The 144179-nt window shown below is 32.6% G+C and overlaps 2 protein-coding genes across 2 annotated transcripts; both read left to right on the top strand.

Annotated features, from left to right (window-relative positions):
* Positions 1-767: 767 nt before the first annotated feature.
* Positions 768-2405, top strand: LOC126893283 (uncharacterized). Its single transcript, XM_050663307.1, has 2 exons — positions 768-1104; positions 1456-2405. Exons 1-2 carry the CDS (start codon positions 768-770, stop codon positions 2145-2147), a joined length of 1029 nt encoding a protein of 342 aa, XP_050519264.1. The 3' UTR covers positions 2148-2405.
* A 48024-nt stretch (positions 2406-50429) lies between these two features.
* Positions 50430-104196, top strand: LOC126893281 (zinc finger MYM-type protein 5-like). Its single transcript, XM_050663302.1, has 3 exons — positions 50430-50505; positions 50930-51899; positions 103940-104196. The coding sequence occupies exons 2-3, from the start codon at positions 50936-50938 to the stop codon at positions 104194-104196; spliced, it is 1221 nt and encodes a 406-aa protein (XP_050519259.1). The 5' UTR covers positions 50430-50505; positions 50930-50935.
* Positions 104197-144179: the final 39983 nt, after the last annotated feature.

Raw genomic sequence — 144179 nt, 5'->3', positions numbered from 1 at the left:
CTCTTATGTCCCAATATGTTTACCATCGAAAAATATATGATTGTATGTAATCTTATCCATTCTATGAAATCTACCAGTACAGTTCATTATTTAGTGCTCAGCTGACTATTTTTTAAATTAGTGACAATTGTGTCAAACTAAATGTTAGTACACTTTTTAGTTATTAAATAATTCAAAATGAGTCATTTCTGTGAAGAATATAATTATATATACGTGTTTTTTTTAATTTTGAAAAACTTCTTTGTTTCTGAGTTTCTGAAGGAGTTCACGCACATAATGTCACGCAAATGACATACCCTACTTATTCTGATACTCTGTAGTTCTTTACGAGTTTCTTCATGAAAATAGAGCATTGATTTATTAATATCAACTGTTATACTTAGTCATTAGGTAATTACTACTATAACCAATGTGAAAGATACATTTTTTTTTCAGGAATATATTACTAATGTCTTCAGAATCTTCAAAACAACCTTCTGGTGAAGATGACAGTAGAAAAGATCCATTTGTTTCATTATCGGATCAAGAACCATCGTACTGTACTGAATCAGCTACTCTGAAGACGATGAAATAATTGAAACACCAATAAAACCCAAAAAAAAGAATCGAATAACAAAACTGTACGATATTTTCGAAAAAAGGAAGAGCAAAGTGTGAAAAGTGGTAATGTCGTTGCTGAAAATCCTCCAGTAGAAAATTCTAAAATTGATTTTGAAAGATTTGAAAGTATCTCGGTATTGGATGGAAAATATTTCAAGATTTGCAAAATGAAGAATGACAATGATGTCGAAGCAAACTGTCAGCTCTGTTTTCCGATCATAAAGAAAATTAGCGGGAGTCTTAATTCATCATCTAACTTCATCAGACATATAAAAAGAGTTCATCCTGAAAAACTAGAAGAGTATAAGCGGTATAAACAATCTAAGAGAAATTCGAAATTAAACAAAAGATGCCACACTATAACTGATCCTGAAGGACCATCGACGGCATCGACTAGTGCCAGTAGCCATAAGCAACCTAGACTAATGCAGACACTTCTAGGCAGCGGAAACGTTAGGGTTGACCAAGCTAATTTTGAAAAACGGGTGGTAAATTTTATTTTAGGTACAATGTCTGCTATAAACATTATAGAACATGAAAGTTTCTTGGCACTTTTTCAAGGAATGAATGTTAAAGTTCCATCAAGAAAAACAATTATGAAAAAAATCAATCAAAATTATAATGAAAATATGTGTCATATTAGAGAAAAACTAAGAAATACTCGCTTTTTATGTACGACAGCTGATATTTGGTGTAACAAGAAACGAAGTTTTCTTGGGGTTACCGTGCATTGGATCAAAGAAAACTTGGTTAGAGGATCTGCTGCAATTGCCTGTAAACGATTTAAAGGCGCACACACTTACAGACATATTGGCGAAATGCTTGAAAATATAAACTTGCAGTTTGGTTAAACAGAAAAAATAGTTAGAACAATTACAGATAATGGAAGCAACTTCGTTAAAGCATTTGAACAATACCACATAACCAATGATGAAGAGGAAGCGATAAATGCAGATGATATATTTCAGGTAATAAATATAAATGAAGAGAAAGACACGGAACTTTTGGAGAATGACGATATGGATGTCGATTCAGCTGAACAGTTCACTTTACCGAAACATTTCCGATGTGCCAGCCATACACTAAATTTAATAGCCACAACGGATTACAAAAATTTAATTAAAGAAAATGCAGTTCTGCGAAAGCGCCATACTGCAGCATTTCAAAAATGTAACCTGCTTTGGAATAAAGCTAATAGACCAAAATCAAATGAAATTATTCAGAACATTTTAGGGCACACACTTAGCCGTCCAGGTATTACTCGATGGAATTCACTTTATGATTCTGTAAAGCAAATTCTAAAAGAAAAGGTCAAGCTCAATACACTTTTTAAGAAACTGGAACTGGAACCATTTAAAGGGACTGAACTTTTATTTTTAGAAGATTATTGTATGGTAATGGAACCTCTAGCCCATACATTGGATTTTCTTCAAGGAGAGCACGCGAACAACTCATTTTTTGGGTTCTTGTTACCGAGTTTATTATCTCTAATAAATAAATATGAAAAAAAAAGTAGCGGTCCGTACCACATACAAATATGGAGGTGAATACATAGCCAAAATGTGCCTCGACAACCTGAGAAGAAGATTTGCTGACATACTGTCGCTTAATTGTAAAGAAGTCGTAATTGCAGCCGTTTTAATTCCTCAATTTAAATTCAGATGGTATAATATCGTAAAGTATCCTACATATACTAAAGAGGATATAAAAAAGTTTATTATAGACGCAGCTAGAGACTTAGACGATTCAAACTATGATTTCTTATCAGATGAGAGTGACACAACCAATTTAGACCAATTCTTTGATTTCAGTGACGACAAGGTCAAGGTACAGCCTCCAATATTAAATAACGACAGTGAAATGGCAAGAAACTCCTCCCAATCATCATCTGTACCTAAAAGTAAAACATCTTCAAAAATTGAACTGGAGCTGTTGAGGTATTTAGAAGATAAAAGAAATAATATACATATTATTAATGAATATCCTACACTTAAAAAAATTTTCATAAAATTTAACACTTGCCTTCCTTCGTCTGGTCCAGTCGAACGATTATTTTCATTTGCAGGTATAATCGACGCACCTCGAAGGAATGGCCTGACAGACGAAAATTTTGAAATTTTGGTGCTATGTAAGGCCAACCAAAAGAAATATTTTTAAAAACTATAAGTTTTTTAAAATTTTATTTTATGTTTATTATTTTTGTTCACTTTATTGTTGTTGTTGTTCTGTTTATAAATAAAGTGTATTTTTTGTAGATTTTTATTTATTTATGGTTCATATTCATAGGTTATTGCCAGTGCAAAAAATATTCATAGGGAGTATGTGGCTCAGTGGTCCGTATTTAGAGTCAGGACTTTCGGATCCATGGTTTCCGGGTTCGAGTCCTGTTGGTGACGGGGTTTTTCTGATTAATTTAATTAATTAAAAACTAATTATGTTACATAGTCCTTAGGTAGGATTCCCCACTCGATTATTTATTGTTAGGTTCTAATTAACAGTGCTGTTCCTAAAGTGTCACCGGGAAAGAGTAACCAACCCTACACAAAACACACGTTATAAAAAAGTTAAACCAAACTGAGAGTGGCTAAATGGACAGAATCTATTTTTATATCATTTTTATGCATGTCATGGTGAGTAATAGATAGACAGAAGACAGTATTAGATTAGGAATCATACATCATTACACTGATATGATCCGTGATTCGTGATCCGAAAAATGGACTCGAATCACGTGATTCGAATCCTTGTTTTTTAGTAAAAAGGATTCGGACTCGGATCCGTGATTCCTATCATATCTCGTGATTCGGATCCGTGATTCGAATCCTTTTTTTGAGGACTCGTCCCAGCTCTGCTGGATAGAGTAGGAAACTCATGTATCTCGGCAGTGATAAAAATGAGAGCTGAAATCCAGCCGTACAAATTAAAAACCGAATAGGATGAGCCCGAGCTATATTTCTAAAAATAAGAAACGTAAAATAAAAATGTATACCATTTTTATTCAGTTGTAATGCGAAGCCAAAACTGTCTTAATTTTTACTTAGTTCAGAGAGCGCAACCAGCACTCTTATCGACGATTTCGCCACTTTTTAATGGCTCGTCAGAGAATGCATCGGTTGCAATCTCTGCCCTAAGTTTAAATTTTCGACTCTATTAGTCCCCGCATTGCAACTGACATGATGGTAGTAGGTGCCTACAGTCGGTTCGTATATTCTTGAGAGCACAAAATTTGCCTCAAAGTCATAAAACGGTCGTAAAAGTAGTAAAATCATAGGCGGAGGTTCCGGAAGTGTTTATTCATTAAAATTAATGGAGATTTACATTTATCTTCCTTTCCAAAACGTTTATTGATATTCTATTTTGAATAAAATACGGCAGTAATTAGCGTCTCGAATATTTTTTTTGCGAATTTTGTGTAGTGCGGGAGTAGATTTTTTTTCCATATTCCTACGAACATATACGCACATCAACATCATCAATTTTTACACCGGTACAGTTGCGTACAATCAGTAAGTCTGTATATTCACCAAGAGAGAAGACAGAACGTTTACCATGCTCTTCTTCTTCTTCTGGTGCCTATCCGTTACAGATGTTGGACACTAACATGGCTATTCTGACTTTGTTGACTGCTGGCCTGAAAAGTCCGGTAGTGGTTAAGTTAACCATTTTCGCAGGTTATGCAGCCAGGATCTTCTTCTTCGTCCTGGACCTCTTTTCCCATGCACTTTACCTTGAAGTATGGTCCGAAGTAGGTCATATCGTTGTTCATTGCGCATTATATGGCCCAGGTATTCCAGTTTGCGACGTTTTATGGTTACAAGTTCGCGCTCTTTACCCATTCTATGTAGAACTTCTTCGTTGCTAACTCTGTCTATTCAGGATATCCTCAACATGCGTCTATAGCACCACATCTCAAATGCTTCGAGTCTCTTCAGTGATGCTTCAGTTAAGGTCCATGACTCCACTCCATATAAAAGAACGGAGAATGCCAAGCTCTAGTTTCTCAGAATCCCAGAAACACTGCTCGGAACATAATCGAGAGTTGTGCCAACATGACGGGCGTAGGGGAGTAAACAATGTAGTTACAGGTTCCTATCAGAAAGAAAAAAGCAAAGTACCCAAATAAAAACGAACAATTAAAGAGAAGAAAAAGCCTATTAAAATTGATGAATTTGTTAAAAAGGGTATTCGAAGGAAAATTCACGGATTTTTTTTTTAAAAGAAATACTTACCCAACTTAAACAAAATTAACAACTTAAACAAGATGTTATAGACGACTCGGATTTGCTTCATATCGGACGAACCAAATCAGACCAAAAATCACTTTTGATCGACCTGGAAGAGATAATATGTTGGACAAGAAATTATCAAGATTCATACGAAAATTCTGGGATAAAGGAAGGCCAATCTACTATCAGGAAGAAACGTGGGTAAACTCAGGTCATAGTCTAACAAAAATGTGGTCAGATAAAAATATATCAAGCTCCAGGCAAGCCTCTATGGAAGGTTGGTCTACTGGTATTTCCACGCCTTCTGGTAAAGATAAAAGATTATTAGTTTCTCACATTAGCAGTGAAAAAGGATTTGTTAAGCATGGTTTGTTGGAATTTCAATCCAAAAGCACAAAAGACTCGCGAGGAAATGACAACTGATGTTTTCGAAGAGTATTTTGAGCAGACGATTGAACATAAAGCACCAAATTCAATTATAGTATTAAATAATGCACCTTATCATTCACGACTACTAGAAAGACTTCCAACGACTGCGTGGAATGAACAGGATATCCTTGACTGGCTGCGGTATACGTCTCTGTCTTGCGAAGATGGAATGGTTAAAGCAGAACTTTAAAAATTGCCTGGCACCACAAATCTTAGTTCAAGAAATACGTAGTTGACAAAATGGCGAAAAGGCGAAACATCATAGTTCTTAGACTTCCACCCTACTACTGCGAATTAAATACAATTGAACTCATTTGGGATCACATGAAAAGTTCTGTGGGTAGAAAAAATACGTTATATAAAATACAAGCTGTTCGTGAATTGTTGAGTCTTTTCAACATATTACAGAACAAAACTAGAGAGATGCAGAAGACATGTAATAGAAGAAGAACTAAAAATAATGTGGGATTTTGATAACGTAATTTACACGACGGTAGAGACACACCCGCTAATTATTAACCTGCAAGACGACTCAGATTCCGAAGATGATTTTGTTTATTTTGAATTTGACTAGTTTTGTGATCGTAATTTGTATAATTTAAAAATAGGTATTAATCTTAGACTTATATATTTATTATCATAGACATATTGTCATTCAGAGCGAAGTGACGACACCATCTTTTTTATTTGGCTCAGTGCTGTTTCACTTTTACGGATAGTAAACCTGCGACGGTAGTCCTCCCTTTCCGTGCCTATAATCACACCTAATGTCATTTTAGTTTCATGATACAATGTGCTAGAAAGAGATAGCACCAAACCAGTCCATGAGATCTTGTCATGAAGCGCGGAGCGTCGGCTCACTCTATGTTCATATATACCACCTACCTCTATGGTAATAATTAAATAAATGTATCTTTTACAAATTGCAAATAACTTTTGATTTTTGAATAAAATAAAGAAATTTTATTAAAACTAGAATACAATTTACATTAAATACAGTTTAAAAATATTGATATATTATTTATTTAGTTCAAATAAATGTCTTAATCATATTATACTCTACGACACTCGTTGGTAATTTTTACCCAAAATCGGATTATCAGCTTTACAACTCTATTGTATTCCTTCAGATACAAGGTGGGTTAGTCGAAAACATCTTAAACTGCGAGTTTTAGGTTGGCTTTTGTTATTATATCATATTACTTATCCTCTCTGTATTTTAGTTCCCTAATGAGGGTCAAACTTGTAGTAAGCTCTTAAGAAATTGCGAATAGACCATAGCGGCATCTGCTAAATAAAAGTCAAAGTTTAAATCCTAATAAAAATATTTAAAATATTTTTAAAAGTTATTTAATTGAAAACTTATTGGACCATTTTCCTGGTAACACCTCCATGGCTTCTAAAAATTACAAGCCAGATGGATGCTGAAGCGAAGAAGACAAGAGGGAATCCTAAAGTTTGCAATTCACGACCCCGTCTGTTCAGCATAGTAAATTCCAACGGAGAATGGACCTATGTTACTCAAAGGAGTAATACTAATATGTTTTACCATGTTTATTCAGCTGCAATGCGAAGCCAAAACGGTCTTAATTTTTACTTAGTTCAGAGAGCGCAACCAGCACCCTTATCGACGATTTCGCCCCTTTTTAGTGGCTCCTCAGGGAATGCATAGGTTGCTATCCCTGCTCTAAGTTTCAATTTTCGACTCTATAAATAGCAACATATGCATTCTCTGAGGAGCCACTAAAAAGTGGCGAAATCGTCGATAAGAGTGCTGGCGAAAATTAAGACAGTTTTGGCTTCTCATTGCAATTGAATAAAAATGGTATACATTTTTATTTTATATTAGTATTACTCCTTTGAGTAACATAGGTCCATTTTCCGTTGGAATTTACCACGCTGACCAGACGGGGTCGTGAATTGCAAATTTTAGAATTCCCTCTTGTCTTCTTCGCTTCAGCATCCATCTGGCTGGCAATTTTTAAAAGCCATGGAGGTGTTACCAGGAAAATGGTCCAATAAGTTTTCAATTGAATATCTTTTAAAAATATTTTTAAATATTTTTATTAGGATAAAAACTTTGACTTTTATAAGAAACGTACTTTACAGCCACTATCTTAGTATTGACCTTCGTGTTCGAATGATACATTACTACATACCTATGTCCATTGCTGCTGTATGTAGTAGAACCGTGGACTATATATAAGTGAGCCCATGCTTAAATGCTTGGGTATACGAACGACTACCAAAGGTAAGCTACGTCGGCAGAGTTATAAATGAGGAGGTCCTTAGACGACTGAACCAATCAATACAACTTGATATTGGTCATGTTGATAACTTGATAACGGCTCAAGAATAAGAGTGTGTCCAGGCACTCTTGGCATGTCAAGGAAACAAAGAAAATCCTTTGAAAAAATAAACAATACTTATATATTTTACTTTTTAACATTATAACCGCCAGAAAATTTAACATGTTAATTTTCCCAAAAAAAAGCATGGTTATAACAGCTGAAACAGTCTAAAAAACCCCCGTCTAAATATTTGAAATTCCGACCCAGTAATACTTTCGCTACGCCCTGTATATCGATCTTCCGCAAAGTGCAGAGTATGGCGTTATTCAATTCTCACGGGATTTGGATGTTTATTTCGGTTCTTGCGATTCTTTGAAATTTGGTGTACAAAGGTGCCCCAAATTGTTTATATCCTACACAATTGTAAACGGAATATTTTTCAAAGAGGTTCCACGTTAAGTAGGGACTCGGAGTATTAAAAGGTTTTTATGATATTTACAGTTTTGGTTTGTCGGTTATATGTTTCGTCGGTATCCAAATATCTATATAGAGGAAGAATCCCTGCAGTGTTGTAGTTTGAAAAATAAAGGCTTTTATGCCATTTGTAGACTAGAGTCTTAGGTTTATGCCTTTCTCAGACACAAATTTATTGAGGATTGTATTAGAGCAGGAAGGATTAGTCGATTGCTTTTAGTAAAGCTCTTAAATATTGGTTCTAAAAACTAACTGTAATTGTATGAGTGAGTCATCGCATTTCGTGTAAACTCAAGAGATTTTGTTATTGCGAAGTTTAAGTAGTTGTAATTGGTTGGAAGTAAAACCATCATGGCGTTCGAGGGATGTCTTGAGAGTTTTTCTGACCATTTGATTGGTAGAGATATCTGGTATGATTCCTATTGGTCTAAGTAGGAAGTCACTTTTTTTGGGAGAGGAACCCAAGTTTTAGAAGGATCGAGTTAGCGGTCCTAGTGATCAGTTCCACCAGGGCCACCATCGAGTTGAGTTTAGTTTTGGTTCCTTTAGGGCCATCGTCATGGAGAAGAGTTCTCCCAGGGCCATCATCGAGTTAAGTTGAGTTTTGGTTCCTTTAGGGCCATCGTCATAGGAGTTAAGTTCCATTGAGGTTTCGGAATGTAGTTTTCCAGTTTCCCAGCCGGCTAGGTTAATTCTAGCCCGGCGATGGTGATGGTGTATCGTGAACCCCGGCGATTTTCCCGCTGTTTCTAAGCAGATCGTCGTTATCATTTTATACCAATGTTGGTATCCACTAATTTCTTTTAAGCAGTCAGAACCAGAAGTAGGAGAGAAGAGTTTCAATTTTCTCATTACTATGTTTAAGAGTGCAGTTAAAACATGTAGTATGCTCACATACTTTATTTTGGTCAAAGTTAATGAACTTTCAATAATCATGTTCGAGTCTAACTAAATAATTTTATTCGAGTAAAAGTAAAATTTGATCCAGTTTAACGAACTTTTAAACTATTTATCTTCAAGTGAAAGCTGAATTTTTCTATAATAATGTTTGTTTATAAACAATGTACTGTTTGCTGTAACTAACGACAGTGAAGTGTTTCGCGAGTGCAATAGTGCCTTGGACTTTCGAATCAAGCTACAAGGAAGAAGCCAGGACACTAATTGTTAAGGTATAATTTTTATATTTGTAAAACTGTTCGTTTCATCTTTGATTAATTGGTAATCTGGTCTCTAATTATAACAGAGAGATCAGAGATTAATTTTTTTGTTTTTAATAAATAATGTTTGATTTTCAACATATAATTTATTTTCTTCCCTTCTCTCTTGAATCGTAAGAACATAAAAAAAATTGACTGAGTATAGAATTCTGAATAAATAAGGTAAGTTACGTTATAATATTCTGTATATTATGTATATTTTTTTTTATTTGACTATTTTCTGTTTTATTTTGATTTAATACCATTTTTCTTTTAATATTTGTTTTTTTTTGTATAAATTCTGGTTCCTTAGGTAACCAGTGGCGCCCAATATTTTATTTTCTTCTTTATTTTTTATTTCACATCCTTATTTCGATTTTTCTATCTTTTTAATTTTTCTAAGCTAATGAGAGTATATATCATAACATCTATTAAAGAATCCACTCCTTTAAATCTCTTGATGACTTGAGCAACCGAGGTACTTAATAAATTTTTGTAGCACGAATTTTGACGAGATCTATATATATTCATGTTTATCCAATTAGTCGCGTTACATTAAAATGGCTTCCATTCGTGGGGCTGTTTCATAAAATTAATCGTGCTTCACAGCAGATCCAATAAGACGTAAATTTGAGCTGGAAGGTCAGATAATAGAACAAGTGATGGAGTTTAAATACGTAGGCATCACACTATCTAGCTACGGAAGGCTCGAAACAGGAGTAGAAGATCAAGTGAATAGAGCAAACAGAGCCGCAGGTTGCCTGAATGACACAATATGGACAAATAAAAATATCTGAAAAGAAATGAAAGGCAGAATTTACAAAACAGTCATCAGACCAATAATGACATACGCGGCAGAAACACGACCCCACACCAAGAGGACAAAAATATTGTTCGAAACCGCGGAGATGAAAACGAAAACCCTTCAAAAAATCGAGGGTAAGACTATGGGGCACAGCTAGAAATAAAGATATACGACGGAGATGCAAGGTGGATAACATTAATAACTGGGTAAGAAACAGAAGAATAGAATGGAATGACCACATAAGCCGAATGACAACAAATAGGGTAGTCAGGACAGCGAGAGACGGTTCCCTAATAGGAAGACGATCAGTGGGAAGACTACGAAAACGATGGAACGACAATTTACTAGAGGCACATTGAAAGAACAGACAGTCATGTCTATACAAAAAGAAGAAGAAGATGAGGGGGGAAAGACCTCCGAAACCCGTATAGACTCTTCCTGTATTCTTCGATTTAACCAGAGTATTATGCAGCTGCTGCATTTTCGTGTTGCAAAGAAATTCAAAAAGTTTATACATTTTTAATTCATTTACTCTTTTGTAGGAGTATTAAGGAATCTTTCTTGTTGGAATTTTTTCCACGATGAGCAGATGAGTTGTGAATTATTTAAAATTATCTCATCTTAATTTCCTCGGCATCCTGTTTGATTTATAAATTTTGAAAATCTCAGGAGATGTAACCAAAGAAAGTATTCCACCTGTTGTCAATCTGGTGGTACGGTAACGATATTTATTGTCGTTTTCTGTGCTACTTCGATTGATAACTTACTTTGTTTTTCGGTAGATGGCTCTAGTTCATCCGTGACATTTCTTTCTTTGCAATTCGGAAAGGCCCAAAGTGTGATACCTGGAGAAATCGGAGAGAAGAGGATATGGGACTACTGATGAGGCGGAAAAGACCTCCGAAACCGGTATAGACTCTTCCTGCACTCTCCAATTTAACCAGAGTATTATGTAGCTGCTGTATTTTCGTGTTGCAAAGAAATTAAAAATGTTTATACATTTTTAATTCATTTACTCTTTTGTATGAGTATTAAGGAATCTTTCTTGTTGGAATTTTTACCACGCTGAGCAGATGAGTTGTGAATTATTTAACATTCTCTCATCTTAATTTCCTCGGCATCCTGTTTGATTTATAAATTTTGAAAATCTCAGGAGATGTAACCAAAGAAAGTATTCCACCTGTTGTCAATCTGGTGGTACTGGAACGATATTTATTGTCGTTTTATGTGCTACTTCGATTGATAACTTACTTTGTCAGAAGAAGAAGAGTTTAACATTAATTGTTCTTCTATTTATCTTGTATTTGTATAATTTCTATCAGTTATTTTTAAACAAAAATGTATTTATTTCCTACCAAACGGGGACAATAAATTTTTTTAACAACAAATTTCGGTGAGCGTGAAAAATCGTATGCGTCGGCTTTAAATTTCGCCCAATTTTTACTTTTTAAGCGAGATTTATTTCAATATGCTGTGGGTGTTTTTAATATGTATGGTTTTGACGTTTCGCCTTTACATACTGAAAATTGCAAATGAACTGGCATATTTATAGGTCGATTGTGACACCAATTTTTTATTGGAAACAGATCCATCAGGAAATTGAAAATATACCAGCTGTACAGTTTGACTCACATAATAAAATCGCTGACTGAAATGGTTTGCGGAGCGTATAACTAGCATTATATGGTTTTTAATATAATTAAATTTTCTCTCTCTCTCTCTCGTTTTTTATGTTTACTCTCTACCCATCTCAATCAGCGATGACTGTTTTTACTGTCGGTTTTACTTGTTTTTGTAAAACTTACAAGAGGAGGAGGAGTAAGAGGAGTTGTAAGAGGAATAGATGATAGTCAGTTTGGGTTCAGAAACGGAGTAGGAACCAGAGAGGTGTTATTTGCTTTTAATGTGTTAGCTCAACGATGCATGGATATGAATGTAGATGTGCCTGTTTGTTACGTTGAATTGGAAAAAGCATTTGACAAATTAAGACATGCAAAATTAGTCCAAATTCTAAAGACAAAAAATATAGACAACAGTGGCTTACCAATAATAACAAACCTTTACTGTAATCGCCGAGCAGACATTATAATAGATAACGAACCCAGTCCAGAAATTGAAATTAAAAGAGTTGTTATGCAGGGATGTAGTATGTCTCCAGTACTATTTAAGGTATATGTTACCGGCCTAACCCGATTTCAGGACAAAAAAGTTTGTCCTAAGCGCGTTAGGATAAACTAGTTTGTCCTTTCGCTCGTAGGCCAAACTAGTTTATCCTGATGTAAATACACACACTTCAGCCCAAACTAGTTTATCCTGATATAAAAACGCACATTTCAGGACAAACTAGTTTATCCTGAAGTGTATGTTTTTATATCAGGATAAACTAGTTTAGCCTAGTCTAAGCCAATTTAATCTAGTCGAAAGTAATTGATTACAGATTGGTTGCTGATTTAAAGGTAAGTTTAGAAGACACTATTAAAAGTTGTAAGACTTTTAAGTATTTAGGGTAAATGATAAACCGAGATGGCACTTGTATGAAAGATATAGAAATGAAAATAGTACGGGGAAAACAAGACACGAAAGCACTCCATGGAGTGATATGGAAGGACACTCATAACTAAAGAAAACAAAAAATGATTTTTCAGAGCATAGTACTGAATATTACCCTACAAGAGCGGAAGAATGGCCACGGACAACAATAATACGAAATAAAACGAACAGAAGGTTTATGAGAAGGTGTCTACAAATCACCAGGTAGGATAGAATAAGAACAGAGGAAATATGAAACAGAATAGAAGGAGAATGATCAATTACAAAAAAGTTGTGGTAGTAAAAGTAGAGCCCTGAAATGGTACGGGCATATACAAAGAATGCCGGAGCACAGGTGGCCGAAAAGATTACTGGGACCCGCGGGGAGGAAGACGGAGAGGAAGACCTGCTGTGAAGTACCATATCCTTGGATTAGAAGCTTTCATTTGACACCTCCTTTGTCATTCTACATGTTTTAATGACGGAGGAGTCGAGTTCACGGACAGACAGATAGATGGACGTGGATAATTCAACGTTTTCACATTTTTTCAAAATTGGTGAAAACAATATTAATTCATACTCGATTTTATTCGTAAGTGTATCTTTTCTTTTAATGTTTGGAGAAAACCTCATCCTTTTATTTATTATTTCTTATATTATTTAATTATTCAAGAATATGTTGATTTATAGCATTTATCAATATCTTCATTCGATGTATCATATGATACAAAATATCGATTATTTTTTTTCCATCCCTGTTGGAAACGTTTGGGAATTCCCCGCATGTAAAAGTCCTTACATGTTCGCTAAATTACTTTCGACTCGGCTAAATTGGTTTAGACTAGGCCGTACTAGTTTATCCTGAAGTGTGAGTCTTTATTATATCAGAATAAACTAGTTTGGCCTGAAGTGTGTGTACTTATATCAGGATAAACTAGTTTGGCCTACGCGCGATAGGACAAACTAGTTTGGCCTAGGCCATACTAGTTTATCCTAATGCGCTTAGGACAAACTAGTTTGGCCTAGGCCAAACTAGTTTGTCCTGAAATCGGGTTTGGCCGGTAACATATATTATATATATATATATATATATATATATATATATATATATATATATATATATATATATATATATATATATATATAGTGAAGCCATTTTGAGGAAGCCTTACTATATTAAAGTGAGGGAATAATAATTAATCGAAGATCTATTAAACTAGTTTGTCCTGAAATCGGGTTTGGCCGGTAACATATATTATATAGTGAAGCCATTTTGAGGAAGCCTTACTATATTAAAGTGAAGGAATAATAATTAATCGAAGATCTATTAACAACATAAAATATGCAGATGACACCGTGATTATGGTAAGCTCTGCTGAACAACTCCAATTACTACTAAACAAAACAGTTTCTGTGAAGAATATGGAATAAAAATGAATATAAAAAAACCAAATACACGACCACAAAAAACACAAACATACAAACAAGCATACATTTTTGGAAAATGTACCGACAGAAAGGGTTGATAATGGGTTGTACCGATAAAGTGGTACCGATAGAAAGGGTTGTGTGCTGTGGCTCTATGCAGCTGCCTTAATATAAACCTTTCACTTTTTGCTTTTACTCCACTGACCATCTTTCGTTATACAGGGTGTTTCGTTAATAATTGTCCATATAGTAACTGGAAAACACCTTAGCACAAAATACGAAAATTTAACCTAAAACACTTAAATCAAATGTGATTCCTTACTGAGTTACAGGGTGTTTTATCTAAAAATTTAAAAATTATTTTTGCTCAGCATTTTAAAACTATTAGACGTATCCTTTTCATGCTTGACAAGAAGTATAGGTACTGTACAAATTACTAAATTATGTTAAACAAACGTTTCTGGCTATTACCAGAGGCGTACGACGGGGGAAAGTGAATGGTTGACCCTTTCCAAATTCTACGCCACTGACGAAATTGCTATTTTAGTTAAATTTTTCGATTCTCCAATACTTTCTATGAAAATAATATGCTTTTCATTCGTAACGATAAAGTCATTAGTTTTCGAGATCTTTGATGTTAAAAATGAAAGGACACTGTTCTCGTGTCGCTTCATTTTTAATTTCAAATATCTCGAAAACTAATCATTTTATCGTTACGAATGAAGAGTATATTATTTACATAAAAAGTATTGCAAAATTAAAAAATTACACTAAAATAGCAATTTCGTCAGTGGCGTAGAATTTGGGAAGGGTCAACCAGCCACTATCCCCGGTCGTACGCCTCTGGTAGTAACTAGAAACGTTTATTTATCTTAATTTAGTAGGGTGTGCATTACCTACACTTTCTGCCAAGTATGATAAGGATACACCAAATAGTTTTAAAGTACTGGGTACACATAATTTTTAAATTTTAATCATATGAATCATATCATAAATTAATCAAAATAACTGTGCCGTTTCATATTTAACTTCAAATATCTTGAAAACTAATGACTTCATCGTTACCAATGAAGAGTATATTATTTACTTAGAAAGTATTGGAGAATCTAAAAATAGCACTAAAATAGTAATTCCTCCAGTGGCGTAGAATTTGAGAAGGGTCAACCATTCACCCTCCCCTGTCGTACGCCTCTGGTAGTAGTTAGAAACGTTTTTTATCATAATTTAGTAGGGTGTCTAGTAGTCGCACTGGCTGCCAAGTATGAAAAGGATACGTCGAATAGTTTTCAAAATAATGAGCAAAAATAGTTTTTAAATTTTTAGATTTAGTAACTCAGTAAGGAACCACATTTTATTTAAGTGTTTTAGGTTAAATCTTCGTATTTTGTGCTAAGGTTTCTCCAGTTACTATATGGACAATTTTTAATGAAACACCCCGTATATACTTCATACTTATAACTGCATCTAACATCTGCTTTAATGCCTCCCTTAATAGCTTCATGAACAGCAGGATTAGTGAACTAAACATTTGGAAACAAAAGTTTTTCTAATGCAGCAGTAATAATCAGTCGACTACTTGATTGTCGTGGTGAAGAAGAAGGTTAAATAAACATCCAATTTATTTTCTGGTGTCAAAACTTCTGGTTTTTTGACCAGGACATCAAACATAAATTTCACTTCTAGAGGTAAGATCAACTAAGATCCAACGCTCGTGTCTGAGATCATTTTTAAACAAGCAAACCAAGTTATAAGTTTGTAGCCATGTCCGTATTCAGACGTTGGGCGTCATCATGTTTACAACTTCCTGAAAGCTTTCTCCATCGGCTACTGCCCTAAATAATTCTTCTACTGCGGAACCACACCAGTGTCTAATATTACACAGCTATAAAAGTTTCTTTCGACCAATTCATTTCTTTCCCTGCACTGTTCCTTGTATTATAATGATGATATTTAGATCTGTGTTTTTCAATCTGTGGGTCGCGACCCCTATGGGGGTCGCGTGGCCTTAATCGGGGGGTCGCCTACTGAAAGAAAAAGTTGAGGCTCTTAGACAAAAAAAAAACAATTTTAGTGGGAAGGATGTGCTTGTTTATTTTTCAAAAGTTTATCAAATTGTGGTGCTATTTTTGAAACGCTAATAATCAATTTCTGATTGCCTATTTCTGTTTAGTTGTAGATGAAAAACTGAAGTATATAAACACTATAATAAGAACTACGGGAAAGAAACACCTAACCAAATCTCCAAAGAAACATAAGGTGTGGATGACACCAGACATACTAGAACTAATGGATGAAAGACGCAAATTAAAGAATAATTCAGAAAAATATAGAGAGGTTGATAAGAACATAAAGCAAATAATAAAGAAGGCCAAAGAATCATGGATTAAAGAACAATGGTGTGTAGAAATGGAAGACTATGAAAGAAAGTATGACACATTCAATATACATAAAAAAGTAAAAGAACTTACAGGAACCCAAAGAAGACATCAAATAAGTTTGCTTAAGGACAAAGACGGAAATATTATTGTAGACTTAACAGAAAAAATGAATAGATGGAGTGAATACATAAGAGAATTGTTTGAGGACAACACAAATAACATTGACAAGGTAAATGGTGAAACGGGACCCGAAATCCTAAAATGTGAAGTAGAAATGGCACTTAGAAATTCCAAAACTGGAAAGGCAAATGGACCCGATGAGGTTCCTACTGAATTACTAAAGCTCTTGAATGATGAATCAATAGGTATAATATTGCACTTATTTAACACAGTATACAATACTGGTATTATACCTCAAGAGTGGCTGCTGTCTACATTCGTTACACTGCCAAAGAAATCCAATGCAAAAGAATGTTCAGAACATCGAACAATATCTTTAATGAGCCATCTACTAAAGATATTTCTAAAAATCATCCACAACCGAGTTTATCAAAAGTTGGAGTCAGATATTAGTAATACACAGATGGGGTTCAGAAAAGGACTAGGTACTCGAGAAGCTCTCTTCGGTTTGAATGTTCTTACACAAAGATGCCTAGACGTTAATCAAGAAGTACATGCATGTTTTATCGATTTTGAAAAAGCGTTTGACAGAGTACGCCACGATAGGCTAAGAGACATTCTTGAAAGAAAAGACATAGATAATAAAGATCTGCGAATAATTCTTAACTTATATTGGAATCAGAAAGCTAACATCAAAATAGAAAACGAGATATCAAAAGCAATAGAAATACGTAGAGGAGTAAGACAGGGATGCATTTTGTCACCACTGCTATTTAATGTATATAGTGAAAGCATCTGTCAGGAAGCCCTTTTGCAAGCAAATGAAGGAATCGTAATCAATGGAGAGGTTGTAAATAATATTCGATACGCAGACGACACTGTACTAGTTGCAAGAACAGTAGAAGAATTACAACGATTACTTACAAACATAAATATTGCTTGTAACAATTATGGCATAAACATTAATATCAAAAAAACCAAGTATATGGTCTTCAGTAAAATCATGACACAACCAGCACATATTAGTATAAACGGCATTCAAATTGAAAAAGTATCAAGTTATAAATACTTGGGAACTTTAATAAACGAAACTGGAGACCAAAACAATGAAATAAAAAGACGTATCGAAATTGCCAGGGCCACCTTCATAAAGATGAGAAAATTCTTCTGCAACATAAGCATCCCTCTACGATTAAGAATGCTATAAGTGGCTACGTATTTAACACGCTATTATACGGTGTAGAGGCCTGGACTCTCAAACAGAAGAATATAAAAAATATTGAAAGTTTCGAGATGTGGTGCTACCGTCGAATGCTGAAGATAAGTTGGGTTGAAAGAATCACAAATCTTGAAGTAATACGAAGGATAGGAAGAGACCCAGAAATTTTATTAACGATAAAACGAAGAAAACTTGAGTATTTGGGTCACCTGATGAGAGGTCATAAATACGCATTACTTCAAAATATAATGCAAGGAAAAATAGAAGGAAAACGGAATCCAGGCCGTATAAGAATGTCGTGGATGCGGAATTTGAGAGAGTGGTTTGGCTACACCACTAATGAACTTTTTAGGTCAGCTGTAAACAAAGTCAGGGTAGCCTTGATGATTTCCAATCTCCGATAGGAGTGGCACAAGAAGAAGAAGAAGTTTAGTTGTAATGTATACCATTAAAGAAAATGCCACTTCACACAAGTATGAAGTGGCGAATTGCACTAATAATTTAAAAGCTTCCCTTGCCAGCTACGGATATTGGTGTTTTCTTTTTACATCCGAAATACGTCGAAACTTTGCAAATAAAATTCCATTTTAAGCATGTCATCAGCACCTAAATCTAGAAGACATTCTTTTATTTTTATGGTGACATCAGCCAGATCTATTGATTTGTCCAAAAAAGGGTTTAAAATCCATCTATGCCCATTATCAACTTCAGAGTGCAAGTCTGGAAAGTATGTCAAAAGTTGCTCTTCTAAATTATGCAAGCTCTGTATCATGCAAGGAATGTGAGCCGATACGGCAAAACTTTGGTCTGTTGCCACTATCTTCAACAATCTTCTGAACACATGGAAAATACTCAAATATTTTGTTTTGCAGTGAGGTTGACCAAAAACGAAGTTTTGCGTGAATTGCTTTTACTTTATCTTTAGCTGTTAAAATATTCCCTTCTCTGCCTTGAAGGTTCTTGTTCAAATTGTTAAGGTGACTAAAAATATCTGCCAAAAATGCGAATTTCAAGAGCCAATAGGGTCAGAAAAACGATAAGCATATTTAGATTTTGCATCTTGTAAGAACATTAACAATTCAGCTCTCAGTTCCAGAACTCTTGTCAATACCTTTCCTTTGGATAGCCACCTGACCTCTGGGTAATAAAGGAGATTTTTATGAAGCGAGCCCATATCTTCACTAACGATTCTGAATAGCAGGGTGTGCAAAGATACTTTGATAGAATTCACAATTTGTATTACCTTCTTGAGCATGTCATTTAAATCAGAAGGTACTACCTTAGCAGCTAGAGCCTGTCGAAGAAGAAAACAGTGTGTGCAGGATATGTTTGGCATTATCAATTTTATTTTGCAATGAGTTCGCTATTTTTACCAGTCATAGCTTTAGCGCCATTGCTACAAATAGCGATACATTTTTTCAAATGAATATTGCAGTCGCAAGTACTTTCTAAAAACATATCGTACAAACTCTTGTCAGTAGTGTTTACAGGAAGTGCTTTACATAATAAGATTTCTTCTGCGATACTGTCATCTGCTTCAAAGCGCACAAATGCTACAAACTGTGCACAGTCGGAAACATCTGTAGATTCGTCAAACTGCAAAGCAAAATGTTGGCTGTTATTAAATTTTTGGGCCGCGTGATAACAGATAAATGTACCAAAATAGAAAAAAAAATCATTACCTAACGTATAACGTTCTTTTAATTACATTATTTCTTTGGCTTTCTATGATGCAAGGGGATCGCCAGAATATTTCAACCTGTAAAGGGGTTGCGAAATCAAAAATATTTAAAAACACTGCTCTAATTATATGGACTAAGTATTCTAAGTATTCTGTTTTTCTTCTCATTATGATGTGTTTGAGCAGACGTTCTGAATTTTCCATTTTAAGAACATTTTCATTGGAAGTGTGCGAAACCCATGATATTTTTAGAAACCGTCGATAGCACCATAATTCAAATGCTTCTAATTTGCTAAGCAATATGGTTTTTAATATCCATGTCTCACAACTATCTAATATGGTAGATCACATATAACATTTCAGGACTTTCTTGCGGATATGCATCGATGTGTTTCTGTTACATAAAACCTAAACTATATTAGCAATCTGCTGTAGCCCTCACTTAGATATTATTTACAAGGTAGCTTAAATGTCTTGCATTTTGCCCTTACGTCCTTCTGTGTATCCAAATAAGGGTATCTTTTCTGTATGTTTTTCAGTATCTTTTTCTTATAATTGATTCGCCGACCTTATACATATACATAATAATATATAATCTATGTTTTATATGGCAGTTTAAATACTGTAGTTTAGCCGCGACGAATAAGGCAGCAAACATGTTTTCCAAGAAAAATAAAATAAACATAATGTTTAGTATATGTATACGAAAAAGTATTGTTTTTGGTGCACAAATTCACCTAATATCGGACACACTGTACCATACATCGAATTAAACAATTTCATAAAACCAATAAATGGCAATAAATTGTTTACGTGCAAATTCTGTATCCTATTGACTAAAATGGAATTGATGGTAACTGAACATAATACGAATATATCCCAATAGGGCCTTTAGAGCAAACAGTTCTCTTAAATTATTGTCACTCTGGATTTGCCGTGATAAATGATGCATTCCCTGGCCAATTTACTCTCAGTCAATTTGATGACGGAATTAGCGCAGATTAGGGCTGCTAAAAAGCTCAAAAGCGAAACTAAAAATCGTTTAAATCACCAATTCCGAAAATACGAGGGAACCTGTGCGTATATAGCAAATCAAACGTAAGAAAAAATAAATTGATAATAGCAAAAAAGTAAATGAGATTTTCAAGCTTTGTTGGTTAATTATGTCTTGTTAAGTCTTGACAACAATTTTGTAAAAATTTCCTGTTCTCAAAATAACTTAAAAAATTTTAGTGATACGAAAAAGCTCAACGAGTAAAAAAATGTAGGTTTTGCTGCTATAACTATGTTAGTATCATTTTATTTTTCTGTAAGAAAAATTGTTTAAGATATATAAGGCTGTTCAAAGTTTACATACACTCGTGATTAGTGAGTCATTCAAGCCCTTTTAACTATAACCCTTTCAAAAATAAGCACTTTAAAACGGTGAAACTGACAAAACAACAACAATAACAAAAAGAAAACTATTTGTAATTATAAATATTAATAGTTACATTGGAATTATGATTACTATTAACGGTTATAGTAAGACCATGTTGCTCAAAATTATGAGTTTCAGAAATACATGATGACGCCGACGTTTCTGGATTTTCTACATGAGACAACATATTATTATTATTTATTATTGGTAGATTGTGAGTATTAGAAATCCATAAACTACTAACCGATTGTGAGTAAAATAGTATACAAACCTCGCGGGAACTTATTCTAGCCTCGCGTCTGAAGTTTACCTCGGTGCTTCGCACCTCGGTAAACTACCTTGCCGCTCGGCTGAAATAGAGTACTTTCCCGCTAGGTATGTAATATACTATTTTAGATATAATATTTATTTTTTGGGTTATTTGCGAAAAACCGTCTAAAAACGTAGTTTTTTGTAGAAAAATAAACATTTTCAATCGCAAATAACTCGAAAATTATTAACTTACGTAAAAATCCTATAGGACGAAAGTTGCTTACATCAGTCAATTTTTCCATTTCCGGGCTTATCTTGAACGTATGTTTTTCACCCCCGAGATAGGGTTACTGTCGCCACCCCCCAAGTAAAAGCAACCAATGGCACAAATTCAATTTTGAATGGGAAGGTAAGTAGAACCTAAATCCAAATTTTCATGCAATTCGGAGTTGCCCCTGAAAATTACACGGTATCGCCGTATTTCCCGTTCATTTACTGGGCTATTAGGAGTTATAGCACGTACCTCTGATATTTTATTCCTTTGTTATACGAGGATGGTAACAAAGCCGGTCTTAAGTTTTTTCTTCTTTTAGTTTACGTGTTAGCCAGATACTAAAGTTACACTATTATCATAGCTATTCGAATTTTAAGTTCAATTGCACAAAACGGATGATTTCAACTGCAACCACTTTTTCATGAATTTCATCTATAATCGTCTCACACATAGTTGCTTAAGCGCTGGTTTCCTCGAAAGCGGTGCCGACAACCTCCGATCGTAACACTGCGATGAATGACATCATAAAAAACTGTACCATGCAAAATAATAGCGTTGGTTTCCAAGGATGCGTTGGAAGCCACCGCTTGCTGAGCTTGCACATTCCATTGCCCCAGTGAAGAACCTTGAATTTTTCACCGTAATCTGACGTAATTCATCGCAGTGCTACGATCGCTGTTTGTCGGTGCCGCTTTCGAGGAAACCCAGGCTTTAGTCCCTCACACTTCAAGGTGAGCATAGCGTAAAAAATGTTGCACTATCTTAAAACGAACTTAAACATTTAAAAGGAACCTGTACATTAGAATTACGGTTCTCCCTACCGTTCACTCTAGAAGAGTCCCAAATGATATCAAAGACATTAAACCTGGAAGGGCACCTAGCGCGGATGGAATACCTCCGACATTCTTGATTCATTGTGGGAAATCTGAAAAAATCTGGTTGCCTTAAATTTTAAAAGCTTCTCAAAAGACTGATCTTGAACATAATTTGTCAAAAGCTATTTTAAGAAATATTAATCGACTACCACGACTCAGGTCACAAAGAAGCACCACTGATCAAGTGATCTTTATGACTACTCACATAGAGGCAGGTTATCAAAGAAACCTGGACACTTCTGTTGTATTCATTGACTAATCGGCTGCGTATGACATGGTCTGAAGAGATAGTCTAAAAGTCTAAACTATAAGTTTCAAAATATAATCTGTAAAATTATCGCTCTACTGCTAAATAACATGCTAGGCACTAGAAACTTTCGCGTAACCACGGGAAATACAGTAAGGTACAGTACAGTAAGATACAGTAGAAATTCATTTGGATTACGCTTAAACAGCATCAGACACTGCTCTGAAGTGGTGTCATGGTTACATTTACTATTCTAAGTTAGAAAATGCAGCAGCTATCGCGCCGACAGCTTTTTCATGCCCAAAATGTCATGCAGGATATGACCAACGAAGTCTTTTAAGATGCCTACTGCCTCAGCTATCTCAAGCACCTTCAGTCGGCGGTCTACCAATATGAGATCATGGATTTCTTTCACGTTATCCTCAGTGGTAGCCGTTTTTGGCGCATCTGAGAGTGTCTTATCAAAAACCGACGTGCCACCACATTGAAAAATGTTAAACCATTTTTTGACGGTTTCCATCGAAGGAGAAGAGTCACCGTTTACAGCATTCAAGCGCTTTTTGATTTCGCTGTGGAATTTCCCTTCTAAAAACAAGAGTCAAATCACCGACTGATTTTGCTCTTTTTTCATTTTTCTAAAATTCCCAAACACGCCCGTTTATATACGCGGTCAATAGTCGAGAAAATGAAGCATTTTGGCTCGCAATTTTTTCGTCCAGCATGGATTTACTTGAAATTTTCACAGAAGGTACAGAAGAGTCCAAGGATCATTTTCTATATCATGCCGCTGTACGCTAAAACCTTGGGGGTGGTTGTCACCCCATCTCGGGGGCGGGAATTTTTTATTACATTTTAACTATGTAAATCGATGTAAAAAGTGATTATAAGAAAAAAGTGATTTTTACATTTTCTTCGTAAAACTAATATTTTTAGAGTTATCCGCGCTTGAAAGTAACAGTTTTTCGATGAAAAAATCGACTTTTTTATAGGGTTTTTTTAGAATACCTCGAAAAATATGCACTCAATCGAAAAAACTGTAGATATCAAAATTATATCTTTTAGTAACACAAACTAAATTATTGTTCTGTAATATCGCTAAGACCAATTACAAACCGAGATACGGCATGTTAAAAGTTAGCTTTTTTCGTCAAATGCATAATTTGAAATATTCAAAGTAAATTACGTATTTTTTATGGGAAATAAGCCACAATTTTACTAAAAAATGAATTTATTAACGTTTCGAAGCCCAAATCGGGTTTCGTTGTCAAAATACAAAATACTATTAAAATAAAACAAACATGTTGTTGCTAAGTAAAAAAATTCTTCTAATAATTTATTTAATCTGACTCATTTATATTGGCAATTCAGACGTATATTATACATTTTAAAGTAGAAGACTTTAAAATGATATCGCCAATATTTATGAGTTGCGTTCCTGGGACGACTTTACTAAAAGATAGTTCATTCGATTACATGAAATCAATCCCAACTCAAGAATATCCGTCGCAAAAAAATCATAGCATGTGATCTGTCTTTAAAAAGACAACCAAATGCAACGATGACAGTAAAATTCTCGCGTTAGAGATTCCATAGTAAATCACGAGGGAAAACCAGGAAAAAACCTCGTGATACTATCCCGACATCGTAAGTATTTGGTCTTACATTTAATCTACCTTCAAAAAACTAATACCAAATTCTGACTTTAACATGTTTAAATTATAAATAATATTAATATTACATAGATATACAATAAGTAATACTAAAATATAAAATTTGTACTAACTCGATATGTTATTGACTTACTAATCGTGGTATTTTCTTTCTATTGACTTCCTCTTTCAGTATGGGTAACCACATCTTACTGCATTCTACCGAGGAATTTGCTACACAATTGGTTTCATTTAGCATAATTAGAGCCGCTTCTTTGATTTTTCTCTTTTTACTATCTGATTCTTTCAGGACTATACTTGAATCTCTCCACTAAACTCTATGTTCATTATCCCATGCGTGTTGACATATCTGAGATCTATCAAATTCTCTGTTTTTAATATAAGACTGATGTTCACTTATTCGAACGTTTAATGGTCTTGATGTTTCACCTAAATAAAATTGTTCGCATTCACAAGGTATTCTATAAATGCAATTCTTTGTTCTTTCTTGTTCATTGTTAGGTTTAGTTTTAGATAGAATAGATCTCAATGTGTTTGTTGTTTTGAATGTTGTTGAAATGTTGAATTTATTTCCTATCGTTTTAAGTTTCTCGGATAGTCCTTTTATATATGGTATTGTTATTTTCCTCGTATTATTTCTTGTGAATGTTGTAGGATCCCGTTCTAAGCTGTTCTGTTCCATTCGATCTAATCTTGTCAATTCCTTATTTATAAACGATAAAGGATAATCATTTTTTAATAAAACAGATGTTAACAATTGTTTTTCTTCTAAAAATGAATTTTCGTTAGAACAAGTAATTTTGGCTCTATCATATAAGGATTTAATGATTCCCTTTTTAACGTTGATGTTGTGATTTGATTTGTAATTGAGATATCTGTTGGTGTGTGTTGGTTTTCTATACACTTGAGTCTCATATCCAGTATCCTTCTTTGAGACTAAAACATCGAGGAAAGGCAAAGTGTTATTGTATTCCTTTTCCATTGTAAATTTTATTGTCTCTTCTTGATCGTTTATAATATTCAGGAATGTATCCATCAATTCTGATCTATGAGGCAATTCATATCTCCACCATACTGTGGGCTTTAAATTTTGTTTAGAAATGATATTAGTTTCGAAATCCTCCATAAATATATTAGCCAATAATGGAGATAAAGGAGAGCCCATTGCTAGACCAAAATTTTGTTTATAGAATTCATTATTTAGTTGAAAATAGGTATTATTAGTACATAATGTCAATAACTCCATTATAGCTGATACATTTAGTTTTGTCCTAGTTGTCAATGTATTATCATTTTCTAACTTCGTTTTAATTATGTTTAAAGTTTTATCTAATGGCACATTTGTAAATAAACTGTTTATGTCAAAACTTACTAAAATATTATTTGGATTAAATTCAATATTTGTTAATTTGTTTAAAAAATGTTGTGTATTTTTTATAAATGTGTCATTATTATTTGCAAATGGTTTTATAATATTTAATAAAAATTTTGAGAGCTCACTACAAGGAGAATTGATGGTACTACAAATGGGTCTAAGTGGAATATTCGCTTTATGAATTTTCGGTACTCCATAAAAATGTGGTGTCTTATTGTAATGAGGTGTCATTAATTTTCTTTGATAGTACGTTAGATCATTTTTAAATTTGAATAAAGTTTTATAAATTTTGTTTTCCAGTGTCTTCGTTGGATCCTTCGTTAATTTGGTATAAGGTCCATTTGTAATTAGATCTGTAATTTTGTCCTCATATTGTATTTTATCCATTATTACAGTTGCATTTCCTTTATCTGCTGGTAGGATTGTTATGGAGTCATCATTTTTTATTTTAATAGTATTTTGTATTTTGACAACGAAACCCGATTTGGGCTTCGAAACGTTAATAAATTCATTTTTTAGTAAAATTGTGGCTTATTTCCCATAAAAAATACGTAATTATAAAAATGCCACAAGGAAATAGCTTCAGAACAACATTCAAAGTAAAATAACGGAAAAAACTTTGCATTTTTCGAGGAAAACTTAAATAATATTTTTTCAAGTATACAGTTAGGACTTTCAAAAAAAAATTATAAAAAGTTTCTAGTCTAAAAAGTAAGCTACTTATGATCAAAAAAAGGTCGGTATCTGCTTTTCTCTATGAAAAAATCAGTAAAAACAACCCCCTAACTACCCTTTTGATTAAAAATTGGTCTTCACCTTTCTGCATTCCCTTTTATATTTGTATTATCAATACACCCAAGAAGTTTGATCTATTTAAAAGGCCTAATTTTCGAAAAATTGGAGTTTAAAGAAAAATGAATTTTTTGGAATTTCCCATTTCTTACCTTTTACTTCAAAATATCTCCGAAAATACTGGAGATATGAAAAAAATGATAGATTACCAAATTGTAGCGTTTTTAATAACTAAAATTTCCTTGTACATAGATTTTCATTAAAGTGCACAGTTAGCGAGATATAGCTGTTCAAAACCTCTATTTACGGGCAAACACCCCCTTATTCGAGCCTTTTAAACCCACCCTTATTAAAAACGGAGGGATCTTACGGAATTTAGTTTACACAGTCTTATAACTCTTTAAAAATCCTACAAAGTCATTTTTGAAAAATCTTTTCACCGCCAAAAATGAAGGAGCTATGTTTATAAAACGAATTCTTTTTTTCGAAAAATTCGGATAGTCCGCTTATGGATCATTTTCAATGTATGTATAATACCACAGAACCGGTTCGTATATTGGAAGATGACTAAAAAACTATTTATATTAATTTGTACATTTTTGTAAATTCGTATTTTTGTGTAAATCAATGTTTTTGTAATTCTTTAATTCTACTTTTTTTTTTCTGTATAGACCTATTAAAATATCTACTTATAAAAACTGTAATGTTATTAAGGGTGGTTTTTAAGGGTTGAAATATTATGATATATCCTAAAGTATGAAACAATCATTATTTAACCAATCAAAACCAAATTTTACCCATATTAAAGTATACAATGTTTTTATATAATTTTTGACAATAAGGGGTTGTTTACAGCCCTAAAAATAATCAACGCCCTAAGCATGATATAGAATATGAAGTACAGGGTGAGATGATCCTAATCCCAAATTTTTATGTAAATCGATGCAAGCCGAAATTATTCTTTTAGGGTAAGTAAATTTTTTATATATATAAAAACAGTCTTCACAATAGTACATGTTTGCAAATAGTCCAAGTAATGAAGCTTAAAATAGGACAAAACCTCGCAATTTTTACAGAATGGATTGGTTTGCTTGAAAATTTGAGAATAAGTAGTGGATAGTCTAAGGATCAAAATCTATATGATGCCGAAAGGCGCTTTTACCATGGGGGTGGTTGCCAGGGGGTGGAAATTTTTTATTATATTTTGACCACAAAAGTTGCTAAAAACAAAAAAACGTTCTATATATTTTTGTGATGAAATTAATAGTTTTCGATTTATTCGCTATCGAAAGTGTTAGTTTTATATCGAAAAAATCAATGTTTTTAATCAGTTTTCCGCTAATAACTCCAAAAGTTTTCGTTTTATCAAAACTACTTTACTTTACAAAAATGTACCTTTTGAAAAAATAAACAAAATCGTTTTTTTAAATTTACTTTAAGACCAACAGTAATCGAGCGATACTTTATTATATGTTAGCTCTTCTTTGTCAAATGCTAAATATTGTAGTTTTAAAGCCAAAAGACGGGAAAACTATGCATTCTTCGAGGATAACTTGTTCAAACTAATTTAAAGTACAGTAAAACCTCGATACAACGGACCTCTATTTAACGGACTTCGGATATAACGGACAAAAAATCCGATCGAATGAAAAAAAAAATTTGAATGCAAAAAAATATGAAAAATCGAATTCTGGAAGAAAAATTAGTAAGGAAAGGATCGCGGCACTAGTTTGTACTCAAGCCGATGGATCGCATGGACTGTTATAATTATTGGCAAATCTCGTAAATCTATGTAGAGTTGTCAAAGATATCATCTTCCCGTTTCATATTATCGCTCTAATAAGGCATGGTTCACCACAGATATTTTCAAAAATTGGTTTTTTTCAAGAATTTGTACCTGCAGTGAGAAAATTTCAAGAGAAGAAACTGGAAATACCGCCGAAAGAGATGAATTGTTTATTGATTTTAGACAACACTGCTGCTTATCCCCCTAAAAATATTCGTCATTCAGAAGATGGTAGCTTATTCAACGCATGGATCAGCGAATAATTTTGGCAACCAAACGAGTATATCGTAAAAAGTTTTCAGATGAAGTCGAGAAGTAAAAAAGTACCAAACAAAACTGAATTCCTCTCTTAACTTAGAGATTTGTACACTGTATCTAAAGCACTACGGCATATATTTTCAAAAAAAAAAAATTGACTGATTTTAAACCTATTTTTATATAACGGACTTTCGGCTTTAACGGGCATACCGTCCCCCCAATTAGTCCGTTATATCCAGGTTTTACTGTATTTAAAAATATCTATCTCCAGAAATAGAAAAAAAGTCTCTAGCTCAAAAATTAAGTGACATAATGAAAAGAATGTCAGTTCCTATTTTTTTTTCAGCGAAAAAGTGATCGAAAGCAACCGCCTAAATCACCACCCTAATTCAAATTAGTAATTGACCTTATTTGGTCTTCTTTATTTATGTATTATTAATAGGTTCTAGAAGTTTGACCAGCCTAGAATGATTGGTTTTAAAAAAATGGAGTTAAAAGCGAATATCGAGTTTTTGTAGTTTGGAAAAAAATGATTTTTCTTCAGAATAGAAAGATTAGCATCAGAGATACGAAAAAATGTTTAATAACAAAATTGTAGCTAATTTAATTCCCAGAAGCCTGGTTTGCAAAAATTTTTTCTACGGCAAAAATTCAGTGAATTATTATTGACAATTAAAACTTGTAATAACATGCAAAAACCATCTTTACCAACCCTTTCAAAGTCACCTTTTTTTGCAACTGAGGACTTTTAAAAGATTTAATAATAATACGCTTATAGATCTTGTAAAAACCTACAAAATTCGTTTTTAACAAACTTTCTAAGATAAAAAACAAAAAAGTTAGTCTTTACTTCATTTAAAAAAGTTACGGTTAAAAAATCAATATATTTTTTTTGAAAAAAAAAGGAGAAACCCAATTGGAAGCATAATAATGTAAGTTAGCGGTGTTTTTAGTCATTGATCTTATTCATTCTTCTTTATTTATGTATTATTAATAGATTCTAGAAGTTTGAGTGGCTTAAAATGATAAGTTTTTAAAAAACTAGAGTTAAAAGCGAATAACGAATTTTTGTAGTTTGGTAAAAAATGCCATTTTATTCAGAATAGAAAGATTAGCATCAGAGATACGAAAAAATTTTTAATTATGAAATTGTAGGTTATTTAATTCCCAAAAACTTGGTTTGAAAAAATTTTTTCTAACGGCAAAAATTGAGTGAATCGTAAATGAGTACAATTGGTAAAACATTGATTTTTTCGATATAAAACTAATACTGTCGATAGCGAATAAATCGAAAACTATTAATTTTATCAAAAAAATGTATACAATTTTTGCTTAGAATGAACGTTTTTTTGTAGCCAAAATAAAATAAAAAATGTCCACCCCGCGATGGGGTGACAACCACCCCCATAATAAAAGCGCCTTTTGGCATGATATAGATTTTGATCCTTGGACTAAACACTACTTGTTCTCAAATTTTCAAGTAAATCGATCCATTCTGTAAAAATTGCGAGGTGAAAAGCTTCGGTTCCTGGACTAAAATATGTGTTTACAAAATCGATCTCGCTAATCCGGTAATCATCAGTAATAAAAAAATAAGAACTTTAATACTCTCTATGTTTATTATAAGATATTTTTAATAAATATTACTGTTCGTGACATCACGTTCATACCTTAAAACTTTTTGCGACAGGCCTATTAAGAAAACCAGACTCCAGCTTTGTAAATAATGAGCTTTTACAAAAAAGACAACATCCATGCCTTTGTGTCGCATGACCCTAAATAAATTCTGTGAAATACAAAAAGCGTAAAAAGTATGTGTAAAGAACAAACTCACTAACTTTTTACTTCTATCGGTCACAGAAAAGACTCGATTTACTTGGAAAAACTGCTGCCTTTTCTTTACACCAACTCCAATATTTGTCCGTTGAAAGAATTCTTTTGGTGACACGGGGAGGAGAGTAAATGAATTAGGACATAGAAGAAAACATTTACAAAGAACGAGGCCCGTTTTGAATCGGAAGAGGACCAAATTTACATACATATGGGACAAAAACGTCGGGATCAAGGACGATTCAGGGAGCACTCGAATGTTGAACCCCAAACAGCCCATGAAATGTAAGCCATGAATTTTAGCCTGGCTTAATTCGATATTAGCTTTCATGGTTAATCTCACTTTTTGGGATTTCCATCAAAGAGATACGCCAGTCTAACAAATACGGCATCAAATCGCAGAAATAAAAAAAGGGAATTATGCATGAGGGTGGTGTATTTAAATTTTTGAATTTTAATTTGTCTCTGGCTCTGTGCCGATTCTGCATTCGTGTGCAACTTTAAAGAGGCACTCAAGAGACGTTTTTCGAGCGTGGACACTTATTCTCCTTGCTCTTTTCCCCTACTTCGTTAATTAATATTTCAAAGCAGAATCTGTCGAACGGAGCATTGTTCGGTTGTGGCAAAAGTTTATCTGCATATTTTAATCCGTAAGTTTCTTAAGTGTAGGCCGGCTTTTTTAAAAACCATTAGAAATTGGTAACAACCACGAAAGATGATAAGCGTGTCACAACATGAGTGTTCAATACTAGCAAGGCCCTACCAGCTTCGCTCTTTTCTAGAAGCTATAGCTGTTTAGAACTTAAAAATATTTTTATTTTTGTTTTTCTCACTATTTTATAATTTTTTATTGTTAGTTAACTGATATCATTTTAATATTTTCCACTCCTGCATACTTTATTTTTGGAGTTTTTTTTTGATAAGACAATATTTCTGATATTCTAGTGTAACTGGGTTTCTATAACATATAACGTTTCTATATACATAGTACATTGTGTACCTAGTAGGAAAAGCTTAACATTCCCGGACGATGTACAGATTGCCGTCGAGGCGCAAACCGAGACAAGGCAATACAGAGTCCGGGCATGTGGCTTTTCCTACACGGTATACATACTATTTTTCCGAAAATCCAACATTTAAATTATATTGAAATAAACATGTTCGTGAGTAGTATAGTTGAACCAAAAGATGGCATAAACCAGACATCCAAAGTGAAAGTTATCCATCAACACCAAATTATTCTATATGGTCAACACAATGTCCAGAAAAAAGTCACACCATTTTGAGAGTCGGGTTGGGGGGGGGGGGAGAGGGGGGAGAAATCGGTAAATTCGTAGTTTTTGAAGTTTTTCGCCAATATTTCTAGAACTATGCGGTTTAGCATGAACAACCCTCTACACAAAATTGTTCTACATTAAATTTGAAAGAAAAAAGGCCCTATGCAGAATCTTTCTAAAATGAATGGTTCCAAAGTTACGGAGGTAGTATAGTATAACTGGTCCAAAAAAAGGCCTAACCAAAACATCCAAAGTAAAAGTTTTCCTCCAACACCAAAATGTTCTATATGGTCCACATATTGTTCAGTAAAAAGTTACACCATTTTGAGCGTCCGGTTTGGGAGGGAGATGGGAGAGAAGCCGGTAAATTAGTAGCTTTTTTACGTTTTTCGTCAATATTTTTAAAACTATGCTTTAGCGTAAACAATGTTATATACAAAAATGTTCTACATGAAATTTAAAACAAAATATGTTTAATACATAATTGTTATAAAATCAACGGTTCCAGAGTTACAGAGGGTGAAAAGTCGAAGTTTTCGATACTGTTTATATTTTTTGGGCAATATTTATGATATAACTATACCAAAAACCCAGACATCCAAAGTGAAAGTTATCCTCCAACACCAAATTGTTCTATATGGTCCACATAATGTTCAGAAAAAAGTCACACCATTTTGAGCGTCGGGTTTGGGGGTGAGAGGGGAGAGAAATCGGTAAATATAAAAAGTATCGAAAACCTCCACTCTTCTATAGAACATTCCTTACGCTAAAGCATAGTTTTAGAAATATTGACGAAAAACGTAAAAAAATACTAATTTACCGACTTCTCCCCCATCTCCCCCCCAAACCGGACGCTCAAAATGGTGTAACTTTTTACTGAACAATATGTGGATCATATACAGTATGTCCCTGTAAGTTGTATCCATATGGAAAAATTTTTATTATTAATTTTACGAAAAAAGTTATTTTTCCTAAAAAGCTCTGCATGGTCCAAAACCTAAGATTTAACCATTAAATATCAAATTTTTTGAATATTATACGAGGTATGTCAAAAAGTTTGAATTTCACTCAAGAGTAAAGTAGCTTTATTTTTCACAATATTAAATATTGCTATTATGAAAAGTTGTTTGGAATTAAAAACTATATTCTAGTATGCAATTACATCTTTCTAATTGCAAAGTTTTTTTTTTAAATATTATGGATAACTAACATTATTTTCAGTTATTTCAATTCTAATATTTTTTATTATTAATTTTACGAAAAAAAGTGATTCTTAATAAAAAGTTCTGGATGTTGTAAAACCTAGAATACAACCATTTTATATCAAATTTTATCAATTTTATACGAGGTATGTCAAAAAAGATAAATTTAGATCAAAAGTAAAGTACCTTTATAGTTAAGAATATTTCAATTAGAAGGATGTTATTACATACTGAAACATAGTTTTTAATTCTAAATAATTTTTCATAACAATTTTCGATATTGTGAAAAATAAACGTATTTTACTCTTGAAAGAAATTCATATTTTTTGACATACATCGTATAAAATTGATAAAATTTGACATAAGATGGTTGTATTTTAGGTTTTGGATCATGCAGAACTTTTTATTAAGAATCATTTTTTTTTTCGTAAAATTAATAATAAAAGAGTTATCTGAACTGAAATAACTGAAAATAATGTTAGTTATCCATAATTTTTCAAAAAAAACTTTTTCAATTAGAAGGATGTAATTGCATACTAGAATATAGTTTTTAATTACAAACAACTTTTCGTAATAGCAATTTTTAATATTGTGAAAAATAAAGCTATTTTACTCTTGAGTGAAATTCAAACTTTTTGACATACCTCGTATAATATTCAAAAAACTTGATATTTGATGGTTAAATCTTAGGTTTTGGACCATGCAGAGCTTTTTAAGAAGAATAACTTTTTTTCGTAAAATTAATAATAAAAAAGTTTTCCATATGGATACAACTTAAAGGGACATACTGTAGAACAATTTGGTGTTGAAGGAAAACTTTTACTTTGGATGTCTGGGTTAGGCCTCCTTTTGGACCAATTATACTATACTACCTCCGTAACTTTGGAACCGTTCATTTTAGAAGGGTTATGCATAGGGCCTTTTTTCTTTCAAATTTAATGTAGAACAATTTTGTGTAGAGGGTTGTTCATGCTAAACCGCTTAGTTTTAGAAATATTGACCAAAAACGTAAAAAACTACGAATTTGCAGATTTCTCCCCCCTCTCCCCCCCCCCCCAAACCCGACGCTCAAAAAGGTGTGACTTTTTTCTGAACATTATGTGGACCATATAGAATAATTTGGTGTTGGAGGATAACTTTCACTTTGGATGTCTGGGTTTGGGTCTAACTATACCATACTAATATGGCTTTGAAACATCGCATTCGGAAAATAAATCCTATTCCTACGACACTGGGGGACTAAGGATTGCAGCACAAAAAATTTCACTTCACACGATAATTTCAAAATATGCAATATTTTTGTCCATGAGTAGATAAATACATATATAATATTCTCCCAAAATATCAAAAATAGGAATTCTGTCCGTAAAATAAGTATACCTTCCGCTTAATGCTTATTTCACCAACTAAAATTTGTATTTCCCTACGTTTTCAACTTTCCTGAATACTCTGCGTTTGTAGTCGAGCCTACAGGAGGGCAATTTTGCCCTTTGTTCCTCTTTGATTCGTTTAAGTTTCAATACATAGTTCAAAGCTTCAAGGGATGAAAGGTCAAATTAATTGGGGCGGTCTTTTGTGTTCTTGAGAACAATAGTAATGTGTGGTCGTCTAAGTAAAACGAAAGAAAGGAAATAAATGAGCACGATTTCGGGATTTTTTTAAATAAGCGAAAAAGTATATTAATCATTTCGTTCTTTCGTACTTATTGAAGGAAACATTTTGGTATGTGTATGCGAAACTGGGATAATGGAAAATGTGCACATACTAGGGCGGTCCGATAAGTACTTAGCCTTTAACAGAAAAACGAAAATCTTGGAAAAGTTGTAGCATGACAAATTAGACAAACATAAAAATATACTGATAGTATTGTTAGGTCATAGGTATGATAAACTTTGTGCTACATAACTTTTCGTAATAGCCCGGTAAGCTACAGTCTCAGAGAATTAAGGGAGTGAGTTTTTGAAATAATATTTAATATTAAGAAAAAAGTATTAATTATTGGGCGCCATCAACAAATGAAAATATACTGCCATATGCCTATACAAAAATTACAAAAAACTACATACTTGCAACAGCATTTCATTGAATAGAAATCGGTACTTACCATTGATGTCTGAGGTAGTCTGTATGTTGTATGACAATAAGGATCAGAGATAGATTGTGCAAAATAAAAAGACATATAAGTTTAAAACATATTCATTGTTTATTTATAGAAAAAGAATAGTTAAAAAGTAAAACTGAATTGGCAAGAAGTGAATAAACATATTTAAGTCCTTCACGTTTTCAAAAGTTCGAAGAAAAAGAATTAAACAGTTCGTTACAAATACCGGATGATCTGCGGTTGTACTGTTGCGTTGGTTGGAGCTTTGTGTAGCTCGGCTGGAAGCTGGAACCCTGTTAGAGCGACACTTCACTAACACTTTACATTTTCTGATCGAAAGTACTATTACACAAATTGTTTTTATACGAAAGATAAAATTCCATAGTTTTGTTTTATTTTTAAAAAAGTAACTGCTTAATTTGATGATCAGTAAAGCATTTCATCAATTCAATGATTAAAAAATTTCTTTAAACAATTGATCTTTAGTTAAAAAGTCGGGAAACACGTCCCGCCAAGCTTGAATTAAGTTATTCTTGAAAAAGGCATACTCTACGCCACCACTAGATACACTGTTCCATTTATTTTACCGGAACAATAACACAAGAATAAACCGGTATGGTATTTACGACAAACACATCGCTCTTGCTACTTTCACTACAGAATCTACTCAAGATTCCATCTGAGCCTAACTTCGGCACAGACCAAAAAAACTGGACTTCACTGCATGTCTCATCAAACTTAACTTCCTTTCCTCAGAGAACTTTGACTTTCCGTCATAAGTTCTGTTCCCTCTGCTTTCTGTCACCTAATTCTCTTTTTTGACCAATAAAAGAATGTCTAAGCTTGCTACACTTATTTATTTTCCAATAGGGAAAATTAAATCACATTCTAAATCCAACCTTTTTGGTAGGGAATTATACTCTTTAACCAATAGGGTCATTTAGCCATGTCAGCAAACCTTACTTAGTGAGTCCACAATTAACACCCGCGCTTTCTGATACTGATATTAGCTCGTATGTGTATCTAACTCTCAGGATTCGTGGAGCCAAAACGATCATTAGCTACATTGTAACTCTTTTTTACATCACAAACTGAACACAGGAAATCGAATATAGATACCTATGACCGTAAAATATAATAACGTCTTTCTTTAACAAGACGGATAAACTTCAAATTCTCACGTTTTTTTTGGACAGAAATAAATTCCTTACATTCGCTTGGCATATGAAGCGATATTTTTATGTCTACAGGATTGGACAAAAATATGTTACAATACATTTACAATTTTTGGTTTCTGCATAAGGCAAAATAATTGCGTTTTTTTGAACCGTTTCAAAGTGGCGACTTATTACTGAATGTAGTCTCCTTTTAGCTCGATACATTTGACCCAGCGATGCTCCACCTTCTTAAACTCCTCTGAAAAATACCTTTTCTCGTGGTCTGCAAAGTACGCTTCCGTGGCAATGATGAACTCCTTGTTCGGCTTCAATTTCTGCCCGGCGAGTGACTTTCTCAAGTTTGATAATAAAAAGAAGTCGTACAGGCCCAAATCTGGAGAATACGTTGTATGAAACAGCAGTTTGTAGCCCAATTCGATCAATTTGGCCGTGGTGATGGCGGAGGTTTGAGCCGGATCGATGTCATGGTGGAAGAGTATTTTTTCTTTCCCAATTGGGGCTGTTTTTTCTGAAATTCGGCGTCGAATCGGGCCAATAATGCGGCACAGTAAAGCCCTTTGATCGTTTTTCCCTTTTCCAGGACGTGGATATAAATCACACCTTAAGAATCTCAGAAAATGGTGGCCGTCGCCTTTACGGCCTATACGTAGACAGTCTTCGCCCTCCTCGGAGTACGTTCGCGGGGTGACGTTCACTGTATCGACTATTTCTTGGTCTCTGGTGTATACTGGTGGAACCATGTTTCGTCAACGGTTATGAAACAACGTAGAAACTCATTTGGATTACGTTTAATTAGCATCAGACACTGTTCTTAAGTAGTCTCATGGTTGCGTTTATTGTTCGGAGTTAGAAAATGCGGCAGCCATCGCGCCACAGCTTTTTTATGCTGCCTGCCGACCTGTCTCCAGGACTCAGATAAGTTTTAGCTTTTAAGGACATATAGACACCAATAAGTACTCTCATTGTCAAAAAAACACTAAATTTAAATTTAGCTAGTTCTTTAAAGGAGATCACTCACTGGAGTGATACTCTACACGTCAATCTCACATTTGTCAAAGCAAACGCTTATTGCCCTTCCGGCAGATTGCAGAATCCATTAGGGGTTATATATATATATATATATATATATATATATATATATATATATATATATATATATATATATATATAAAAGCTTTTTTATGCCCAAAATTTCAAGCAAAATGTGACCGACAAGATTTGTTGGGATACCTACTGTCTCAGCTAGCTCATGCACCTTCAGTTGGCGGTCTACCAATACGATATCATTGATTTATTTCACGTTATCCTCAGTGGTGGCCGTTTTTGATTTCGCTGCGGGATATCCCTTTTTTCATTTTTCTAAACTCCCCAAATACGGCCGCTTACGCACGCTGTCAAAACAAAACTACGACTACGAGTCCGATTTCGCTGATATTTTGACAAAGGCCGTCTACAAGAATAAATTACACAATGGTAGAGTTCTCTTATTATAAATAGAAAGAGTAAAAACATACACCTACCTTGGTACGAACGTCAATGAGGATTGGGACCATTCCATAGAAATTAAATGTAGGATAGAGAAATCAAGATTTGCATTTCAAAAAATGGCTAAGCTATTCAAATGTCATGATCTATCAATACCCATAAAAGTCAGGTTACTACGCTGTTATATCTTTCCTACACTGTTGTACGGAGTTGAGTCGTGGACTCTCACAGACGCCACCTGCAAGGAAATTGAGGCTTTCGAAATGTGGCTTTATCGTCGAATCCTGAAGGTATCTTATACCGACCACGTTACTAATCAGGATGTCTTGCTGAGAATGCAAAAAGAAAAAGACCTGTTACCCACAATAAAAGCAGCCAAAATCGAATGCCTTGGCCACATCATGAGAAACAGCGAAAGATATGGACTGCTGCAACTAATCTTACAAGGAAAAGTGGAAGGAAAACGAGGACCAGGAAAGCAAAGAATTTCCTGGCAGAAGAATCTACATACGTGGTTCAACACAACAACCACAAATCTCTTTAGAGCAGCAGTGTGCAAAGTACAGATTGCCATGATGGTCGCCAACATCCGAAACGGATAGGCACTACAAGAAGAAGAAGATTTCTCTTGCGACAACGGCGTCATCGGGCGGAGATGCTAAATACTTATCGGACCACCCTGGAGAGTTTCGACAGAAGTAAATACTTCTTATAGCACGTTATTACAATTTTAGTTACTGACATTTTGTGTATGCTTATTACTGAATTGTCAATATTGTTTTAATAATAACACCACACCTTTTTAAGTTCTTTAAATTGTAACAAATCTTTTTTTATCTCTTATTTCTTTACAAATTTTATTTTATTTAATTTTGTTGTATTTTATTTTATTTTTGATAATCAATTTATATTTTATTTCATCATTTTGATTATCCTTACATTCTAAAAAATAGTATGCATAATATGATATAAGTCGGTGAGCAGAGTAGTAAGTGTACCTGTATGTACAGTTGAGTCCCTGAATCTTTACCCGTGCGTCATCACTTAAAGCATACGAAATAAGTCGATGATAAGTCGGAAATTGAAATTTACTAAACGCAACAGCAAAAGTGACAATTAATAAGTGACTTGCTGTTGCGTTTAGTAAATTTCAATTTCCGACTTATCATCGACTTATTTCGTATACTTTAAATGATGACGCACGCGTAAATATTCAGGGACTTAACTGTATGTATATTATTATGTATAGTATTTTTACTACAAAAACGTTATTACGTAGGTCAAAATTTTTGACGTAAGAGAACTGTCAAAACATTAGAATGTGACTTTTCATTATTGCTATAATAAACATAGCAATAATGAAAAGTCACATTCTAATGTTTTGACAGTTCTCTTACGTCAAAAATTTTGACCTAGGTAATAACGTTTTTGTAGTAAAAATACTATATGTATATTTTACTGCGAGCATCACCGTTACACGACACGTGAGATTCGGGTCCGTGCAATTACAAGCATACCGAGCGATAAGAAGTATTGACTTCAATAATAAAAGATTAAAAGTCGATTGTTAAATAATTAAGGCATTTTAGTCCAGAGAAATAAGATTTTTCTCGTGACACATCCCCTCCAGGCAGAAACCAAATTTTTTTAGTAGTATGGACATCTATAGTAATAACCTATATGTTTCCTGCACCCGATTTTGATATTACATTGTTATAAACAAATGAAAACGTCGATTTCCGAAGTGGAAATAAAAACTTCAAAATAATAGTCATTTATATAAGTCAGTAAAGTGACTCTTTATCGAACGAGTCTGATTATGAGCCGAGCGAGCGTAGCGAGCAAGGCGAATAACAGACGAGTTCGATAAAGAGTCTTTACTGACGTGGTGCAAACAAAATTTTATCGCCAATCATAAAAAACATTAACACTTACTTAACATTTACTTAATTATATCCTTCTAATGAAAAAAGAGTGTGTGTACTTAGTCCTTATAATAGTCTAAGTATGTTAATAACCATTAATATTAATTAAAAAAGTTTTCCTTACGCGGGATTCGAACCAAGTACTGACAAGTCCGTAACTAGATACACATACCGCTAGCCTACGCAACCACTTGGTAGACACGGCCCGATATTAGGTATAAAAAGAACAAATAGGCAAGTAAAAAATGTAAAGAAAATAATTGACATCAAATGAAAAGACATTATACATAAATCATGGTAGATTCAAGGATATGAAAAAGAACTTTACGTACAATATAATATGTAATAAGAATTTTATTTTTTTGGATTACCTTCATCATTAAAAATAATCGTTATCATGTGCATTTAATAAGAAATTTAGCACTTCTTCTTGCGGCAGGGTTTTTGATTTTTTGGGAATGTAATTCCTTCCTTTTTGTTTCAAAAAAGCTGTAAGTTTTTTATAATTGCTTATATCTATGTTTTTATTTGTGGTCAAAGTTGCCTTTTACATTGAATGATAGGACCACATAATCGATGGAGAATATTCTTTAGGCAATTCAGAGAAATATGCTAGTAAAACACTTTCACTATAATTTGTATTACAATTTTTTTCACGCCATGCTTTAAATATGTCATATTGCCTATTGTATTTTTCGATGGATTTTGCTGGGAGAAGCTCTGAAACTGCCTCTAATGATTTCTTGCGTATTTCAGACAGATTTCAGGTGGCGTTCATGTAATTTCTTCCATTTCCAAAGCAGCACTACTGTACTATAATTTGATATTCGTTTTAACACTTTTATTACAATAAATACAATTTTCAATTTAATTTTTTTAAATATGACAGTGATGACAGGTGACTTCTGCATGCCGCTTTCGATTTTTAATCGATAGATAGTTATCAATTTATCAATATTGAATAATTACTAAATCGGTAAAATTTTGATTAATTTTATATGAATATAATAGCAAAATACTACAGAATTTCACTTTTTGGCATAAATTTAATTAACAATAACGTACATTGTGTACAATATTTTCAATAATTAAAGTAAATAAATTTTAAGTTCACTCAAATAAATAATCGACTACTGCCATCGACCACTTACATTCCAATCTCGGTTAATTTGATTAATCGCGGCAGGTAAAGTAAAATTCTTCTTTCAGTACAATAAAGTGTTACTTTACTGCCGCAAATGGCGTCAAATGAGTACAATAATGAATGACTTTAGTGACGGTTGGCGATAAACGTATTTTAAACTGAAATTTGATATTTTTTCCAGGCATCGTATTCATGTTGCGGACATTTCTAAAACAAAAGTAGTAGATTTTGGAACATATTTGAGTTTAAATATCACAGCACCTCCTGTGAGCTGCTGTGAATAAAAAGACTAGTTAGTATATGGAACACTTCAACGAAGGAATTTAACTTCTTTACCTTTTATTCAAAATTCAATTTTTCAAAAAAAAAAAAACTTATATCAAGATAAAAACCAAAACATAATTATTGTTATCATTATAGAACGGAAACTCCAAACTTTATTCAGGCAAATAACATCTTTCAATTAGAAAATTAATATATCATAGCCAAGATGCAATAATTTAATTATTATTTCAGTGAGTTTTATTACTGATGCGCACTTGTCAAAGGAAAAGTTATAATCAACTATTCAGTTGCGAGAAAGCACCGAGATGTAGAAAATTATATTACTTTGACGACGAAAGAGCGAGAACAGTTTTTATAAGCTGAAGAAATAAACACTTTGTGGCTCTGCTGGGCGTAGAAAAAGGGTTTATGTGCATTCAATGCAATTGAAAAGAAATGAGAAGATTTTTATGATTCTGTTACATAGATTTTCGAAAAACATGGACGCCTTTCACTTAATCCGTACAGAAATACAGTTGCTCCAACGGATCTTTGGATCCGTTGCTCCAACGGATAAACAATGATTGATTAGTAAACAAGTTAAATCAAAACATTAAGTGAAATGTACGTCGGCATGTACTGTCAATGTAATTATTAGGAAATGGCTATTCTCCCGGTGGACGTATTTTATAAAGTTATTTTATTGAACTGTTTAATCTTTTTCACTATGAGATTGATCGACTTACTTTATAAATATCTTGAACATCTTACTGATTATTACTAATAAAAAGGTAAATATAGAACTGTAATAAATAAATTAAAAAAAAAACAAAAATTTAAACAGTAATCTAGAAAATAAACAAATAAATTTCGGTTGGTTAAAAAATATTGTCCCATTAGGTTAAAAATAAATAATTATCTCATAGCTACTGTCTCATTAGCTTAAAAATAAGAGAGCAAAACAGTTAATCGTTCTGAAACGAGGTGTGTTTTTATAACCGAAAGTTGTTTCAGCCTAGGTTTTTTTTTAAATTGCTTCGATGTTTTTGCCTTCAAGATGATACCAAATTCTGATTATATTGTGTATTTGTATTGTGTTTCGCTTGTAGTGAAATTTTTGTGTTGTGTTTCACTTATGGTGAAGCCACAACATTCTCTCAAATTATGTATCAATGACGTTCTTTTAACGTTAAGAATCCTTTTTCCTCTGATATTGCCTTGCATGATACTACATAGATGGCCTGATAAGTAACCTCCTTTGAAATGAAAAACATAATTTTCCTGAAAGATCAGATTCAGAAATTGGGAAATAAAAATTCAGAAAAACAATTATGGCAGTCATGCAAAGAAACACTGGAAAAAGTCCAAGAAGACCATCTAATGGAAAATCAGCGTAGGAGTAAGCAACAGTGGATGACAGAAGAGATATTGAATTTAATAGATGCAAGAAGAAAATATAAGAATGCTAATCTGACAGAATACAAAAAGCTAAACAGTATGATGCGAAGAAAAATAAGATCAGCTAAATCAGAGTGGCATAAACAACAATGTAAAGAAATTAAGAACTACGAGCGTATCTATGGCGCATTCAATATGCACAAAAAACTGAAAGAAGTTGCAGGATTGAATAAAAAATGTAAACCTCCACTAATCGAAGATAAAAACAGAAAAATTATAATCGATATCGAAGGTCAACTAATACGATGGACTGAATATATAAAGGAATTATTCGATTATGAAAGATGCGAACTAGAAACGCTAAATGACATAAGCGGTCCTCCAATAACTAAGGAAGAAGTGCAATACGCTATAAAGAACGCAAAAAATGGCAAGACGATCGGACCAGATGGAATTTACGTAGAAACACTAAAGCTTTTAGGTACCGAGGGCATTAAGATACTTAAGAAATTATTTAACTTAATCTACGAAAGCGGAAAAATTCGTAAAGATTGGCTTAAATCCTCATTTGTTGTACTAGCAAAAAAACACAGAGCCACAAAATGCAGCGACTATCGCACCATCAGCCTAATGAGTCATGTATTGAAAACTTTTCTCAGAATAACTCATCAAAAGAATATAATAACATATTCTTTGATGAATTCTGAGAAAAGTATATTATAGAAAAATTGAGGAAAGAATCTCAAATACTCAATTCGGTTTTCGCTGTGGCCATGGAACGCGTGATGCACTATTCGCAACCCAAGTTTTAATTCAAAGGTGCAGAGATGTAAATCATGACGTTTTCATGTGCGCGATTGATTTTGAAAAGGCCTTTGATAGTTGAGTTATGCCAATGAAATTTGATGGGTTTTAAGACGTAGTTATTGCACATTTTTTTACATACAATTAAGAATTTAATATTCACCATTAGCGCGCATACGTGTAATAGGACCGATCATATTACCCGTATGCACGCTAATGGTGGATATAAAATTCTTAATTTTATGTTTAAAAAATCCGCAATAACTATCTCTTAAAATCCACCAAATTTCATTGGCATATTACAACCAGTTTTAAAGCAATAAAATAAATCGTGAGCTTATAAGAAAAAATTCAACATCCCGTATCTCGGAAACGAAACATTTGCGGACATACATTTATAAAGCCAACTGTCATTATTTTTTCATGCAGAATTATCCCTTAAAGTTTGTCGCACTTATTTAGAAACACCGTGTATTGATGAAGAACATGTCTAGTTGTTAAAGTACCTAACTTTTTTATTATCCAACGTAAACGAATGAATCAAAAAACATAATATTAAGAAAACCTGAAGCTACAGTTGGGTTTTAATTTCAGTATTTTATAAATGCTAGAATATTCCACAGGGTAATGCGAAGTTTAAAAACAAAACACAGTTTGATTGGTACACCCGGTATACAATGAAAATTTACCTGTTTAGCAACAATATTATTACAGTGGTATTGTTAAAGAATCAGGCTATAACATGTTCAAAAAATCACTTAAATCGGTTAACAGGTTTAGGAAATGTGAGACATCAAAAATGACCAAATTTTTAAGTGGGCCGATTTCTATACACGTAAGTTTAGTACTTTATAGTCGTTTGTTTTCTCTGAGTGATCATTTGTTTTTTATTTCTTTGTTTATATGTATTGTTTTGTTTTTCTGTTTATTTCCTAGTGTGTTGTGTTCCATATTGTTTTTCTCTACAATAAATTATTTAGTATCCTTTTTGTAAAAGCTCTTTTTGAACCATAGTTCTAGAAACCCCCTTTATTACAAGGTAATAGCCTCACGTTCCTTTACAACCAGCACCTATAGCAACACACAGTATCTCTCTCTTTGTTAGGACGCTCTTTATGTGCGTTCTATTGTTATGTTGTGAAACTATTATCACAACAATCGGAAATGAATAGCGGTTAACACACTTAAAGAAATTGAAGAAGTAGGGACTGACATAATGGTTAGGATCTGGAAAACTGACCAAATGACTGGTGTAAGTAAGTATATGCTTTTACTTCCTCTTTTAGGATTTTATATCCAGTTTTATTATTTATTTGAAAAGTTTAGTTTTTGTTACATTCGAATACGTATATTCTGTAACACCACCATCTCTAAATTTTTGTTTCTAAATATATTAAAATTTTCCATTTCTGTCCTTAGTTATCCTGTTTGATTTTTGTCTTTGCGTTTCTATTATTTTATATATTTTCGTGTGCATAGTAAATGGACCAAGAGTCGGAAAAAAAATGATTTTGAGACAACTGATTTTTTAATATATTATTTCCTATGCTTCCTCGAACACCGTACCGGCCATCTGGCTGCTGATACAGGTTGCGTTCATTACTGCGCAGCCCATTTGTACAGGTAAACATATCGAATTTAAAATTATTGTTAGACGAAAAATTATTTTGTCATTACTTTTTAAACATTATTAGAAATATGAACTATAATTGCCAGACATTTTTGTGGTTTAAAAAGTAATGACAAAAAAATGTTTCGTCCTAAAATAATTTAAATTCAATATACAGGGTGATTGATGAGTGTGATAAAGCTCAGTAGATCCGCTATAGTAATAGATAGCAATAAAAGTTGATAACAAAAATTGTAGCCAACTTTCAGCTTTACATTACGAAATTAGTTAGAATGTTACAGGGTGTTCGATAACATAGTGGCAAACCAAACTTTTGTTTTTTTAAATGGAACACACTATATTTTATTTTATATTCGAAATTCTCTTAACTTTCCCATCACAAAAATATAAAGGTTTGTTATGGTATATAGAGCTTTTGCAAAGTTATAACCTTTTTTTTATGAAAAACGTAACAAGTTCAGCTCCCTGTATAAATAAAAATTAGCACAACAGCAATGGTTTATTGGTGCTATATTTTTTTGTTGATTGTCAAAATTTATAAAAATGGTTGATATTGCTAATTTTCCTTATATCAAATACAGGGTGAGTCAAATCCCAAGTACATTCTTTTCTCAGAAATTTTAAATGGAACACCCTGTATTTTATCACCATCGAAAAGTATCATTACCGTACTTTAATTTTTGTATAATATTCCCTATGCCTAAATTTGTTAGTTTTCGAGATATTTTCATTTTTCAGAGCAAGTTATTAATTAAGGTGTTACTGAGGTGTATTTTAAATTACTGAGAAAATAAAGTACTTGCGTTTTGACTCATCCTGTATTCGATATAAAGAAAATTAGCGATATCAACCATTTTTATAAATTTTGACAATCAACAAAAAAATATGGCACCAATAAACCATTGCTGTTGCAGTGCTTATTTTTATTTATACAGGGAGCTGAACTTATTACGATTTTCGTAGGACATTGGTTATAACTTTGTAAATACCCTGTATAACATAACAAACCTTTATATTTTTGTGATGGAGAAGTTAACAGGATTTCGAATATAAAATAAAATATAGGGTGTTCCATTTAAAAAAACATGTTTGGTCTGCCACTATGATATGGAACACCCTGTAACGTTCTGAATAATTTTGTAATGGCTCAAAGTTGGCTACAAGTTTTGTTATTAACTTTTATTGCTATCTATTACTATAGCGGATCTACTAAGCTTTATCACACTAATCAATCACCCTGATTTTGTATTTACCTTTACAGGTGTGCTGCGCAGTAATGAACGCAACCTGTATCAGCAGCCAGATGGCCGGTACGGTGTTCAAGGAAGCATAGGGAACAATATATGAAATAATCAGCTGTCTTAAAATAGTTTCTCGAAAACGTTGCTAGCTCTTAGACCAAAACTTATATGTAAAAGTTAAGCGTATATACGAACTATTTAGTAAGTAACCTACCTATAACCACTACAAACTATTCACTAACATTGTACAAGTGCCGAAGCAGTTAACAACCGTTAATGTGAAATAACTTTGGACCCCAACATCCACCTCAAATTGAACAAAATATTTCCTACAGCCCTCGGTTACTTTTTTTTTATTGAAATGTATTTACCTGTTTACGAAAACCTTTATCTACGCTATTAAAAGCCGCTAAGAATTCCAAAGAATGAGGATGAGAAATGGACGGAATTTAAATACCTCGAGCAAAAGCAATTTAAGAGATTTTTATAAAAACACGCTTTTTAAAGAGAAAATATAATTAAATAAGATATGCTTACGAAGGAGAGCTTCTCGTGCTTTTCTTCTCTGTAATTCATTCGAGACATCGCGCTAATGTCTGCACGCGGTTTGTTAAAATATGTACCACCATGGAGTCGACTTCGATACATTACCGATTTAGCTAATTTGGAACAATTTTTTTTTATTTAGAAACATCAACCATAAAAGGATATTAGTGGATTTTACTAAAAATGTTTAAAGTTAAAACAGCCATAAGACCGGCTGTGATGTACGGAACAGTTAAAAAGAAAAACGAACAGCGAATGCACGTGGGACAAATGAGAATGCTCAGATGGATGAGTGGAGTAACAAAAAAGGATACAATTAGTAATGAGTATATTACCTAAATATGTGGCAACACGTTTCAATTATTATTTTACAATTTTTTTAATTGCTAATTTTAAATATTAACTTTCTATTCTAAACGAAAATAATATGGGTCATTTAAAATTCACATGTGTTTCGCTCCTAAATACAAAACCAGAATGTATAAAATTAATGGCTTTTTCATGGGAAACACAAATTCATAGATTACGGTACCAGATAAAGGGCCAGCCTCTTTATGTCAACTTCTTAAAAACTACAGAAATGTTTTCAGCTTTTAAAACGCCAGATCTAATAAATTATTGTCGCCTATCTGGCCATATGGTAGAACACCAGACAGATTAAAGTGTTTGTGGTCTCGTTCAGTATAGTCACAGCGGGCACCCGGGGCAGTCACACCACCACAATCGCAAACAATAACAAACCCTCTTTCGAGAAATATTCACGCTATTTTACCGACACAAATAAATATATTATTGACAGTTTGTTGTGTTTACATTTAATTTAATTTTATTTAATTGTCTCCGTAAACCACCAACGGAACACATAGTTTAAGATGGTTTGGTCATGTTCAACATCGAGACGTTAATCACCCAATATGGAGAATTGCTGAACTGCGAGTTCCTGGAAGAAGCAGAAGAGCTAGACCTGGGAGAAGACGCTTAGACAGGACATGTCGGTGTAAAGACGATTCATGTTGATGTGACATAAGATAGAAACTTATGGAGAAATGTAATTAGGGAAGCCGACCTCGTATAGGGACAATGGCAAAGAGAATGATGATGACGTTTAAAGCTAAAGAAGTTTTTTATTCAATATCAAATAGTATTCGATAAACATTAATAAGCTTAACAGTTAAGTACCTTTATAGTACAGAATATTTCAATTAGAAGGATGTAATTAAATATTGAAACATAGTTTATAATTCCAAACAATTTTTCATAATAACAATTTTTGATATTCTGGAATTTAAAGGTACTTTTCTCTTTAACGAAATTCATACATTGCTCGTCAGAGAAAACTGGCCCACAAAATGGTCATTTTTAATGTCTCGAATTTCCTAAACCCGTTGTCCGATTTAAGTGATTTTTTTAATATGTTATAGCCTTATTCTTTAACAATATCGCTGTAATAATATTGTTGCTAAACAGGTAAATTTTCATTGTATATCGGGTGAACCAACCAGACTGTGTTTTTTCTCAAAGTTCGCAACACCCTGTGGAATATTCTAGCATTTATAAAATACTAAAATTAAAACCGAACTATAGCCTCAGGTTTTCTTAACATTAGGTTTTTTGATTAATTCGCTTATGTTGGATAATAAAAAGTTAAGTACTTTAACAACTAGCCATGTTGTTCATCAGTACAGGGTGTTTTTAAATAAGTACGATAAACTTATCATACGGGTCATATTACCCGTATGCACGCCAATGGTGAATATAAAATTCTTAATGATATGTCAAAAAAATGCGCAATAACTACCTCTTAAAACCTACCAAATTTCATTTGCATATCTCAATCGGTTTTAGAGCAATAAATAAATCGTCAGTTTGTAAGAAAAAATTAAACATCCTGTATCTCGGAAACGAAGTAAATTCTCCCATATCTAACAGTATGTAAGGTCTGGAAGGCCTAGCAGCAGCAATTACAGTTTTTACTGTTTACTCGTTTACTGTTTGAAGCTTGGAACGTGCTCGTTTCTCGATAAGTGCAAAATCTCTATCTGAAGATGAAAAGCCATGACCGGAAACTAAAAATTTATGATCGATTGTATCCAAATATCAATTGCCTACTAAAAAAATGCATAAGAAAATAAACATCCGGTTTTTCAATTACCCAGCACAGTTGTCGCTTCATATACATAGTTTTCGCATATAAGGTGAAAGCTGTTCTGTAATCAAGGCTTGTAGCAGACATGCCAGATGCACAGCATCCCATCTGACTCTTGCACAGTATTCCAAAATTGTAGCATGACAATTAGGCACAGGTATAGCTACCTAAAAGAGTACTGCTCGTACTGTCGTCTTGAATAACATTAAGAGCTTTACCTCTATTTCTATGATGTGATTTCAACTCAGTTTTAGGTTTTCTGGATACATTACGGCATGGCCCCCACAAGGGTGGGGCTGGTGCAACTCTGGTCACAGGGCCCGGGCTCTTGGGGGGCCCAGGCCTAGCCCTGTTTTTTTTTAATTGCAGAATATTTACAGGGGATCATAGATTAAAAACTCAAATAGGCCTATATAATTATTACAAAGTCAGAGTGTTGTGAAATAATTATTAATTCTAGGTTATTGGTTATTTACGATATAATTAGGAATTAGGTGCGTACCGTACATGCTAGTTACTGTTGTTTGTATATTAGTGTACAACAGCCTGCTCCGGCCCCACACACCATGATATAATGAAACCGAAGATATGACACCACGCAGCTCCTAATGTCAAGTGACGTCAATACGTGACGATTCCGACATTTTGTCATTTGTTGTTGGTTGTTTCCATGGTTTGTTTCTGCTATTTATATACAGGTTGTAAGCTTTTAACGATTGTTATTAGTATTTAATATGTCATCTGGTTTGCAAATACAACATAATTAACACATTTTTGTTTATTAAAGTTAATAAAAAGTGTTTTGTTAAATGTATTCTATTTTTTATTTAACCCAAAAACCTATTAAAGCTTGGAAAGGAAGTATTAAGTTTATGTTGAAATTTAGTATTAATAAGACCTCTGGATAATAGGTAAGAGACATAGAATAAATCATCTAAGAATCATAGCTACAACCTGTTACGCACAACTTCCAGTTCAAATAAGAAAGAAACTTAACAAAAAAGCAATCAAACGTTATTTGATTGGTTTAGACGAAGAAGATACAGAATTTTTGTTGAGGAAGAGAATAAGGTCACATTGGCAAGAAATGTTAAACATTTAGAAAAACTGGTTGTCAGAAACGAGTTCAATTGTCTCTACAATACCTCCTTATAGAAAATAATTCCAAAAATGATCATGATTATATAGCTACTTCTTAATTAGAAAAATGAGATCGATAATGAAATAATCTCACAGAATGGTGAAGATGACCATAAAAGAATCGGTAGATATGGAAACAGGAAGATATAACCTAATAAATTGTGATCAAACTAAAAAGTCTTCACAAATTTCCACTGTAGAACAAGTTACAGATGTGATGACCAAACCTCTAACGAAAATAAGATTCCACATCCTCTCAAAGACGGGACTGATGTAGATGCGAAAAACCTTTTTAATAACGGAAAGTGTTGAAATTTAGTAGGTATTAATAAGGTTTTTCTCATTGTATTCAGTGAATGTCATAATTATGTTAGTGTGATAATAATTTTAATGAAAGCATCACTATTTTAAGTGCACATTTGCCTATTTTATCTTCAATAAATCCATAATTCACAAAAGTTTATATCCATTACTTTATCATTACGTTTCGTAAAAAGAAATTTAACATAAATAATCCGTAATTTTGTTACCAGAATGCTTCCACTCTTCATGTTATCCATAGGTTATTTCAAATTGGCGCCGCCAACTAGTCACGTATTGACGTCATGCGCAGAACCGAACGAATTTGAAACACTTTGGTGTCATATCTCCTAAATTTATTGTATCATGCCACACACTCTCTCTACCTTCCCCTTCCCCCAGGCGCCTAGCTGCCCCGCCCCCACTTCCGCGGCCAGTCCATCTTTGTCTCTCCGCTTTGTTCTAAAAATAAACACTTCTCATCAGTTCGTCAGTTCGTCTGTTGACTCCGTTTGATATGGGCGGAATTGTTTAATTGTTGTGCTCTGCTCTACTATTACTATTGACAGGTAATTATATAGTTGAATGTATCTTTGTTTAAAATGTTCTTAAACAGTAAAATTGTGTTTGTTTACAATTAAAGCCGTCTTGGTTTTTTGTTACGGTATTCAAGAGATTAGTGTTTAGACATACTGTATATGTACTGTAATCTGGCTTTCTTGCCGTCCCGAAACAAAAATAATAATTAATTTTAATACATTTTGAGAAAGCCGATCGTCACAATAGTGTAAAAAAGCAAATTTAAAGGAAAACAATAGTTGTATCTTTTTCAACTTAAACATGTAACCTACTCAATTGTTTTGTTTGTATACAATGGGAAAGCACATAACTTTACTTTAGGTAACGGTAAAAGATCCAAATATTTATATGCTTATGCTTAGGATCGAAAACCATTGATCTTATTATGATTTTATCCGTCGTGTTTTGTTTCAGGTTAAGATGTCAAGCTATAAACATAAGTCTGGAGCTTTGAAAAGAAAGCTCCAGAAAGAAAAATTAGAACAATCTGCTAAAGGTCGCCAGGATATTAAGAAGTTTTTTAAGAGTAATGAAAAAGAAGAGTTGCAAGAATTTCAACCGGATTTCAATCCAGAACCTACATCAGCCTCACAGACCCAACCTTCTTCAGCTTCAATCCAAAATGCTTCTACGTCTACTGTATGTGAGGGAAGTAATGACGAATGTGCTAGTGCTGATCCAAATCTTAGTAAGGATACTGTCGATGACAATAAAACTTTTAATTTTGACGATCCTAATACGTGGCCTGCGGTGATGAGTGATAAAATACGGCAGGACATAGTATTGTGCTACGGTGGTTTTCAAGCTTTTCAGGCCAGATCAAAATCATTTCCAGCTGACCCCTCAGGAAAACATTTCCATGAAACATTGTTGTACATGAAAACAGACAACAGAACATGTAAAGCAATTCCACGTGAATGGTTAATGTGGAGTGAAACAAAAAACAGCATTCATTGTTTACCCTGTAGCATTTTCCATTCAAACCAAAACAAAAGTAAACTTGCAAAAAAAGGTTTTTTCCCTGAAAAACAACAATACAAACGATTATACAGGTTATTTTCGATGCATGAAAGAAGCTCTGAGCACAGAAAACACTACCTAGAATGGAAAAGTCTTCAGATATCATTGAAAGGACATGGTGTCGACAGCAATCTGCAACAGATTATTAACTGTGAAGCAACAAGATGGAAAGCTATTCTTCAACGAATTTTGGACACAACAATATTCTTGAGTAGTAGAGGTTTAGCTTTCCAAGGGGAAAATACCCAGATCGGTGATGTTCACAATGGAAACTTTTTAGGAGTATTGGAATTAATAGGAAAATATGACGAAGTAACTCGTGAACATTTAGCCAAAGTAAAAGAAAACCAGTTGAATAAAAAAAGTATGATAGGTCAAGCTCACTATCTCTCATGGTACTCGCAGAATGAATTTATTTCTCTCTGTGGTAAAAAACTACTGAATACTATTTTGCACCAACGAGAAGAGTCTGTATTCTATGGGATTATTGCTGATGCCACCCCTGACATTTCCCATCAGGAGCAGAATGTACTAATTCTACGGTATGTTTTTCAAAATGAAGAAAAAAATACATTCGAAGTATGTGAAAGATTTATTGAATTCCTGAACTTTAGCGGGAAAACAGGTGAGGTTATAACTGATGAAATTCTGTCCGCTTTAGACAATATTGGAGTACCACTTTCTGACTGTCGAGCTCAGGGATATGACAACGGCTCTAACATGCGGGGACACACTAAAGGTGTACAATCAAGAATACTTGAAAAAAACCAGTCTGCTATATTCTCTCCCTGTGGAGCACACTCGCTCAACAGAGTTGGTGTCAATGCTGCAAAACTGAACCACGACGTAGTGACATTTTTTGGTAACATTGATAGTTTCTATTCTTTGTTCTCCAGCAGCCCTGGTCGTTGGGAATTATTAAAGCAACACGTCCCTTTGTCTTTACAAAGCCTTTCCGAGACTCGTTGGAGTGAAAGAATTCAAGCTGTACGACCAATTGTCAAACATTATCCTTCGATCCTCAAGGTTTTGGACCTGCTCCTGGAAGAAAATCATTTGCCTACTTTGACTCCAGCTGCCAGAAACACAGTTATCGCGCTGAAGAGGTACTTTGGATCTTTTAAAGGCCTCTTGACATCATTGTTTTGGCACAAAATCTTGGCCTCCATTGATCAAAGAAATGAGATCATACAAAGGAAAGGAATTTCCTTAAACACAGAAACTCAACTGATTAAAGATTTGTTAACTGAATTGCAGACCCTAAGAGATTCATGGGAAACCATTCTTAACGAAGCAAAACACGTCGCCGGTGCAGTTGGCATTATACCAGAATTCTCTCTCAAAAGAAAATCTAGTGTTGAAAATACGCCCGAGCAACTTCAGCAAGAAGCTTCACAGGACTTCAAATCTTCTGTGGTCTTTCCTGTTTTGGATTTCATCATGACTGATTTGAAAACCAGATTTGCAAGCTGTGAAGAAATTTGTAACCTGTTTGCTCCAGTGTTAGGTTTCATGGATCTAGACAACGAGGAACTGAAACTTAAAACTGCCAATCTCGTTGCATATTACCCTTCAGACTTTGCTGATCCAGAAGCCCTATTTGAAGAAACTCTTCATATGAAGAATGTATTTGTAACAGTGTTCCAGTCAGAAAAGGACCCATTGAAGCTTCTAAACTCAATATATGAGAAAAACCTCCAGCCCATTTTCTTGAACCTGTGCACAGCTATACGACTTTTCTGTACAATCCCAGTGACAGTTTCAACGGCTGAAAGGTCTTTTAGTAGGTTGTCTAATTCACTTAAAACTTGGCAACGAAGCACAACTGGCCAAACTCGTCTGAACCATCTGGCAATGTTGGCAATTGAGAATGAATTGGCCAAAACTGTTGACTTTTCTGATGTTATAAATGATTTTAGTGAAAAGAAAGCTAGGAAATCTATGATTAAATAGACTATCAAACATCAAAGTAAGCGTTTTCTTGTCAGTGTATTAAACACTTAAAAAACATTTTAATTGTTTAGCTCCTAACTTTCTTATAATCTCATTCTTAGTATTTTGTCAACTTGAATTTTATTCTTGGTCAGTAAGGGAAATCAATCTCAAAATGGAAATGTACTGTACTTTCAGTAAAATATAAATGATTTACTTTATGTTTGCAACAATTTTGTCAATAAAGTTTGGTTTTTAGATTAAAATAATAGCCTTAATTATTCCTTAATATCAATAATCATCAGTTTAAATAAAATTTGTAAACTAAAAAATTACCATGTAAATTGTTGAAACATAGCATAGCACGCGAACATAGGGGGGCCCGAGCCTGATCCTGGTTACAGGGCCCGCAATGGAATGTGGGGGCCATGCATTACGGTCTTTATCCTTGCTTCTTAAAAAAGGTAAATCACAAGTCTTGCAGGTATCAACTCTAGGTCATCTAAAAGAAAGATTCGGAGAATCCTTCATATTAACAACTCTCCTATAGAATTTGTATGTTGTGGTGCAGTCAGGATGTTTTATTTTAAAAGCATTAAATTGCCTATAACATTGAGATTCGGACTGATACATATACATATTCTTTTTCACTTTTTGATCGACTGTAGTGGCTCTCGGGAAGTTATTAATGGTTGCGTTCGGACGACCACAGCGGCTGACTGCCAGCAGAAATCGGCTGAGTGGTTGTATCCAGCGCTGATAGGGAAAGCTTAGTAAATCTCTCAGCGGCTGACTTCCAGCGGTGTCGTCTAAACACTATCGCTTACTCAGATGTCCAGCCGCTGTGGTCGTCCGAACGCACCCAATGTGATCTTTTACCATCTGTTTATCATGAAGAATGTACTTGAATTTTTAATACCTCCTCGTTTATCGTAGAAAGTGGTATGCCCCTCATTTTTGATTGATCAAAATTCATATTTTGGCAGTTCGACCACCTGGCTCTGCCATTTTTCAATTACTCATGTTATAAAATTGAAACATTTCTTCTGTATACAATGAAATAGAAATATTCAGGAAATGGAAAAAGGAAATAAACTGTATTTAACGACGCCGTAAGTGAGGAATGCTGCTCATTTGTGCAATTTAATTTATTACTAGAAAAATCAAGAAAATTATATATGGCGGCAACTAAATCTTTCTTAAATACGAGTACGAAAGGAAACATAAAACCGTTTGCGGTATTTCTGTTGATGCATTTTACAGAAAATAATTATTAGGTATCTATAAAATATAAATTCTCCACATTGCGGGCCCATTCTCAACTGCCACATTTAAGAATGTGAACCATAATAAACTTTTAGTTCTGCATCTAATATCAAATGGTCACGAGGACAACACAAATCGGCAATTTTAAGCGTTCGAGTTTACTTCGGTAAGATTATTTCACGATAAAGTTGTATTTATAAATAATTTTAACTAATATTTTATTGACATCTTCGTCTGAATATTTGCTAAACTGTGCTGTTCACTTTAACCCATTAACAAACAAATTATTTTTTTGCATTTTTAACGTAATTTTTTGTTTCGTAATATATTGTGAGGTACAAAATGATGTCCTATCAAAGTTTTTATTTTTGTTTTCAAATTTTTGAAAAAACAACTGTCCTCTTTTGAGGACGCTGGTCTCAAATACTATGAAATTAAAGACAAATTTAGTTTATAGCAAAATAAGCTTATTTATTAGTTTTTCAAATTATATTCATATTATACACTATGGAGTTAAAAAATGTTTATATAAATCCTATATTTTTTATAAAATTGTTCAAAACAAATCGACACGCAAAGCGTTACATTACATTTCTGGCAGTATGTTCGCGGTTTTGACGTACAGTTTCGATATTGACATATTCGTTGTTTTTCTCGTTTTGCTACAATGTGGTTTTTACTATCATATCTAACGTCTTCAGAGATATTGCTTCTTGACGTAGTTGGAAGACTAAATGGACGACCTTTGCTTATTCTTACGTCATGTCCAATTTTTAGATATGAATAAGCTACTTGTCGCCCAAATTCTTTGATGGGTATATTTTTCCCTTATGTATCATGTTGTATAGCTACGATAATCATATATATCATTCGTGGAGATACCAATACCCATTTTTTTCCTCTTACAGATATATGTAAGAAGAAGTAAGATTGTACTTTCTTCTTTTCCTTTATACTCCATTGTTGAATTTGGTTGGTGAGAAAAACCGTATCATGATTGGTTCCAATAGAAACACATTTACTGTATTGTTGTTGTCAAAGCACCAGCCATATGCACCTCAAGGCATCTGTTCTAGGTATTTTTACTGTTTGGCAGGACACTTTACAGTTCGGTTTCCTCTAATAATTTTCCTAATAAATATTTTTGTCTCATCCTAGAATCGAAGAAAATAATTAGTTACTAAAAATGCCAATGTAGACTTTTTACACAAAATATATGAATTGGCCCAGCGTCCCCATTTGAGGACGCATAATACTCTTATAATTTTTTAACATTTTTTACTGGGTAGTAATTTTTGTATTTTTTGTGCAAGTTGTGTATCTAACCTAATAAAAAATACAAATTTTAGAACTCACTTCTGTATATAAAAAACTTATGAACACCGATGTAAGCATAGTTCAGTAAACTTAAAAATCCTACTTTTCGCCTTGGGCTAGTATTTCGTCAAATAAAAATAAAACATGAATACATACACTTATGCCTACGGTAGTGCTTTTACTAAACCACTGAGGTAGGCAATCACAAAATATTCAAGCAGAAATTGTTTTATCCCCACCTAAACAAACCGTCCTCAAACGAGGACGCTGGGCGCTAATGGGTTAACAAGTTGAAAAATGTGTGTCGCATTAATTGGGATAAATGTCATTGAATGTTTTTATACATAGACTTGAATTTTGTATTTGAGTATTAAAAAATAAACTGTCGAATATCACATGATAGTAAAAATAAATAAGAAAATAATGCTCCAATTTTTTCTCAAACTTGTTTCCATTCGGCAATAGTCTATTGCCAGGCAACAAGTTTTCGAAAAATTGTCGCATTATTGTCAACTTATTCTCACTCTCTTGTAATATTAATGTTGGGAATAATTTACTTACATTATTATATTGAGAATAATTTTTAAGTATTTTGTTTCAGTTTAATTACAAGGAGTTTTATAGTTTTGACAATTATTGTCACGTGTAAGAAAATTAACCAAAATAAACTTTTGGTTCTGCATCCAATGTCAAATTGTCACGAGAGCAATACAAATCGGCAATTTTAAGCGCTCGAGTATAACTCGAAAAGATTATTTCATAATTTTAAGAATAAAACTGTATTTACAAAATAATTTTAACCAATATTTTATTAACTCTTAACATCGAAGTAAAAACTCCTTAGAAGTAGGTATAGTTTTAATTAAAAATATACGGGGTTTGACTAGTCAAACCCCGATCAGCTATTAAAATATCGTAATTTGTTAGATTAGGATTAATAAAACGTCATTTTTTAATTATAATGTTTATTATTTTTATATTGTCGTAATTAAAATAAAAAAATTAGTGTTTATTCTCGCATGTTGACATCTCGCATTCTCGCATTATCATTATGGCATTTAGAGTTGCACAATACGTTTGACCTTATACACTTACATGGTTTTGGAGAGCATTTCTTATTGCAGTGGTATTTTATAAATCCTTGTCCTCCAAATTTAGAATATTTTGGACTAATTTCTCTTAGAGACAGCTTAACGTCTGGAACATCTTCGAAATCAGGAAAATTCTCTTTGCATTCTATTGGCAATCTCCTTGGCACGCGTTCGAGCATGCGTTGTGCACTGACAGAAAAGATTAAAATAAATAAAGGAAATGCGATTGAAGGTCTTCATGACCAGCCTATAATGCTATGAAATAATTAAGTGAAAAAAAATGTCCTCCAATTTTGATCGGAAAAACTGTAACAATACCTATCCCCAGCTGTGATAGAGCCAAAGGAGATGCTTGAAATATTTTGGGTATCATACAAGATAAAACAATTGACGGTTTATATAGAGTTGGTACGAAATACGGAACAATAAATACACTTTTTTCAAAAAATCAAATAAGAGAATGCAAAGAGAAATTTCCTAATTTCGAAAATGTTCCAGACGTTAAGCTGTCTCTGTCTCTAAAAGAAATTAGTACAACAGATTCTAAATTTGGAGGACAATGATTTATAAAATGCTACTGCAATAAGAAATGCTCTTCCATATTACGTAAGTGTAAAAGGTCTAACATATTGTGCAACTCTAAATGTCATAATGCCTCAACATGTGAGAATATATTTAAATTACGACAATATAAAAATAATAAACGTTAAAATTAAAAACTTACGTTTTATTAAACCCAATCTAACAAATTACGACATTTTAATAGCTGATCGGGGTTTGACTAGTCAAACCCCGATTTTATAAAATTAAATTTCGACCTTTGCCTGACCAACTTAGTCTCTCCTAGGTTTGACTAGTCAAAGGCCGAAACGGTAATTTATTTCGGGCTTTGACTAAGACCGTCAGTCAGACCTGAGGATTGCCTAGTCAAACCTAGGAGTGCCTGAAATTCGGGCTTTGACTATAACATATACATATATACATGCCAGTCCGAAAGTTTTACTTGCTTGTCTTATGCTACATTGATTATCTAAAACTTCCGCTAAAGCTAACTCGTAGAGTTCACTTCCTGGCTTTGAGTTGTCCTTTCTGATTTTCTTTTATATTCACTCATTCTGGAAGAAAAAAACTAAATAATACTTTTTTATATAGTAGGTCATAAATTAAGACTTAGCGCAAGTTTTAACATGTTACAACAAGCCCCAACGTTTTGTCACAACAAACCCCGTAGCACAATTTTGTATATTTATTAAAATAACTGTAAAAATAACTTCCTAATTGTAAAATCGTTAAGCAATATCAAAGTATAACTAAATTTAGAAAAGAAATAAACACCCAAAATTTCCTTTCCGTTTATAGCGGCAACCAAAATTGTATTAGTGTCCAATTTTATATTACCTCGTCCAAATGAAGCACGTGCACAAAACTACTATATGCAACTATCGGAGGATGACTGGCTACATAAACAATAAACGGTGTCATTTACAGTGCGACAAGAGAATAAGATTGAGTCAGCTGAATTAGTTAAAAACGGTCAAATAATCTTAGTCCAGGGAAATAAGAGTTTTCTCGTGACACATCCCCCTCCAGGCCGAAACCAAATTTTTTGAGTAGTATGGACATCTATATTAATAACCTATATGAAGACCACACGGAAGAAAGGCGAAATGTCACAAAGAGGTTAATTCGAGAAAATTGAATTTGAAATTGAAACCGTTCGCCTTTCTTCCCTGTACGAAGAATTTTATAACGTGTTAAGCTATGATTCGTCTTTTTCCCATGTTTGAATGACTCACATAAAACTACTACTAAAAACCTACATATTGCTGCTTTGAACCAAAAATAATAAAAAATTGACATTTCGCCTTTCTTCCGTGTGGTCTTCATATGTTTCTGCAGCCAGTTTTGATGATATACATAGTTATAAACAAATGAAGATCAAAAAACGGTAACTTTTCACTTTTTTCGTCTATAACCAAAAAGTTAAGCATTTTAAACAAATTTGAGAGTAAGAAACTCATAAATAGTCTAAAAAATTTTAATATGACGTTCCACAGTGGTTCCAAATGCTGAAAATGTGGTCATGAGGCGAAAAAAGGAGTCCCTATTTAGGGATTTTCATGTTTACAGTTGTTTTCTCATAGTATCGTAGAGTCCTAATACGCAGGTATGAGGAACATACTGGATGTATTCTGGTTCACAACTCAGGAATAAGTGGGCCATGTCCGGGGTTATTTTGGCAGGCAAAGAAAGTGAAAAAGAATGCTTATATTGAAAACGCTGTAAAACGTTCTATATATTATAAATTTTATCGGTATAAAGCAGATTCTTCTTTTTTAAGTATGTAGTAATGTAAGATGTAACTTAAGTCAACATTTATTAACAATAAATGCCTTAAATTTGTTAATACATAAATAGTGAAAATATACCTGAAATAATTAAAATTTTGTAAAGATGCATTCAAAAAGTACAAAATTCTGCATAATTCTGCGATTAACGTTTATTAATCTTAAAATATATATAAGGAGATACAGAATCACTTTGGTTTAGCTGCCTATTACTGCCTATGCATTGCTGGCAGTTGTTTGAATACAAAAGTGGGAAATGACGCATATTACATGCTTCTGGCGATTGTTGAGTATGTATGGACAGTTGTACATAAGTAATAGGTTCTGAATATTGTACTTCATAAAGAAAATGTATTGGTAATCAGCAGTTTCAAAAGTCCCTTATAATATAAAATTTTAAACAAAAATGCGGCTAAAATAAAATTTTCAAATTTCTTTCGTCCATATTGGATCCGCCATTTTGTTTTAAAAAAAAGTAATGTTAGATTTGTAATCAGCGACCTTAACCTACCAAATTTGACAAAACATTTTCCTTTTTGATTGATATTTTCAATTTATTTCCGCCGTGTTGGATCCGCCATTTTGTTTTTCAGAAAAAATAATGCCAGATTCGTAATCAGCGATGCCAAAAACCCTTAAGAACGAAAGTAATTCCAAAATTTATAAACAATATACGCTTTTAAAGGTTCATGACCAAGTTTTCAGCATTTGGAGCCACTGTGCGTTCGCTGAATATGTCTATCCTTATTGGTTGCTTAGAAAATTGCAAAATAAATCATAAATTTTGAGTTTTTATAAATATTCATAACTTATGTAAAAAATTAACTTAAAACCTTCTTATTACACGAATTGCTGAGACTTCTGGTACTTAAAATATATTTTAAATTTCAAAGCAATTGGTCAAATAGTTTAAAAGTTATTTAATTTGTTTATCCCAAATTAATTTTTTTTGCAACACTACAAGTCAAAAAATTATGAGGTTACAGTTAGACTTCTGACAGTTTATGGAAGAAGAACACTTATACTATTGACTTAATTTAAAAAAAAAATGACAAAAAGTAATTTTAAACAGTGTAAAATTATTTTGCAAAAACAAGTCGATTCTTTGATTACTTATAAACAATTAGAATAACTTTTTAACCGTTACCCGTAGAAAAATTATTTTTTCATATTTGGAAAGACTGAATTTTTATACACATTTAGAAAAAAATTGTCCTAGGACACTTAGGGACGAAGTTAGCCTCCCTTTTTTTAATTCACATGTTTTTGCAAAAAACTTTGCAGTACATATTTAGAATTATTTTTTGTCATTTTTTTTAATTAAATTAATAGTATAAATCTTCTTCTTTCATAAACTATCCAAAGTATTACTGTAACTTCATCATTTTCTGACTTATAGCTTTGCAAAAAAAATTAATTTGGGGTAAACAAATTAAATACCTTTTAAACTATTTGACCAATTGTTTTGAAATTTACGGTATAATTTAAGAACCAGAAGTCTCAGCATTATGTATAATAAGAACGTTCTAAGTTAATTTTTACATAAGTTATGAATATTTGTAAAAACTCAAAATTTTCGATTTATTTTGCAATTTTCTAAGCAACCAATAAGGATAGACATATTCAGCGAACGCCATGTTGAAGTTTTTTATATGATTTATGAGTTTCTCGCTCTCAAATTTGTTTAAAATACTTAACTTTTTGGTTATAGACGAAAAAAGTGAAAATTTACCGTTTCTTGATCTTCATTTGTTTATAACTATGTATATCATCAAAATCGGCTGCAGGAAACATATAAGTTATAAATATAGATGTCCATACTACTCAAAAAATTTGGTTTCGGCCTGGAGGGGGCTGTGTCACGAACAGGATATTTTTTTTTCCTTATTTCTCTGAACCATCTATGAAAAAGCCGTGTTACTACTTACCCCTGTTACAGTACAGTGGTGTAACGAGGATGATTATAAGGGGGGGGTTAAGTCTACTTGAAGGTCTCTGGGGGTATGGAATAATAATGATGTTAAGCGTATAGAGCTCAAAGTACATCCAAAAGGGGGTTCCCCAAAACCACCCCCTGGTTACGCCTAAATTTCTGTCCTTTACTTTATTTTCATATTTTTAATTCTTTCTAAAACGTTTATTTCCATGTTTTGCGTTCCTATTTTTTAAGTAGACAATTGCTACCTCTAAAAATCTGAACCAGCTAACAAAATATATTCAATGAAAAATGTAAATTATAAGTTAACGTAAAAACTGAAAAACTGAAAGAAAAATAAAATATAGAATTTAGAATTACACGCTTGTCAGAGAAATTATTCAGTAGGATGCATCTCATTTCACAAACTGAGAGTAACTCTCGGTAGTAAGGGTGCGCTATAAAATGCCACACTCTATTCTCTGTTTAAAAATACTCTTGTCTCATAAAGCAGCTTAAACTCCCGTACAAAGTGGATGCCGGGTGGATAATTCTATTTATAAAAATTTAATACCCACTTAAGGGGACAAAACATATACACAACAGAGACGTATTTACGGCAAGGGGTTGCGAGTGCCGATAAATCTTCAGGAAACTTAGTCCCGGCATATTTTAGGCTTTTGTTTATACTGGGACGGGTATACAACCATTTACGGTATCCTGGCTCGGTAAAGGTGAGATTATTTCAGGCAACATCAATTATACCTTTGGAAGATGTTTTTCAAAATTACTTTCACCAAAAAGTGTTATTACAACGTTGAATTGTTGAGGAAAGGAATACTACATAAATAGATATAATCCATTGCAATGTTAGATCTTTAGCATTAGCGTGCATTTTTCAGAGGGCGCAATGTTTTGAAATGTGGGGGGTAAGTATTAGCTTAAGTTCAAATTTGTGGTGTCGTCACTCTTGTCCCCCGAATACCATCTTGTAAAAAGTGGTGCAAAAGGATTTCGCGCTGTATCTCGCAAACTACGAGCCATGTAGAAAATTTTGTCAGGCATTATTTGTATCAACTTAAATTATCTACAACTTTATTCGTATTACTTTTTATCGTTGTTCTGAAGCTATTTCCTTGTGGCATTTTTATAATTTTACGTATTTTTTATGGGAAATAAGCCACAATTTTACTAAAAAATGAATTTATTAACGTTTCGAAGCCCAAATCGGGTTTCGTTGTCAAAATACAAAATACTATTAAAATAAAACAAACATGTTGTTGCTAAGTAAAAAAATTCTTCTAATAATTTATTTAATCTGACTCATTTATATTGGCAATTCAGACGTATATTATACATTTTAAAGTAGAAGACTTTAAAATGATATCGCCAATATTTATGAGTTGCGTTCCTGGGACGACTTTACTAAAAGATAGTTCATTCGATTACATGAAATCAATCCCAACTCAAGAATATCCGTCGCAAAAAAATCATAGCATGTGATCTGTCTTTAAAAAGACAACCAAATGCAACGATGACAGTAAAATTCTCGCGTTAGAGATTCCATAGTAAATCACCAGGGGAAAACCAGGAAAAAACCTCGTGATACTATCCCGACATCGTAAGTATTTGGTCTTACATTTAATCTACCTTCAAAAAACTAATACCAAATTCTGACTTTAATATGTTTAAATTATAATTAATATTAATATTACATAGATATACAATAAGTAATACTAAAATATAAAATTTGTACTAACTCGATATGTTATTGACTTACTAATAATACCTATTTTCAACTAAATAATGAATTCTATAATCCAAAATTTCTATAAAAACCAAAATGTACCTTTGCCAAATAGTATTCAACCACTAGCAGATGGCAAGGGTATATTAAATGGAATTATGATTGAATATTACTAGTTAAAATTTGATTACTAAATGCATATTACTAGATGAAAAGAAATATCAGGACACACGCTTTTAGAAGATGGGAGGTTAGGTATAAAAAAATACTATAAAAACTATTATAAGCTAGGTCTTATATGCATGTAGGAATATAATGATTGTAAGTTAATTAATTTCATAGGTTATATCATATTAATCAATATGATAAAATAAATAAAAATAAAATGAGGCCTTATCTAAAGCTCATTTCTTTAAATAAATTAATTTTGCCCTCTCCATTATTGTCACTGTCATTGAAATGTGACAGCGCAGAGTATAAGGAGACGGACAACACATATATGAAGTACGTTCAGTATGATGCTTTAGATGTTAGATGAAAAGAGATAGTAAATAGAGGATAACAAAAGAGGACGCCAACGAGTTTTTAACGAAGAAAACAGGTAAAACAAATAGAAGAAGATTATTACTAATTAAATATTAAAGAAAATAAAGTAAAATAATTATTTAAAAATAAAATAGCAAAGATGTGACGTTTGTAACGTTACAAAAGCGTTATTACAAGTTTGAATTATTGGGGAAAGGAATGAAACATAATTAGATATACAACTGTATTTATTTAATCAAAAGTCATTATTGTATACGAGAAATAAATTCAAACTATAGTTTTGAAAACTTTTTACTATATTTCATGTTTCACCGTACTGTGGCTACTTCAGATATTAGGATACTGTTCCCCTCTCTCCCTCTCAGACACTTGGACGATATACTGATAATCTGGCCATATGAAATTCCATCCAGCCAATTCACACTGGTAATTCAAACAACTAGTGCGTGAGTGATGTTTCTATGATTTCTCATTTAAAATCGAACGAGTAGGTAGAATAGGTACTAGTGCAATCAAGACTATTTCTACGTTACATGCGTTAAAACGCATGTAAAAGCACGGGAAACCCTACGTGTTTATAGCTTTGTTAAACAATAAAAAAATAAATTTTTACCAATGCAAATAATCAAAACCGATAAAATTTGACTTAAACTTTCAAATGCGGTAAGCAGACTTGCTATTTTATTTTTTAATCAAAAGTTATTCGGGTTCAAAAATTGCAATTTTTCGATTTTTTTAAAGTTCAACCGCGTTTATCTCGAAAACTGTGCATCCTACGAAAAAACTTGTAGAAATATTTTTTACTTAAAATGGCCCAAAAAATACAAAATATTGTTTTGTTTTGCCAAAAATCGCTGTTATTTGATTCCTCAAGTTCTTGGTCTATAACAATCTTATCGACATCCGGATCAACTGTTACCCAAAAAATTCGTGTTCTACGGGTCAAAATACATAAAAAAAACTTGAGTAAGTCCATCTAAATTAACGAGGCCGTTGTACCCCCCCTGGCGACAGGACTAATAGTAACGGTCTAATATCTCGAGAAATACACTTCCAAATGAGAAACCAAAAAACAGGTTTTTAATATTTTTCAAAAACCTATCGATAAACACCAAACATGACCCTCCAACCCACCCCCTGGAGGTGGGGTGGGGGTAACTTTAAAATCTTAAATAACAACCCCCACTTTTTATTGCAGATTCGAATTCGTCATGAAAAATTAAGCAACATTTATTTGAAACATGTTTAAAATTGCTGATAGATGGCGCTAATAAATCGTATTTTTCGAATTAAAGCGCCATCTATCAACAATTCTAAAAAATGTTTCGAATAAATGTTGCTTAATTTTTCATGACGAATCCGAATCTGCAATAAAAAGTGGGGGTTGCTATTTAAGATTTTAAAGTTATTTGAACACGTATTTTTCAGTTTTTCGATCCGATGTTTAGTTCGCGAAATATTCGACCGTTCCGCTATTTTTGGGACACCTTGTATATACATTTTGATGAAATTTTCATTATTAGACCCTAATGTTTAAAGCATATAATGAGAAATTTCGATTTTGAGTTTTGGCAACAAATATGAGGCATTTGAAATATACCTCAAAAACGCTGAATTTAAACTTTACATTACAAACGAACTAAAACGTTTAAGACAACTTCATTTCGATTGCACAAGTACGTTTTTCAAAATTACACAACTTCAGCTATAATTTACATCCAATGTCTTCTTCAAGTAAGCATTCATATTTGTTGTCAAAACTCTAAATCGAAGTTTAATGTTATAGGTTTTGAAGAGTAGACACTGTTGGATTTTCATTAACTTTAATTTATTTACACGGGGAAGGCAACCAGTCCAACACTGGTCCAGTGGTTGCTTACTATCGCGGTGTACAAGAGGTACTCTTAATAGTCGCAGAAAGTGGAGCCTTTTTGTAGTTTTTGAAAAAGGCAAAAGAAGTCAGTTGCTCGACAACCCACGGCTAAGCTAGTTTGCCGGTGTGTAAAAGTAGTACAGTCTTTCACGGTTTTTGCTGTAAATTTTAAAGAACCGCTTGGATTGACATGAAATTTGGCATACGCATAGCTAACTTGTCAAACAAAAAAAGTGATATTGTGCCGATGTGTGCTTTTGCCCTTGGGGGGGAAATATCACCCCATCTCGGGGGCGAAAAATATATGTCCAAGATAAGTCCCGAAATGGATAAACTGACTAATTGTAAGCAACTTTTGTTCTATAGAGTTTTTTCACCAAATCAATACTTTTCGAGTTATTTGCAAGTGAATATATTCACTTTTCAACAAAATAACCACGTTTTTAGACGGTTTTTCGCAAATAACTCAAAACGTAAGCATTTTGTCGAAAAAAATATTCTTGGCAAAACTATAGCCTATAAAAAAGTGAAAAAAAAAACGATGGATATATTAGGTTTCTATACCTAGCAAAAGCAGAGTTATAGCTAATGAAAAAAAATAGGTTCATATTCGAAAAATTCCAAATTCCCATTCAATGTGAAATATCCAAATAATGAAGCATTCTTGGGGAAAACACATTTAACTTTTTTAGTGCTTAAAAAACGCTTTATTTCCGTTTTTATAAAAAAACTTTCTAGCATCAAATGTAAGCAAGTTACGCTCAAAATAAAGTTGGTCCCTTTTGTTTTGTCAAAAAAAAATCAGGAAGATTACCCTCCCAATTAGCAACTTAAATGAAATTAATCGTTACGGCTTCACAAGTTACTTTACTAATGTTGTGTTTATATTATGATCTGTAAGTTTCATCGATTCAAAGTGCTTATTTTTGAAAAAATTTGGTTTTAAAGTAAAATTTTTAAAAATTTCAATTTTGAAAAAAATGCTTTTTTTCAAAATAAGTTAAAAATTGTTAGAGATACCAAAAATCTTAAACAATGACGAAAGTCGGCTTTACTTTTCTGAATATTTTGTATTTTTGTTTTTCTGTAAGACAAAAATTGGTTAAGATTCGGTGTTTTTAAATTTGCATATACCCGTGATAAGTGACTCGTTCAAGCCCTTTTAACTCGAGCTCTTTCAAAAATAAGGACTTTGAACCGATGAAACTTACAGATCATATGATCAATACATACGTGAGTAAAAAACTTGTGAAGTGGTAACAATTAAGTTCATTTGAAATGCTAATTAGGGGGTGATTTTCCCGATTTCTTACCAAAAAAAGGGACCAACTTTATTTTGAGCGTAACTTGTTTACTTTTGATGCTAAAATTTTTTTTTTAAAACAAAAATAAGCTTTTTTGTAAACACTTTAAAAAAGTTAAAATAAGTTTTCCCCAAAAAAGTTCTTTGGTTATGGCACGTTAAAATATTCGATTTGGAATTTGACGAATATGAACCTATTTTTCATTAGCTAGGTATACTCTGCTTCTACTAGGTATAGTGACCTAATATATACACCATGTTTTTCACTTTTTTACGTGCTACATTTTTGATAAGAATTTTTTTTCTCGACCAAATAATTACTTTTGGAGTTATTTGCGAAAAACCGTCTGAAAACGTGGTTATTTTGTAGAAAAATTACCATATTCACTCGCAAATAACTCGAAAAGTATTAACTTGCTGAAAAAACTTTATAGAACAAAAATTGCTTAGAATTAGTCATTTTATCTATTTCCAGACTTATTTCGAACATATATTTTTCACCTCCAAAAGGGAGTGAAACTCACCCCTAGGGCATCGGCACAATATAACTTTTTCTCTTTGACTTGTTAGCTATGTGTATGCCAAATTTAATGTCAATCCAAGCGGTTTTTTAAAATAAAGAGGTCTTGCAATATTTTACCTTTAAAGAACGTACTAAAGCCTATCTTATAAGCTTCTTGTATATGGACTTGGTGTACGCAGTGGTAAATGCAGTTGAGGGTCCTCTGAAGACCAGCTGGAAGGACTATACGGTAAGTGGACCTCTTCGCAAATCGTTTTCTCTATTATTTTATTCCTTTTTGCTTGAGTTTAAGTTTTTTGTGAACCCGGTATCAAATCGCCTTTATAGAACAAAGAACCAGCCCCTACGTTAAGATCTGAACATCAAAGATCGCACAGACACTAACAAAGGAAATTCTACAGCGACCTGTTCATGATAGTAATAAATTTTATTGATCTCATAAGAATCATAAAAAATTGTAAAAATCGCGCAACCTTTAATTATTTTTTTGCTTGTTGTCAATTTTATTTTTTGAAACATTTTTTCTGCGTACAGTGTACATATTGTTGGTAAATCGACGTATTCAGTGGGATTTAGGGGGAAGTCCAGGGGTAGGAGTGGCAAATCTTTTGCAGAATTCCAAAATAGACATTCTAACATTCAGTGGCATTTTCATGTGTGACGACTGGACTATAATATATTGTTTCTTAATCCTGTAACATTAGGCTATTGATTACGTATTTTGGAAAGGAACTACAACGTTAACGGGGTTTTATTGTTTCATATAGTCAATGGACCTCTAGATATGAAAAAACCGCGGAGTGCTACCATTTAGTGGGGTGCGTTTTTGAGAAAGGGATGAATTAGTCCCTACGCACAGGGCGAATTAAGGTGAGTTCAATGCACGTTTGGTACAAACACTTCTACAGGAAAAATGTTCTAGGTTAAACTTACTATCGAAATATTACATTTTAAAGTCAAAAATATTTTGTTTTTACAAAAATATATTCAAAAGAAAAGCAAGAAAAAAACACCTAAGGTAGCATTTTTGTTTCTTGTCCCATAACTTTTTTCCACGGCGATATAGGTATAGGCATTACTTCACAGAAAAAAAACTTCCATCCTTCCTCTTTAAAGTGACGTTTGGTATAATTCCCTATGATTTATAGTTTCCAAAATATGATTTTTGAAATTTCACCACTCACAGCGATTTTGTGCCATTTTCCTTGTTACTTCGCAAACATTATTCTGTAACTATTTTTTACGCAGCTTTAGGTATATGCAATGTTACATTTAGTAGGACGAAAAGTCAATTACCTTTAAAATGGTCTATCGTAGAAGACTGCATGATTATTTTTAAGCAAGATATGGTTTTTCAAAATTTTATACTTTTAATGATTTTTGATATATTTTACGATTATTTTTAAATTTCTCATTATAACTTTTTTTTATTGTATATTTAGGTATATACATTGTCCAATAAAAAAGAAAGCCTATTTTCTTACTTTAAAATGGTGTAATTTAAAAAATTATAGGTCTATTTTTGAACAAGATATGCTTTTTCAAAGCTTGGCATATACACATGCAATTGGTCCCACTAAGTTGGAACCATATGGAAAACATTTTATTATTAACTTTATGAAAAAAATTATTATTTATAAAATGCTCTGGATAGTCTAAAACCTAAGATGTAATCGTCAGATATAAAATTTTATCATTAGTCTACGAGGTATGTTAAAAAATATGAATTTCGCTCAAGAGTAAAGTACCTTTATATTTCACAATATCGAAAAGTGTTATTAAGAAAAGTGACTTGGAATTAAAAATTATATTACAATATGCAATTATATTCTTCTAATTGAAAAAATAAATTTTTTTTAAACTTTTCTCAAATTACGGATACCCTTGGATATCCTACGGATATCTTGTTTAAAAATAGTCCTAAAGGTGTTTGCAATACACCATTTTAAAGTAAAGAAAATAAGCTTTTTTATTCCACAATGTATATTCCTAAATGTACAAGAAAAAAAGTCATAATGAGATGTTTAAAAAATAATCATAAATAATATCAAAAATCATTAAGAGTATAAAACCTTGAAAAAGCATAACTTGTTTAAAAATAGGCGTACGGCCTTATACAATAGACCATTTTAAAGGTAATTGACTTCTATTTCTACTAAATGTACCATTGCATATACCTAGAAATGCGTAGAAAAAAGTTACAGAACAATGTTTGCGAAATAATGGGGAAAATGGCTCAAAAATTCTGTGAGCGGCAAATTTTGAAAAATCGTATTTCGGAAACTATAAATCCTAGAGACTTCTTCCAAACGTTATTTTAAAGAGGAAAGATGGTAGTTATTTTTCGCTGAAGCAATGCCTATACCTATATCGCTGTGGAAAAAAGTTATGGGGCAAAAAACAAAATTGCTTTCTTTCGTGTTTTTTTCTTGCTTTTCTTTTGAATATATTTTTGTAAAAAAAATACTTTGGACTTTAAGATATAATATTTCCATAGTAAATTTAACCTGGAACAATTTTCCTGTAGAAGTGTTTGTACCAAGAGTGAATAAAACTCACCCTAATTCGCCCTGTGCCTAGGGACTAATTCACCCCTTTCTCAAAAACGCACCCATTTAAATGGTAGCACTCCGCGATTTTTTCAAACTTAGAGGCCCATTGACCATATGAGACAATAAAATCCCATTAACGTTGTAGTTCCTTTTAGCTCTCTTATTTTGAACATAATCAATAGCCTATTAATAATGTTTATGTAATATTTGTAACAGAAATAATTTTAAATAATACAGGTAAAAAATATCAAAGAATCACTCGGTTTCCATTATTTAAATATATATTTTACACCATTTTAAAGAACAGAAAGTAAGCCCTCTTTATTGAGCAATATATATATATAGTATATTCATGTACAAGAAAAAAAAGTTATAATGAGAAATTTAAAAAATAATCGTAAAAAATGTAAAAAATAATATTTTTTTTTATATTAGGTATTATATAATATATAATATAATACTATATTATATATATATTATATCTAATATAATATTATATAATATATAATATATTATATAATAATATTATTTTATTTTTATATTATATCATAAAAAATCGTTAAAAGTATAAAGCCTTGAAAAACCATAATCTCTTTAAAAAAAGTCGTACAATGTTATACAGTAGACCATTTTAAAGGTAATTGATTTCTATTTCTATTACGGGTACCATTGCATATACCTAAAGTTACGTAGAAAAAAGTTACAGAACAATATTTGCGAAATAACAAGGAAAATTTGCCAAAATTGCTGTGAGTGGCGAACTTTGAAAAATCATATTTCGAAAACTATAAATCCTAACTACCTCTACTAAACAACATTTTAAAGAAGAAATATGTAGGTTTTTTTTCTGTAAAGCAATGTCTATACCTATATCCTCGTGGACAAAAGTTATGGGACAAAAAACAAAATTTATTTCTTTTGAGTTTCTTTGTGCTTTTTCTTTTGAATATATTTTTGTAAAAAAAGGTATCATTGACTTTAAAAAGTGATATTTAGATAGGAAATTTAACCAGGAACAATTTTTATGTAGATATGTTTGTACCAAAAGTGCATAGAACTCACCCTAATGTAACCTGTGCCCAGGGACTAATTCACCCATTTCTCAAAAACGCACCCCTTTAAATGGTAGCACTCCGCGATTTCTTCATATGTAGATGTCCATTGACCATATGAAATAATAAAACCCCGTTAACGTTGTAGTTCCTTTTAGCTATCGTATTTTGAATATAATCAATAGCCTACATCCCGTCAATTTACATTTAAATCCCATATATTGTTTCACCTTACAATCACCTAATAATCCTTATAAACCTCCTATATCCATCATGTTACTAGCTAAATGCATTTCTGCTGAAAATAAAGTTGCGTCAGCGTTATTGCCTTAATCCTTGGGGTGTGAAGTAAACAAACTTTTATTGGATTATCACCATATCTAGTTAATCGACGTGACCTCTATCAAATCGTAATTAAACGTTAGAAAACAAAGTTAAGCGCCCTTAATAGAGAATAAAAAAGGCTTTGGCGTGCTTGAAATATACAAAAGGACTCTTGGATTAGGTCGATTACAGTTGTAGGGGGTCGTGTAAACGAGCGAGTAAGAAACAGTGTGGTGTAAAGAGCACACTAACTTAAAAAAAATACTTAAATATTGTATTTGGAAGCCAAAATGTCGAATAAATGTATACAAAATTTTTTTTTTTAAATAGGGTTGAATGCACGAATATATAAAATTTACGGAACTAAAAAGCAGATATCGAGCACTGAGTATTTAAATCTTGCCCAAGTATACTTTCGCTCCTAGAGCATCATCAGGGGCATTCTGTCAAAACAGGAAGGTATCTTTGAATTTCATAAACATTTGTCTAATTTGGGGTGGCAATTAACATATAACATACACTAGACAAAGGACAAGCAGATAAAAATAATGGCCGGTACTACTTCTACCTCAGGTACATATTGAAGATGGAGGTACAATCATGGTAACTCCACCTTCAATATGTACCTGACATATTATAATATGCTATATTTCATATGTTACTTTTGTTACCCCGAATTATTAGACAAATTAAGACAAATGTTTATGACATTCAAGGATACCTTCCTGTTTTGACAGAATGCCCCTGATAATGCTCTAGGAGCGAAAGTATACTTGGGCAAGATTTAATAAAATCAGTGCTCCACATCTGCCTTTTATTTCCGTAAATTATTTTATATCTGTCGGTCTAGAGAGTCTAGACAGTCCAGTTGGCAGAGGCGCAGTAGATCGACAAGTTTAGTGGATTTGCGATCGACGGTTCCAGCCTCATCCAGGTCATGAAATTAATAAAAGGCCAACGCCGTAGTAGAAAATTCAATAGAATTTACGACTTGGTCTGGAATAACTGGCGTCTGATCGACCTATGGAGGAGTGGTACGGCAAGGGATAATGGCATGCGGCTTGGTGATACTCCTCCATAGATCCCTACCGAAGGGCGTTGACGCATAAGAACGGTGTATATATATTTTTTATATTTGTGATTTATTTCCAATGCAATATTTGATAAAAACGTTTTCATAATAGTTATTATTATTTTGGTGTACCTATATTACTATGCAAACTTCCTGCAAATTACCGTCTGTCTCATACAAAAATATGTATGTATGTATTTATAATTTAATTAGGCTACCATATATCTTCTTCTTTTTCAGGTTGTTTGCATCCACTCCTGGATAAAGGCCTCCCCATGAGCTCTCCACTCTTCTCTGTCTTGTGATATTCGGTGCCAGTTACTCCCTACTTTGGCTTTGATGTCGTCTAGCCATCGTTTTTGTGGTCTTCCTCTACTGTTTTCGCGTGGTCTCCAATGTACAATGTTTCTCGTCCACCTTACGGTGGTTCTCCACCCTCAGGAACGTCCTATGTTAGTTGGGGTAGTTACCCCCTATGATGGGGGTTGATGAAGCAGGCACTCTTTGTTAAACATGTATTTATTCACCAACTCTAAATGCAACAGTAACTAGCTGGTGCGCTTGAGGTCTAAATATCGAATGATGAATAATGAATCACGAATAACGAATGATAAAAGAATGATCAGCGATGCTTCTCCTGAATCTATAAATAAACTTGTAAATGTTGTTATTTAGATTGTTGACACGACTCGAACGTGAAATATTAATAATATTGAATAGCTCACAAAGCGTTCTTGAAAACTGGTGCGCTATGTTGGGCAATCGGTGTCACCTAATTATTTTACAACAACCGGCGATGTTTGTTTTTAAGATATTTAAAAATTAAATGAATATGAGTTGCTTTTTTTTGGATGCTGATATAATCCTGTACATCCTCGCCCTTACGCCTCTGACGCCTCTGACTACCGACAAGGAAGAAAATTTTTCTAGACTGCAACACCAACTGATTCATCATCATCATCATTATCTTTGCCTTATCCCTATGCGGGGTCGGCTTCCCTAATTGCATTTCTCCACACAATTCTATCTTGGGTCATATCAATGTTAATCCCCTTTATCAACATGTCCTGCCTTATCGCGTCCCCCCAGGTCTTCTTTGGTCTTCCTCTCCTACTCCTTCCAGGAATCTGCACTTAAGCTATTCTTCGTATTGGGTGATTAACGTCTCGACGCTGAACATGACCAAACCATCTTAACCTATGCTCTCTCTCATTTTAGCACCAATTGGTGCCACACCTAGACTTCCCCTAATATACTCATTTCTAATTTTATCCTTCTTTGTCACTCCACTCATCCATCTAAGCATTCTCATTTCCGCCACATGCATTCGTTGTTCCTCTTTCGTTTTCACTGCCCAACATTCAGTTCCGTGCATCATAGCCGGTCTTATGGCTGTTTTATAGAATTTTCCCTTCAGCTTCATTGGAATTTTTCTGTCACAACACACCACTCGCTTCTTTCCACTTCACCCATCCAGCACTAATTCTACTACATGCATCTCCATCTATTTCTCCATTACTCTGCAATACCGATCCTAGGTACTTAAAACTATTGCTTTTCACAATCATTTCACCATCCAGAGTTACCGTTTTATTTGTAGTAACTCCATCTTTAAATGAGCATTCCAAATATGTACTCTGTTTTTGTCCTACTAAGTTTTAAACCTTTTTCCTCCAGAGCTTGTCTCCACTGTTCCAGTTTTTGTTCTAAGTCTCTTTCACTATTTCCTATTAACACTACATCATCAGCATACATTAGACATCATGGAATACTACCCTGTAGTTTCGCTGTTATCTGGTCCAAAACTAAAGAGAATAAATAAGGACTAAGCACCGAGCCTTGGTGCAATCCTACTTTCACCTGAAATTTATTAGTCTCTCCCACACCTGTTCTAACACTAGTCGTTACTCCCTCATACATATCTCTCACAATCTTTACATATTCACCAGGGACTCCTTTCTTATTGAGTGCCCACCACAGAATCTCTCGAGGAACTCTATCATATGCTTTCTCAAGATCAATGAATACCATATGAGCGTTGGTCTCTTTATTCCTGTATTTTTCCATCAGTTGCCTTACAATGAAAATTGCATCTGTTGTTGATCTGCCCTGCATAAAGCCAAATTGATTATCGGATATATCGGTTTCTTCACGTATCCGTCTATAAATTACTCTCTCCCATATTTTCATGGTGTGGCTAAGTAGTTTTATAGCCCTGTAGTTTGTGCATTGTTGTATGTCTCCCTTGTTTTTGTAGACAGGTACTGATATACTGCTTCTCCATTCGTCTGGCATTTGTCCAACTTCCATAAGTCTATTCATAGACCTGCTAGCCAACTTATTCCTGTCTCTCCCAATGCTCTCCATACTTCCCCAGGAATATCATCTGGTCCGACTGCTTTTCTTTTCTTTATTTTTTGAAGCGCTTGAGCCACTTCCTCGTTTGTTATTCTGGTGACCATTGCTGTTACTGTCTCCGTTAACTCCACAGGATGTCTGTCAAATTCTTCATTTAATAAACTGTCAAAATACTTTCTCCATATCTTTTTGACATCCTTTTCGTGAATTAGTATTTTATTATTTTCATCTCGGATACATCTAATCTGATTAAAATCTCTTGCTTTCTTTGCTCTCTGTTTGGCTATTTTATATATCTTTGCTTCGCCTTCCCTGGTATCATTCCCTGCTTTAGCTTTTGTTACTGCTACTTTCGCTTCCTTTTTGGCGACCATATAGTTTTGAAGATCTATGTCCGATCTGGTTTCTTGACACTTTTTATATAATTTTTTCTTCTCTTTTATTTTTCCTTGTACTTCATTTGACCACCACCAAGTCTCTTTATCCTCAAACTTCTTTCCTGATTACTGTGTTTTACCCAATACAAAATGAAATATTTATTTTCTATAACTAATAAGTAAATACAAAGAAAGAAAAAATGTTCGTTATCAACATTGTTCCCGTTTCACTTGTCACTGACTGCGTCCTCGGACTGTAAGCATACAGTTTATTCTTATGTATTTCCTTGATTTTATTGTTTTCCATTTTGATCTTACAATTAACGTTATTTACCTCTGTTATTGTGAAGGGGCCTACATAAAGACTATCAAACTTACCATTATCTTCTCTTTTTACCAGGACTAGGTCTCCTATTTTAAAGTGTTGTGGTGTTGCTTTGGGCTTATTCTTTTCTTGCCGCTCTTTTTGTGCTTCAGTAAGAAGGTTCTAGCTCACTCGTGTGCGCATTGTAGTTTGTATCGTAACTCATTGTAGTAGGCATCTATATTGTAACATGGTTGTACCTCCCGTGTAAGGTCTTCTGGTAGGTTAACTTTCCCGCCATACAGCAATTCAAACGGCGTGTAACCATGATACGCGTTAGGGGTTGTATTGTAGCAGTATGTGAACATTCTGCAACACACATCCCAATTTTCCCTGTCTTCATCTATGAATGCTCTTACGTACTAGTTTAATGTTCTGTGCAGTTTGTCACAACTTCCGATGGACTGTGGATGGTATGCCGTTGAAAAGCTGTGCTCCATTTTTAGTAGCTTTGTTAGTTCCTACATTACTTCGTTTTTATATTCTGTGCCTTGGTCTGTTCTTATTTGTTTCATGAGTCCGTATGTTGGTATAAAATGATCAAAAATTCCTCGGGTTATTGTCTCAGCTTCTTTATTGCACACGGGTATACTTACCGCGTATTTCGTAAGTTAGTATCTATTGCCTTTATTACTTTTAGTGAATGGACCTATCGTATCTATGTATACTATGTCCCATGGTTTGGAAGAAGTGTCCGATATCACGAATTCTTCTACATGTGTTCTTTTCGGTTTGTTGATTTGACATTTGTGGCATTGTTTAACGTATTTTCTTACGTCCTTTTCCAAATTTTTCCATCTGAATCTTGCTTTTAGCTTCTTTATTAGTCTCTTATTTCCTACGTGTCCTCCAAACATCGGGTGATTATGATATTCCTCTATTATTCTGTGTTTTTCTTTGTCATCTTCTATTGTTTCTGGTACTTCACATATGTATATTTCTACATTTTTCAATATTTTGTTTGCTTCTTTAATAAATTCATCAATTGTGCACAATTTAAAAATAATATCGTTTACGTATATCTTTACTTTACGTACTGCATTCTCTACCGCCAGCTTATCAAGCTGTGCCAACATTTGATTTAAATCGAAATGATTGAATCCTGTGGCTATGCTCTTGCTGCATTTTATTTTGTTTTTGGCCCTAATGCTCAGTCTTGGTGAGATCAGTTCTGCTCCAAAAGACAAAATTTTGCTACAAACTGCTACAAACAGCATACTTATATTGAGTATGATATAAATATACTTTGAAATTTGTATAGTATAAAATAACTTTAAATTCTTATAATATATATTTTGATTGAAAACATAAGATAAGTCATGTAAGACTGTATCTCAACTAGAGAAATAGAGACTATTTTTTGTGAGGTAAAAGTGACTATTCGCTCGAAGAAACTGAACTTTTATTTAATTAGTGTCAAAAAATAAGATAAACTATTTTTAACTATTGTAGGTTTTTCTCGTTCGTAATTTTTATGTAAATTTTATAGGTACATAGCACGTGCACATACTATAGAGAAAAATGCTAAAAATAATAATCCTAGATAGGTAGAATAATGCTAAAAAGAATAATCCTAGATAAGTAGAATAATGCTAAAAATAATAATCCTAGATAGGTAGAATATTGCTAAAAATAATAATCTTAGATAGGTACAACAACGCAAAAAATAATAATCCTGGCAGGGTCGCCATATGGTGGTTCTCCATCCTCAGGAACGTCCTATGTTAGTTGGGGTAGTTACCCCCTATGATGGGGGTTGATGAAGCAGACACTATTTGTTAAACATGTATTTATTCACCAACTCTAAATGCAACAGTAACTAGCTGGTGAGCTTGAGGTCTAAATATCGAATGAAATAATGAATCACGAATAACGAATGATAAAAGAATGATCAGCGATGCTTCTCCTGAATCTATAAATAAACTTGTGAAAACGACTCGACTGTGAAATATGTATTAATAATATTGAATAGCTGACAAAGCGTTCTTGAAAACTAGTGCACTATGTTGAGCAATCGGTATCACCTAATTATTTTACAACAACCGGCGATGTTTCTTTTTAAGATATTTAAAAATTAGATGAATATGAGTTGCTCTTATTTTGGATGCTGATATAATCCTGTACAACCTGTCGTTGTTTTGCCGTGCCACGTGTCCTACCCAGTTCCATTTCATTTGCGCAATTCTTTCAATTACATCTTCCACCTTCGTCCTTCTTCTCACTTCCTCATTTCATATATGTTCCCTAAGAGATACTCCGAACATATCTCGTTCGACCGGCCTCTGTGTCATTCTCAATCTATTGGCTGATACCTCTATAAGTGTCATGGTCTCCATTCCGTAAGTCATAACTGGTATAATACAAATGTTGAATACCCTTTTCTTTAGATTTATTGGTATCTTTTTGTTTTTTAATTAAGATTGGTACCTCAATATAAGATTATTACGAGGAGCTATGGGTAAAATTTTGTATTTATGGATGATAAAGCCCGCCCATATAGAACTCAATCGGTTAATGACCATCTTGAGACAGAAGGTATGCGCTGTTTGGAGTGGCCTGCGGTATCTCCAGACATGAACCCCATTGAACATCCATGGGGTGTACTCTCCAGAGCTGTTCATACCCGATAGAATCGTCCTAGAACCCGTCATGAACTTATAATTGCCTGTAGAGAAGAATGTGGGAATCTGCCATAAAAAATGATTGATCGACTTGTTAGCAGTATTAGAGCTCGAATCCAGGCTTGGTGAAAATACACCATAAAAGACATGACATGAAAATCAAGAGGAAAAATCACTAGTTTATCTGAAATGTAAATAAGAACAAATCTGCCTCAACAAAAGAAAAAGGACAACGAGCAAATTTGAAAAAATCATATAAGCATTTTGTAATTTTGCAGACAAAACGAAACGATTTATAAACCATAGCGCTTAGACAAGAGTTAATATAAATTAGTATGTAGTTGTATTTAAAAAATTTCACTAATGGAAACAAACACTGACATTTGCAAATTATTGCTAAAATAAGAGATGGTTCTGGGACGTGTCTTCCCGCTTAGGGTTAGTTTTATGACACTGATAAATTTCGTCGACCTTCCTCTACCCTAATCACTACAGTACAATTGTCTAGTAATTACTTTGAGAGTTGAGATACTCTTGACAAATTTCAGCTCACTAACTTACAACCCTTATTTGTCAATACAAGGTACAAGGTTTAGAGTAGAAATACGACCCCGGATAATTAAAAGAATAGTTTTGTTCTTGTGGAATACTAACTGGCACTATCGCGAAAGGATAAATTAACATTGACCTACTTGAGGCTTTTTATGTCTGTCGAAGAGAAAAAAAAACATCGTAGTACATTCTTTCACGGTTTTTGCTGTAAATTTTAAAGAACCGCTTGGATTGACATGAAATTTGGCATACGCATAGCTAACATGTCAAAGAAAAAAAGTGATATGGTGCCGATGTGTGCTTTTGCCCTGGGGGTGAGTTACACTCCATCTCGTGGGTGAAAAAATATATGTCCAAGATAACTCCCGAAATGGATAAACTGACTAATTTTAAGCAACTTTTGTTCTATAGAGTTTTTTCACCAAATCAATACTTTTTGAGTTATTTGCAAGTGAATATGTTCATTTTTCAACAAAATAACCACGTTTTTAGACAAAACGTAATGCTGGACACTCACTTACGGATATCGAAGAGGCTATGGCATGCAGGCTAGGACTGAAGGCCGTTATTTGAGTAGTTAAGTAGTTAATTCAATGCTAAATATCCAAATAATGAAGCAATCTTGGGGAAAACACGTTACAACTTTTTTAAAGTGTTTAAAAAAGCTTTATATCTGTTTTTATAGAAAAAATTTCTAGCATCAAATGTAAGCAAGTTACGCTCAAAATAAAGTTGGACCATTTTGTTTTGGCAAAAAAAAATCAGGAAGATCACCCCCCAATTAGCAACTTAACTGAAATTAATCGTTACCGCTTCACAAGTTACTTTACTTATGTTGTGTTTATACAGGGTGTAACGAAAATACAGGTCATAAATTAAATCACATATTCTGAGACCAAAAATAGTTCGAATGAACCTAATTTACCTTGGTACAAATATGCACATAAAAAAAGTTACAGCCCTTTGAAGTTACAAAATAAAAATCGATTTTTTCGAATATATCGAAAACTATTAGAGATTTTTTGTTGAAAATGGACATGTGGCATTCTTATGGCAGGAACATCTTAAAAAAGAATTATAGTGAAATTTGTGCACCCCATAAAAATTTTATGGGGTTTTGTTCCCTTAAACCCCCCCAAACTTTTGTGTACGTTCCAATTAAATTATTATTGTGGTACTATTAGTTAAATTCAATATTTCTAAAACTTTTTTGCCTCTTAGTATTTTTTCGATAAGGCAGTTTTTATCGAGTTGCGTCTTCTTTTTTAATATGTTTACATAAAAATTTTATGGGGGTTTTGTTCTTTTAAACCCCCCAAATGTTTGTGTATGTTCCAATTAAACTTTTAGTGCGATACCATTAGTTAAACACAGTGTTTTTAAAACTTTTTTGCCTCTTTGTATTTTTTTGAGAAGGCACTTTTTATCGAGATATTACTTCTTTTTTAATATGGTTCACAATATACCTAAAAATGTAAATCATAAATAAATTTTCATATTATTACAAAGTCTCCATAATCGTACTTAGCCATATACAAATATGTAGTCGATTTGACAAATATTCAAAATATCTCGATAAAAACTGACTTTTCGAAAAAGTACTGAGAGGCAAAAAAGTTTTTGAAATATTGTGTTTAACTAATGGTACTACAATAATAATTAAATTGGAACGTACACAAAAGTTTGGGGGGGGGGGTTAAAGGAACAAAACCCCCATAAAATTTTTATGGGGTGTCCAAATTTCACTATAATTTTTTCTTAAGATACTACTACCATAAGAATGCCACATGTATATTTTCAATAAAAGATCTCTAACAGTTTTCGATATATTGGAAAAAATCGATTTTCATTTTGTAACTTCAAAGGGCTGTAACTTTTTTTATGTGCACATTTGTACTAAGGTAAGTTAGGTTCAATCGAACTATTTTTGGTCCCAGAATATGTGATTAAATTTATGACCTGTATTTTTGTTACACCCTGTATATGTAAATTTCATCGATTCAAATTGCTTATTTTTGAAAAAATTTGGTTTTAAAGTGAAATTTTTAAAAATTTCAATTCTGAAAAAATTTTTTTTTCAAAATAACTTGAATTTTTTTTGACCAAATACTTACTTTTTGAGTGATTTGCGAAAAACCGTCTGAAAACGTGATAATTTTGTAGAAAAATTAACATATTCACTCACAATCGCAAATAACTCGAAAAGTATTAACTTGGTGAAAAAACTTCATAGAACAAAAGTTGCTTAGAATTAGCCATTTTATCCATTTCCGGTCTTATTTCGAGCATATATTTTTCACCCCCACAAGGGGGTGAAACTCACCCCTAGGGCAAAAGCACACATCGGCATATCACTTTTATCTTTGACTTGTTGGCTATGTGTATGCCAAATTTCATGTCAATCCAAGCGGTTCTTTAACATTTAGAGGTTTTGCAATATTTTACCTTTAAAGAACGTACTATCGCCGGAATAGAGAAATATAAACTAGATTAACTAGATCATACACGAATCGGAAGATCTCACCTAGATCTTGGAAGGCATTCGATAAAACGAACATAAACGTAAAAAGAATAAAAGCAATTCAGAATATACCATAAGAACAGCTTTTTATACATTAAAATAGGATCTTGCATGACTTTCTAACCCATATTGGATATCTATTTTCTCCCGACCTTGTTTCATTCTTTCTCCATTTCTGAAACTGTTTTCTTTTGGCACGTTTAAGTTACATTAAAATACAATTAATTGTAATAAAATAGTTATTTATGAAACAGTTCGTGAAGTATGCTTTTTGCGAACGCACGCGATTTTTAGAGCACGAGCGACAACGGGGCGAGTGCTATACATCGCGTAAGTTCGCAAAAATTACTTCACGCACAGTTTCATACAATATTTTATCTACGATAAACAAATAAAAAAACTAACTCTTCGTCACTGGAATTTATTTCTATTCTAAAATTTTTAGAACTTTGACATTTAAACATCGTAATTATTTTCAAACCACAAAACTGTCAAAAATTTTGTTGTAAGTCATTGCTCATATTGTCATCACCATGACAACGCGAAAGGTAAGGATATTTGATTATATGAAAGTGTGAAAATAAACCCATTGAAAGTGTGCGAAAAAGTAAATCCCATTTAAAATACATTGTTAGTTCACGCACTGCTATCTATAATGACAGTTTTCACAAACTAAAAACTTATATATAATATGACATCGAGTAGATAAATTACCTTTTAAAACTGTTTGATTTGCATGATTCATACACATTTATTATCCCAACACCTAGTGGTCTTAAGGTTTCTCCACATAAAAATTGTTGCATTTACAAGATATTTTATACAAGGTGAGGCAAATAAAGGGCCTATTAGAAATATCTCGAGAACCAAAGGCAACAGCATCATGAAAATTTGAATTAAGGGGTTTTGAAGAGTCATCTACTTAATGAAAATATTTTCATTTATTTGCTACTTCCGGTTATACCGGAAGTTGCTTATAACTTCGTTTTTTTAATGGGACACCCTGTATATTTTTACATTTTTGGATTCTCTTCGATGTCTTCTTTTTTAAAATATGAGGTTTTGTAATGTTATACAGGGTATTTTAAAAGATAATTACGTTTTTGTATTAATTTCGTAGCAATATTCACACCCTGTAGAAATGTAGTAGTTTGACATATAAAACTCTACTTACGTTCAAATGATTTTTAATATAGTCTACTATTGTAAGAATCATTAGTATAGCTAAATTTTTATTTTTAGTATACAGGGTTGGTCGAAACTCGGAATGAGTATTTTCTGAGTTTTCTTAAATGGAACACCCTGTATTTTAGTATTGTAATGAAATGATATTTTATGGTACTTTTTTATTTCTTAAGCATTCCCTATACCTAACTGCTTTAATTTGTGCTTAATTGTTAATCGCACCAACAATCTTAACTACGTAGGTATTTTCATAGCTAAACCATTATTGGTAATTTTAAGGATTAGTCTGGATTATTATGTATTTATTTCTGAAAAATTATTTGTGATTGAATTTTTTCACGGCCAACCTAATAAAATTTTACGTATTTTTTGTTGCAATTAATGTTTAGATTGAATCACCAATAGCTCACAAATTAAAGCAATTAGGTATAGGGAACACTTATAAAATAAAAAAGTACCATGAAATATCATTTCATTACAGTACTAAAATACAGGGTGTTCCATTTAAGAAAACTCAGAAAATATTCATTCCGAGTTTCGACCAACCCTGTATACCAAAATTTCAAAATTAGCTATACTAATGATTCTTAACAATAGTAAACTATATTAAAAATCACTTGAACGTAAGCAGAGTTTTTAATGTCAAACTGTTACAATTCTACAGGGTGTGAATGTTGCTACGAAATTAATAAAAAAAACGTAAATATCTTTTAAAATACCCTGTATAATATTACAAAACCTGATATTTTAAGAAAGAAGATATTGAGGAAAATCCAAAAATGTAAAAATATACAGGGTGTCTCATTTAAAAAAACGAAGTTATAAGCAACTTCCGGTATAACCGGAAGTTGCAAAGAGATGAAAATATTTTCATTTAATAGATCATCCTTCAAAACCCCTACATGCCAATTTTCATGATTCTGTTGCCTTTAGTTCTCGAGATATTTCAAATAGGCCAGTTATCTGCCTCACCCTATATATTATGTAGTTCCTTGATGTCTCTTGTGTGTTGTTTATTTTTGGAAATAATAGATCTCAGTGTATTGTTTGATTTTAATTTTGTTGTAGAATAGTAAATAAATACAACATCATAACCACACTCAAAACAACCAATACACTGAGACCTATTCAGTCCAAAACCAATCCAGACAACATACACGAAAAGATCAAAGTACTGTATCTATAAATTACCTTGTGAATGCAACAGTTTTTATGTGGGAGAAACCTCAAGATCTTTAAGTGTTCGAATAAACGAGCACGAGCAATAATTATACATAAAAAGAGACTTCGACAGATCCATGATATGCAAACATGCCTGGAACAATGACACAGAGTACAATGTAAAGATACATCAATAGTCGTAAAAGAAACAAACAGAACAAAGAGAAAAAATAAAATTGCAGCCCTTATTTTAGAAGAAAAATATGTAAAAACCTCATCACCACTACAAGAGGTCAGCATCAGCAACAAGAACATGCCAACATTATTGAATTAAATAATAGAAAGTCAGACACATATTATCTACAATTTTATCTACAGGGAGTATCATTAAGATTGTCCAATATCTGAGTTGTAGATTCTAGACCTCAAAATATTAAGATTTAACCCAAATCACTTAAATAAAATATGGCTCCTTACTGAGTTACAGGCTGTTTTATTTTACCCAGTACTTTAAAAACTATCTGACGTATCCTTATCGTACTTGGTAGAAAGTGTGGATACTATAGACCCTACTAAATTATCATAAATAAACGTTTCTAGCCACTGCCAGAGGCGTACGGCAGGGGTTAATGAATGGTTGACTCTTCTCAAATTCTACGCCACTGGGGAATTACTATTTTAGCGCAATTTTCAGATTGTCCAATACTTTCTTTCTAAATAATAGACTCTTCATTGGTAACGATCAAGTCATTCGTTTTGGAGATATTTAAAATTAAAAATGAAACGGCACAGTTATTTTAATTAATGTATTGTGTCGCTTCATTTTTAACTTCAAATATCTCGAAAACTAATGATTTTATCGATGAAGTAATGTAATAATAACGATAGAGATCAAGTAACTAATGAAGAGTATATAATTTACATAAAAAATATTGGAAAATCTAGATTACATTAAAATAGCAATTGCGTCAGTGGCATAGAATTTGGGAAGGGTCAACCAGTCACTTTCTCCTGTCGTACGCCTCTGGTTTGACTGTCGTCAAAGTCGACAGTTTTAAAGTACTGTTTTAAAGTACTGTTACTGTCGACAGTTTTAAAGTAATCATATCACAATTATGAATCAAAATAACTGTGCCATTTCATTTTTAACTTCAAATATCTCGAATACTAATGACTTTATCGTTACCAATGAAGAGTATATTATTTACATAGAAAGTATTGGAGAATCGAAAAATAGCGCCAAAATAGTAATTCCCCAGTGGCGTAGAATTTGGGAAGGGTTAACCATTCACTATCCCCTGTCGTACGCCCCTGGTAGTAGCTAGAAACGTTTATTTATGATAATTTAGTAGGGTGTACAGTAGTAGGGTGTAATTCTGCTTGATCGCATTCACGAGGTAGAAGAGGAAATAGGCATTAAAATAAACTCAAGCAAAACCAAATTTTTAGTGTTTAGTCGTGACCCACATCCCGATGCAAAGCTTCAATTAAACGGAGTCCAAGTTGAGAAAGTTCAAAAAATGACATATTTGGGAACTGTGATAATGGACCAACTAGATCCAGACATAGAAATAAAACGTAGAATAGCAATGACTAAGACTACTTTTATGAAAATGAAGTCATTTCTTTGCAATAATCATCTCAGTTAAGAACTAAGACAAAGAATGATTAAGTGCTATGTTTGGTCCGTACTTTTGTATAGTGCAGAAGTGTGGACGCTAAAAGTATCGACCATGAACAGAATTAAAGCATTGGAAATGTGGATTCATAGACGGATGCTGAAGATACCCTGGACAGCAAGAAAAACTAATGAAAAAGTACTAAGGAGGGTCAACAAAGATAGACAACTGCCAAAGACTGTTAAACATCGAAAAATGTCTTATCTGGGACATATAGTGAGGGGAAGTCGATATAAAATATTACAACTGATCCTTAAAGGCAAAATAGAGGGCAGTAGATGTGTAGGAAGATAACAGATTTCTTGGTTAAAAACATTCGTGAATGGCAAAGTGGGGCAAAATCTGATTTTTATTAAAAAAATCAAAAACCATTGATTTTTTTAAAAAAATCAGGATTTATTTGATTTTTTTTGATTTTTTAAATTTGAATATAAAATTTGAACATTTTGATTCTTTGAAATTATTGTTAATTATTTTAATGTATAAGTCTAAAAATTATAATACAATTTGCGGCTCAAAAACTTGTGACAACGCATTTGTCGCGCTTCTTGCGAGAAAATTCTTGTCGCGATTTGTTTTCCTTCTGTCCTATACACTCGCTATATAGTGCCGAGTGAGGCGAGGCACAAACTCGAACGCGTTTGTTGTGCTTTTTGCAAGAATATTCCTGTCGAGGCTTATTTTCCTTCTCAACCTATAAATTGACGTTGCCCAACAATTTCAGGCATTTAGCTAGTTAGGTTAGTTAAGTGAAGTGAAAACATATAAATAAAAATAAAGTAAAATGAGTGGAAGAAAAGAGGACCCAATATGGCAGTTCTATATTAAGACAACAAATCCAAATAAATTGGGGTGTAGGGCTATTTGTAGAAAGTGCAGGAAAGATATTCAAGGGTTAGTCCAAAGACTTAAAGCACACCACGACGAAAGATGAGCCGGAAATCTTGAAACAGTTGCCAATAATAAAACAGTTCCTCTGTGCAACTGCTTCTTCAGCTTCAGTAGAACGCGTATTTAGCTCTTTTGGTCTTGTACACTCGGATATTAGAAACAGATTAGGCATAGAAAAAGGAGGGAAACTCGTGTTTTTGTTTAAATTGTATAACGAAAATGAATAGACTGAAAATATACAGTAATAAAATTTAGGTGTTACGTTTAGTTTAAGAATTTGGAATTATGTACTTCTTTTTTGTTGTTTTTGCTAAAAGCAGATACTTCTTTTGATCTTTGAGAAAACTTTTATATTATGTTGTTATCTGGTTCTGAATAAAAAAGAAAAAAATTGATTTAAATCATGATTTTAATTTTAAAAATCAAGCGATTTAAATCATGATTTTAATCGTGATTTTAATCACTTGGTTTTAATCAGCCCAACTGAATGGACTCAGATATCAAATGCAGGACAATTATTCCATATTGCAGAAGATCGAGAAGCCTTCGCAATGGTGATCGCCAACGTCGGATAATTCTGATATGGCTCATGAAGAAGAAGAAGGTACAGTAGCCACAGTAAGGGGTCACATTGTACATAAGTGATTTGGGTTAGATCTTAATAATGTGAGGTCTAGAATCTACAACTCAGAGATTTGATATCAAACGGAGGGTACAACAGTCATGCTCAGAATTTCAACCTTAAAATATGGCTATTGGCCTACAAGATCGAGACCAAGTAAGTCAACTATTAAATTGGCCGAAATTAAGCGCCAATTGATGCAGGTTAAAAATTCCTTAGTTTATAATCTTTTTTGAAAACGATTCCGGATTGGAAATCGAAACAACAAAAAACAAATTTAAAATGTAATTACATATATTACAATAAATTGTGGTTTAAACACCTAAAAATACAATATTGAACTTTCTTCATTTATTCATTCATCTCATTCATGGCTGCATAGCAGTTTCGTAATTCAAAATTGTACTATATTATTTTATAAAAGACGTAGGTAATATAAAAAACAGATATGCAAAATTACAAAATTTATATTTTCGAATAATCACTGCTGGACACAAAACTCCGGACATTATCATTATCGGAACTCAATTATTCAAATAAAAATAATGAATGGGTTGCATGTGTGAGTCCATACTATTGTAGTAAAGAAAAGAGAGACGTTCTCACAAACAATTTATTTTACAACTGACGACCGGTTTCGCTGTCTACAATATTCACAGCATCTTCAGGTCACGGTAAAAGTAAAATTAAATGCTACAAATAACAAAAAACCAGACTTAGGGCCGGTTGTTCGAAAGCTAATCAACAATGATCATTATCAAATATTTAATTACTGTGACCAACTGTCAATGTCAACTTTGTTTGGGTTGCTGAAAACATAATATGAAATTACTTAATCAATTATGTTAATAATTGTTATGTTAATTGATTAACTAATCTCATAATTTTAATCAATTATGTTTTCAGCAACCCAATAAAAGTTGACATTGACAGTTTTGGTGACAGTAATTAAATATTTGATAGTGATCATTGTTGATTAGCGTTCGAACAACCGGCCCTAAACCTCTCACTCTCAGTGACATTTGAGTTTCTTTGTAAATAAAACCAAATTAGAGGAATTTTTACAATTCTTAAAAATCAAAAAGAAATAAGATGTAGTAGTACACAGTTTGCTTTCCTCATCAAAAAATTCCCAAACTCCCGTTATGTCCACGTCCTTTGTGTGCGTTCGAGAATCTGTTATGTGTTATTTTTATCGACTTTAAAACAAAAAATATTTCAAAAACTTTTTTAACTTTTCAAAGAAACCATATAATTCAGCTCAACCAGGTAACTTTTTCAAAGATTTCTTGAGATTAATTTTTCAATCTACTCAACTATTTATTACATTCAACAGATATTAACATAAATGAATCATTTTTTTCATCTATTTTTTTCATATTTGCCTTTTTCTAACTTTTTAGTAATATCTCATAAAATCTCATTCATTGCTGCACAAATCATCATAACTTTATATTACTATAAATTTAATTTCATGTACAGTTAGTTACCTTCACATTTGAATTTAATTCTGAATTATTTATTAATGATTTTATTGTTTGACACTTTTAAATTTTAGCAAATTTTACCTATTTACAATTGTTCAGTTTAATTTCAATGTCTCCAACAAATCAAAATTAAAACATTTTCACAATCACACCACAACTAATACACAACTGACCAATTCTGGTTTAAGAAAATTGCACAACCAATCTTACATCTATCAGTTCTTGAACATCCAGAACAACATCTAATAATCCCAATTAAAATTAAAAATATACACTATTAATTAAAAAAATTTAAAAATAACATCACTTTATATATAACTAACAATTTTTGGTTTCACGGTTTAATGTAGTGTTCCCTTACTAATCCCCTCAAGATCCTGCCAATTATTTTGTTTTGTTTGTGCATTACAATCAAATATGTCCCTCTACCATCTCTCCCTTTAGCATAATTTGGAGAAAAAGTATGATATTGAATACTACTATATTCTTCCCTTATACCGGAAAGTAAGTGTACATTTTATACTTATACTTGACATACTTTAGTTGCCACTACATTTGAATGCTTGCATGTATGTGAGTGTGAGGGTTGTTAAACCATATTTACGTACATTTTAGTATTTATATGTATGCATAAATATATATACTTTAATATTGGCTTGATCTTTACCCTTTGATTTCAACCAGACCACTTAACTAACTCTGGTTTTTTGTTATTTGTAGCATTTAATTTTACTTTTACCGTGACCTGAAGATGCTGTGAATATTGTAGACAGCGAAACCGGTCGTCAGTTGTAAAATAAATTGTTTGTGAGAACGTCTCTCTTTTCTTTACTACAATATTCAAATAAAGTTTTGAAAAAACTAGTTGCCCACAAGAAAAAAAATCGATTTATACTCTTTTCTATTTTTAGAATGTGCCATAACAAATTTGCAAAAGATTAAAGTCAAGTTCTTTGGTCAGCAGCTTATTTTCTAATTAAATCTAAACGGGAACTGGTGTATGTTTTCAAAAGACTGATAGTGTGTAAATAAATTTATTAAATCAGCTAAGTACTTTCAGCATATTATGCCATCATCAGAGCTATCGTCTTATAGGTGTAAAAACCTCAAAAGAAGAGAAAACTTCGAACAAACACATTCTTTAGTTTAAAATAAATCCAGGGATATAACCACTGGTTAGGGTAAAAACCCTTAAATGTTTAAAAATTACATTTAATGTGTTTTTTATAAAATGGCTACCATTCTTACAAACAGCTGTTACTGACTGGGTTACTGGTAAGACAACTTACTGTTTGTAAGAATGGTAGCCATTTTATAAAAAACACATTAAATGTAATTTTTAAACATTTAAGGGTTTTTACCCTAACCAGTGGTTATATCCCTGGGTTTATTTTAAACTAAAGAATGTGTTTGTTCGAAGTTTTCTCTTCTTTTGAGGTTTTTACACCTATAAGACGATAGCTCTGATGATGGCATAATATGCTGAAAGTACTTAGCTGATTTAATAAATTTATTTACACACTATCAGTCTTTTGAAAACATACACCAGTTCCCGTTTAGATTTATATAGAAGTGTGTACAAGTCAAACAGTCTTTTTCTATTTTCTATTTATTTTCTAATTGTTTAGAATTTATTATTAAGTATATAAAAAGCCCATTCTATTATTCAATAATCGTAAAACATTTAATAATAGACTACAAGAATTACGTGATTTTTATATTCAATGATAATGCGACATCATAAATTACCAATAGCAATGCAAATCAAATGTCATATTATAGAAAAAACATCCATCAAACACGAATTTATTGACGTGTCTAATTGGGTAGAGCTGTTGTTTGGATTCTTTGTCAGTGTCTGCTTTTGTTACTGAAGTGAAAACAGAGGGGAAATGAATCATCTGCTTTTTTAATTCGTCGTTTTCATTAGGCAAATCAAAACATATGTCTCTTTTCATTTAGGACCAAAGAGGAAATAAACAACGAGATAATTAATCTACTATTGTACGATTTTAAGTGATTTCTTTAATGTGGTTTTAAAATTAACACAAAAAACTCAAATTAGAAAAAAATCAAACTCACAACACAAAGCATTAATGCTTTGTATTTTGAGAAGGATTTCCACAGTGGAAATCGAAAAGTCAAATAAATTTAAATTTAAAATAAAACTGTGGCTTATTTCCACCAAAAATCCTAAATTCCAAAGATGCCACAAGAAAATAGCTTCAGAACAATAGTACTTAATGGTACAGTGTCCTAGGTTCTCTCAAGATCGATAAAGGTTAAATAGAAAGTTATAAGAGCGACCATTTCTGAAACCATTTTGATCTTTTGATTTTCTGATTCTTTAAGTTGTTCTCTACTCTAATTCAGTGTTATAGTACTTGTTCCTTGTCCATAAACCCTTGCTACAGAACACATTACACTAATTCCTCTGCAATTTTTACAGTTCAACAGAGGGGAAAACATTAATTTATCCGACGCACGCTGCGTTGACTAATTCGTTACTTATCTTTCCTGGACCAGGTGCTTTCCAATTATTTAGCTTCATGACACACTTTCGCACTTCTATTGCAGTAATTATTGCTTCCTGTTGAACATTTCCTTCGTAGGTTTCTTCTGAAGTATGTCTTCCTAAAATCGATCATATCTTCCTTTGAAAGCGTATGACAATATTGTTTCCACTCTTGAATGCTCATAAGATGTTGTCCAGTAGATCCTCAAAGTAAAGGGACGGATAAAGTCAAATAACAGGTTGCTTCGATAGAATCCAGATTGTACTAGTCAGTGAATGATTGCATGGTTTTGTATTAACCACCGATATACGAAACATATCATCTTTCTGCAGTAAGATATTATCAGCAAGTTCTGTCTGATAAGCCAATAATAGCGAAACACGTGTAACAGAATGGCAGTTGACAGTCTAATTTGTACCCACTACGGATGCCTATATTATGTCTGTGCCGAAGGAACTTGTAAAATTACTGAGAGTTTTCCTCATAGGTTCCCCTCCGTTGAGAGCTGGCTCTATATTTAATAACTATTTTTACCCAGTACTTTAAAGCTATTTGACATAGCCTTGTCATACTTGTTGGCAGAGAGTGTAGCTACTGTACGCCGTACTAAATTATGATAAATAAACGTTTCTGGCTATTACGAAAGGCTTATGACAGGGGACAGTGAATGGTTTACTCTTCCCAAATTCGGCGCCACTGGTGGAATTGCTATTCTAGCGCAATATTTCGATTCTCCAATACTTTCTATGTACCTAATATGCTCTTCATAAAGGCATTAGTTTTCGAGATATTTAAAGTTAAAAATGAAACGGTACAGCTATTTTGATTAATGTATTCTGTCCTTTAATTTTTAACTTCAAATATCTCGAAAACTAATGATTTCATCGTTACGAATGAAGAGTGTATTATTTACATAGAAAGTATTGGAGAATCGAAATATTGCACTAAAATAGTAATTCCGACAGTGGCGGAGAATGTGGGAAGGGTCAATAATTCACTGTCCCCTGTTGTAAACCTCTGGTAGTAGCCAGAAACGTTTATTTATCATAATTTAGTGCGATGTACAGTACCTACGCTTTCTGCCAAGTATAACAAGGATATGTCGAATAGTTTTTAAGTACTTGTTAAAATGAGTTACTAAATGTTTAAATTAAACACATAAATTTTATTTAAGGAATATGGGTCAAATCCTAATATTTTGAGGACTAGAATGTTCAACGCAGAGATTGGACATTCTTAATAAATCACCCTGTACATGTTTTTTCAAGTAATGTTAAGTATTTGTATCCATTCAACAACTAAAAATTAAGTAAATAATGTACTATAATAGCTGTACGATAACATCTGCAAGACCATTCATGACATGGTAAAACAACAAAAAACCGTGAATGTAATATGTATGAATTTCAACGAAACATTAGATCATTCTTTAGCAGAAATAAGCAAATAGGTCAGCGTGATTTAGTTGCAACTACATTATTTATTGAACATTAGGCGTGCGGTAGTAATGTGGGTTTGACTTTTATACTAACAATCTTGATCTGTCAAATATTCAACCTCTACAAAATGGCAAAACCTGATAAGCTTTCATATGAAATTAAGCGGAAAAATGTGGTTCTGAAACTACGTTTTTTTTGTTGTCATTTGTATATTAGCTAAGTACTGTAATTTATGGGAATAAATCAAAATTTAAATTAAAGTTGTTCTGAAGCTATTTTCTTGTGGCATTTTTATAATCAAGTATATTCAAATGGGAAATAAGCCACAATTTTACCTAAAAATGATTTTATTAACGTTTCGACGACCAAGTCGGGTGTCGTTGTCAAAATACAAAATAATACTAAATAAACAAAAATGTTGTTGCTTAGTAAAAAATTCTTCTAATAATTTATTTAATCTGACTCATTTACATCGGCAATTCAGACACGTATTATACATTTTAAAGTAGACGACTTTAAATAGATTAAATAAATTATTAGAAGAATTTTTTACTAAGCAACAACATTTTTGTTTATTTAGTATTATTTTGTATTTTGACAACGACACCCGCAGTGCCGTTTTATCCATTGGGCGCTTGGGGCGGGCGCCCAGGGGCCCGGGCCCCGGAGGGGCCCGTAGGGACGCTTCCTTTTATTAATAACAAATTAGAGTCCGCTAAATAATCGAGGACCATATTTTTTTTAATAGAGAAAAAGACTACGAAGTACCTGCGATTTCGATATGGTCTGATTTTAAGACTGATAAATAAGAACTGTGACAACTTTTAAACCAAAGAGCGATTCCTTAGATAATTGTAAAAAAATGTATAAAGCTGGAGACAAAGCTTATTATATAAGATTAAATGAAAGCAACTCCTATAGAGTAAAACCCAATGGAGGCGAAGAGAAGTGTTAAAGCTGTTTATTGTTACCCGTGCAAATTATTTTCAATTGAAAAAAAAAATAGTTTAACTGATTTTGGATATATTTTACCCACTAGAAATATTTGAATAGCTTACTCAAATCTCACGAAGAAAGTAAATTTCATCTGAACTCTATGTTTACATTAATAACAAGATCATCAGTTGGAGTTATAGACTTATCTTTTATATCATCAGTTGATTAATCATATTTAATATCATCAGTTAAATTGGAGTTATAGACGCTGGCTTGAAAGAGCAAGTAGAACGCGAAGCTGACTATTGAGTAAAGGTCCTAAGAAGTAAGAAGAGTTGTCACCATTAAATTACTTGCTTCTCAAGGACTAGTAGCTTTTCGTTGATCCCATGAGAATTTAACGAGTCGTCATAAGGGAAATTACTTAAGTTGTCTTGTATACTTTGCTTTTGACAACTTCTTAGCTTAGCATTTACAGCGGAATGCGAATAAAGAAAAAGGTTCAGTTAGGCTATCTGTTTGACCAAACTTGCAATGAATTCCTGGAAGCGATGAAAACAAAACATGTAGAAACTTTTGACGCTGTGAATATTTTAGTTAAAAACTATGGATCCATCAAACATATTTTTCCAGTTAAGCAATAATAGAGACAAAAAATCAGCAGTTAGAAGTGAAGCCGAGGTACTGCATAATAAAATGGATACCTTTGAGACAGGTTAACCTGGCTACTCTATTGACACTGATTTGGGCAAGGATTTTAAAACGAGTGAATGCAACAAGCAAAACGTTAGAAACTGTGGACTTGGACGTGTCAATTGGAGTAGAATTAATGACATTTGAGCTTTGTTGGAGACGTAAGAAATAAATTAAGCGAAATTGAACTAGAAGCCAAAAATATTTTTTTGTGAAGGCAATAATCTCAAACATATTCTATAGCCTTCAAAAAACAAAGAAAAAAACATTTTTCGATGAAGCAGTTGAAAGTGAAACAATTTTAAAGGGGCAAGAGATATTCAGAATTGAAGTACATATACCTATTTAATGTTATATGCCACAATATTTTTCAAGATCTTTTAAAGAGAATATAATGCTACAAAGATGTTACATCAGCTGTTAGATGTTTTTTACGCTAAATAAAGAAGAAGTCAAAAAGTAAATTAATATTTTATGTGAGGAATATAAAAAAGATGTTGATGAAACCAAAGAGAACTAGCATAATGAAATTATTCATTATAATATAACGTTATGCCAAAATTTCAATAAAGATTTGAAAATTTGGTGTCATCCAGGATGTAAAGGCAACTTTTGCCAATTTTTAACTTTACTACAAGTTTATTTGACGATACCAATTTCTAATGCGTCAGGCGAGCGGTCTTTTTTGGCTCTAAAAAGAATAAAGATACATACATTGATGGTCAAAGGATCAAGAAAACCTAGACGCATTATCACTATCCTATTGTAAAAAATGAAGAAATGGAGCAACTGAATTTTGATAGTATTAATATGGCAGTTTGCTAATGCCTAGTCAAGAAAAAAAGTGAGATAATTTTTGTCTTATATATTTTTTAGAATATGTTTTTTTGTTTTCATGTGTTTTTCTATAGAACTTTCTGTTTTTTTATATTTTTAAATGTATTTTTTGGAATATTTTTTACGGTTGCTATTTTTCTCGTTTGTTTTAAAAATCATTTTTAAAATTTTTAAAAATGTATGGGTTTTACCGTAAACGTTTATAGTTAATGCATGTGTTTTTTTGTTAAAAAAATTGACAACGAATAGCAATGAAGGGGGCCCCTAAACCTCTAGCGCCCAGGGCCCGAAGTTAGGTTAAACTGGCACTGGACACCCGACTTGGGCGTCGAAACGTTAATAAAATCATTTTTAGGTAAAATTGTGGCTTATTTACCATTTGAATATACTTGATTTAAATTAAAGTTTGAAGAAGTTGAAAATATTTGAAGTTGAGATTTGCATCTCGAAAATTGTTCTCAAAATATTTTTAAAATAAATAATTTTCTTTTGAAACTTGAATTGAGGTTTTTTTGTCCAAGATATTTAGTGCATAACCGTTCCTCGTCTTTCGATCTTTCCTTAGCTTTATTCATTCACTTCTTGATATAAGCCTCTGTTCAGGCGCGGATACAGGGGGGGGGTCAACGGGTCCATGGACCCCCCATTGTATTTAGTCTATAAGTATTTTTTTATTATTTATTATTTTTTCTGTTAACTCTAAACTTTAAGCCATCAGTACTACAACACTAAATTACACGACAACCGATTCCAAAGAACTGAAAGAAGCCATAAAATCTAATAAAACACCCTCCTCTGAAAAATAATCTGCAGGCGCATTTGTTTGGGTACCGGTGGAACCATAAACAACGGAAATCTTTTTCTCAATTCAAAGAATAACAAAAATGATATTTTAAAATGCAAATACATTACACTTTATAAAACGGGAGACTATTATTATTACACAGGCCTACAGTGTTTTTGGTGCCAAAGTGTTTAGAGCTGATTTTAGGTATATTTGGGGTGCTGATTCCGAATATGGCTTTAGTTTTGCCAAATCAGCTCTAGTTTTCAAGATAACGTAGGCCATGCCAGCTCTTATGCATTAAAAAACGGATATGCTGATATGGATATACTAAATTGAAATAAAAATCACACAATTAGAAAATACGTATATTTTAAGCCATTTAACTAGATACAATAAAACTCTTTGTACAATGAAACAGATATACAATTAGTTTTGAGAAAAAACTAACAAAATAGAAAAAAAAACTTGACGTAACGAAAGCTTCGCTTGCGTGATTTCCTGGAATGAACGTTTAAACAGTCTCTCTTCAAAAATCTGCCGTCATATGGGTGTCCCATCTTCCTTCGTAGCGGTCCTCCATGATTTTTATGTCTTGGTGAAATCTCTCATTTTGTTCCTCACTTGTGTCACTTAAGTTTTCAGGGAAACGGTTCAAGTGGCTGTGAATATATTGGACTTTGATGCTCATATTACATCCAAGTAATTGGAAGTTATTCAGCAAACGGTTTACCAGCTCAGCATAGTTTTACTTTTGAGATTTTCCAGAAAATTTTTCATAATGTCCACAAATGAAAGTCAAGCTTTTTTCTCTACCGTATTAATTGACCCCACAAAAGCCAGATCCTTTGTAAGAAGTCAGATCTGTGGTATATCAAATATTCCAGCTTTGAGTTTTTCCGTACTTATCTGGGGCAGCTTCCTTCCTATGTAGGCAAAGCATTAGAATCAAGTGCCTTAATGAATTGCTTCATTAGGGCTAGCTTAATACGGAGGAGTTTTAAAAGTTTAAGAATACTTCTCAAGCTGTTTTATTTTCTTATAAAATAGTAATATAACGACATTAAAGTATCATTTCTTGCATAAATAAGGCAGAATACAGTGAGAACAACAAATATACTGAGGAAGAAGTTTAATTAACAATGTATATTCCTTTGAATAGCATATTCTTCATGATCTCTAATATTAAAACTACTAATTTCGGAATGTGCCATATCCATAAAACTAGAGCTGATACAAAAAAACGGAATCCATATTTCCATTTATCGCTACTAATATAGTAAAAATCAGCTAAGATTCACGGCACCAAAACGAATTTTTTTTTCTGTAGGCCTGTGTTATTATTATTATACATTACACTGGGTATAAACCATATCTCATGAAAAGTCACGTTTCAAATTTGCGGTACAATAAAGATATAAAAATTTGTATTTTACTAGATAATCCATACGTACCTACCCATTGATGGTAGAAAGGTTAATCTTTATGGTAAAGAACGACCAGTGAGATTAATAGTCTGAATTGTCTATCAATCCTTTTGATACCGTAGGTATCTGGGATTATATAGTGTTTTTTATCCTTAGAGTAAGTGTGAGTCGTATGGCTAAATCTGGAAAATATAATATTAATTTGAGGTAAGTCCGCCCCCCCCTAATATAAATTTCTAGATCCGTGCCTGTCTCTGTTCATTCTTTCCAATTCTCTCTGTTCAGGTCGGTGTGAGTCCAATTTTCCCTGTTATACTTCAAAAATTCTTTCCATATCTTCTGGCGTATTCTCACGCTTCTTTTAGTTTTTCTAGAACGCCAAACTATTTTTAATGGTGTTCAACAGCGATTTCAGTTAAAAATATGTTTATTTTGGCGTTTCGATTTCAACTTACGAAAATGTTGTCAAAAGTCAAATTAAAAAATGATTTTGTTATTAATAAAAAATTTTTTTCTAACAATTTAATTTTATCTGTTTCATTCATATAGACTAGACAATTGACAATTCAGACATTATATCATACATTGTGTTGTTCTGAAACTATTTCCTTGTGGCATTTTTATAATCAAGTATTTTCTATGGGAAATAAGCCACAATTTTACTAAAAAATGAATTTATTAACGTTTCGAAGCCCAAATCGGGTTTCGTTGTAATTATTATTATTTTAATAGTATTTTGTATTTTGACAACGAAACCCGATTTGGGCTTCGAAACGTTAATAAATTCATTTTTTAGTAAAATTGTGGCTTATTTCCCATAGAAAATACTTAATCATACACTGTAAACTATATTAAAATGAGATGTCAATATTTCTGAGGTGCATTCCTGGGACGACGTTGTTGGAGGATAGTTCTTTCAATTACGTGAAATTAACTTTAACTGGATAATACCCGACAGAAAAATCATAGCATGCCAGTTGTCTTTAAAAAGACAACCACACCCAATATTATATTAATATTGGGTGTGGTTGTAAATTCCCTCATTAGTAATTCTATTGTAAATCATGACGAAAAACTACAAAATTGTGTGCTATGAGAAGGTATTGGGACCGTGCAAGTTCGGAAAAGCGACACCTGGTTTCATAGCTCAGCAACATTTTTCGCACTTTTAATCATATTGACCAATTATATTAGTCCTGGTTGCTCTGGGTACTTGTCAAGGCCATAGCCCAAAAAAAATTATAAGAAGAAAAAGTAACAGTCAGGTTATGTTATTAAAAGGTAAACAATTGTATGTAGTAAATAAAATTAATTATTAAAATGCAGTACTGCCAGCAAAATACAGTTAATTAAATTTACTTTTATATAAAAACTGCATATAACATCAATATTGTGAAGCAATATATACTTTTTCTTCTTCAATGACAGTAGGTATGAAATATACGTCAATTTGACAATTTCAATTGACAATAAATATGATTTATTTAAGGAAGTTGCAAGGTTTCTCCGCAACTCGCGCACGATCGTTTCTCGTATCCCCTCCAAGTACTTGCACACGACGAATATTGCTAATTTAATGTGAACACGAAGGTGCTTTGACGTTTAGGCCGATAATATTATAATCCTCTTGGCTTGTCTCAGTCCTTACGTATTAATCCAGTGAGGTGGTAATCGATTCTGTTCTCAATTGTGGGATTCCCTTGTTATTATATGATTTTTGGATAACCCATAAAAAGGTGCAGGACCGAGGAAAGTTGAGTTTGTCCTTGTTTTGTCTTAGCAGTTTATTAGCACTCCCATGTTCCCTAAACATATTGTCTATCTGGCACCGACGCGACATCACAAATATTTTTTTTTGTCTGCTATTACTTTATTAAGAGCCTTATTTTCGAACTTTTAAAGCTGTTTGACTGTCAGAAAAATATAACTGTTTGTTCTACGGATATCTCTACTGAGTCACACATAAGTAATGATGTTTATAGTTGTATTTCTAACTGAAAGATAACATATGGTTTCAGGTGATTTAGGGATCCTGAAATTTGGCCTTGTTACTCCCATTTCACCTATTTTTTTATCGAAAGACCACACAGGTGAATGCACCTTCAGTTTTGGTACAGCTCAAAAGGCTTCCTATAGTTTACTGTAACAACCTCTAACGACGTATCGAAGCCGAACATAACTATCTTGATGTCAATAGGCTGCTTCAGAGCTTCCAATGGGGCTTAATACCAATAAAGTAGAAAATACCAATAAGTATATTATATTAACATAGGAATATACAGACTCTTTAGTTTTCAATTAGATACACGCACTATAAATGGCAACACTGCTTTCCCTCTGCCCACCAAATGCACCAGATTCGTGCTGATTCGTTCAGTCATTCATCATTCTACATTGGCAATACAGCATGCAACTCATTCTCATAAGCAATGTTGCCGATTCTAGCGCTTCCTTCATTGGGGTATATCTAATCAAACACTAAACACTCTGTATATACGAAATTATCCCAAAATATGAAAATGTTGGTTTTCTTCTGCGTCTTGCTTTATTAAAAAAATAACTACTGTTTGCGTTTCATTTGAGTAGTTCTGCTCCCATAATTTTGTACTAATTTATTTTTTACTGCAATTTATAACTACATCAGAGAAATTCTGGGTTTCATAGATAACATCAGTTCAAGATTTATTTGAGAAATAGTTTTCTAATCTTGCATAAACTTTTTACTGCACACAAGTAACTTTTGTAAAAGTCTCGCCCATAATTACTGGAACGTCACCTTTATGATAATTACTCTTTTTTAAACTAAAAATTGAAATTAGTCCAGGACCGAAGTCTTTGAAAATGGTAAGAGAAGAAAAAATAGTAACATGATGTCTATAGAACTCATATAATAGAATAGTAAAAGGAAGAGTCGTCAATACGTGTCTTGATTTCTTTGAATTGGTCTACATTTGATGTTATCCATGTTCCTAAGTATTTGCAGCTATCCACACTCTCAATTACAGTATCTTCAATAGTTAATTGGATGTTTGCGTGTGTTTATTTAGTCATGATCATGCATTTAGTTTTCTTTAAATTCAAATTGACTGAATTCATTGTCTGAACTAGACTATATATTCGATTCTATTTATTAGAATTGCACTGAAAATCTGAACTGTATTGTGTGGTGTATTTCGAACAAACATTTGAAAAATTTCATGAAAACGAAAAAGCATTATTCATATCGCTGATAGATCTCAATATTCAAAGTGTATTTAATATTCCCTGTACATCTAGCTTCAGATAACGCGGCATGCGTGTAACACCACCACGCGTTTCGGCTCTCTATTTTTCGCCTTTTTCATTCTATATGAAAACTACCTCATCAAAAATCTCTTTTAAAAAGTTTTTCCATTTTAAAATCCCATTTACCCTAGAGAATGTATGGTGTAATAGAAATGCGGATGCCTCGGCGAGGCCCTCGGCGAATGTGCAAAATTGTTTTGTTTCGAGACAATAAACATATAAAACCTAAAATTGACTAGAAAAAGTCTTTTTACTAGAAAGGCTAGGTGTGATTTTAGAATTACGATGAGTCTTTTTAGCGTTAGGAAGGAAAACGGATTGTAAAGATAATTTAGAATTTTTTTCGTGCGAAATAAAGTGCCCCTAAATAGGGATTAAACAGAGATACAATTACGAAAGTCTAGACCAATTACTTTTGTTTTGGATTAAAAATCGGTGAGAATAAAAAACATTTGAGCAAAATTTTTAAGGCCATCGGTACATAATTCGCAAATATTTTACGGATATCCCTATTTTTTCTGTATTTATACGGCAAATTACGTGTAGTAAAATTCACACTGGTATGGATATGTAAACATTACTAGAATGTCATTCTACTTGAAAATGTCATCATTAACTTAAAGACATGGCTTTTGAATGTTCTTGGATCACTGTTATTTGTATAATTGCAAATTATTAATTCAGTTAATAAATGTGATAATTTTTTACTAACTATGTATTCAGTGATTGTAATAATTTATATGTATAACAAAAACTAATACTCAATCGAGAAAAGAGGAAAAGTGTTAAAGTTATTTTTTAATAATATATTGTTACTATGGAACGCTTACAATTTTGAACATCTTTAACAACAAAATACTTGGATCACAGAATATGTTATCCTGATGTATTGTCTGCTTGGATCTTCCACAAATAATACACAATAAATAACTTTTTATTAAGTTCAAGGTTCAAGTCTTAAATCAATTATTTATTAAATACACTATATTATATATTTAATCAACAACTCAAAATATTCCCGATACCATGTCAAGTATTTAAAATTATCACTGATTTGTCTGACTGACAATATGCTGACAATATTCTATTCGACTGAGTGCGTTGTAAGACAAAGATAGATTTGGAAAATATTACCACGGACATTGTGCTCATTTTTTTTAATCCTGAAAAAAACAATAAATATTTTTGAAAAATTTAAACGCAGAATGAAAGACTAAATTATTACCGAGGGCCGAAAGTCCCTTAGAATAAATAAAAAGTTTATTTTGAATGAGATATTTGAAATTAAAAATCACACTAAATTTTCTCTTAGTTTTTCACCCCTGTAACTTATTAAAATGAACATTATAGAAGTCCTCAGGGACTTTCGGACCTCGCTAATAACGTAATCTTTCATTCTGCGTTTAATTTTTTTAAAAATACCTATTAGTTTTCTCAGGATTCGAAAGAAATGAATCCCCATTTGAATAGCATTGCAGCCGAAAATACGTACCCATCCCCTTAAGCAAAAATAAGCTTTTAATCTTTAGTCCAGGTTCTGACGCCGATCTCGTATGAAAAATTTTCCGAGTCGATTTCTTTGCAACAATCACCTTCTTTTCTACCCGGAAAACATTTTTTTAGGTTTTTAGGGTCATTTTAAATAAAAAATGTCTGTTGTCATTTTTGTCATATGTCAATAGTTTTCGAGGTATAAGCGATTTAAAATCTGAAAAATGCGAAAATACGCATTTATGAAGCTTCAAAACTCATAATGTAAATTATTATTTTTTGAGGTTAGCCAGCGCCTAGTTTAAACATTTAGTTTCAATATCCTGAAGGGTAATCGTGGCTTATTTCAATTAAACCATTGCTTTTTAAATTGCTAATTATGCGCGTTCACTTGACTTTCAAGCCGCCGCGCTTCGCACTATATGGTGCGTCTCTCTCGCATTTGTACATATTATACGTAGTCACGCAAAAAATTACAAGAAATGCCTACTTGTTTATTAAAATTTTATAATGCATTATTAACACAGTTTTTTTTAATAATTTCTTTATTTATTCAATTAATTATTGCCAATGTGCTTAATTAAATACACCAATCAATAATCAATGTGCAAAATTATTTTGGGCCGAGGCAATAAACATATAAAACCTAAAATTGACTAGAAAAAGTCTTTTTACTAGAAAGACTAGGTATGATTTTAGAGCTACGATGAGTCTTTTTATCATTAAGGAGGAAAAGGGATTGTAGAGATAATTTAGAATTTTTTTAAGTGTCCTACAAACAGCAACATTCAAATAGCAAAATAATATAAAATTTGTTATTTCATTATTTTGAATACTTTCTCTCTCATACACCGACTACAATACTGCGCATAGACGCCATTCCCCACCGGCACCGGCACCTTAATTTGTGCATTGTATGCGTTTGCGTTTAGGATTTTGTAGATTGGTGTCAGACTTGAAAACAAATTTCTTCATGACAATGATAAACGGATATCTGTGAACAACAGACATCAGAAAAGTAGACAATAGGGCTATTCATCGATTGTCATTTGTTTCGAGCTTCTGTCATATGTTGTATAGTATGTGTATAATATTAATATACACGGACTATACGACATATGACAGAAGCTCGAAACAAATGACTGTGAATGAAAAGCCGTATAGACAACTGTCAATCAAAGTTAACTTGATTCACAGCGATTAATAGCGAATAACGACTAGTACAGTCCGTCTAGAACAGAGGTTCCCAACCAGTATGCCGCGGTACACTGGTGTGCCCTGAAGTCCCTGTAGGTGTGCCGCGAAATTCACATAACAATACATTATGATTATACTCATTATAGAGATTATTTACCCAAAGTGTGCCGTGGCTGAACGAGTTTTTAAGTTAGTGTGCCTCAAGCTAAAAAAGGTTGGGAACCGCTGGTCTAGAAAGTATCCGGAATTTTATATTTTTCCTAATTTTAATAGATTTCCTTTTTGTAACATTTTAAGACAAAAGTAATGCATCAAGTAGGTTGTGCCGATAGTAGGTTATGAACAAAATCGCATGACAACACCATCTGTCAAATATTGTTGTTTGTAAACAGACTTAAGATTTGTGAAATAATGTCGCAAGTAGAAAAATGGTGGAATATTTGTATAGAAAGGGTGTCCGAAACGTTAAAAAATTAGTGCAATTGACTGAACTCCAAAAAAGTGCAGTGTATGGGACAATAAAGAGGATAAAAATGGCATAGACATGAGACATAGACCAGTTTCGGGTAGACCGCGTAAGATTCGCGGAAACAATTTAAAAGCTTTAGTGGCTTTAGGACGACAAAATCCGCGCCTAGGGTTTCGAAAATTAGCGAACAGATTTGGAAATCAACCAAGAATAAAAGTGCGCCCAGAAACTGTCCGCAAGTCACTGAAAAGGCAAGGCTACATATCAAGGAATCAAAAAAAAAATCCCCTACAATGACACCTTTGCAAAGGCAACGAAGAATAGATTTTTGTCAACGTTTTCGAGAAGATAATTTTAATAATGTCTTTATATCTGATGAAAGTTTCCAGCTTGGTGCAAATAATCTAAACGTCCTATCAAGAGAAAATGTTACCGTTCAAATTTCCAAATTTCCCACTAAAATAATGGTTTGCTGAGCAATATCTCAGCGTGGTGCTACACCTCTCTGTATAGTTAATGGTACTGTTGATAGTGCGAAATATTGTGACATCCTAAATGGTTTTCTTCTTGAAACGGCTCATGTTTTATATCCAAAGGGGTGGCGTTTTCAGCAAGATAATGCAAGATGTCATACTTCTGCTTATTCTCAAGCTTGGATGCAAGAACACGAATTGGCAACAATTCCGTGGCCAGCAGCATCTCCAGATCTTAGCCCCATTGAAAACATATGGGGACTGATGAAGATTGAAGTGGAACGAGCAGCGCCACGAGATAAAGAAGGTTTGATTCGGTCAGTTTTACTGGCCTGGAACACCATTACCGAAAATTATGGCCTTGACCTAGTTTCGGTTGTACCTGGACGTTTAGTTAAGTGTTTGGATTTAAATGGAGGTTGTATAAGTAAATGAGATGAATTATTTGTTGAACTTTTATATTTCAAGTGATAGAAATAAATACCGTAAAATAATAATTCTGCTTTCTTTTTTCCGGATGCTTTCTAGACGGACTATAATATATTTTCAGTAAAAATGCCACTAAACTTTAGACATGATATAATAACAAAAATAAAAATTCCTCATACTTCTTAGACACCATGTACATGTTTCTTGGTTGGTTCGTAAAACTAATTGTCACATTTTTATATAAAAGAATGGGAATGGATAAATTAGTATATAGCTGTTATATGGAGAAAGAACGGGTCCCAAGGCTCCTTAAGTAGATTCTTAAATATTGTCAATATTGTTACAGCAATTTTGTCTAATTTGTCATTTTCTTCAAATTCTTTAAGGCCGCCCCTTAATTTATTCTTTTTCCTTCAAAATGTATGTCGTATTTTACTTATGTACGCACGTGACAGAAATAAAGCGGCAGTTTTAGCTCTAATTAATGTGATTGGTTATAACGGCATCGTTTCTGAAGATATATTATTAAAGGAAATCGATTTTTTTTAATAGCTCTTCAAGAAACACCTGCGATATTACATAATACGGGTTCTGTTAGTGTAGGCTATAAAACTTTGCGTTTTTTAACAAGTAGATTTTGCAGTTGCTAATTAACTAGTTTCCATCAATGTGTTGCCATAAAATTGAAATAAAAGAATAAATAGTGTAGGAAACAGAGGTTAAACCTCGTAAAGTGGACACAAGTCCGGTTTTATTTTTGGTATATCAAGGGGTGCTTATTATGAGACTAACTTTTTCTTAAAAAATTTCGCCCCGCAACCCCCCTTTTCGTCCCTTTAAAGGGGGTAATTTGTGATTTTTGCGAATCGTAGCCCTTCCTGTACGTTTTGCAAAAAATTTACTTAACAGTAAAATGAAGAGGACTATATTTCCTACTATTTATTTCCCGATAGCATATGTCTATCACCCACCGTTTAGCGGGGGTGGCGCCCCAAAGTTGACACCCGTGTTGAGCTGCCCCCCCCCCCACTTGCAAAAATCAAAAAACAAATAGCCCTGATTTATGAGCTATTTATGAGCTCTCATATTCCGCAAACTAAAAATTTTAAGCTCGTTCCACTGAGCAGGAATTTGATACATTAATGGGCTGAGTCAGCCCCCCCCCCCCACTACTTAAAAATAGGAACATTGAATTGGTTTTTGCGGCAGAATTACGAGCTATTTATGAGCTCTTGAAATTATATAGTTTCGATTTTTGAGCTCATCCCCTTCACCCCCAAACAACCCTTTAATTGATTTAACTTAAGAGAAAAATGCTGAGAAAACTTAAAATATATCGTATTGCGGATATAATTCCTATAGCGTATATACTCTAAGAATAAACTATTAAATCACGTGCATTTCGATTATTGAGCTACAACCCCTTCGCAAGAAAACCACCCTATCTTCCCGGCTTAAGAGAAAGTTGTACTTAAAATGCATTAAACTAATTATTTGGCGACTACATATCATTGAATAATTTATAAGCTTCCAAATTACGCGCATTTAGGTCAGTAAATTGCAATTTATTTTGTATAGTGCAGTCACTGAAGGTAAAAATCAACGATTACCTTCAATTTCGGTGAACCTTCATCGATTTTCACGAAAATTGGGCAGTTGTTAGAGGATACGTCAAGAAACAAAGGTGACATGGTACCACCTTGCGCCTTTACCCTGAGGGTGGATACCGCCCCTTCTCGGGGGTGAAAATTATTTTATTAAAAATAACTGCACAAATCAATAAAAGAACAAATTAAAAGCAAAATTTATTATCTAAAGTTAATAAAATAAGTCAATACTTTTTAAGTTATTAAAGATCAAAGATTTTAATTATTCGTGAAAAAAATGCATGTTTTGAAGCGGTTTTTCGTAAACCACTGAAAAACTGTAAGTTTTTACAAAAAAGTTAATAGTAGTTTAATTCGTATAGCTTATATTCTAAGAATAAACTCTTAAATCACGCGCCTTTCGATTATAGAGCTACAACCCCTTCGCAAGAAAACCATCCCATATTCCCGGCTTAAGAGAGACTTAAAATAATTTAAATTAATTATTTGGCGACTACATATCGTTTAATAATTTATGAGGTAAACCTACGATTTCGGTAAATCTCCATTCATTTTCACGAATTTACAATAACAACTTTGGGTTTTAACCTGGGGTATATGTCACCCTTTCTCGGGGGTGAAAATTACTTTATTAAAAATAACCCTACAAATCGAGAAAGGGACAAATTGTAAGCAAAATTTGTTATATAATGTGATTAAAATAAATCAATACTTTTTGAGTTATTAAAGATCAAATATTTTAATTTGTGTGAAAGAAAATGCATGCTTTAAAGCGATTTTTCATAAATAACTCAAAAACTGTAAGTTTTTACAAAAAAGTGTTCATCACTAAAATTGAAGCAAATAAAAAATATAATAAATTGCTTACTTGAAAAACCATTTAATGTTAATTTAAAGTAAGTAATTGGTAATTAAATGTATATTTTTTTCTGCGACTGTTTAAATCTAAGGATTCAATCTTAAATAACGCGAAAGAAATACATTTTATAACACTTGGGTACTAAATACTTGTCAAAGTACTTAGAAATACCTATCAAAAATGAGCTCCAGAAAAAGTTGATAGCATCAAAATCCGCTCACCAATTTTCGTGAAAATGAATGGAGATTTACCGAAATCGAAGGTCATAGTTGATTTTTACCCTCAGTGACGGAACTATATAAAGAAAATGGCAATTCAATAATTAAGATGCGTATATTTTGCGAGCTCATAAAGTATTAAACGATATCTAATCGCAAAATAATTAATATAAATTATTTTAAGTACAACTCTCTCTTAAGCCGGGAATATGGGATGGTTTTCTTGCGAAGGGGTTGTAGCTCAATAATCGAAAGGCGCGTGATTTAAGAGTTTATTCTTAGAATATAAGCTATACGAGTAAAACTACTATTAACTTTTTTGTAAAAACTTACAGTTTTTCAGTGATTTACGAAAAACCGCTTCAAAACATGCATTTTTTTTCACGAATAATTAAAATTTTTGATCTTTAATAACTTAAAAAGTATTGACTTATTTTAATAACTTTATATAATACATTTTGCTTATAATTTGTTCTTTTATAGATTTGTGCAGTTATTTTTTATAAAATAATTTTCACCCCCGAGAAGGGGCGAATTTCCACCCTCAGGGTAAAGGCGCAAGGTGGTACCATGTCACCTTTGTTTCTTGAGGTATAATCTAACCACTGACCAATTTTCGTGAAAATCGATGAAGGTTCATCGAAATTGAAGGTAATCGTTGATTTTTACTTTCAGTGACTGCACTATACAAAATAAATTGCAATTTACTGATTTAAATGCGCGTAATTTGGAAGCTTATAAATTATTAAATGATATGTAGTCGCCAAATAATTAATTTAATGCATTTTAAGTACAACTTTCTCTTAAGCCGGGAAGATAGGGTGGTTTTCTTGCGAAGGGGTTGTAGCTCAATAATCGAAATGCACGTAATTTAATAGTTTATTCTTAGAGTATATACGCTATAGGAATTATATCCGCAATACGATATATTTTAAGTTTTCTCAGCATTTTTCTTTTAAGTTAAATCAATTAAAGGGTTGTTTGGGGGTGAAGGGGATGAGCTCAAAAATCGAAACTATATAATTTCAAGAGCTCATAAATAGCTCGTAATTCTGCCGCAAAAACCAATTCAATATTCCTATTTTTAAGTAGTGGGGGGGCTGACTCAGCCCCCTCACTACAGTATCAAATTCCTGCTCAGTGGAACGAGCTCAAAATTTTTAGTTTGCGGAACATGAGAGCACAATCAGGGCTATTTGTTTTTTAATTTTTGCAAGTGGGGAGGGGGGCAGCTCAACACGGGTAAAGTTGACAAAATTTAAAAAAGATGTTTTTAAAAAAATATATTTCTCCCTAACTATAATGAAAATTAAGAAGAAACCCTGCGGGAATTAATCACAAATAAGTGGCTGATTTTTTGGTATAGGTTTTATTTAAGGAAAATTGCAAATTTTTTAATTACAGGGTGTTACATTTTAAAAAACCCCTTTTTATACCTTCTGAACCGCCTATGCTAGAGTAAAAAAACTTTCAGCGATTATCCATATACTAGTGTTATTTATAAATTTGTATAGTGCACCCCCATATTTTCCCCGGAACCACCCTAAAAAAAGGAGAATTAATAAAGAAAATAATTACAAATTGATTTTGGGCCACCACTGTGGCTTTAAGGTGCAAAGAAAATAAAATATGCATAGGTCATAATGTGTAGCAGACAGTGTGTTCTTTTATTTTCCATAAGTACGTTATCCATAAAATGAATAGGTGACGAAATAAAAACAAAAACTGGATCCCGCCAAAGCATTTCTGAGGTTTACGGCGCCACTGTGCCGTAACGGTTGCTTATACGAAAAAAATGTATCAGACCTTATTTGTAGAGAAAATAGTGGTCTTTAAATCTGTATAAGCTTTGTTTAAAAAAAAATGCATAGGTAATGAGAAAAGCGTCAAAACATGCTCTCCAAGAGATAGCGGTAGTTTATGCAGTTTATTTTCAAGGATAGGGGTAGTTTCCGCAGGGATGTTGCAATAATCATATATATTTATGAAAAACCCTATTGATGGAGCATTCGTCCATATGGGTCAAAAAGCAAAAAAAATTTTGTTTCAACCCCCTCTTTATTTATTTTTTTGGCTGCAGGGTTTGCCTTAAGAAATCACTTTTGGTGTCCATGCATGGGTAATAAGAACGTGCACAAAATGATATATGAAGCATTTTAATAACGGGCATGGTGTGTGAAGGATTCCAAGAAAATCACTTTCTTTATTAATTCTCCTTTTTTTGAAGGTGGTTCCGGAAAAAAATGGGGGTGCATTATAGAAATTTGTAAATAACACCATTACATGGATAATCGCTAAACGTTTTTTTACTCTAACATAGGCGGTTCAGATGGTATAAAAAGGGGTTTTTTAAAATGTAACACCCAATGGGCAATTGCCCTTAAATGAAACCTATCCCAAAAAATCAGCCACTTATTTGTGATTAATCTCCCCAGTGTTTATCCTTAATTTTCATTGCAGTTAGGGAAAAATAATTTTTTTTAAAACAACTTTTATAAATGTTGTTCTGAAGCTATTTCCTTGTGGCATTTTTATAATCAAATATTTTCAATGGGAAATAAGCCACAATTTTACCAAAAAAAATGATTTTATTAACGTTTCAAAGCCCAAATCGAGTTTCGTGGATTCTTTTTTAAAATCCTTTTTAAAAACTTGTCAACTTTGGGGCGCCATCCCCGCTAAATGGTGGGTGATAGGACATATGCTGTTGGAAAATAAATAGTAGGAAATATAGTCCTCTTCATTTTACTATTAAGTAAATTTTTTGCAAAACGTACAGGAAGGGCTACGTTTCGCAAAAACCACAAATTACCCCCTTTAAAGGATGAAAAGAGGGGTTCCGGGGCGAAATCTTTTAAAAAAAAGTTAGTCTTATAATAAGCACCCCTTGATATACCAGGAAAAAAATAAAACTGGACTTGTGTCCATTTTGCGAGGTTCAACCTCTGTTTCCTTCACTAAAAAATATTAACGAACAATTAAATCTTAACAATTATTGATACAAATAGAATTATGGAAATTGGACAAATGCCAGACGAATGGAGAAGCAGTATACTGGTACCTGTTTACAAAAACAAGGGAGATATACAACAATGTACAAACTACAGGGCTATAAAACTGCTTAGCCACACCATGAAAATATGTGAAAGAGTAATTGATAGACGGATACGTGAAGAGACCGAAATATCTGAGAATCAATTTGGCTTTACGCAGGGCATTGATGATTTCCAATCTCCGATAGGAGTGGCACAAGAAGAAGAAGAAGGGCAGATCAACAACAGATGCAATTTTCATTATAGGGCAGTTGATGAAAAAATACAGGAGTAAAGAAACAAACGCTCATATGGTATTCATTGATCTTGAGAAAGCATATGATAGAGTTCCTCGAGAGATTCTGTGGTGGGCACTCAATAAGAAAGGAGTCCCTGGTGAATATGTAAAGATTGTGAAGGATATGCTGATGGTGTCGTGTTAGTAGGAAATAATGAAAGAGACTTAGAACAAAAACTGGAACAGTGGAGGCAAGCTCTGGAGGAAAAAGGTTTAAAACTTAGTAGGACAAAAACATAGTATTTGGAATGTTCATTTAAAGACGGAGTTACTACAAATAAAATGGTATCTTTGGATGGTGAACTGATCGTAAAAAGCAATAGTATTAAGTACCTGGGATCTGTATTAAAGAGTAATGGAGAAATAGATGGAGATGCATTCAGTAGAATTAGGGCTGGATGGATGAAGTGGAAAGAAGCAAGTGGTGTGTTGTGTGACAGAAAAAATCCAATGAAGCTGAAGGGAAAATTCTATAAAACAGCCATAAGATCAGCTATGATGTACGGCACTGAATGTTGGGCAGTGAAGAAGAAAGAGGAACAACGAATGCATGTGGCGGAAATGAGAATGCTTAGATGGATGAGTGGAGTGACAAAGGAGAATAAAATTAGAAATGAGTATATTAGGGGAAGTCTAGGTGTGGCACCAATTGATGCCAAAATGAGAGAGCATAGGTTAAGATGTTTGGTCATGTTCAAGGTCGAGACGTTAATCACCCAATACGAAGAATAGCTGAAGTGCAGATTCCAGGAAGGAGTAGGAGAGGAAGACCAAAGAAGACGTGGGGGAGGCGATAAGGCAGGACATGTTGGTAAAGGGGATTGACATTGATATGACCCAAGATAGTTAGGGAAGCCGACCCCGCATAGGGATAAGGCAAAGAGAATGATGATGATGATGAATTACTGATGTACAAATATATTTAATCAGCTATGCAAGTTCACATCTGTAATATATTTATTTCATTGGGCTGGTTTTATATTTTATGACGAAATAAGCAAAAATGCAAATTTATCAATTTCGTTTTTGTCTCTCCATCGCGCTGGATTTAGTCCAAGCTTAAAATGTGACGCTTGTGAAGCTTAGTGAAGCGAAATGAAGCTTAAAATAGGACAAAACCTCGCAATTTTTACAGAATTGATCGATTTGCTTGAACATTTGAGAGTAAGTAGTGGATAGTCCAAGGATCAAAATCTATATCATGCCAAAAGGCGCTTTTACCATGGGGGTGGTTGCCACCCCATCTCGGGGGTGGAAATTTTTATTATATTTTGACCGCAAGACTTGGTAAAAAAATTCATTATAAGCAAAAAACGTTCTATACATTTTTTTGATAAAATTAATAGTTTTCGATTTATTCGCTATCGAAAGTGTTAGTTTTATATCGAAAAAATTAATGTTTTTAATGAGTTTTCTGCTAATAACTCAAAAAGTTTTCGTTTTATCATAATAACTTTACTCAACAAAAGTGTACCTTTTGAAAAAATAAACAAAACCGTTTTTTAATTTTCTTTAAGACCAAGAGTAATCGAGCTATACTCGAGCTATATGTTTGCTCTTTTTCGTCAAATTCTAAATATTATAGTTTCAAAGTCAAAGGACGGGAAAACTATGCATTTTTCAAGGATAACTTGTTAAAACTAATTTAAAGTATTTAAAAATATGTATCTCCAGACATAAAAAAAATCTCAAGCTAAAAAAATTAAGTGAGTTATAATGAAAAGAATGTCAGTCCCTATTTTTCAGCTAAAAAGTGATCGTAAACAACCCCCTAATCACCACCCTAATTAAAATTTGTCATTCACCTGATTTGTTTTCTTGATTAATGTATTGTTAATAGGTACTAGAAGTTTGATTGGCTTAGAATGATTAGTTTAAAAAAAATGGAGTTAAAAGCGAATAACGAGTTTTTGTAGTTTGGTAAAAAATGCCTTTTTCTTCAGAATATAGAAAAAGGCAGAAAAAATATTTCAATATGAAATTGTAGCTTATTTAATTCTCAAGAAACTGGTTTACAAAAAATTGTTTTACGGCAAAAATTGAGTGAGCTATTGACAATTAAAACTTGTAATATCATGCAAAAACCACCTTTACCAACCCTTTCACTGCCACCTCTTTTTGTGACTGAGAATTTTAAAAGGATTTAATATTAACAGCCTTATAGATCTTGTAAAAACCTACAAAATTCTTTTAACGAACTTTCTAAGAAAAAAGAAGAAATCCAATTGCAAGCATAATAATGTAAGTTAGCGGTGCTTTTAGTCATTGGCCTTATTTATTCTTCTTTACTTATGTATTTTTAAGAGATTCTAGAAGTTTGACTGGCTTATAATGATTAGTTTAAAAAAAATTGAAGTTTAAAGCGAATAACAAATGTTTGCAATTTGATAAAAAATGCCATTTTCTTCAGAATAGAAAGATTAGCATCAGAGATACGAAAAAAGGTTTAAATATGAAATTGTAGGTAATTTAATTCCCAAGAACTTGTTTTGATAAACTTTGTTTTACGGCAAAAATTGAGTAAATCGTAAATGAGTATATCATCGAAAAACATTGATTTTTTAGATATAAAACTAACACTTTCGATAGCGAATAAATCAAAAACTATTAATTTTATCAAAAAAAATGTATCGAACATTTTTGCTTACAATGAATGATTTTATTAACTTTTGTGGTCAAAATATAATAGAGAATTTCCACCCCCGAGATGGGGTAGCAACCACCCCAATGGTAAAAGCGCCTTTCGGCATCATATAGATTTTGATCCTTGGACTATCCACTACTTATTCTCAAATTTTCAAGCAAAGTGATCCATTCTGTAAAAATTGCGAGGTGAAAAGCTTTGGTTCCTATCCTATCCTGGACTAATTGTGTAGTAATGAGTCGAATCACACTGAGTGGTGATTTGATAACAATTATTAATAATTCTCATATAGACGAGTAAGGATCTGTTTTTAGGTGGATGTGAGAGGTGGCATTCAGATTTTTGCTTATAAAGTTAGGTGATAACTTCGTTAATAATAATTGAATTATGCTCCTTCTCAAATATGCCCCGGAACATTAATAAAAAAAATAAAATATTTAAAAATTTCAAAAAATTTCGTTTATTTTCTACTTTTTTTGCTTATAACTTAAAAACTATTCATTTTAGAACAAAGTCGTATAGGAATAAAACAAAGATAATTAAATTTTCTATCAGATGCGATTGGTTAAAAATGTCTTAATTTATCACCCTTGCTTCAAAATAGCAATAAATATAAAATAAGGGGGCAAAACAAGCCTGTCCTTATTCAATGATTTTCCATCACTTAGGTTACACTTGGAACCTTCCTAATTCGCTTAAAATATTTTTGTAATGTGCTAAAACCGTACACCAAATTTGATTAAAATTGACTTACTAGATTTTGCATAATAATTTTGCAATCTAAACTTTTTTTAAAAAATTAAAATTTTTTAAAATCTTGCACAACAAAAACTAGAACATACAAAGATTTGTCAATTTTTTTACATATAAAGAAGTACTCCACCTATCTAATGCACTTTACAGAATTGAAATCGGATTATTTAAGCAGCCTCAGCAATGTTTTAAAGTTATAAACAATTTTTTGGCTTATAAACAAATTAGTGCTGTGGCCAGGAGGGGGTGCTACGGGCTCCTTTATTTAGATGGACTTACCCAAGTTTTTTATGTATTTTGACCCGTATAACACGAATTTTTTGGGTAACAGTTGATCCAGATGTCGATAAGATTGTTATAAACAAAGAACTTGAGGAATTACATAACATCGATTTTTCGCAAAATAAACATTTTTTTGTATTTCTTGGGCAATTCTAAGCAAAAAATGTTCTTACAAGTTTTTTCGTAGGATGCATAGTTTTCGAGATAAACGCGGTGGAACTTTCAAAAAATTGAGAAATTGCAATTTTTGAATGCGAATAACGTTTGATTAAAAAATAAAATAGCAATTCTGCTGACAGCATTTGAAAGTTTATGTCAAATTATACCGGTTTTAATTATTTGAATTGGTAAAAATTAATTTTTTTATTATTAAACAAAGCTATTTGTTTATAAGCCAAAAAATTGTTTATAAATTTAAAACATGGCTGAGGCCCCTTAAATAATCCGATTTTAATTCTGTAAAGTGTATTAGATAGGTAGAACACCTCTTTATATGTAAAAAAATTAGCCAACTTCTAAATGGTCTACTTTTTGTTCAGAAAGATTTTAAAAAATTTGAACTTTTTTAAAAACATTTAGATTGCAAATTTATTATGCAAAATTTATTAGGTCGATTTTAATGAAATTTGGTACACGATTTAAGTATGTTACAAATAATTTCCTAAGCGAATTACTAAGGTTCTAAGTGCCACCAAAGTGGTTAAAAAATATTGAATAACAACAGACTTATTTTGCCCCCTTATTTTGTATTTATTGCTATATTGAAGAAAAGGTAATACCTTAAGACATTTTTTACCAGTCGTACATCATACAAAATTCAATTATCTTTATTTTATTTCTCTACGACTTTGTTCCAAAACGAATCGTTTTAAAGTTATAAGCAAAGAAAGCAGAAAAAAATCGATGTTTTTCGAAATTTTTAAATATTTTAATTTTTTTATTAATGTTCCGGGCATATTTGAGAAGGAGCATAAGTCAATTATTATTACTGAAAGGAAGGTGTCACCTAACTTTATCTGCAAAAATCCGAATGCCACCTCTCACATCCAAAAATAGACGTTTTTTCGCAGATCGTTACTGGTCTAATAATTATCTTATTAAAAAGACAAGAGGTAACTTTAAGTGAGTCAGTAAAATTTAGTAGATGATTTAAAGTAAAAAATTAAATATGTTTTTGACATGAAAGTTTTCTGTTTTTATCTAATGTTGCTATGGTTTTTAATAAGACCTTTTCCGAAGAATTAAAAGTTGAAGTAGATTTATTAGGCGCTCTAAAATATCCATCAATTATATCTGACGATGTAGAACGTTCATTTTCAATGTACAAATTAATTTTAAGTGATCGAAGACGTAGTTTTAAAACTAAAAATATTGAAAAGCATTTAGTTGTAGCTACTAATGATAATGATACAATTTGAAGTGGTTGCAATGTTTAATTTTTAATAAACAACTGTTAGACAAGCCCAAAATGGCGGGTTCGTTGGGAAAAATATTCCCATGAGATTTTTTGCATAATTACATTCGTGAGACATCCCAGAATAAGGTTCAAGAAGTCGCCCATGTGAAAAGTGGTCCAAATTTTGTTTAACAATTTTTTTTTAATCAAATTGCAAAAATCACTATTTTTGACCCGGTCAATTTTTTTGTAGGTTTTTTGGACCATTCTGGATAAAAAAGGTCTCTTATAATTTTTCTCTAAAGTTGATCGTTTTCGAGTTATAAGCAATTTAAAGATTTTCAAGGCTTAATAATCGGTTAAAAGTTATTATTATGAAAGTCACAAAGCGACTAAATCAAAGTTTAATGCCCCCCCCCCCCCCCCTACAAGATCCTGAAGAAATTTTTGTCATTATTTTATTACTAAGCTGTTATTTTTAAGTAATAATAATGAGCGCCGTGCACGTGTTAGGCGGCCGTAAATGCTGAGTGCGAGAGAGATGCCATTCCGGCAGTCCAATTGTGCATCTTACTTGCACTCACATTTACAGCCGCGTCAATACGATCTAACCGCCTATTGTCATTAATTAAAAATAACAGCTTAGTAATAAATTTATAAAACAGAATTCTTCAGGATCATGTAGCGGAGGCTTTAAATTTTGATTTAGTCACTTTCTAACTTTCATAATTATAATTTTTAACCGAGTTATTAAATCTTAAAAAGGGTCATTTTCGCGTTTTTCAAATTTTAAATTGCTTATAACTTGAAAAAGATCAACTTTAGAAAAAAATTATAAGAGACCTTTTTTGTCCAGAATGGTCCAAAAAACTTAAAAGAAGCTGTCCGAGCCAAAAATATTAATTTTTGCAATTTGATTAAAAAAAAATTGTTAAAAAAAGTTGAACCGCTTTTCACGTGGGCGACTTCTTGAACCTTATTCTGGGATGTCTCACGAATGTGATTATGCAAAAAAATCTCATGGGAATATTTTTCCCAACGAACCCGCCGTTTTCGCCTTGTCTATGTTTAGATATTACATAGTTTATATATTTGTGTTATTGTGTAGGTTAATATTACGTTATTTCACTTTGTATGATAAAAGTTTGTTGCGTATATTGCCTATATGTTAAGATTTCTGTGACTTTTAATAAGGCGCATTTTTCTTCAATTTGTGTTGTCTATACATTTGTGCCAAAAAATCGAACTGGAATAATTTACCCAAAGGGGCGATGATACAGCCTGGACTATAAATATCACGAATTGAACATAATATACATTAACATTTAATTTCTAGAATCGGTTGTTTGTGTGAATCAACTTTTACTAAATGGCATTGGAAAGAGTATACTTTAACTAGTTGGAGTCTACTTTTACTAGTAAATGTTGAATAAAAATCTTCATTTTATATTTATAATCAACTTGTACTAAAACCAGCCGTTTGAGTCGACTCGAACTAGGAAAAGTCAACTCAACTGGATAATCAACTTGAACTGTAACATATACAATTTATTACTAAAGTAAACCCTGCACAAAGTGTGTTGTTAAAATAATTTCAATCTCATTTTCTCAACTTTTCAATCGAACAAATCCCCTTACAATTTAGACAGGCCAAACAATTATCCGAGGAATAACGGTTCTGACGGAAATCAATCATACCAACATGAACCACATGAATAGCGAGCGTATTACTGTTGCACACTCTGTAAACAAAAGGCTTTAGAGTCGTGTATGTTTGTTGCTGTTCAAAAGGTGTATGACATGGTAAACGACTGGAAATGCATTCAAAGCGGTTCGCTGGTCAAAAGCTATCGTTAGCAGACATACCACAGAAATGGATTGAATTTTAAGTGTGTGTTGAGAGTATTGTACACTTTGAGTTTGCGGATTTTAAATAAACGACAGTTTGTAGAAACGATATTAGTAATTAGATTATGTTTTGATAGAGTAGAAACATAGGAATTAGGTCTCTTTATGATATTTGCTTTTAACTTTTTTCAATGGGAAACAAAAAATCAATATTAACGTACTAACAACACAAAACCGTGGTCCGCAACAAAATAAAAAACTTCCAGAACCCCAAAAAAATCAGTTTACTTTATTTATTAGGAATACGCCACAATTTTACTTTAAAATAGGTTTATTCGACTTTTTGCGTTTCACTAAACACCAAAATCATTAAATATTGAATAAGTGAACATAAATATACAGAGAGGTTCAAAATAATTATGGAATAATTTGACGTCACTATTATGGCATATACAGTGCGCCGGAATAAGTGTTACCCCCCCCCCCTTATTAACTTATTTATTTTTAGCACATAGGCACAACGCTCGGATAGGTCGATGTTTAAAATAATCATAGTATATTATAGCATCCGTGTTTCGAACTTTACGCGATCCCCCTTCAGGTGACAGGCACAATTTTGATTTTTTTTAATGGAAAAGTACATCATGTGACACCTCATTTAAAAGCTTTTGAAATACTGATTACAAAAATGTATAATACTTTAATCCTTTTTAAGGGCGTAGGCGCAAAATTTCGTTCGAATTATTTTTAAACGCATTTATTTTTTTTCGAATCCTGAAAAAACTAATATTTTTGAAAAATTTAAACGCAGAATGAAATATTACATTATTACCGAGAGCTGAAAGTCCCTTAGAATAAACAAAAAGTTTCTTTTGAATGATATATTTGAAATTAAAAATCAGACTAAATTTTCACCCCCGTGAAAATCCATCCGATTTTTCTGCCGGTGCGGCGCGCTCTATTTCAAAAATCTCCAATTTTCCTCCGAATGATATTTTTTATAGATTCTTTGGGATATTCTAAATAAAATAAGTTTCTTGACATTTTTCTCAAAAGTTAACAGTTTTAAAGTTATAAGCGATTTAAAATCCGAAAATGCGTTTATTTGGCATTTTTCGGATTTTAAATCGCTTATAACTTTAAAACTATTAACTTTTGAGAAAAATGTCAAGAAACTTATTTTATTTAGAATATCCCAAAGAATCTAGAAAAAATATTTTTCGGAGGAAAATAGGAGATTTTTTAAATAGAGCGCGCCGCACCGGCAAAAAAATCGGATAAACACGCATATTTAACAATTAAAAAACAACGGTATACATTAATGTTAGACGCGTTCACTCTTCAGAATCTTGAAGCGGAATGTTTAATCTTCAATTTAAGTATCTGGCAACCTCAAAAATACTAATTTAAATATGAGTTTTTAAGCCTCGAAAATGCGTATTTTCGCATTTTTCAGATTTTAAATCGCCTATAACTCGAAAACTATCAATCTTTAAGAAAAATTACAAGATACCTTTCTTGTTTAGAATGCCCCAAAAAAACCTAAAAATATAAATGTTCCAGGGCAAAAAATCTTAATCTTTTGTATTTGTTTAAAAAAATTGTTTAAAGAATTTCTGCCCAAAAATTCCGCCCGGCACCCTTCAGATTTGTTTAAAGGGGACATTTTTGAATAGGAATCCACAAAGAAACCGAATCAGAAATTTTTTTCAGACGGGAGCGGTCTCACCACATGGACTAATTAACAAACACATTGAAGCCTGGTGCCATCAGTTCAAACGATAACTTGTTTTACTGCCATTTGATAGTCCTGTATTCAATTAATGGCGAAAGAAGCATAGAAATTATTTAAGCTCAGTTTATAAATAATGAAGCAAAATACATAATATCAACCCCAGTGGCAGTCTTACAGAAAAAAAAATGGTCGTACCCGGAGACTAGATGGCAACATATTGAATCAACCCTTTCTATCGGTACGTTTTCCTAGTGTATGCTGGTTTGTATATTTGTTTCCCTAAGAAACTAGCTAAGTACAACAAAGAAACTTTGATATCAAAGAACCCAACCTTCGTTGGGCGCCACAGTTAAAAGGAATTTCTGGTAAGGAGATTGCTGATTCTTTCTAAAGGAGATACTGTAATGTATTTCGATCCAATTTGTGATTTATTCTCAACCGAGATATTTGATCGGAGCTGATATGCTTAAGTCAAAACGGCAACACGTGTATGTTTTCAAAAAACGGATAGTGTGTAAAACATTTATTAAAAATCAGCTAAGTACTTTCAGCATACATATCAAAATGACTTTAGAGCTTCCCATAATAGTACATTCTTTCACGGTTTTTGCTGTAAATTTTAAAGAACCGCTTGGATTGACATGAAATTTGGCAAACGCATAGCTAACATGTCAAAGAAAAAAAGTGATGTGGTGCCGATGTGTGCTCTTGCCCTGGGGGTGACTTTCACCCCATCTCGGGGGTAAAAAAATATATGTCCAAGATAAGTCCCGAAATGGATAAACTGACTAATTTTAAGCAACTTTTGTTCTATAGAGTTTTTTCACCAAATCAATACTTTTCGAGTTATTTGCAAGTGAATATGTTCATTTTTTAACAAAATAACCACGTTTTTAGACGGTTTTTCTCAAGTAACTCAAAACGTAAGCATTTTGTCAAAAAAATATTCTTAGCAAAACTATAGCCTATAAAAAGTGAAAAAGACGGTGTATATATTAGGTCTCTATACCTAGCAAAAGCAGAGTTATAGGTAATGAAAAATAGGTTTATATTCGAAAAATTCCAAATAGAATAATTCAATGTGAAATATCCAAATAATGAAGCATTTTTGGGGAAAACACATTACAACTTTTTTAAAGTGTTTAAAAAAAGCTTTATTTCTGTTTTTATAAAAAAAATTTCTAGCATCAAATGTAAGCAAGTTATGCTCAAAATAAAGTTGGTCCCTTTTGTTTTGGCAAAAAAAAATCAGGAAGATCACCTCCCAATTAGCAACTTAAATGAAATTAATCGTTACCGCTTCACAAGTTTTTTTTTTTTTTTTTTTTTTTATTATCAGCATCAACCACTTTGGGTTATTAGCTGTACTGTCATTAATACATGGTTACTTAAATCTAATAACATTTTGACTATTACATAAGTTCACATTTAGGTAACAATATAATTTACAAATTAAGAATTATAAAATGTTAACAGTGGTTATAGTTTGCTTAAAACATTAATGTCTTTCAAATAATTAAACAAATGTGTAAGCTTACAGTGTGATCCTAAGACTGCTTTTATATTGAGAGGTATGGAGTGTTTTTGTCTTTCATTAAGATATTTAGGACACTCTATTAATATATGTGTTACATTGATGTCGCAATTACACAGGTCACAAATAGGGCGATTTGACTTAGAGATTAGGTAGCTGTGAGTAAGTCTGCTATGCCCTATGCGTAAACGATTTAGCTTCACAAACAGCTGGCGATTTAGGTCTATCTCACACCAAGGTTCAATTGAGGGCTTTATTGTGTGTAGAGATGATTGTGAAAGATTCCATTCGTTTTCCCATTTGTTTAACACTTTTTCTTTAAGGAATGGTTTGTAATCGGAAACAGGCACTAAGTTCACTAACACTGAAGACGCACTGTGTATTGCTTCTCTGGCATGGAAATCTGCTTTTTCGTTTCCTTGAAGTCCAATGTGTGATGGAACCCATATAAAGCTTACTTGCTGCATCGTGTTCTTCAGTAAATGTAATTGTTCTTTTATTAAAATACTTATAGGATTACTTGTATATAACTGTTCTATCGTATGTAATGCACTGAGTGAGTCGGTAATTATGACAGATTTTGGAATTTTTTGAGTACGAATGTGAATGAGGGCTTGCAGAATTGAATATAGTTCTCCAGAGTAAATACTGCAAGTGGAAGATAATTTAAATTGTAATATAGTGTTTGAATCTACAACTGCCGATCCCACACCATCAGCAGTCTTAGATGAATCTGTATAAATATAACAATGATCTGGGAAAGAAGCAAGTATGTTGAGAAAAGATTGATTAATTGTTGCATGGGGGGTATCAAGCTTATTGTATTTAGAGAGAGTTAGATCACATATTGCAGGAGGAAAGGTCCAGGGCGGAGGAGTAACTGTATTTGTCTGATTAAAAAATTTTGGGAATTGAATATTATTGAGAGAGAGATATTTTCTGATTCTCTCGTAAAAGGGAGGGTTAGTTCTTTTTTTATTTACATAAGTTGCTTTGAAACGTTCTGCAATAGTGTGGTGGAAAGTGGGATGCGATTCTATTGCATATATGGATGATGCGTAGACTAATGACAAGTACATTCTTCGGAAATTTAAAGGTGGTTCTCCGGTTAAACATTGTAAACTATTAATGGGGCTAGTACAGAATGCTCCTGTGGCTATTCTTAATGCTGTATTTTGTATGACTTCTAGTTGAGCAAGAAGTGTCTTCTTTGCAGATGAGTATACAATTGATCCATAATCGAGTTTGGATCGTACTAGAGATTTGTAAATAAGAATCAAACTTTTACAATCTGAACCCCAATTACGATTGCACAGTGTACGCATTAAATTGAGACCAGATTGACAGGATTGTTTAATGTGCATAATGTGGTACTTCCAAGATAGCTTTTTATCAAAGATCATTCCTAGAAATTTTAAGTGTTCCACATAAGTTAAGTTGTTTCCATATAACTGAAGATCTGGAGTTGTAGACTGCCGTTTTTTTTGAAAATAAAATACATTTAGTTTTGGTTGTAGAGAATTGCAATCCTACAGCTTTCGACCAGTTTTCAAGGTGATTTAATGCACATTGTAAATTTTTCTGTATAGAAAGAATATTTTTTCCTCTTGAATATATGACTAAATCGTCAGCGTATAATCTCGCTTTAACAAGTTGTGGAAAGTTTTCTAAGATTTTGTTTATTGCTACTAAGAATAGTGTTGAACTAATAACAGATCCCTGAGGTGTTCCATTTGTTTGGTCTTTAGTGCTGGATAGTGTACCATTTATCTTAACCTTAAATTGTCTCTTACTAAGAAAATTTTGAATGAAATATAGCATGTTACCTTTGACGCCCCACTGACTTAGTGTGTTAAGAATGTCGTATCTCCAAGCCATGTCAAACGCTTTTGTTATATCGAAAAAAACCGCAAGACATTCCTGTCCAATTGCAAACGATTCATTTATCTCGGATTCTAGGTCAATTAAATTATCTAAAGTGGATCTGTTCCTGCGAAAGCCGCTTTGTTCATTGATTATTAATTTATTATTTTCCAAAAACCACCTTAGTCTATTATTCACCATTTTTTCCAAGATTTTACACATTGTGTTGGTAAGCGAAATTGGCCTATAGGATTCGGGATCAGTTCGTGGTTTATTTGGTTTTAGTAATGGAACTATTATCGCCTGCGTCCATTTTGTGGGAAACTCATTATTAGTCCAAATTCTGTTGTATAGGTTAAGAAGATATTGTTTTCCATTATCTGGTAGATTTTGTAAGAAACTAACAGGAATATCGTCTGGTCCTGGCGCCGATTTTTTGCTGGTACTTAAAGAGTGATTAAGCTCTTCCATGGTAAATGCTATATTAAGAGGATTATCTTCAATGCAATTAAAATCTATTAATTTATTTTCCAAAATCATCTTGGTATTGATAAATTCTTTAGAAAAGTTGTTATTGCTGGAGTTCATTTCAAATTGTTTTGCTAATAAATCTGCTATTTCGTTATTAGATGTTACTATCTGTTTGTTATTGCATAGAAATGGAATCTTTTTATAGGTATTGCTTCCAGATATTTTTCTAACTTTTTCCCATACGGTGCTTATAGGCATAGTGGAATTAATAGAGGACATAAATTCTTGCCAAGATTTTTTTCTGTTCTTTTTAGTTATATATCTAGCTTGAGCCCGTAACTTCTTATATTCTATAGTATTTTCAAGTGTTTTGTGACGTTTCAATTTGTTAAAGGATTTTTTATATTTCTTTATTATATCAGTACACTCTGCGTTCCACCATGGTAATGAATTTCTTTTATGTAGAGTTTGTGTTTTACCTATATGATTTTCACCGGCAAGATGGATTAATGATATAAACGAATTCAAAAGTTCATCTATATGATGATTTTCGGTGACTTCTTTTAAGCTATGGCAGTTCTGTTGAATATACTTTTTGAATAAATACCAATCGGCATTCTTTAGATTCCATTTTGGAATTGGGGTTGTATTAGTATCTTCATAATTACTGTTAAAAGAGACTTTAATAGGATAATGATCACTTCCAAATAAAAACGGAATTACATCCCATGAAAACTTTGCTGACAGTAGAGGATCACATAATGACAGGTCGATAGCTGATGAAGTACCTGTATGAATATTATATCTTGTTGATTGTCCATCATTCAGTACGTTTAGGTTTTTTGAGGTAATTTAAAATTTTGCCCTTGGAATTTATTCCAAGAGATCCCCATATTGGATTATGGCTGTTAAAATCACCAACGATTATTCTGGGAGTGGGAATCTGATCTAATACATCTGAAATATCTGCTTCTGTGATAGGTAAGTCAGGTGGAATATAAATATTACAGATATTCATTTTTTGTGGAAAGGACACTGATACTCCTACTACTTCTAAATTACTATTGATTACTAATGCTTCTGATTCATATTTTTTGTTAACATACGTAACAACTCCTCCACTAGCGATATTTGCGTTTTCTCGGTTTTTATGGAAACAAGAATAATTCTTCATATCATAACTATGATATCCTTTAAAGTTTGTTTCTTGTAAACATATTATTGATGGTGAGATTATTGAACATAAATGTTTAAGCATTTCTAAACGGGGATAAAACCCGTTAACATTCCATTGTAGTATCGGTTCGAAGATTTTAGTTTATTTCTGGAGCTGAATTTGTCGAACAATCACTATCTTGATAAGCGGGATCGTCTAGCATTTTTTCGATTTTGTTTATTAATTTAGTGCATTTAGTTTTCATGCTTTTTTCTGTAAAATATGGCTTAATTGTTGTTAACATGTAAATAAAGTTGGGTATATCCGTTGTGTATGTTTGTAATAAACTAATGGGATCAGTCGAGCTAGTATAATTTTCAAAAAAGTCAAGTGTTTGTTCATATGTTAAGTTAAAATTATTTGACGTATCGTGAAATACTGTTTTTGTTGGCATCATTATTTCCTGAATTGATCTGGTAGATTCAGTTTGCTTTTTTTGTTTCTTTTTGGTTTGTGTTGGTACTTTAAATTCTTTATTTAATTCTTCAGTGGGAGATGGAGTAGTATTAATTTCCGAAATTGTTCTCTTATTGGTCGTTGACTGATCCTTAGATATACAATTAGTTTCCATAATTAATACGGGGGGCATTAAATTAGTATCTGTTTGTTGGTTAAGTGAAGGTTCGGCACTAGAATTACTGACTGGATGATTTGGTTCCATTTCTAGGGGTGATGGAATAGACTTGGGGGATTCTTGTGGTTGTTGTTGTATTGGTTGTTGTTGTACTGGTTGTTGTTGTATTGGTTGTGGTTGTATTGGTTGTTGTTGTATTGGTTGTTGTTGTTGTATTGGTTGTTGTTGTATTGGTTGTTGTTGCATTGGTTGTTGTTGTATTGGTTGTTGTTGTATTGGTTGTTGTTGTATTGGTTGTTGCGGTTGGTGTTGGATATGAGAGGAATCATTTTGTTGATTATGATTTGAACAATTTGCTGCAACGTGACCTGTCTTCTTACAGATAAAACATGAAGGTTTATCTAAACTTAAATATATGCGATACGAAGTTTGATCATATGTCATTAAGAAAGAAGAGGGAAGGTCTATATCTACAAGTGGTTGAATATAAGTTTGTCTTCTAAAACTGAGGACGTGTTGAAATTCTGGAAGTTGACTACCGATTCTAAGGAAGGTTAAAGGTGACATTAATTTAAGACCAAATTTGGTTAACTCATTCTCTATTAGAATATGTGGAATAGAAGGGCAAACACCCGATAGTAACAGTCTTTCGTTTGGAGTTATCAATTTTCGTGCTTTTAGATTTTCGCCTTTAATTGTTATTTCTGCTGGACCGGACATAAATTTTTCCACCAGGGATTCGCTGGAGAGATAAATACATATTCTGTTATTTGATAGCCTTGATGAAAATAAAATATTCCGTGGATGAACAACTTCACCAAGTGCTATTAAGTACTCTTCTATTTTAGTATCAGGTAGCGAATTAAATAAAATTGCTTGCAGCTTTGAAGGAAATTGAATTGAAGAAGCATTGTTAAGCACAGTTGAATATGAGGTTTTGTTTTGAGGTTGTTGATGATCTTCAGTCATGATTGTTGACAAATTAGTTAGGTCGGATCTGGTATCATTTGGTATACTCATTAGTAATTATAAACCAGTTTCAGAACCAGAACTAGTTCCGAGAACTGGCCTTTCGGCCGTCACTTAACCTTACAAACGGTATGCTTTGTAATGTTTTGAATAAATAAATAATAAAAACTCACTGGTCTATTCCGTAAGGTAACTGCACTATATACTATTACTTTTTGCTTATTTTCAAGTTTATTTGGATATAAACTACTTGAAAAAAGATGATTTTTTGGGACTGAAATGTAAACACAGTTTGTGTTACCATGTTCAGGACCGGACCTTCGCTTCACAAGTTATTTTACTTATGTTGTGTTTATATCATCTGTAAGTTCCATCTATTCAAAGTGCTTCTTTTTGAAAAAACTTGGTTTTAAAATAAAATTGTTAAAAATTTTAATTTTGAAAAAAATGCTTTTTTCAAAAAACTTAAAAATTATTAGAGATACCAAAAATCTTAAACTATAAAAAAGTCGGCTTTATTTTTCTGAATATTTTGTATTTTTTTTTTTTTGTTTTTCTGTAAGAAAAAAATTGGTTAAGATTCGGTGTTTCTAAATTTGCATACACTCGTGATAAGTGACTCGTTCAAGCCCTTTTAACTACAGCTCTTTCAAAAATAAGGACTTTAAACCGATGAAACTTACAGATCATATGATCAATACATACGCGAGTAAAAAACTTGTGAAGTAGTAACAATTAAGTTCATTTGAAATGCTAATTAGGGGGTGATTTTCCCGATTTCTTACCAAAAAAAGGGACCAACTTTATTTTGAGCGTAACTTGTTTACTTCTGATGATAAAATGTTTTTTTAAAACAAAAACACTTTAAAAAAGTTAAAACGAGTTTTCCCCAAAAAAGTGCTTCGTTTTTTGGTTATGGCACGTTAAAATATTCGATTTGGAATTTGACGAATATGAACCTATTTTTCATTAGCTATAACTCTGCGTCTACTAGGTATAGACACCTAATATATACACCATGTTTTTCACTTGTTTATGTGTTATATTTTTGATAAGAATTTTTTTTTCGACCAAATACATACTTACTTTTTGAGTTTATTTGCGAAAAACCGTCTGAAAACGTGGTTATTTTGTAGAAAAATTAACATATTCACTCGCAAATAACTCGAAAAGTCACTTGGTGAAAAAACTTAAAACAAAAGTTGATTAGAATTAGTCATTTTATCTATTTCCGGACTTATTTCGAACATATATTTCGAAACTCACCTCTAGGGCAAAAGCACACATCGGCACAATATCACTTTTTCTCTATGACTTGTTAGCTATGTGTATGCCAAATTTCATGTCAATCCAAGCGGTTCTTTAAAATTTAGAGGTTTTGCAATATTTTACCTTTAAAGAACGTACTATAAAAAGACTAAGTTAAGAGACGTATTCATAAAAAATACAAAGAGAAAATACTTACGTCTTATAGGTATAAACACCTCAATAGAAGAGTAATTGTTGACCAACATAATACATTTAAAATTGATTCAGGGCTTAGCCTTTGATCATGGGTAAAATTATAAAGGCAGTCAGATTCAAACCAATATGAACTTTTTTCACATCCTGTTGTTGTTCCAGTTACTGTTCATTTAGTGGAGTCAATGAAGGTTTTCACCTCCGATTTCGTTGAACCTTCATCGATTTTCATGGAAATCGGTGAGTAGTTAGAAGATACTTCAAGGAACAAAGGTGACATGATGCCAACTTGCGCTTTTACCCTGGGGGTGGATGCCACCCCTTCTCGGGGGTGAAATTTTTTTTAATAAAAAAATTGCTAGAAGTCGATAGAGCGGCAACTTCTAAGCAAAATTTGTTATATAATGTTATTAACGTAAATCAATACTTTTTGAGTTATTAAATATCAAAAATTTTATTTTTTCTTAAAAAAAAATGCATGTTTTAAAGCTGTTTTTCACGTATTACTCAAAAACTATAAGCTTTTGTAAAAAGACTATTATTAACAAAATTAAAGATAATAAAAATTTAATACACTCCCCACTTAAAGAACTAAACTAATGTTATTTCAAAGTGGGTTATAGGTAATTGAATGTATATTTTTTTCGACGAGTACTCAAATCTAAGTATTCAAGCTTACATAACGGGAAAACGAGCATTTTACAAATTATACTTATTAAGCACTTGTCAAAGTATTTCGGAGTACCTATCAAAGGAGCTCCAGTAGAAGTTAATAGCATCAAAAATAAGCAAGTTATGATGAAAATAAGTTTTTCGATTTTTTTAGGAAAAAGTGAAAAATAAAACATACGCCACTTCCACAAAAATTAAAATTTGTAGTAATCCTCACAAGAATTTCTTTAGGTTAACATAGTTAATGATTTCAACAATTATCACCGGTGTAGAATGCATATTTTAGAAAAAATGATACAATTTAAAAAAATCAGAATTTTTAAAATTATCGTACTTTTCATTTTCTTTTGATAATAACTTCAAAAATACTCAATATACCTACGTAAAAAATGATATATAACTAAATTTTAGTTTTTTCTGTTCCAAATACTTTACCCATTCTACTATTTCCGTAGAGTAAAAAATAACCGAGATAGAAACGTTTAATATTTCAATCATGCTGCGAGAACCATGTAACCGGGGCCATTTAACCTTTTATTGTTAAAGAAGTGAGAGGTTTAATAGACTAATTTTGACATTTTTTAATAGCTCTTCAAATAAAATTTTAATTAGTTTTTAGGTGAACCTAATATCTTAAACAGTAACGAAATTATTTACAAAAAAACAATAACATTTTTTGGAAAAACTTTTAAAAGATACATTTTGAAACACTTTTGGTGCATAAATTTTAATGCTATCAACTTGTTTGAGGGCTTATTTGATAGATATTTCTATGAACTTTGACAAATGTTTAATAAGTTTATGTAATAAAATGCATCATTTTGCCAGTATTTAAGCTTGAATACTTAGATTTGGGTACTCGACGAAAGAAATATACATTCAATTACCTATAACTTACTTTTACTTAACCTAGAAAGGTTTTTCTAGTAAGGAGTTTATTTGATTTTTTATTAGCCTCAATTTTGATAATAATAACTTTTTTGTAAAAACTTACAGTTTTTGAGTTATTTATGAAAAATCGGTTAAAAACATGCATTTTTCTCACGAAAAATTAAAATCTTTGATCTTTAATAACTAAAAAAGTTTTGATTTATTTTAATAATTTTATATAACAAATTTTGCTTATAATTTGTCCCTCTATCGAATTGTGGGATTATTTTTAATAAAATAATTTTCACCCCCGAGGAGGGGTGGCATCCACCCCCAGAGTAAAAGCGCAAGTTGGCACCATGTCACCTTTGTTTCTTGAGATATCCTCTAACCACTCACCTATTTTCATGCAAATCGATGAAGGTTCAACGAAATCGGAGGTAATAGCTCATATCCACCTTCAGTGACTGCACTAATTGATCGTGTCATATATTCGTTTGAAATCAACCTTTGGTATAAAAACTAAACCATACACTAGATAAAACAATTTCGCTTTGAAAGCATCAACAAAAGTGTGCGTTCTAGACAAGTTTAATAAAATTCGAGAACACAAGCCATTTTTTGTTACAAAAATATGGCGAGAGAGTTATAAAAACGAAAATGGTGTAAGACAGAAAATATTTTACGAGATTTTGTATACGATTTCGTATTCTATCATCGAAGCCGAGATTGTTGTAGTATCGAGGGTATACACAAATACAAGAGATCAAAAGTATCAAAGTAATTCCACTGTTCTACAAAAAAAACTTTTTCTTTTTTTCTGACTATCTGGCACTTGATTATCAATGATTTTTGTCTCCTAAATTCAGATTTACTTTCAAAATTACTCTATCAGGCACCGTTTTTGAGTAATTTGAATTATTGTTTGATCCATTATTTTACAAAATACGCCATAAACCAGGGCGGATCTGTAAAAATATTAGTACATTTGGACGTTGACAGCTGACTCAAATTTTTTTGCAGAAATTGCTTGAAAATAACTCAAATAATAATATTTGAGTTATCCTCCCTCTCAAGAAGGTCCGGAACATTGTTTAAATAATCAAAATGTCAAAAAATGAAGGAAAAATTCGATTTTTTTCTTGGTTTTTTGATTATAACTTTAAAAGTATTCATTTTCGAGAAAAGTTGTACTGACATAAAAGTTGCATAATTAAATTTCCTACAATATAGAATTTACTATACATTTAAAAAATAGTCACCCTTGTTTCAAAATAGCAATAATTGCGAAAAAACTATACAAAAACAAGTATTCGCATTTTACGTTTTTTCAACCGTTTATGCTACACTTAGGACCTTCATATTTCACTTAAAAAAACTTTATGATGTAGTAAAACAACGTTGTAAATTTCATTAAGATCGGTTCAATAGATTTTGCAAAATAAATTTTGCAATCCAGCTTTCGCAAAAAAAATTCGTTTTTTCAAAATGTTACAGGACTGAAAATAAAGCAGATAGAAAGTTGAATTTTTTTTGCGTATAGAAGTGTACTGTACCTTTAATTTTCAATTTGCAAAATTAAAATCGATTAACTGCCACGGCGTCAGGAATTTTTTTAAATAAACATTAATTATTGGTGCTACGCGCAGGACAGCGGATAGTTTGCTCTGATTGGGCATTTCAATGACCTTTAATAATGATTGATACATTTTAATTTTTATTACATTTCGATATAAATAAATAAATTTGTTTATTGCAAAATAAAAACACATACTTTATCCTTTAAAATAACACTTTTTTTAGCAAAAACTTTCTTTGTTCATATATTTTAACTTAGAGAATAAAAGTTTATTATTTTTAAACATATACAATTGTTTAAACAATATTTCACAAACAATAATAAAATTAGTTTGATTTTTGTGTAATTAAAATATTAAAATACAACAAAATATAGAGTAAGAATATATTAGATAAAGATTAGAGGAAATTTTGGTGGAAATCAACTTGTGTGAATCGAACACCGCTGTCCTGCGCGTAGCACCAAAAATTAATGTTTATTTAAAAAATTTCCTGACGCCGTGGTAATTATTCGATTTTAATTTTGCAAATTGCAAATGAAAGGTACAGTACACTTCTATAAGCAAAAAAAAATTCAACTTACTATCTGCTGTATTTTCAGTCCTGCAACATTTTTAAAAAATGAATTTTTTTTGCGAAAGCTGGATTGCAAAATTTATTTTGCAAAATCAATTAAACCGATCTTAATGAAATTTACAGTGTTGTTTTACTATATCATAAAGTTTTTCTGGGTAAAATATGAAGGTCCTAAGTGTAGCATAAATGGTTGAAAAACTTAAAATGCGAATACTTGTTTTTGTATGGTTTTTTTCGCAAGTATTGCTATTTTGCAACAAGAGTGAATATTTTTTAAATTTTTAACCAATTCTATATTGTAGGAAATTTAATTACGCAACTTTCCTGTCAGTAAAACTTTTCTCAGAAATGAACAGTTTTAAAGTTATAATCAAAAAACCAATAAAAAAATCGAATTTTTCCTTCATATTTTGACATTTTGATTATTTAAACAATGTTCCGGACCATTTTGAGTGGGAGGATAACTCACATATTATTATTTGAGTTATTATCAAGCAATTTCTGCAAAAAAATTTGAGTCACCTCTCAACGTCCATCTCAAAACAAATGAGCCCTGGGCTACCAGTGGAATGAAAGATTTTTTAAGGCAGGACCAACTATATACGTGGGTTAATTGATGCCAGCTATTATATATTACAAAAATATATTTCAAAAAAATTTAAAAAAAATATTTGGGTCCCCTACACCTTTCCTCCTTAGATCCCCTCGCGTGAGAATAATACACATTTTACGTATGCTTTTAACTGCTGTATATTTAACATGAAAACTAAAAAGTTTTTACAAAATATATTTTTTTAATACTAGAATATTAGTCCAGAAAGCCACTGCGCATCCGCTAGGAAAAATATTCTAATTCGGATTTTTTGCACAATCTTACTCAAAAAGGACTCCTTTTAACAAATTTGCATGTTGCCAGGGCCAAAAGGTGGTCAAAAATTTTTTAAACGTTTTTTTTTTTGTTTTTTTTTTCTAAAATTATTTTTTTTGCATGGAAAAAAGTTTTTTTAGGGTTTTTGGATCATTCCAAACAGAAAAGGTCTTTAGTGACTTTTCCCTAAAAATGATAGTTTTTGACATATTAAGCGATTAAAAATTGAAAAATTGCGAAATCGGCCATTTTTAACCCTCAAAAACTATGTGAAAAACTGAAAATTTGAATGTTGCCAAGGTAGGTAGATATTCTTTAAACATCGATTGATGAAATCCCGAAGAGTTTTTTGCAATAAAATATTCAAAACTCCTTTGTTTTTTAATTGCTAATCAAGCGTGCGCGACACTATTTTCCACCGACAGTATGGTGCAAATGAAACGAATAAATTCGTTATTTCGTAAACCGGCGACTTTAAGGAAAAATGCCGAAACAGGTCGATTTTTATTTTTAACTTATGATATTGTGGCATATATGGTATACTAGTGACGTCATCCGTCTGGGCGTGATGACGTAATCGATGATTTTTTTAAATAAGAATAGGGGTCGTGTGGTAGCTCATTTGAGAGGTTCTTTAATTCTCTATTCAGTAATGTAAACATTTACATAATTATTTATACCTCTTTCTACCTCTTTTTTTGTCAAATAATTTAATTTAATAAAAATTGTTTGGACATCCTGTATAAATAATTATGTAAATTTTTATATTACTGAATAGAGAATTGAAGAACCTTTCAAATGAGCTAGCACACGACCCCTATTCTCATTAAAAAATTCATCGATTACGTCATCACGTCCAGGTGGATGACGTCACTAGTATACCATATATGCCACAATATCATAACTTAAAAATAAAAATCGACCTGTTTCGGGATTTTTCCTTAAAGTCGCCGGTTTACGAAATAACGAATTTATTCCTTTAATTTGCGCCATATTGTCGGTGGAAAATAGTGTCGCGCACGCTTGATTAGCAATTAAAAAACAAAAGAGTTTTGAATATTGTATTGCAAAAAACTCTTCGGGATTTCATCAATCGATGTTTAAAGAATATCTACCTACCATGGCAACATTCAAATTTTTAGTTTTTCACATAGTTTTTGAGGGTTAAAAATGGCCGATTTCGCAATTTTTCAATTTTTAATCGCTTATATGTCAAAAACTATCATGTTTAGGGAAAAGTCACTAAAGACCTTTTCTGTTTGCAATGATCCAAAAAACCTAAAAAAACTTTTTTCCATGCAAAAAAATTAATTTTAGGAAAAAAACAAAAAAAAACGTTTAAAAAATTGTTGACCACCTTTTGGTCCTGGCAACATGCAAATTGAGTCATGAGTCCTTTTTGAGTAAGACTGTGCAAAAAATCTGAATTAGAATATTTTTCCTAGCGAATGCGCAGTGGCTTTCTGGACTATATATACAAAGATCGAAAAACATAATTTCACAAAATTTTCTTTTTTTCTTTTGTATTTATCGTCGCAGTCTCTTTTAAGATTCCAGCAGTAGTCTGCAAGCATTGACGGTTGCCATTTTCCCTCATACCTTTTTTCCATTGCCCCTATCTCTTGATGAAAGCGTTCTCTATGCTCATCTGATACTTTGCGGCAATCATCTGAAAAGTAGTCTAAATGGGAATGCATGAAATGAACTTTCAAAGACATATTACATCCCATATCTTTATATGCATTTAACATTTCCTTACATCTTTATAGTTTTCAGAACGATGTCTTCCCAAAAACTGCTTACATACTTTCTTGTACGCAATCCAGGAACGCTTTTCTTTTCTAGACAAAATTGTGTCGAAAATATCGTCTTTCATCAGATACCTTATTTGTGGTCCCACAAATACACCCTCTTTAATTTTTGCATCAGACAGGCGGGGTAAGCTAACGTGGTAGTGAGGTAAGCAAATCCTTGGCCATTTCTATCCATTGCTTTCACAAATTGCTTCATTAACCCCAATTTAATGTGAAGCGGTGGTAAAATTACATCTTTAGGGGCAACAAGAGATTCATTCGTCACATTTTTCTCCCCAACGGTTAATTTTCTGGTTGACCATACTGTTCTTACAAAATGTTCTTTTCGAGCACGACTATCCCACTCACATAAAAAACAACAGTACTTCGTATATCCTCCTTGCATGCCAAGTATCATTGCGATTATTTTAAAGTCTCCGCAAATTTTCCATTTGTGATCTTGGTATTTAATTTTTGTTAATACATGTTGAAGCACTTTCGTCAAACTTGCATAACTAACGGGAACCGAAGATATTAAGTTACCGTTATGAAGTAAAACAGCTTTTAAGCTTGTTTTAGATGCATCTATGAATAGACGCCAATCAGAAGCTTTATATGGTCTATCCAGTGCTGTCATTAGGCCTTTGATGTCCTTACAAAAGGTCATGATGTCATCTTTCTCAAAAAAATTGACAAAATCAAGCTCTCTGTCTCTATAAACTGTTACGTGTGTTTGGCTGTAAAAGCTTCCATTCTTGCAAACGTGAACCCAGAAGCTCTGCCTTACTCTTACTTAGACCTAAATTTATGACTTAGTCATTCAATTCACCCTGAGACAAGAGATGCGATACTACGTGTTTAGGAGGCTCATATGTTGGGTTTGATGCAGGCAAGGGCTCTTCATCTTTTGAGTTATTTCTCCCCGCAGAAGTGTCCAAAGGTATTCTGTTTCTGGCATATTCTCAATTACATCACGGATTTTATCTTCATCACGGGGAACTGGTGGTACAGGAATTTCTGCATTATGAGGTACTGGTCGTATAGCAGAAGGTACGTTTATGGGGTATCATATGTGTTGTTTAGACTTCCTGCTAGTAAAGCCCCGTACATTTGTTAGACAAAAGTAGCAATCTGTAACATGATCCTTGGGCTCGCGCCATACCATTGGAACACCAAAGGCCATCGAAACAGGTTTTCCATTCCACCACTCTATCAACTTCACATAACAGTGAACAACTGTTCATGGGACAACCAACCAACAATGGGACAACCAAAATATAGTTTGTAGGCTTTATGTACAACTGGAGACATTTGTTTTCTGTGTCTTTCAAAAGTGTATTCACCACAAATATAGCAGAAACTGTCTGGGTTATTGCGGCACTTATAACGTGACGACATTTTCTCGGCCACGTAACACACTTCACACCTTTCTATAAGAACGAATTAGATGAAACCAACCCCACCAATATTGTTACATTAGGTTTTATAAACTGCCATGCGCACTGGGTTAGAGGTACCGCCTCCGCCTTGTCGAAAGTTCCTGCTATTACTATTAGATCCCTTTCCTTTGGCTGTAGTATTGTGTTTTGAGGATTATAATTAGAGTTGTGCAAGTTTGACTTGAATGTTTGAAATTGACTTGAGTTTGACATAATTTCAAGTCAAAATCAAGTCAATCCTTCTGACAAATAATTCAAATCAAGTCAAACTGGTCCATGGTTACAGGTTTGAAAATTCAAACTGTTTGTCAAACTAGTTTGAAAGTTTGAAAAATAATTTATTTAGTAGATATACTTTTGTGTTGAGTTAGATGTTAGTTACCGATGACAAAATTGATGACATAGTACTGATAGCCATAAATAAACAAAAATTAAGAAATAATAAAAAGACTAGAGACCATAGCGAGAAAGAAGGAAATATACATAAATGAAGAAAATGCTAAATATATAGAATGACTAGAACGAGAGAATACATACAAAGACAATACCGGACAATAAGCACAGAAAGAAAATCATATAAATTCGAAGAAGTAGAAATATACCAATATCTAGGAGCGATATTTACTAGGAGATGAAATATGAAAGATGAAAACCAAGCGAGAATTATGGCTGGTAATCTTTGTACCTTTGCTCTAAACAACTTAAGAAGTAAAAACATATCTAGAAGGGCTAAGATAAAAAATAGACAGTCATAACACCTATAGCATTATATGCCAGTGAAACACGGACAATGAACAAATCCGAACAAGTCATGCTGAAAGTGTGAGAAAGAAAGGTCCTCATGAAAATATTTGGAGAAAAGCTATGAAATGGAATGTGGATAAAAATACCAAATGTAGAACTGGATCTATGGAGAACCGAATATAAAAGAGATCATCAAATCACAAAGACTGAGATGGTTGGGACATATCCAAAGGATGACAAACACAAGACTTCCCAAAATAATACTAACGGGAGGAATAAGAGGAAAGAGGAAGAAAGGTAGACCGAAAACCAGATGGAAGAAACATGTTAAAAGAGACATAGAAGAACTTAAAATCACAAATTGGAAAAATAAAGCAGCAAACAGGAGATAATGGAAAAGAAAAGTAAACCAAACCATGGACATTCTAGGCCTGGGGAGCTAAATTATATATTTACATCTGAGTACAACATTTACAACTGAGTATGTCGATGAAATTACAACATCCAAAGTGGACCTACTCTAAGATGGTAAAATTACTATCGAAATGTTGAAATGTTAAATATTGAGTTAAAGTATGCTATAAAATTAAATGTAACTAAAAAATTCTGGTTGCTACTATAGTATGCGTATATACCTGCGCATATCTATTGCAGTGCTATATTATAATGTGCAGAATAAGCCAATTTTGTGACCTATTCCAAACTAAAATAGTAAATTGATATGACAGAGAATTAATTGCATTACATTTAATTAACAATTAAAATAATAATTCTCATAATTTATGCGTTTTATTCACTTTGTAGAATTTCAAGATTTTGTGAGTAGGTAATAAATAATAATTGAGTAATAATAATAGGGTTATTGGTTTTATGTGTATAATTGAATTTTTTTCAGATACAAATGTTATGTTTGGGTTCAGATACAAATTTTAAATATATTAACCTACCTAAGTATATGCATTAAGTTTTCTAAATTATCCAAACTAGCGCGTTTATAGGGTTTTATTTGTCTGTCTGTGGTTTAAGTATCATATCAGCTCATACATTTTTATGTTTATTGAAATTTATTTTTTTGGCCTTGTAGGGGAGGGGGGGGGGGAATTTCCCCTATTTTCCCTCCGTAGATCCGCCACTAAGACATAATCGCACAAAGCACACACTTCACAACGAACGTAACTGAACGCAATATGATATTCAAACTTCAAACTATTTGAAGAAGTTTGATTTCAAGTAAAACCTAAAGATATTGAAATCAAGTCAAGCCTGGTTTTCAAGTCAAGTCAAGTTTGTTGAGTCAAGTCAAACTAGTTTGACTTGATGCATCTCTAATTATAATAATCCCGAAAATATAGTTTTAGGTATATTTTTGCCCTTGGTTACTAATTTGGTAGAAATTACCAGGTAGATATTATCCTACATAATTGCGGATAAATACTAAATATCTCAAAATCTGTGCCGGATAAAGCAATTTAAATTACAGATTCTGTTTTAGAACGAAAAGGCCATTTAGGACCAAACATCAGTACCCCAGAAAAAATATCTTGTAGAACAGTGTTCTTTTACAAAGAATACAGCTAATTCAAATAGGTAATACAAAAAGAAATTATTAAAGAAAACTAGTCAATTTTTTTAAGAAGTTTTCCTGGAGTTTTGTCTAACAGTGCAATATATGCTTCGATCAAATACCATGCGGGCAACACTCGTCATTTTTCCGGCATGCTGAGAGTTCCGGAATGCTTGAGAGGTGAAAGATATGAATTACTCCAAATCATATTTGAAGGTTAAGTATAAAGATAAAGATCAGTAGGAAGACGTCAGAACTCGTGGCTGAAACGCCTAAGAAGATGGTTTGACCGATTTTACCAATTAATAAATCTACAGTTGCCATTTGGATTGCCAACATTCAGGAGAACGCGCAATAAGAAGATGTGGCACATCGGTTTTCCACTCACTGAATGAGGCAGTTACGACGGTTGTACCATTGTCTTTTGACATTTTCAGCCTCAGTTGCAGCGGAAACGTCATAAAGATGTAATTTCAGGCCCAAGTCTATAACCTCCATTAACAATGTATGTACCTTTACAAACTTCCGGCCTGACATTACATTCTCCTTTGTTATTAATCTCCCTTGTTAATAACTGACTGACTGTAAATAACGTCATAAAGACGTAATTTCAGGCCCAAGTCTATAACCTCCATTAACAATGTATGTACCTTTACAAACTTCCGGCCTGACATTACATTCTCCTTTGTTATTAATCTCCCTTGTTAATAACTGACTGACTGTAAATAACGTCATAAAGACGTAATTTCAGGCCCAAGTCTATAACCTCCATTAACAATGTATGTACCTTTACAAACTTCCGGCCTGACATTACATTCTCCTTTGTTATTAATCTCCCTTGTTAATAACTGCTTTGAGGCTAAAGAATTCATAAAAATATTTTTGGATCTACAGAAGACACTGTACTATTAGACCCATCTGAAATATAGTACAACGTAAAATTTATATAGTAGTTACCTCCTAGTTTTCATTCAAGATTGAAGTTTTCATTGTTGCTTACCTGAAAAGAAGAAAAACAATTATTATCTAAAAGAAAACAGTAAATGTAAGTTGTATAATATTTTACATTATTACCCTCTCACTCTCACACTCTCAATTGGATTTTGGCGCTAAAAATTTTGGCGTCATTATTTTAGTAATTTTTTGGGAACAAATCTTACACTATAAAATAATAGGTCTGGATCCCGCGTATGAAAAAAAAGTTGATTAATAGCAAGCTGAAAATTTGTTAATAGCTTAAGGGTGTCTAGTCGAATAAACTTTGATATATGGGAACACTGAAACAGGGGTAGTTTTAATTGTGGAACAGGTTAAAAATTTGGAACGGTCACAGAACGAAAACGGCACATTTATTTTGTCCGACAGAACAGACTTAAACTCTCCGAACAGAGATTAAACTCTCGTAAAAAAATCAGACTGCTATTTATTACCTGTCATAATTCCTGTCATTTGACATATTCTACATGTTCCACTCATTAAAACGCCCATTTGGTGATAAATAGCAGTCTGATTTTTGCATGAGAGTTTAATCTCTGTTCGAAGAGTTTAAGTCTGTTCTGTCGGACAAAATAAATGTGCCGCTTTCGTGCTGTGACCGTTCCAAATTTTTAACCTGTTCCACAATTAAAACTAACCCCTGTTCCAGTGTTCACACATATCAAAGTTTATTCGACTAGACACCCTTAAGCTATTAACAAATTTTCAGCTTGCTATTAATCAACTTTTTTTTCATACGCGGGATCCAGACCTATAAATTTTGTATTATTGACGATTCGACTTTCTGATTGAAAGCCATTTAGTGGAGTCACTGAAGGTTTTCACCTCCGATTTCGTTGAACCTCCATCGATTTTCATGAAAATTGGTAAGTAATTAGAGGATACCTCAAGGAACAAAGGTGACATGATGCCAACTTGCGCTTTTGCTCTGGGGGTGAATGCCACCCCTTCTCGTGGGTGAAAATAATTTTATTAAAAATAATACCATAAATCGATAGAGGGACAAATTATAAGTAAAATTTGTTGTATCAAGTTATTAATATAAATCAACACTTTTTGAGTTATTAAAGACCAAAGATTTTATTTTTTCGTAACAAAAATGTATGTTTTAAATCGGTTTTTCACATATAACTCAAAAACTATAAGATTTTACAAAATAGTTATTGTTGTTCTGAAGCTATTTCCTTGCGGCATTTTTATGATTAATTATTTATATGGGAAATAAGCCACAATTAAAATGAAAAAAATAATTTTATTAACGTTTCGACGCCCAAATCGGGTGCCGTTGTCAAAATACAAAATATTACTAAAATAAACTAAAGTGTTGTTGCTAAGCAAAAAAATTCTTCTAATAATTTATTTAATCTCACTCATTTATATTGGCAATTCAGACATATATTATACATTTTAAAGTAGAAGACTTTAAAATGATATTGCCAATATTTATGAGTTGCGTTCCTGGGACGACTTACTGAAAGATATTCGATTACATGAAATTAACCCCAACTCAAGAATATCCGTCATAAAAAATTATAGCATGTGATATGTCTTTAAAAAGACAACCAAATGCAACGACAGTAAAATTCTCGCGTTAGAGACCTCATAGTAAATCACAAGGGAAAACCAGGAAAAACCTGTGATACTATCCCGACATCGTAAGTATTTGGTCTTACATTAATTTACTCTCAAAAAATAATACCAAATTCTGACTTGTAACATGTTTAAATTATAAATAATATTAATAATACTAGATATATAAGTAATACTAAAATATAAAATATTTTAATATTATAAAAAAATTAATAAAATTATTTTTTTCATTTTAATTGTGGCTTATTTCCCATATAAATAATTAATCAAAATAGTTATTATTACTGAAATTGATGATAATAAAAAACTGAATAAATTCCTTACTTAAAGAACTAAACTAATGTTAGTTCAAAGTGAGTTATCGGCAATTGAATGTGTATTTTTTTCGACGAGTACTCAAATCTAAGTATTCAAGCTTAAATAACGGGAAAACGATGCAATGTATAAAATATACCTGCTAAAACTTTGTCAACGTACTTTAGAATACCTATTAAATGAGCTTCAGAACAAGTTAATAGCGTCAAAATTAAGCAAGTTATGATGAAAATAAAAGAACCCTTTCGAAGTTTTTAGGAAAAAGTTAAAAATAAAACATACGCCATTTCCACAAAAATTAAAATTTATAATAATCCTTACAATAAATTCTTTATATTAGCATAAATAATGATTTCAATAATTTTGACCGGTTTGGAATACATATTTTTGAAAAAAAGATATACTTTAAAAAAATCATAATTTTTAAAATTATTGTAATTTTCATATTCTTTTGATAACAACTCCAAAAATACTCAATATACGTAAAAAATGATACATACCCAAATTTTAGTTTATTCTGTGCCAAATACTTTGCCTGTTTTACTATTTCCATAGGGTAATAAATAACCGAGATAGAAACGTTTAAATCTTAAATTCTGCTGTGAAAACCATGCAACCGGGGCCATTTAACCTTTTATTTTAAAAAAATTGAGGGGTCTAAAAGATTAATTCAACGTGGTTAAATAGCCCGTGGAATTAACTTCCAAACGGTTTTTAGGTAAACCTGATATCTTTAAAATAAATGGAGTTATAAAAAAAACAATAACATTTTTGGAATAATTTAAAAAAAATAAAATTTGAAAAAGTTTTGGTGCATAAATTTTAATGCTATCAACATGCTCGGGGGCTCATTTAATAGATATTTTTAAGTACTTTGACAAATGTTTAATAAGTTTATGTCATAAAATGCATCATTTTCCCGTTATTTCAGCTTGAACACTTACATTTTTTTACTCGCCGAAAAAAATATATATTCAATTACCTATAACTCACTTTTAGTTAACACTAAAAGATTTTCCTAGTAAAGGATTTAATTCATTTTTTATTAGCTTCAATTTTAGTAAAATGAACTTTTTTGCAAAAACTTATAGTTTTTGAGTTATTGATGAAAAATCTGTTAAAAACATGCATTTTTCTGAAGAAAAATTAAAATTTTTGATCTTCAATAACTCAAAAAGTTTTGATTTATTTTAATAACTTTATATAACAAATTTTGCTTAGAATTTGTCCCTCTATCGAATTATGGGGTTATTTTTAATAAAATAATTTTCGCTCCCTAGAAGGGGTGGCATCCACCCCCAGGGTAAAAGCGCAAGTTGGCACCATATCACCTTTGTTCCTTGAGATATCTTCTAACCACTCACCAATTTTCATGCAAATCTATGGAGATTCAACGAAATCGGAGGTAATAGCTCATATCCACCTCCACTGACTGCACTAATTGAAATAGCGAAAAATACATTTTTTTTTATTTTGTTACGTTGAAAACGTATTTTGGAAACGAAATTGATGAAATAATGAGTGCTTCGTGGATACCGTTCGAACAACTTCCTTCTTATTACCGTGATTTAAATCCTATAGAGTTAGTGCGGACATTAGTCGAGTTTGTTTTTGGATGTTTCTTTCAGGACCCAGGCTTCACTGCCATAGCATGTTATTGGTCGAATTAAAGTTTTATAGATACTCATCTTTGTTTGTATTTCGGTGGACACTTTTAGACCGAAATATATGGGAGAGGGCAAAATAAGCTCTGTTTGCCTGCGTTATTCTCTTCTGTATTTCTCCATCTTCTAATCCGTCGGCATATATTTCTACTCCCAGGTATGTAAACTTTCCAACCGTTTCAATGTCATCTTCATCTATAATGTTTTGTGGGACTATATTTCTTCTCGTCTGAGTCATTGTTTTTGTTTTTTTCTGTGTTAATTTCCAGACCCAGCATTGTTGTTTGTGTTTTTAACTCTGCGTATGTTTCCTGTGCTCCTGTTGATGTTCTACTCATAATATTGATATCATCGGCATAAGCGGCCAGTTGAACCGTTCGGTTGGTCAGTAGGTTTCCTCGTCCAGTTTGCATTTGCCTAACCGCATACTCCAGTGCCAGGTTAAACAATGTTGGGGGGCCAGCCCATCTCCCTGCTTTAGTCCCTGCGAAATTTTGAAAAAGTCTGTCCGGTGGTTTTGTATTCGTACACATGCCTGAATTTCATCCATTGTGGCTTAAATGAGTCTTATTAGCTTGTGTGGTATTGCCAATTCAGCCAATATATAGTACAGTTTGTTCCTTTTGACTGAGTCGTATCCCTGTTTGAAGTCTACAAAGTTCTCTTTTCTACAAAGTAGGTACGTGCTCTGTTCAGTCTTGTTATTTAGGGCTTCTTTTATTATATTTTTGAATGTAAGGATTTTTGTCCCTATGTAGTTCTTTTGGACTGGTTATGCTTGGAAGGTTTCTTATTCCCTTACTGACTAGTCTTTTAAATGTACTTTATTTCTTAAGTCAGTGTCTGAATTTCTTTGTAGCCCTAGGTTCTTGGTCACTGCTATATCCGGATGAGTGGGTAAAATATTGCCTCCTGGCCTCCTGGAAACTAGGTTGGTTATATGGACCCAATCACTGTTGTCATATCTATTTTCTACGTAGCTCAGTAAAATTCTTCCGTTTCTGTTTATAGCTCCACCGTTTCAGTTAGGAGATCTAGTGATTATAGCTGATTCTGTCTTTGGGAATGCATCCGGGACATCGTTAAATACTGTCTTGGGTCTGACTAGGGCCGGTGTAGCACATTTTACTAGCTTTTAAAATATTTTGGTGCGGAATGTACACTATAACCCACGAGATAGTAACATGTTCGTGCGTATAATTCTTTCGCTTTTTCTTTTATACAATGGGCACAATTTTAGAGTTGTTGTTGTTACATTTGATAACTATATTGTTTGCTTTACTTATACTTTTATAACTTAAGAGTTTTTATAATAAAAAATCCCGCAATCTCCCTCTTTATGTCACACATATTTTTACCCAACAGAATTGTTTAGCTCGTACCTTTTCTACTACGGATAAATCTGAAATTCTTTGCTAAAAAATAACAAAAGAAGTTATTTTCTTTCCTGCTATTAGGAAATTCATATTATGGGGCGTGCAAATGGGTTTTGGCACTTTATATTCATGTGGAAGTGTAATTTAAATAAATGCACAAAGAATTATAGGTATAAGAAGTTTCTGGCGAGTTTCTTTGGCACTTTTTGGGGTTGGAAGTAGAGATGAATGGGACCTTAACGAATCATTTAGTGATAACCGTATCGTAGTCAAAATAAAAGGAATCGATTTTATGATTTTAAGTACATATTTAATAACAACCATGGAATGAGAGAGGAAAATGGCGTAATGTAATCATATAAATGGAGAGAGTTACTGAAACATTTACTTAATTTTTATCGTGTATTAGGAGAGAACACGTGATATTTTTATTCCTGTTTGTTAGCAACATTCTATTTAAAAAAAATATATTTAAAAACATAATTTGTTGTACTACACGCATACTTAGAAGAAGTTAAGGTAGAGCATTGGATTAAGGGCATTAAGTCCACTGCTCGAGTGAAATATTTTTTTAAATAGCTTTACTGATTTAACATTTATTTGTTCATATATACATATAGAAAATTTGTTGAATCTTTGGATTTGACAAACTGTTTTTTTACTATACTATGCTTGACAGTAAATATGTACTAATTATTTAAAATCAAACAAGATAGAACTTTTTGTAATTTCATTAAGAAATGTTTAATAAACAACATATCAAAAAGTTCTACTCGAGAAGTGGGTGCTTCATTTTTTATTAAACAAATGAACTACGAAATTAGATGTTTTTTTAATAACTCCGAAAATATAAATTTTAGAAAAAAAACTGACTTGACCATTGAAAAATTCAGAAAATTTTACAAAAAAACCTTATATAAAGAATATTCTAAAATTAAATCTGTATCTTCTATAATTTTTTATTTATAACGCTAAAGTCACCCATCTCACAAACATTGACGCACTGTAAACTAACGTACGGCGAAGTGCACGGTTGAGTTATTTTAATGTAATTCTTTAACTAATGGATCAAATGAAATTTTACAAATTGAACATGAAAGAAGAATAATTAAGCTATCTTATGGTTATAATAGAAATAAATAAAATGTATGGGCATAAGTACGGTGTGGGCGGAAAGTGAGCCT

This window comes from Diabrotica virgifera, chromosome 1, assembly GCF_917563875.1.
Source record: "Diabrotica virgifera virgifera chromosome 1, PGI_DIABVI_V3a".
Taxonomy (NCBI): Eukaryota; Metazoa; Arthropoda; class Insecta; order Coleoptera; family Chrysomelidae; genus Diabrotica; species Diabrotica virgifera.
Note: the sequence above shows the minus strand (reverse complement) of the source record. Positions and strands in the feature narration are given on the sequence as shown.

Bases quoted from the DNA above. Each gene is read 5' to 3' on its own strand.
- LOC126893283 (XM_050663307.1), top strand. From the start codon at position 768: ATGAAGAATGACAATGATGTCGAAGCAAACTGTCAGCTCTGTTTTCCG. The intron at 1,105-1,455 runs GTACAATGTCTG...TTGGTTAAACAG, and splicing joins GGTGGTAAATTTTATTTTAG to AAAAAATAGTTAGAACAATT.
- LOC126893281 (XM_050663302.1), top strand. From the start codon at position 50,936: ATGTCAAGCTATAAACATAAGTCTGGAGCTTTGAAAAGAAAGCTCCAG. The intron at 51,900-103,939 runs GTATGATAGGTC...CTTATTCTCAAG, and splicing joins AAACCAGTTGAATAAAAAAA to CTTGGATGCAAGAACACGAA.